Consider the following 144,179-nt stretch of genomic DNA (forward strand, 5'->3'; position numbering starts at 1 on the left):
GTAATTTAAATGAACTAAAAAATTTTAAGGCAACCAGGTAACCTACTTTTTAAGTTAAACCAACAATAATTTATATATATATATATATATATATATATTTATTTATTCAGTATAATTGTGTTATGTAGAAATATAGCATGCTAATAGTATGGTTTGCAACAGTTTTCTATGGACTTTCTGCTGAAAATAGTAGCCAACAAATAAGCCAAAGCTTGCTCAGTAGTGTTTAAATGTAACATTCCTACAGTTTGGTGGATTTTGGACTGTGCTGGTTTGTTTAAAAAAGAAGCTAAAATTAAATTATTTTTTGTTTTGAGGGAGAAAATGTCTGTCCCATAAAGACACACTGGTCAAGCTTAGGCTAGCAGAAGATTTACATTTAGGAAGAATTTTAATAGATATACAAAATCTATTTAAAAAAAGAAATATTTTCATGTCCAGTGCAACAGGGTGAATGTTATGTTGCTAACATATAGTACTAAAAAGAGTAAAAAAAGAAAGAAATGGTATATCTATCTCTGTTCTTGGAGTTGCTTTCCCTCCAAGGAATGGTCACTTCGAGCAAGTCATGTGATTTAAAGCATATGCTTAAAGAAGCACATGCTTATGTTTGCATAACTCCTCGCACCTGCTCATGTGTGGCTTTGAAGACGCTCTGAAGGGAGGGTGGGATCTCATGCTTTCAAAGCTAACTTGCTATTGCTAGCCTCTCCGAATTTGCCTACCTTTAAAGGGTTTGTTCACCCAAAAATAAAAATTCTGTCATCATTTACCCACCCTCATGTCGTTTCTCAACCGTAAGACTTTTGTTCATCTTTGGGACACAAATTAAGATATTTTTAATGAAATCTGAGCGATTTCTGTCTCTCCATTGACAGTCTATGCAACTAGCCTTCAATAAGTTCCTAAAGAAATCATAAAACTAATTCATATGAATTGAGCGGTTTAGTGTAGTGTAGTTTATTTTCTTTAGAGACAATCGTTTTATATGATGAACATATTGAATTTAGGCTTTTATTCACTTATAAACTTTCAATAGCGCAGCAGACATAAACTGAAGCTCCACCAAACCTGCTTGATGCAGTCATTGGTAAAAAAAAAAAAAAACCTCAAACTGCTGCGTAACACGAGAATGAACCTCATTGGTTCTTGATGAAGCTCAAACGTGCTGCGTAACACGAGAATGAACCTCATTGGTTCTTGATGAAGCTCAAACGTGCTGCGTAACACGAGAATTAACCTCATTGGTTCTTGATGAAGCTCAAACGTGCTGCGTAACACGAGAATTAACCTAATTGGTTCTTGATGAAGCTCAAACGTGCTGCGTAACACGAGAATTAACCTAATTGGTTCTTGATGAAGCTCAAACGTGCTGCGTAACACGAGAATTAACCTAATTGGTTCTTGATGAAGCTCAAACGTGCTGTGTAACACGAGAATGAACCTCATTGGTTCTTGATGAAGCTCAAACGTGCTGCGTAACACGAGAATTAACCTAATTGATTCTTGATGAAGCTCAAACATGCTGTGTAACACGAGAATTAACCTAATTGGTTCTTGATGAAGCTCAAACATGCTGTGTAACACGAGAATGAACCTTATTGGTTCTTGATGAAGCTCAAACGTGCTGCGTAACACGAGAATGAACCTCATTGGTTCTTGATGAAGCTCAAACGTGCTGCGTAACACGATAATGAACCTCATTGGTTCTTGATGAAGCTCAAACGTGCTGCGTAACACGAGAATGAACCTCATTGGTTCTTGATGAAGCTCAAACGTGCTGTGTAACACGAGAATGAACCTTATTGGTTCTTGATGAAGCTCAAACGTGCTGCGTAACACGAGAATGAACCTCATTGGTTCTTGATGAAGCTCAAACGTGCTGCGTAACACGATAATGAACCTCATTGGTTCTTGATGAAGCTCAAACGTGCTGCGTAACACGAGAATGAACCTCATTGGTTCTTGATGAAGCTCAAACGTGCTGTGTAACACGAGAATGAACCTTATTGGTTCTTGATGAAGCTCAGACGTGCTGTGTAACACGAGAATGAACCTTATTGGTTCTTGATGAAGCTCAAACGTGCTGCGTAACACGAGAATGAACCTCATTGGTTCTTGATGAAGCTCAAACGTGCTGTGTAACATGAGAATAAACCTTATTGGTTCTTGATGAAGCTCAAACATGCTGTGTAACACGATAATGAACCTCATTGGTTCTTGATGAAGCTCAAACGTGCTGTCTAACATGAGAATGAACCTTATTGGTTCTTGATGAAGCTCAAACGTGCTGTGTAACATGAGAATGAACCTTATTGGTTCTTGATGAAGCTCAAACGTGCTGTGTAACACGAGAATGAACCTTATTGGTTCTTGATGAAGCTCAAACGTGCTGTGTAACACGATAATGAACCTCATTGGTTCTTGATGAAGCTCAAACGTGCTGCGTAACACGAGAATGAACCTCATTGGTTCTTGATGAAGCTCAAACGTGCTGTGTAACATGAGAATAAACCTTATTGGTTCTTGATGAAGCTCAAACGTGCTGCGTAACACGAGAATGAACCTCATTGGTTCTTGATGAAGCTCAAACGTGCTGTGTAACATGAGAATAAACCTTATTGGTTCTTGATGAAGCTCAAACATGCTGTGTAACACGAGAATGAACCTCATTGGTTCTTGCTGAAGCTCAAACGTGCTGTGTAACACGAGAATGAACCTCATTGGTTCTTGATGAAGCTCAACCGTGCTGTGTAAGACGAGAATGAACCTCACTGGTTCTTGATGAAGCTCAAACGTGCTGCGTAACACGAGAATGAACCTCACTGGTTCTTGATGAAGCTCAAACGTGCTGTGTAACAAGAGAATGAACCTTATTGGTTCTTGATGAAGCTCAGCCGTGCTGCGTAACACGAGAATGGACCTTATTGGTTCTTGATGAAGCTCAACCGTGCTGCGTAACACGAGAATGAACCTCATTGGTTCTTGATGAAGCTCAACCGTGCTGCGTAACACGAGAATGAACCTCATTGGTTATGGATGAAGCTCAACCGTGCTGCGTAACACGAGAATGAACCTCATTGGTTCTTGCAGAAGCTCAAACGTGCTGCGTAACACGAGAATGAACCTCATTGGTTCTTGATGAAGCTCAACCGTGCTGCGTAACACGAGAATGAACCTTATTGGTTCTTGATGAAGCTCAACCGTGCTGCGTAACACGAGAATGAACCTCATTGGTTCTTGATGAAGCTCAAACGTGCTGCGTAACACGAGAATGAACCTCATTGGTTCTTGCTGAAGCTCAAACGTGCTGCGTAACACGAGAATGAACCTCATTGGTTCTTGCTGAAGCTCAAACGTGCTGTGTAACACGAGAATGAACCTCATTGGTTCTTGATGAAGCTCAACTGTGCTGTGTAACACGAGAATGAACCTCATTGGTTCTTGCAGAAGCTCAAACGTGCTGCGTAACACGAGAATGAACCTCATTGGTTCTTGCAGAAGCTCAAACGTGCTGTGTAACACGAGAATGAACCTTATTGGTTCTTGATGAAGCTCAAACGTGCTGTGTAACACGAGAATGAACCTCATTGGTTCTTGCAGAAGCTCAAACGTGCTGTGTAACATGAGAATGAACCTTATTGGTTCTTGATGAAGCTCAAACATGCTGTGTAACACGAGAATGAACCTTATTGGTTCTTGATGAAGCTCAAACGTGCTGTGTAACACGAGAATGAACTCTCATTGGTTCTTGCAGAAGCTCAAACGTGCTGCGTAACACGAGAATGAACCTCATTGGTTATTACTGAAGCTCAAACGTGCTGCGTAACATGAGAATGAACCTTATTGGTTCTTGATGAAGCTCAAACGTGCTGTGTAACACGAGAATGAACCTCATTGGGTCTTGCAGAAGCTCAAACGTGCTGTGTAACACGAGAATGAACCTTATTGGTTCTTGCAGAAGCTCAAACGTGCTGTGTAACACGAGAATGAACCTTATTGGTTCTTGATGAAGCTCAAACGTGCTGTGTAACACGAGAATGAACCTCATTGGGTCTTGCAGAAGCTCAAACGTGCTGTGTAACACGAGAATGAACCTTATTGGTTCTTGCAGAAGCTCAAACGTGCTGTGTAACACAAGAATGAACCTTATTGGTTCTTGATGAAGCTCAAACGTGCTGCGTAACACGAGAATGAACCTCACTGGGTCTTGCTGAAGCTCAAACGTGCTGCGTAACACGAGAATGAACCTCATTGGTTCTTGATGAAGCTCAAACGTGCTGTGTAACACAAGAATGAACCTTATTGGTTCTTGCTGAAGCTCAAACGTGCTGCGTAACACGAGAATGAACCTCACTGGGTCTTGCTGAAGCTCAAACGTGCTGCGTAACACGAGAATGAACCTTATTGGTTCTTGCTGAAGCTCAAACGTGCTGTGTAACACGAGAATGAACCTCATTGGTTCTTGATGAAGCTCAACCGTGCTGCGTAAGACGAGAATGAACCTCACTGGTTCTTGATGAAGCTCAAACGTGCTGCGTAACACGAGAATGAACCTCACTGGTTCTTGATGAAGCTCAAACGTGCTGTGTAACAAGAGAATGAACCTTATTGGTTCTTGATGAAGCTCAGCCGTGCTGCGTAACACGAGAATGAACCTCATTGGTTCTTGATGAAGCTCAACCGTGCTGCGTAACACGAGAATGAACCTCATTGGTTATGGATGAAGCTCAACCGTGCTGCGTAACACGAGAATGAACCTCATTGGTTTTTGCTGAAGCTCAAACGTGCTGCGTAACACGAGAATGAACCTCACTGGTTCTTGATGAAGCTCAACCGTGCTGCGTAACACGAGAATGAACCTCATTGGTTCTTGATGAAGCTCAACCGTGCTGCGTAACACGAGAATGAACCTTATTGGTTCTTGATGAAGCTCAACCGTGCTGCGTAACACGAGAATGAACCTTATTGGTTCTTGATGAAGCTCAACCGTGCTGCGTAACACGAGAATGAACCTCATTGGTTATGGATGAAGCTCAACCGTGCTGCGTAACACGAGAATGAACCTCATTGGTTCTTGCTGAAGCTCAAACGTGCTGCGTAACACGAGAATGAACCTCACTGGTTCTTGATGAAGCTCAAACGTGCTGCGTAACACGAGAATGAACCTCATTGGTTCTTGATGAAGCTCAACCGTGCTGCGTAACACGAGAATGAACCTTATTGGTTCTTGATGAAGCTCAACCGTGCTGCGTAACACGAGAATGAACCTCATTGGTTCTTGCTGAAGCTCAAACGTGCTGCGTAACACGAGAATGAACCTCATTGGTTCTTGCTGAAGCTCAAACGTGCTGCGTAACACGATAATGAACCTCATTGGTTCTTGATGAAGCTCAACCGTGCTGCGTAACACGAGAATGAACCTCATTGGTTCTTGATGAAGCCCAACCGTGCTGCGTAACACGAGAATGAACCTCATTGGTTCTTGCTGAAGCTCAAACGTGCTGCGTAACACGAGAATGAACCTTATTGGTTCTTGATGAAGCTCAACCGTGCTGCGTAACACGAGAATGAACCTCATTGGTTCTTGATGAAGCTCAACCGTGCTGCGTAACACGAGAATGAACCTCATTGGTTCTTGCAGAAGCTCAAACGTGCTGTGTAATACGAGAATGAACCTCATTGGTTCTTGCAGAAGCTCAAACGTGCTGTGTAACACGAGAATGAACCTCATTGGTTCTTGATGAAGCTCAACCGTGCTGCGTAACACGAGAATGAACCTCATTGGTTCTTGCTGAAGCTCAAATGTGCTGTGTAACACGAGAATGAACCTCATTGGTTCTTGATGAAGCTCAAACGTGCTGCGTAACACGAGAATGAACCTCATTGGTTCTTGCTGAAGCTCAAACGTGCTGCGTAACACGAGAATGAACCTCATTGGTTCTTGCTGAAGCTCAAACGTGCTGTGTAACACGAGAATGAACCTCATTGGTTCTTGATGAAGCTCAACTGTGCTGTGTAACACGAGAATGAACCTCATTGGTTCTTGCAGAAGCTCAAACGTGCTGCGTAACACGATAATGAACCTCATTGGTTCTTGCTGAAGCTCAAACGTGCTGTGTAACACGAGAATGAACCTCATTGGTTCTTGATGAAGCTCAAACGTGCTGCGTAACACGAGAATGAACCTCATTGGTTCTTGCTGAAGCTCAAACGTGCTGCGTAACACGAGAATGAACCTCATTGGTTCTTGCTGAAGCTCAAACGTGCTGCGTAACACGAGAATGAACCTCATTGGTTCTTGATGAAGCTCAACCGTGCTGTGTAACACGAGAATGAACCTCATTGGTTCTTGATGAAGCTCAAACGTGCTGCGTAACACGAGAATGAACCTCACTGGTTCTTGATGAAGCTCAAACGTGCTGTGTAACACGAGAATGAACCTTATTGGTTCTTGATGAAGCTCAGCCGTGCTGCGTAACACGAGAATGAACCTTATTGGTTCTTGATGAAGCTCAACCGTGCTGCGTAACACGAGAATGAACCTCATTGGTTCTTGATGAAGCTCAACCGTGCTGCGTAACACGAGAATGAACCTCATTGGTTCTTGATGAAGCTCAAACATGCTGCGTAACACGAGAATGAACCTCACTGGTTCTTGATGAAGCTCAACCGTGCTGCGTAACACGAGAATGAACCTCATTGGTTCTTGATGAAGCTCAACCGTGCTGCGTAACACGAGAATGAACCTCATTGGTTCTTGCTGAAGCTCAACCGTGCTGCGTAACACGAGAATGAACCTCATTGGTTCTTGCTGAAGCTCAAACGTGCTGCGTAACACGAGAATGAACCTCATTGGTTCTTGCTGAAGCTCAACCGTGCTGCGTAACACGAGAATGAACCTCATTGGTTCTTGCTGAAGCTCAAACGTGCTGCGTAACACGAGAATGAACCTCATTGGTTCTTGCTGAAGCTCAAACGTGCTGCGTAACACGAGAATGAACCTCATAGGTTCTTGATGAAGCTCAACCGTGCTGCGTAACACGAGAATGAACCTCATTGGTTCTTGATGAAGCTCAACCGTGCTGCGTAACACGAGAATGAACCTCATTGGTTCTTGCTGAAGCCCAAACGTGCTGCGTAACACGAGAATGAACCTTATTGGTTCTTGATGAAGCTCAACCGTGCTGCGTAACACGAGAATGAACCTCATTGGTTCTTGATGAAGCTCAAACGTGCTGCGTAACACGAGAATGAACCTCATTGGTTCTTGCTGAAGCTCAAACGTGCTGCGTAACACGAGAATGAACCTCACTGGTTCTTGATGAAGCTCAAACGTGCTGTGTAACACGAGAATGAACCTTATTGGTTCTTGATGAAGCTCAACCGTGCTGCGTAACACGAGAATGAACCTCATTGGTTCTTGATGAAGCTCAAACGTGCTGCGTAACACGAGAATGAACCTCATTGGTTCTTGCTGAAGCTCAAACGTGCTGTGTAACACGAGAATGAACCTCATTGGTTCTTGATGAAGCTCAACCGTGCTGCGTAACACGAGAATGAACCTCATTGGTTCTTGCTGAAGCTCAAACGTGCTGTGTAACACGAGAATGAACCTCATTGGTTCTTGCTGAAGCTCAAACGTGCTGCGTAACACGAGAATGAACCTCATTGGTTCTTGCTGAAGCTCAAACGTGCTGCGTAACACGAGAATGAACCTCATTGGTTCTTGCTGAAGCTCAAACGTGCTGTGTAACACGAGAATGAACCTCATTGGTTCTTGATGAAGCTCAACTGTGCTGTGTAACACGAGAATGAACCTCATTGGTTCTTGCTGAAGCTCAAACGTGCTGTGTAACACGAGAATGAACCTCATTGGTTCTTGATGAAGCTCAAACGTGCTGCGTAACACGAGAATGAACCTCATTGGTTCTTGCTGAAGCTCAAACGTGCTGCGTAACACGAGAATGAACCTCATTGGTTCTTGCTGAAGCTCAAACGTGCTGCGTAACACGAGAATGAACCTCATTGGTTCTTGATGAAGCTCAACTGTGCTGTGTAACACGAGAATGAACCTCATTGGTTCTTGATGAAGCTCAACCGTGCTGCGTAACACGAGAATGAACCTCATTGGTTCTTGCTGAAGCTCAAACGTGCTGTGTAACACGAGAATGAACCTCATTGGTTCTTGATGAAGCTCAACTGTGCTGTGTAACACGAGAATGAACCTCATTGGTTCTTGATGAAGCTCAACCGTGCTGCGTAACACGAGAATGAACCTCATTGGTTCTTGCTGAAGCTCAAACGTGCTGTGTAACACGAGAATGAACCTCATTGGTTCTTGATGAAGCTCAACCGTGCTGCGTAACACGAGAATGAACCTCATTGGTTCTTGCTGAAGCTCAAACGTGCTGTGTAACACGAGAATGAACCTCATTGGTTCTTGCTGAAGCTCAAACGTGCTGCGTAACACGAGAATGAACCTCATTGGTTCTTGCTGAAGCTCAAACGTGCTGCGTAACACGAGAATGAACCTCATTGGTTCTTGCTGAAGCTCAAACGTGCTGTGTAACACGAGAATGAACCTCATTGGTTCTTGATGAAGCTCAACTGTGCTGTGTAACACGAGAATGAACCTCATTGGTTCTTGCAGAAGCTCAAACGTGCTGCGTAACACGATAATGAACCTCATTGGTTCTTGCTGAAGCTCAAACGTGCTGTGTAACACGAGAATGAACCTCATTGGTTCTTGATGAAGCTCAAACGTGCTGCGTAACACGAGAATGAACCTCATTGGTTCTTGCTGAAGCTCAAACGTGCTGCGTAACACGAGAATGAACCTCATTGGTTCTTGCTGAAGCTCAAACGTGCTGTGTAACACGAGAATGAACCTCATTGGTTCTTGATGAAGCTCAACTGTGCTGTGTAACACAAGAATGAACCTCATTGGTTCTTGCAGAAGCTCAAACGTGCTGCGTAACACGAGAATGAACCTCATTGGTTCTTGCAGAAGCTCAACTGTGCTGTGTAACACGAGAATGAACCTCATTGGTTCTCGCACATCGAGCGAACATGTTTGAGGTTCCGTTTACCACAACTGATGTGTGAGTTGATAAAAGTTCATATGTGAATAAAAGCCTAAAATAAATCTGCTGATCAAGCAATCATCTCTCTTCAGAAAATTTGGACTAAACCGCTCAATTCATATGGATTAGTTTTACGATCTCTTTATGAACTTTTTGAAGCATCAAGGTGGTAGTTGCGTAGCTGTCAATGGAGGGACAGAAATCTCTCAGATTTCATTAAAAAGATCTTCATTTGTGTTCCAAAGACGAACAAAAGTCTTACGGGTTTGTAACGACATAAGGGTGAGTAATTAATGACTGAATTTTTATTTTTTTGGTGAACTCTTTCTTTTAGATTTTAAATGCCAAATTCTCCAATGTAACAATGTAACTGGAGTTCGGAGGATATAATTGTTCTGTGCAATAAAAATAGGTATTGCAATAAATTGTGTCTTATGTCAAAGAGAATAAGTAAATGTATATATTAATACTCAAAATGGCTAATTTAGAAATATATAAATGTAACCTTTATTTCAAAATGTAGTTTGATTGGGGAATTTGCCTGTCAAGTGCTTCAAAAAGTTTATTATTATTATGAAATAATCATTATGAATTTGTGTAAATTTGGTTATGTGCATGAACAACCATGTGGCATAAGACTTTATTAACATTTTACATAAATAGTTTAATGGAGACATAAAATCCACCAAACTGTAGGAATGACCCACAAACATAAAAGTTATAACTTCACAAGTTGGTAGTTAGTATTTATGAGAAAATTGATATGTGGTAAAACAAACAAACAAACAAACAAACAAACAAAAAAACGCCATTTTATGACTTGATTATATCTCCCTCTACCGGCAGTTTACGACACACTTAAACGTATATAGCCTACTACATACCTTACCATCCGCAGCGAAGAATGTGTTTGAGTACACAGCTGTAGTGTGTGATTTATCAAGCAGCCTGACAGTCAATCTGACTTATCTGAGATATCTACTGTTGGGTGTCTCTACACAGCAACCAACGCGACAACTAACCCGAAAACCGTGAAAACTTTCACTGATATATTCGCATACTTCGTTTGAAGTCAGCTTCGTTATTAACAAAGCTTTCGCGTACTTGTAGTGCAGATGTACGACGACACTCAGTAAAACTGACAGTAAAAATGACAATAGGCCTACTATAGTAGGCTACTGAGGTAGGCTTACTGAAAGATTGTGCTAAATTATTAAATTCCGTACGTAAATAAGCCGATTTCACTAATAATTATAGGCTATTTCATTCTGATTTTTTTCTCTCGAGTGCCCAACTTTTCAGAGCAGACTCTGAGACATTATTATGGAATTCGGAATTAAAAATGTTTCTTCTAATTTTTATCTCATTTAAGTGAATAGCCCATTAAAACTGAAACCCCAGCCCATTCTTCCATCGGTCTCGTATCTCAGATTTAGAAGTGGGAGCTCCATTCTTGAGGAATTTCGTCAGGGAGTAAAGTTTGGGAACAGCCCTCTATTTAGGGTCAGGTTGTGCTGAGACACCTCCCATTCTCACAGAGGTTTCCCTCAGAGCTGGAGGAGCGAGAGGAGAGGACCTCATTCTGGACTTCACTTTCCCTCTGTGACACTGACGGTCTTCAGCAGGTCTTCATCAGGTCTGTGTCCTTACTTCATTCAGTCAGTTCTTTAGATTCGCATGGCATTTGTAATTTACGTCTTCAGTGAATGAAATAAACGTTAAACAAATATTACTCGTATTTAATGTAAATATTCAAATATTTAATGTCTGAAAATTCCTAGTGAGTTGTGATTTGTTTTGGATGTGACACGTTTAGTGGATTTATTCACAATTCCTAAAAGTATTGCATGTTTCTTTAGCACTGCTGCGTCTTCTTTATGAAATGTGACCAAATAGGCTACTAAAGGAAAACAGTTTTTATGTTTAAATGTTTAGCAGAAATCATTCTTAGATGATTATTAAATTACGTTAGTCCCATAGCCTGTTAATTACATGAATGGTTTTGCACATTCACTGCACTTGTGTAAAGCTCCACGTGGTGGCGCTCATGATCCGCAATGCAAATCTCAGTCTCATTGAGAAATAATTCTGCACTGTAATTCTGTCTAATTGTCATGTACATGTTCATACGAGTGTTTAGTGCAGAATAAAAATACTAAGCACACTAAGAATGAATTAAAATAATGTACTGCAGAAATAAGGTTGATTTCTTTTCTTTCTTCTTCTCTTTGTAGATTACTGAATGAGCTGCTGACTGTGTCTGTATAAACATGAAGATCAGGCTGTCTCTGGCCGCTGCTGCTCTCTTTACTCTATTACTGAACTCAGTAGAGGCTCAAGGTATAGTTCATGCGCTATATCTCTCTCTCTCTTTTTTATACAATGAAATATGTTTTTTGGAAACTAAGTATAAACAACCTTTACTTTTTGAATATCTTATATTAAGCTGTATTAATACTTAGACCATACTTAAGTTATATAGTTGACTTCTACATAGTTATGTACAATAGTATAGCCTATAGTCATAGATTTATAGAAAGATAGATATAGTTTAAAATCTATTAAGATAACCTTATAAAGTATGTGCTAAATTTGTTCTACTCTTCATGTTAAGTGTGATTTCAGTGCCCCTAAAGACACACACACACACACACACACACACACACACACACACACACACATTTGCCATTTGCTGCGAGGCGTTCCTCTACGGCGCGAAACAAAGCAGTCTGGGATGGTCTTCACCTCCTCTATGAGTCAGTTATTGTCACAATAATTACACAAAGAGCTGCAATGAAAACATTACTACAAAAGCATCATTATTAAACAGCAGAAAAAGGTTAAACTACAGACCTATTATTGATTTTTGCAGTATAAGTTACTATAGGCTATTTTTAAAAGCTCAAAAGATTTCTAACGGCAGAATTCGACCGTTTTTGTTTTCTTGCACGGACTTAATTCTCTTAAGTCAAACTCAAATGTGCAGAGTTAAAAGATATGCCAAAAAAGCTCTTAGTTTTGAACTTTTTCACTGCACACTGTGATCAGGGTTGCCAGATCCAGAGAAAAATCCAGCCAGAAAACCGACTCAGAAGGAATGAAAACTTGCCCTTTTTTTCCCTCCAGCTTCCAATCACAGATGACAGCGGCGGGATTCCCATAAAGGGCCTTCAAATAAACATTTGAATAATATTTAATTTATTTGACAATTTATAGCTTGACTAGTTTACATGTATTGGCATATTTAACCTGTATTTTATACCTATATATATTAAATTTTTACTTGATCATTTTTAAGCGCTTTGCATGATAGATTATTTAAAATGTGAGATATAAATCTGAATAACAGTGTCACAACATGTGTTACTCTGACATAGCTTTCCATAAATTCCTGTCTATAAGCTAGTTTTTGCCTTAAAACTCCTTAATTCCTCTTACATTAAATTAAAATCCTATCTGATATTTTCTGAGTTGCCATTTTCAAAACAGCCCAATTGTGCCTGTATCTGGAAATACATGCACAATCTACTTCAAATCTAAAAATGCGTACTTTAGTTATGCTTTACTAAATCAGCTACAGTAGTAAAATGGATAAGTGTTTTCTCCCACATGATCTGAAGTGGTTCCAGTTTAAGTGGGATATGTAATTAAAGTCACCACACAGCATCAGTTCAGCCCAGTGACGGCTGTCTCGGGAGAAAATGATGTGAGAACGTGAGGATGGAGTCTGATTCAGCTGGAAAATCAAATGGAAACTTCCTTTTTTTTTTTTTTTGTTGCTGTAACAGAATGGAAAGATGTAACACGAGCGGGCTGAACTAGTCCTCAGACAGCACAAAGACAAAGAGCCTTTTTTAGGTTTCCTGCAGCCGCTCACCAAAACGCTGAGTTGCAATCCATACGGAAAGTTAATATGCAGTAATGTTTAATGTCAGCACACATTGCGAAATTACTTTGGCATCTGTTCGGCTTCTCCGGGAGACTCCGACCTGGCAACGGCACAAGCCCGAAAGAAATGCCTGACTGGCTGGAGGTTACTGACGCGGGGCAGACTTTCTCTCCCGACGGGCCTCCTCATCCTGAAGTTTCCCGAAACTCAACCCGAGCAGACGTTTGTGTGTCCATTTCGTTGTTAAACTGTCAACAGTCAACAAAGCTGTCCGACTGCATTGTTTCACAGTCCACTGAGCTGGTGTTTAAGCTGGCGTCTTAAGCACATGGTAGGTGGTGTTTGATGCACGGTTTTGCGCGACACGTCCCGTACGATGCCTCGGCTTGGCCAATCAGTGAAGACTCAAGGGTTCGGAGAAGGGCAGAGGCCTGTTCGGACACAGACCGTTTGAGTTTGATGCGTCAGGTTGGTGAGCCTTCTTTCTCCAGCAGGTCGTGTTCTTTGTCGTTTTCCTGGTGTGTTTCCTCCATCGTTTATTTGAAAATGATATTCTGCTTGCTCTGGCCTCCATCCACGCACACGTGTCTTTCCACCCTTCTTTTTCTTCGTGCATGGGACGTTTTGCCACGTCCTCATCATTATCCAGCTGGCCGTTAGGTAGAGAAGAGAACAGAGAAATTAAGAACAGTAGTGCATGGAAAAAAGATGATCAAGGTTTCTGCAGGAACGATCTGCTCTTATAGATGATAATCAATCTATAGCAGACTCTGTGGATCTTCATCACCTTGTTGATGAAGAGTGGGAATAAATCCACTACTTTGATCATCTTAAAAATAAAGGTTCCAATTAGAAACAAATGTATGAAAAAAAAAAATGTATCTTAGATTTTGTCTTGTTTTTTTAACATTCTTAAATCAAGGTTAAAATTTACTTGAGAAGCAAAATGACTAAATATATTGAGTCTAGCTTTCTGAAAAATTTATTCAATTTAAGTGAGTTTATACTACGGGGATGTTGAATGCTTGAATCTGATTGGTTTACGAATGTTCTAAGGTGGACTTAGAAAACGCACGGCTAAAGTAGTTCCAGCAGGTCTTGACCGCATTACAGTTCCACATCACTTCGCCAAATGATTTCAGAAATTTCAGAGTATACAACAGCAAAAGAACCAAAACCCACAATGACACTGACCAAGCAAATAAATATAGTAAAAAATAGAATGAAAACGACAAATTATTTCCATGTTTTTTTTTTGCCACAAAATTACGTTTTATTATGCACAGAAAGCTCATACTCTCTTTCTCCCACTCTCTCCCCCACTCAAACACACACACATACAGTACAGACACACACTCGCACAGAAAAGTGTTGTCAGCGCTGCTCTGACAAATTCGTCAGTAAAATAGATGAACAACTTAAAAGCTACATGAACTTCTCATTAGTGAGGTAATAACTGTAATAAACGTACGAGACGCTGCTGCCGAACACTGTCGAGAGACACACAGACTCAGGTAATTCACACACGCTCTCTGTAACTCAGTAACTGCATTAATAACTGCATTAGTCTGCTATCAGTGGCTGAAGTCTCCATCACAAGCTCTAAAATGAAGTTTTGGAATTAGAAACGGAGGCGTGGGATGAGACGCGTAAGAAATTAGTCCTACACATACAATAGTGTTTTAATGATAAAAACTTGACAATACATCAACTGAACAATGTTTTGAGATGTGGGAACTGTAGTGTAAGTGGAATAATTGACTCCCGGCACCCGAGTTCAACGGCACATTGTCAATTATTTCTTACTTATGCTTACAACAAGATAAAATGCCAACGGTGTGAGAAAAAAAAATCAGGTTTTCCAGAAAATGTTTTCTTGTTTTAAGCGCACGCACAAAAAAAAAAAAAAAAATTATATATATGTTCTGAAAACAAGACATAATATCTTGAAATTTTGCTTCTCAAGAAAATGTATGTTGATTTAAGAATGTTTAGATATTTATACAGGAAAACAAGACAAAACGACAAGTCAGAAAACAATTATTTTTGCACTCTTAGTCTCAAAAAGCATGTTCTGGTGCTCTAAAAACAAAGCATTGATCTGAAGAAACTAATCAATAAGAACTTTCTCCCAAAAAAGTTTCAATCAACCTTTATTTTTAAGTGTGCTGAACACTATTGTAATATTGCACTCTGCCGGTAAAACATACTAATTCCTTTCTGTGAAATGAAGCATGTTTAATATCCTCTATTGGTTACGTTTTGGATGAGATCAGCTGTTTTTCCTCTGCATTCTTTGCATTCAAGGCATTATCCTGACAGCAGGGATTTACATCAATCATCAGCATTCATGCATGCGGATGTAACATGGATGTTGAGTGCGTACTGTAAGTGGACATCATCTCATCCTCGTAGATCGCCGCCGGCAGAGATGAGATCCACCACGGTTTGATGTAGATCGCATGTCAATAATGTCTATGACAGAATATCATTTTGAAATACATTTGTAGCTTCTGTATGTGTCGTCCTTTGAAACAGTGTAACAATAAGCAACTTTCTCATGTACATGTGCATGACACTTCGACAATCAGACGAATGTGGATATATTTCCTCCTCATATTTGCGTGATTGTACGTTTTCCTTCAAACCTCTCAATTAGGAGTGTCGTCTTGTCACGTACGCCTTCTGTATGAAAAGGAACTACACAAAAGTCTGTCACGACAAGTTGTGTATTCTTTTTATGAGATTTGCAATGGATGTGTGGCTTTGGTAAAACTCGTTAGCCTTGTTGGAATATATGTATATATACAAAGCGTATATATAACATATATGTATATTTTTGTGTCTTACTTTTTGACAGAGCCATCTGGACTTCTTTGACATCTTGAAAACTCGATTCCATTGTATAATCAATATCTTGGGAATGGATATGATTTATTTTTGTCGCCAGAGTTCTGCTGAGCGGGCATGCCTTGTATTGACTGCATTCAGCATGTATTGGATGGTTGTCTGCACATGGATTGGCGTGGATGACGTTTTGTTTTGTACTAGGTCTTGAAATGTGTTTAGTTCTTCTCTGCTTGAGCTGCAGACCATGAGATTCCAGGTTATGCAACTCAAGAAAAGGCCATTTGATCCGAAATGGCTTCCGTCACCCTCTTATGCTGTGTTTTGTCATCTTTACTCTTGGTTGTGTTTGTCTTGCCCAACAATAAACAAGTCGACTTCAGTCCTGAAGTGTTTGTCGTTGGGGTTGTTAAGAAAATCATCTTCAAAATTCAGATATCGCAGTTTCTGGTGATCTTGACTCTTTTATCCTCTTGTTTGCAGTGGAGCCTCCTTCAGATTTGAAATTTAAAATCCTAAATGAAAACACAGTGCAAATGTCATGGAGGAGGCCTGCGTCTCAGATACAGGGCTACAGAATACAAGTCACGTCAGATACAGGTGCGTGATGTCAGCAGCTGCACACGTTACAGCATCTGCATGTCTTTTGATCGGCTTTGACTGACTTATCTTCTGACTTGATATCTCATTATCTGTTCCAGATGATTCTAAAGATTTTACTCTTCCTGCCTCGGCCACAAGCACATCAATCACGGATCTGACTCCAGATGTAGACTATTCGGTGTCAATCAATTCATTTGATGGTGTGGAAGAAAGCATCCCAATTCTTGGACAGTTAACAAGTAAGTGCACACCCAACACCCTTTCTCTTATTAGTTTTGTTTGTTAAGGTAAGCAACTACTAATATTTCACATATTCATTGTAAGAGATTCGTTCATGTATTGAACTTTGGCATGAAACTCGCAAACCCTCACCTATACGGACGTGAATGATATTTCAAATCATGCGGCTTGTGGGTTAATAACATATTGTCTATGATAAAGAACTTTTAAAAATGTAGCTTAGGGTATATTTTAAATGGTTTTAATAATTACTTCGGAAAGGCCATGTGGCGTGTTTCCATCAAGTAAAAATGAATAACATGTTTTCCTTACATCTTGAATACATGTGAGAGTACACAACTATTTAAATGTATTTTTTAAAGTAAAAGGTTTTTTTTTTTCAAGTGTAATCAATTAAGTATGGAGCATTGTGAGATGCAGTAAACTTGCAAATTCGAGTTATAAAGTCCAATTCTGAGGAAAAAAACCCTGACTTTTTCCCCTCAGAATTGTGTTTAATTCTCACAATTCTGAATTTTTAACTCAAAATTGGACTTATATCATACAATTCTGAGAAAAATGTAAGATAAAATGTCGCAATTACCTTTTTTATCTTTTATCCAGTGGTGGAAACAATGTTCCATAGAGCCCTGCACATGACATAATATATATATTTTATATATAAGAGTGGACTTCTTTGACTTAAGCCATAATGCAACAGCCCACAATACTCTAGGAATCACATAGCAATACACTTAAAACATTCAGAATACTTTAGTATATGTATAGCAATACCTATTCAACCACTCACAAAACACTAGCATTGTGATGGTTTTGAGGTTTTGCATGGGCAAATCATTTTCTTCAGAAAGAAAGAGATCTTGAGATCTACTGAGCTAAATTACAAAACAAAGTATTGTTGATAATTAGTTGTGATAAATCCATTTGCCAAAATGAATCACAAGCTTTCAAGACACAGACCAAACTTCTTCTCCTATTACAGTTCAATCCAGCAACACAAGTGGAACGAAGAGGCCACCGATAGACGTTGTCAGTGAGTATATTCAATCAAACCATTTCTTCATCATTCCAAATAGGTTCCTTGTCACCTATGAAATGGAACTCTATATGCAATGTATTAGGTCACATTTTTCCTTTAGACTTTTTTTCTTCTGACCATTGTAGGCTTTATGAACTTGTTACAGCTCACAAAGAAAGATTGCTCAAGGCTGTGGTTGGCAATGTAAAAATTGCCTTTAATTAAAAGCATTAAAATAGAATCAGAGCTTATGAAACGTTTTGCTTTGTGCTGTTAGAAGTGGCTGTTATAACACAGAGGCGGGCTGAGGTTCCTTCTTGCCTCATTCATTTACTCTCACACACTCAGACATCATGTTTTAAACTAGGGGAAAGGATTACGGTCCTGACCCAATTCCACTCCTTTTCTTGTGAGTCCAAATCATGAGTACAGGAGCCAAATAAAATCCCACTGAAATTCCAGAGAACCAGTTCTCAAGATGTACATTTCACATTAAAGTTAGTAATGTCTAAAGAAACAGAAATAAGTTTATTGAAAGTATCCATGTGGAAATGCTGGAGGTCACTGCCAGAGTCATTAATAATTGAGAAAGTGTAGCTGCAAAATAAACATGCGTAAAACAGACAGCTTTGTTAAACAACAACAACATTTATTGCTCAATAATGTGTCAAAACCAATAAGCGAAATGATGAAGATTGTAGCTGATAGTTTGTTCTCATATTATTCTTTGGCTTTCTCTCATGGCTTTCCCTTCGTTCCCTCGTCATGCAGAGTGTTCAGTAAGTGCTATCGCAGATCTGGTTTTCCTGGTGGATGGCTCTTGGAGTGTGGGAAGAGAAAACTTTAAGTTTATCCGGAGTTTCATTGGGGCCATGGCGGGAGCCTTCGACATTGGAGAAGATAAGACCCGAGTGTCTGTGGTACAGTACAGCTCAGATACCAGGACAGAGTTCAACATGAACACCCATTACAGACGGTCTGATGTCCTACGAGCCATTAAAAATCTGCCCTACAAGGGTGGTAATACCATGACAGGTGTGTAAAAGATTTACCATACCATGATTTTGCCGATTAGGACTTGTTTCTGGATGAACATCCTTGTTGGTCCTGGAACAAACATAGTCAACGTTATTCAACTAATCAGATTTGGGGTATGTTTAGTGTGTGAATAACATTCTCATCAACTTTAACTTTAATTTTATAGCACATTTAAAATTAAAGTTGACCAAAGTGCTCACAGTATAGATTACCAACAGGGCTTGACATTAACGCCCAACAACTCGCCAAATGCAGGTGGATTTCAGCAGTGGCATGTAACTTGAATTTCGGTGTGGAATTGCGTATATTGTGCATAATTTTACTAATTTCCGCAGATTTTGTGCTCACACCCAAAGTACAAGCACATAAAGCCGCCTCTCAGTACTAAATTGAGTTCTTATTGCGCTTAAACGGTCAAATACACACAGAATAATGTCAATTAATGTCACAGTCAGTTATGTTTTAAGTAAATGTAAACAGTTGAGAAAGAAAACACTTGTAACAGTATAATGGATCCATGCATCAGGTCTTAAAGTGACAGCAGCCTAATATAACTGCTGCCAAATTATGAGACAATATTAAAAATATCTATATGGCACTTTAAACCACTAGCCACAGTGGCTGATGAGCAAAAAAGTTAATGCCAAGTCCTGATTGCCAACATCATGAAACAAACAATTTAGGTCTATGTACAGTAATTGTGATAACACATGTAGGTAATGTAGGAACACGTCCTAGGTCCTACTTGGCAAAATTATGCTCACAATGTCATTTGTTGTCTGAATTTCAAACATAAAGACTTTTTCTACCAACCCGATTAGAAGTATTGTAGCACTAGCTGTTTGTAGTCATCATCCAACATGTATGAATTTTGTATCTTGTTGTCTTACACGCTCAACCAGGTGATGCTATGGACTATCTGGTGAAAAACACTTTTACTGAGGCGGCTGGAGCCAGGAAAGGCTTCCCAAAAGTGGCCATGATCATCACGGATGGAAAGTCGCAAGACCCAGTAGGGGAGTATGCCGAGCGGCTGAGGAACATTGGAGTAGAGATCTTTGTCCTGGGTATGTGTCTATACAACTGTTGGATATGTATCTGTAATATGGAACTCTCCTTCAAGCCACAATTCATGTCTTTAGGTATCAAAGGGGCAGATGAGGATGAGTTGAAGGAGATGGCTTCCACTCCCCACAGCAAGCATGTCTATAATGTTCCAAACTTCGACATCATCAATCAAGTGCAGAAGGAGCTCATCACTGAGGTCTGTTCTGGTGTGGAGGAGCAGCTAAATTCCCTTGTAAGCAGAGAGGAAGGTACAACCCAACACATGCATTCATGCTCTAGCTAAACTCATTGAGAATTGACCAGTTAATGGAAGATCTATAAATCATCTCCCCATGTTTTTGCAGTTGTTGAACCAGCTTCGAACCTCAGAGTAACTGATGTCTCCTCTAAATCCATGAGAATTACGTGGGATTCATCTCCTGGTGTCATCACAGGCTATAAGCTGCAGGTCTTCCCCCTAATTGTTGGCGCCAAGAAGCAGGAGCTCTACACAGGGCCCACATTCACCTTGGCCAATGTCAGAGACCTGTCCCCTGAGACAGAGTATGAGATCAGTCTGTTTGCCCTCAAAGGTCTGACCCCTAGTATGCCACAAGTTGTCACAGAGAAAACTCAGCCTGTGAAAGTGTCTACAGGTAAGATCCTAACTACTAATTTGTCATCTAGTAGATGCTTTTATCAAACAGTCCCCCCAGGGTATCCATTCTGAGTTTAAAAGAATAGTTCCTGCCAGAATGAATGAATGTTGTTATCATTTACCATTTATTTAGTCTCAAAATTGTGAAGGACTGTCAAGCTCAAAAAATTACAAAGAAGCACCATGAACAAGTAATCCATTTGACTCCTCCAGACTGTAGATTGGGGCAAAAATCTGGGCAAAAGTTGTATAGTCTCACGGATCCACCCTTATCTGTATACTGGTCCTTGCTGATATCTGTTTACCTTCCAAATGCTCGTTCCAAAATTAAAATTTCCATCAGACAAACAGGTTGTAACATTTTGTGTTTTGTGCCCTACAGAGTGTTCCCTAGAGGTTGATGTCCAAGCTGACATTGTCCTCCTGGTGGATGGCTCGTACAGTATAGGACTGGCTAACTTTGCTAAAGTCAGAGCCTTCCTCGAAGTGCTCGTCAATTCTTTTGACATCGGACCAAACAAAGTGCAAATCAGCTTGGTTCAGTACAGCAGGGATCCTCACACTGAGTTTTCCTTGAACAAGCACCATGACATTGCAGCTGTGGTCAAGGCAGTCCGCACCTTCCCCTACCGTGGAGGCTCCACCAACACTGGCAAGGCCATGACCTACGTGAGGGAAAAGATCTTCATTTCAGGCCGTGGTGCTCGTGATAACGTGCCGAGAGTCATGGTGCTCATCACGGATGGCAAGTCCTCGGATTCTTTCAAAGACCCTGCCAACAAACTAAAGGATACAGACGTTGAGATTTTTGCTGTGGGAGTCAAGGACGCCGTGCGCTCCGAGCTGGAAGCTATTGCCAATGCTCCTGCTAATAACCATGTGTTTGAGGTTGAAGACTTTGATGCTTTTGAGAGAATCTCCAAGGAACTGACCACATCCATCTGCTTAAGAATTGAGCAGGAGCTCCATAACATCAAGAAAAGAAGTATGTGGCAACTTTCGCTTAAGCTATTTATTATTTTCATTCTGAAATTTCTGTTCATATTTATGTGTGTGAGCCAGATGGATGTCTTACCATGATTTCCCCAAGTAAGACTTGTCTTGATGGTCCTGGAATAACATTCTTATCATCCAATAACAAATTAGTAATGAGGAAAGTGTTAAGGTTAGGGCTAGGGTTAGGGGCTTGAACAAAATTATTGTCAACCTAATCTATTCTCTCTGATAGGCAGTTTATGGTTTAGACAGTCTAAAGTAGTTTTATGGTTAGTTTAGGATAGGGTTCAGACTGTGTTTGTTTGATGGGAATGTAGTTCCAGGACCAACAAAAGTTGGGGATCTAGGAACACACCCTACTTGGCAAAATCACAGTTATCAATATTGTTTCATAACTAAACTCTGGAAACATCTGTTCAGGGCTGCTTAGACATAATAAACATCATGAGCAATAAATAATCAACATCATCATTAAAATAATACTAAATTGTTGTCACACCACTTTTATTTTTCTTCCAGTTTTATTATTTGTTATTTCATGTATATTTAGAATTTATAACTGCAGTGCATTTAAAAGTCCTCCCAGAGCAAAACAGCAAGCAAGACAAAACTCAAAGCATTGAAAGTGAGAGGATAAACTTTCAAGATAAAATACACTGTAAAAAAACGTTGCCTTTAACATATAGCGATGTGTTTCACCACACAGGTTTGCTTCCACCAAAGTCGCTAAGCTTCTCTGAGGTGACCTCGAGGAGCTTCAGGACCTCATGGATTTCTGAGGGAGAGGATGTCCTGTCTTTTATGGTGCGATTCAGGCCAGCGGCTGACATAACTGGAGACTACATCTCTTTGGTGGTTCCTCATGACACCGACACTACAGTTTTGCCCAATCTCACGCCCTTGACCACCTATGAGGTGAATGTCATTGCCCAGTATGATAAAGGAGACAGCTTTCCTTTGACAGGCGAGGAGACGACTTTAGAAGGTATTTGCTCATAGTCAAAGTTGTTTTTCTCTGACATATACACTTTTATTTGTATTTGACTGATAACACGCACTGCTCTCGTAATTCAGAGATTGGCCCTGTCCGTAATCTCATGGTGAGCGAGGAGGCTGTGGAGAGCTTCCGAGTGTCGTGGAAAGCTGCTCCAGGATCAGTGCTGAGGTACAGACTGTCCTATGAGCCTGTGAGTGGAGGAGATAAACTGGAAGCAGAAACCGATGGGAGTCAGGTCACCACTGTGCTGCAAAAACTGCTCCCCGTCACCACCTACCGTGTAACAGTGTCTCCTGAGTATGCAAGTGGAATGGGTCCCTCACTGGACACTGTGGGCACCACCAAAGAAGGTCAGCACTGTTGGAGGATTTGTGGCTTTCACTCCTGATTATTTTCTCTTGAAATTTCAAACAAAGTCATTTAATCTTATAATTATTATTCTCTCTCAGTTCGGGGCTCTCCACGTGACTTGAGGGTCTTCAACGAGACCGTGTCCAGCATGAAGGTTTCATGGCAGGCTGCTCCAGGCAATGTGCTTCAATATCATGTGGCCTACAAACCTGATGGTGGGGAAAGGAAAGAAATATTTGTTAAAGGAGACACAACAACTGCTTTGCTGAAGAATCTTCTCCCAGACACCGAGTATGAGCTGTTTGTTAGTGCCCGCTATACCTCTGGCCTCGGAGCTCCACTTATGGGAACAGGCACCACCCTGGAAGGTAAGAGACTTTAGTATTACAAATGAAGCTTGTGCTTTCTACATTGCAATTAATTTGTCTGCTGTACACTGTATGATACAAAACTAAAAACCAATGGGTTATGGGTGGTTGAAGACCCAGATGGCGGTCTGCACCAATGGTTGACCAACGTTGCTTTTTCAATAACACATATGCAGACTCATTGAAGGCAGGTTGGCTTGGCTACTATGAGAATGCCAATCTACTATATGATGCAAATACAGTGTAGTGATATCAAATGAGAAATTGAAAATGAAGAAATGAAAGAGCTGAAATCAAATAAATAAGTCACTTTGCATTATCAATTGACAAATGCTGTCAGAAGATTTTGCAAAATGCTGACAGTCTCAAGATGTGATAATTACCAAATATCGGCAGATATAGAACTTTATAGCAAAGTGTTAAAGCTGTACATTTTGATGGTTTGTTTTAGACAGTGACTTCTGGTATCCTAATTGTTTCTTTGCATGCTTCTATATCACACTCTTAACAGAGGCCAGATGTACTTAAAATACTTTCAGTGTTGTCTGTCAGTTTGAAGTGCACCTCGTAATTTTGGGAACCAACTGGGTGACTTTTTAGACTGTGTCATCTAATGACAGATCTCACTGTGTGGATTCCCCCACGCTGTGGCTTTAGACATTTGGTGTGTGGGCACCAGATGAATTAGCTGAGCTTGTAAAAATGTCCTCACTCATGCTTGGCATTGCATGAATAGCGAATGGAAACAAAACCTCAAGAGATATTAGTTTGGAGAAATCTTTTCTAGTTTCTGACCCTGGTCTAGCAATCAGAATTTGGGGTTTTAAACTTAAATCATACAGTGTATTGTTGCATCCCACTTTTCCAAAGTTACTAATTTAAAAACCACATCATGTCAATATATATATTACATACTGTTTTGATGTTGTGCAGCCAGAAGGATTTTTTGTAATTGCTAGTTATTTCTTAACGAACGACAGTGTTCTGTTGCGGTCCGGCTTACATTAGTGGTCTCAAACCACTAAGAGCCAATTGCTTCCACATATAAATGCTTGTTTGTTTTTTGTCTTCGCAAAAAGTAAAGTCCAAGTCTCTCTCAATATTCTCTTGATAAAAACGGTACTGTACTATTAACTTGTGGGGCTTGTTTGATTTGAGTTACTGAGCCAAACTATTTCATCCAAAGTTTTTAACCTAAACGTATCTGTCATAAATGCCCAGTACTTGACTTGCACGTCATTTTTCGGATGGATTACAAGCAGTGTCATATTAAAAAATGCTGATTATAATATCTAACTGGAACGGCTAATGACTGTCCATTGCACATTATACAAAATCAGAAACTTCAGAGGCTTGTCATTATGTATGCTGACTCAAGCTGCCTTTCAACACAGAGGCGAAGGAAACATTTGACTAATTTCTGGCCGATGACAAGGCGTTTCCAAACTGAGCTTCGTTATACTCCATATCCTGGAGGATAACACAGCTTTCTTTGTTTTAGTTGCCCTCAGCCTCCAGAAAATGGCCTAGCTCAGTCAGGGCAATTAGGAAGTGACCTTAAATAAGGGCTTTAGTGACCGATTAGTTCATTCTGAGGGTGTGAGAATCACATTGCATTTCATATTCAGCCTCCTGAACTGAACTGTTAAAAATGTCATTATAATTGCTGAATTGCATATCTTCTGAATGCAAAAAAATGTAAACTTGTTTTTCTAAATAAGCCAGTTTGCTTCAGGGGTCTTAGAGCGTCTATGTGTTTTAACATCTGGTGAATGTGGTTGCAGTCAGCATGAGTTTTGTCTCATGATAGTTTTTGTGGAAACTGGGCTTGGGCTGTGAGATCTTTGCCAGCGCCAGATTATGTATCTGAGCCAAGAGCGCTTGCCCTGTTTTACTGAAAATGAGATGAATTCTGCGAGAATAGAGAGGACAGACCTCATTTACTCATCAAGCACTGTGTCTATATGGATCCCAAAGAAATTTTACAAAGCTTAATCAGTATGCTATTGGAAATTAACTTCTGTAATGTCCAAGTGTAAGTAATGCTAGATTGTTTTCGTCAGCTTTGTATGGCAGTTGTTCAAAAGCACGTTCAAGATGTTCGATGTCAATATGTTCTCAGCTTGTGACCACCCCATCTTTTCATTACCTTTTAAAGACTGATTTCTCAGATGTGTCATACTTTATTCCACTCAGTCAATGGCAGAGTAAGCTTTTTCTGAATGTTGACACGGGTGAGAAGATCCAGAAATTAGATCCAGGGCCTAAATTGTTCATGATGTAGTCATTAGTCTGTTTAGTTAAAGTTGGCAACCATGACCAGGGGCTCAAGGTTTGACTGGTTAGATTTTGACTGGTTGATACTGCAACTACATTCTGTGGGCAAAAAGCATGTTTCTGAAGTTCAAATGTAGCCAACATTTCAATCATGATAAATAGACTCGGAATTTGTAGCATGTTAACGGATTTGACAATGTTAATGTACTTGGTCTTGGCGGACTAGATATTATGGACTTGATACTACTGTTGGGTATTGTTTGAATTTTAACGATTCTGATTCTGCTTATCGATTCCGATTCTTATCGATTCCTAATTTTGATTCCAATAAGGTAAAATAAATAAATAAATAATATATGTTCATAATTAAATATTTAAATATTAAAGAATAGCAGAGTTAACATCAATATCGAGAAATTATATAGTTGGTATCACTTTCGGAACGATTTTTTTTCAGCTGTTGAACAATAAAACTCTAACAGCCAATCAGAATCCATTCTAATTTAAGGGCTCACACATTTAAAATGGCAGACAACATTGCGGAGAAATTAATCGCCACTGTTTGACAAGTCAATCGTTCATACTCTCTGAATAAACAGTGAGAAGTATTACCTTGTTTCAACAACATTGTCTTGCTTCCTTTGAAAGACATTGATTAGAGGAATTGAAATTTTATAACAAGTATCTGATTCCTGACCTTAAGTATCTGATTCCAGAACTGGAATCGATTTTCGATTCCCAACCCTACTTGATACTCCCAATAAATATACAAAGACTCTGGCGTGAGCTTGTAAGAAATGATGCTGGGGCAGATCTAGACAGGTGAGGTGGAGGCTTTTAGAAGAACCAACTTACAGCGAACTCTGAACCAGACTATTTAAATGTTGAGCAAGCAATCTCATTGGCTGATGAATCATCAGAGGCCAATTGAGAGAGCTTGTGCCGTGTAGTAAATTTTGTGGTTGCTGGAAGAATGCATGTAAATGACTGTCTATATGGTTTGAATGAAGATTTTGAATGAACATGTCTTTAATATACATAAGGTGGTCAGTCAAAGTCATAGCCTTGTAGGCAAGTGGGAAAGTTCTAGTCACAGCTTGAGGTCCTTGTTTGACCTTGTTTCCCAATGCCTGTCTACCCTTGCACTTTCCTATCGAAATGAAGGCAAAAGGCCAAAAAATTACTTAATGTGCATAAGGCGGTCAGACCTATTGTCAAGAGAATGTGTTGGGCTGAAGGACACAGCAGTAGAGAATTTGTCTTGCTTCCAGGTACTCCAAACCTTTCCAAAGGGAAATAATTTAGGATGACAGTCACATTAGTGCTAGAACTCCTGTTTTCAGTTAACATCAACATTTTGCTTGGATGGAGCACTAAAACAAGGATCAAAGACGGAAAAATAGCATATGTGGAGGTCCAAAGGTAGTCTGGTTTTAATCTGGCCTCAGCACATCACAATTTCAGGACATCATTAATAAACTCATGCACAGTATTGCATTGTTGCGTCACAGTTAAGTGGCTACATTTTCTCTCGATGCAAAACAAATGAATATTCATGTGTTTTCAGAGTAGACATGCACTGCCGTGCCTGGAATCGGCAGCTCTTCTGCATTTTAATTATCAAAAGCAGCCTGCAGAAAACATTAACATATGATCTGCTCTCCTCTGCGCTCTGTCAGTAAAATCAGACCTCTATGCTGGCCGTAGAACAACGTTAGATCCAGGCAACCTGGCATGGAGTCCTAACTTCTCTGTCTGTTTCAGCTTGAATTAGGCATGCATCACTGTTGGCTTAGTGATTTGAACAAACCCTTAACCCTGACTATTGAACTTTAGTCTTTACCTTCAACTTTAGAGTTTGTGCTACGAACATGAATGGTAGCTCATAATGTGAGGCTTGTTGGGGAGAGGTGTGCTGCTACTTTACTAAAATATCAGACTTTTTCACCTGGTGGGTAAGAACTGAGCCTCTCAACATCTTAGCAATGTGTCTCTTGTTCAACTCTTGCACACACAAGTACCAATCCAACCCACCACTCACATATTAATTGGAAAATGTCATGTAAAATGTAGCTTATTTTCTTATTGTCGCCAACTGAACTGAAACGCCAACTGTCTAAAACATTCCAAAGTAAAAAAAAAAAAAAAAAAAAAAAACCCTGTACAGATGTTTTTGAGGAATTAGACATTGGAGCACTCTCCGGAAAGACATTGGGACAATCATTTTCCTAAGCACTTATCCTGTCATTTGCAATCCCTATCCTCCCAGGTCTATGTGATATCTGGTGCATGTTTGAGCTATGACGCAGAACTTGCGCTTAATTGCACTTTAACTTGGGCTGTTGGTTTAGACTGACAAATGGTCCATTTGGCGTGTTTTAGACCAGCAGAGCTCAACGGGTTTGAGACAGGTGACTGTGCTGAGGTCTGGAGAACATGAGGATGAGGTAGAGGCGTTCCTGTGGAAGTTTCACACTGCGGTTTATTCTAATTGACTATCCTGTCAGTACTCCCACATTTTCATATAATTTCTGGTCCCTCTCCTCTCGTCTCTTCTGCTTCGACCCACTCAACAAACAACTGAGAGAAGGAGAGAGAGTGAGAAGATAGGTAGGTGGTATGGCGCAGATCAGAAAGAGAGCTACATCTGCAGTTTTAGCAGTCTGTGTTTAATGGATCAGGTTTCGTGTTCAATGGAAAGTAGATGTGGTGACAGATGTGTGGCAGCAGGGAAGAGATTATTTTTGCAGAGTTGTTTTCCATGGTATGCATTACTGACAGAGCAAATCAAAGCAATTGGGAGCTACCGGCATCTTAGACAGACTAGTGGAGAATTAGATAAATGCTTATTTGAAGGGATAGTGCACTCAATAATGAAAATTCTGTTATTTTTTCATATTTTTCTTTCTGAAGTCAAATTACTGAAGGAGAAGTTCAGCAGAATGTCCAAGCTAGTGTTTTCCCTCAGGGAAAGTAGAGAGTGATCAGGGCTGTCAACCTCCACAAAAAAATGTAATCCAAAATGATTCATATTAATATTATGACAAGTTTTATAGCATAAAAAACACAGCTTAAACACACTAACAGAATTTTGCTTGTCTTACTTGGTCTAATCACTCTCTAAGGCTGGTGTTTACTGATTCATGTTAGGTTTGCCATCATGACTAGGTATCAGAAACCTCTTCAAAACCATTAAAACACACATGCCTAAACAGCTTGGCCAGGCTGGGCGACCAGTTAACCAAAGTAGCCTAGTTAAACCCACCGACAGTATTTTGCTGGTCTTAGCTGGTCCGTTCAGTCTCTATACTTGGCCAAACTGGTGCTAACTGGATTAGGTGATTGGCAAGTTGGTCTCTTAGACGGTCTAGGTGTCAGAAACCCCTCTAAAAGCATCAAAGCACACCTGCCTAACCAGCTTGGCCCAGCTGGTTGACCAGTTAACCAATGTAGCCTGGTTTAAGGTGTTTATTTTTAGCAGGAAAGTGATTGCTGCTTCTCTGTAACCAGACCTTGTGAGATTTTGTGTGTAATATGATCCGTTTTTAAGTCTTTTTTGTCTTTTTCTCAATCATCCAGAACTTGGTTCACCTTCGAATCTGGTTACTTCAGATGTCACAGAGAGCAGTTTTGTAGCATCCTGGACTGCCGCCCCTGGCAACGTCCGTCTTTATCGGGTCACCTGGAAATCCCTGTTTTCGGAGGAAGCTGGGGAGAAAACCGTCCCCGGGGACACGCTCACCACTGTTCTGGATGGTCTTACACCGGAGACCCGCTACAAGGTTTCTGTCTATGCTGCCTACAGCCGTAAGGAGGGGCAGCCACTGCATGGAGAGGAGACCACAGATGGTAAGTCCATTCCCGCCTGCATAATGACTTCAGCACATGACCGGGTGCTCTCTGTGAGTCTGGGGTGGGCCTCTCGTCCTGAGGTAACCTACCCCAGAGAGGGAAAAAACTTGATATACTGTATATAATGTCAGAATATTCCACTGACATGCACATAAACCTCGATGAAGTATATCAGCCCTTCCAATTTGAAGTGGAACGCCAGCAGTAAACGAAGGGGTCTACAGTCTGCACACAGATTACAATTAAACTCAGCTACTAGCAAATACAATATATGTGTGATGCTTGATAATGTGCGTAAGTCAGATGAGTTTAGTCATTTGCATCAGAAACTTACAAGGCTTATTAATATACTCAATGTTCTGATCCAATCTGACTTCTGACCTATAATGCTGCCTGCTGCCTGAATCATAATCGTACACTGTTCGTTCGCTGGCCAGAGGAGAACTGAACGACTGAGCCTGGTTTCTCTCAAGGTTTTTTTTTTCTCCATCCTGCCACCTGATGGAGTTTTGGTTCCTTGCCACTGTCGCCTTGGTCTTTTGGCTTGCTTAGTTAGGGACATTTAATATTCAACAATATTATCGATCTACCTGCATTGACACCATTATATGAGAACTGAACTGAGCTGGACGATGACATCAAAGTTTTCTCCAGAGTGGCTATATATATATATATATATAAATGAACTAAATTAATAACTTTTTTTTTTTTTACAACAAAAATGAACCATCACTGAACTTACTTAAGCTGGACTATGACGCTATTTTTTGCTGCATTATTGTCCTGTTATCACTGTAAAGCTGCTTTGAAACAATATGTATTGTTAAAAGCGCTATATAAATAAAGGTGACTTGACTTGGCCAGAAGGATAATGAAACCCACAGACGTACACCCAAGACATATCTAGAGACCAGAATATCATACAGATTTGTGGATGGGCCAATAAGCAAACACCTAGAAACCACTGAGAACACCCTATTAATGGCCAAGCAACCACTTAAGGTGAAGCCACATTTACTGTTGTTCGCCAAAATCCTGCTGGCGAAATCCAGTCATTTTCAATTGGAATCCTTACGTGAGGGTGAACATTTTTTTCTCTTGCTTGTGTTCAAGTTGGTCCCATGAATTCTATGCACTTAGAAACAGAAAGCTGCTTGCTTTGAAAGTAACTTCTGTGTGAGTGGTGTTTCATGCATTGCTAGACTATTGACAATGCACAACAGACCTTTTTTTGCCCGTGAAATGTGACCATGCAATCATATAGAAATGTACAACTTGAACACCTTAGCAGCACCCTGGCACCCATCCTCAACACCCTAGAAAGTTCGTTTTATTCTCATCGTTCATGTTTAGGCGAGTTTAATTGCTAATTTTTCTGCAACATAATGGCATGGTCTCTGAAGGCCCTAATACAGAAATGTCTCTGTGTTCATTCTGATATGGGAAAAGTGACTATAATTTCCTTTCATAAGCTCAACACCAAGCGTGGGCTGAGCGTCATTGCCATAGGTTTGCGTCATTGCCACTGTTTCCTCTAAAATACCTCTGCACATATGGTGTAGTGTACAGAGGTGTAGAAGAGTGTGTAGTGGCAGATTTAATGATTTGCACATGTTCTTTATTATCAAAGGATGCAGGATTTCAACACACTCTACAGCACTTATTGCATCTTCTTACTTAGCAATCAATGGAGCAATAGTTTAGAGCTGGTTAAGCATGCTGTAAATTGGATTATCTTGCTGTTTGTTTTTTGTCTGTCATCTTAAAAGTCCAGCAGTTGAGCCGAAAACAGTCTTCTGGCTCAGGCTGCTGCATTTTATTTCTGCCATCACTCTATTCCTTACCTCCTTCAGGACCAACATTAACACAGTGTCTTTTTGGAACAGGGATTCTTTGAAAACTTGGAAGTGTTGTTTTCCATCCATAAAACTCCCAATTTGAGAGTGTTCCATGGGCCGATTAAAGCGGACAATTCATTCCTTTCCCTCCTGCGTAAAAACACTCCGGTCATGGCAAAAAAAGAGAACATTACAGACAGTCCTAGAGCGTCTGCGTTATGCATGACGTACAACCATTTCGGCATGTCTGGTTTCACAGTTTGGAGATCCGTGGCCTGTGTTAGATCAGGATTATCTTGGCAGACTAACTTTCATTATCCAGATGGTTTGGTTTTCCTGACCCCTAGGAATTGTTGCTGAATCAGTCCAATATTTAATGAACATTCTCTTTCATTTATCTCTCTAACAGTGTCGGCCGCTGCCAGAGTTCTTACGGTGTCAGAAGAAACCGAGAGATCCTTGCGGGTGACATGGAAACCAGCACCCGGCAATGTTGTCAATTATAGGGTGACGTATAAACCTCAGGGTGATACACGTCAGTTGGCCTCCAAAGCACCAGGAGGCACCGACACTTTAGTCTTGAGGCGCCTGCAACCCCAGACCACATACGATATCACTGTGGTTCCCGTCTACAAGTTTGGTGATGGAAGAGTAAGACAAGGAGAAGGAACCACATGTAAGTTAACAGATGATATTTGATAACTTGTTTAGGTTAAAGGTGACCATTGTTGTCTAATACAAAACTGTTTATTATCTCTGTAGTGTCTCCATATAAAGCTCCCAGAAACCTGCAAACTTCAGAGCCCACTAAAACCAGTTTCAGGGTGACCTGGGATCATGCTCCTGGGGATGTGAAGGGCTACAAGGTCACCTTCCATCCCACTGGGGAGGATGTGGACCTGGGAGAGCTGCTTGTAGGCCCCTATGACAACACAGTGGTTCTGGAGGAGCTAAGGTATGAGACGCCAGAGCAGACACATAAAACACTTAACAGACATCTGAAGAAATGCCCTATTAAACACCTTTAAAGCCAACGTGAAATCAAATGTACACTATATGGTCTTATTCATAGTTTTCAGTCATGTGAATGGCATGGAGACCTGGGGCCAGTTGCACAAACTGCTTTGACTAGTCTTACGAGTTAGTTGTATATTTTTTTCTCTGAGACTGGACATAACTTTAAGTTGGTTACATAAAAAGTTTGATTGGTCAGAAAGTAAGTAAGACTGATTAGCCCTTGGCTATCTGCCAGATGGTCAGACTAATTAAGCTTAACTATGACACTAATAGTGCACCACTGGCACTGTGGTAACACTTTATTTCGATGGTCCACTTTAGACTCTCTACTAACTATAAGTAACTTTGCAACTACATGTGAACTAACTCTCAGTAGAGCATTAGTAGACTGTTAGATTAGGGTTAGTAAAATAAGTTGACATGTAGTTGCAAGGTCTGTACTGTCTAAAGTGGGCCGTAGAAATAAACTGGAAATGAACCGGAAATAAACCGTAAATCGTAGAAATGTTACCGCCACTGTTTTGAATTGAATCAACATTGAATTTACTTGAGCTGAATAATGACACTATTGTTTTCCGTAGAGCTGCTTTTCAGCTGAATTTAAGTTGTTGTGTTTATATTCTGGGCTCATCTGCTTACCTGTACAAAGTATTCATCATCAATTAAGTTTATACTAAATTTGGTCTTTTAAAATCCCTGCAAATTTCTTAGTACATTAGTATTTATTACATGCCTGGCAACATATATAAGCATGTGACTTCAAGTGAAATTGTGCTTGATCATCGATTAGCCTTTTAAGGTTGATGAATGAGATTGTTGACTGATTTGTGTCACTCTCATCTCAGGGCCGGCACCAAGTATACAGTGAGTGTGTTTGGTATGTTTGATGGAGGAGAGAGTATGCCATTGGCTGGAGAGGAGAAGACCACCCTCTCTGACGCCCCTGCTCCTCCAACCATTCCAACTCCAGGTAAGAATAATGAAAAAAACCCTGGTACTTTAACCCTCTCAGACTAACCAATCAGATCTCATGTTACCGCAGAGCACTGAGGTCGTTACGTACAAAGTAACTTGTGTTCCGAAACAATTAGCATACACCATTCATTTTGATATATGGAACAAATCTGTTGGTCTGCTATGCATTTAGGCTCCATATATAACAAAGCGTAACATTTTAAAGTTCTTTGTCAGTTCGGAATCGGAAAAATAGGCTGCAGTCTAATGCTTTGAGTAATGGCAAATACCTTTCAGCACAGCTAATTGTGTTGTGAAAGAGCAGACAGGGTGACTGCGCCACATGGTAGCCATGTCTCTGCCTTCGCATGGAAGGACTCTTGAATTTCAAGAGCTAGAAAGATTATCTGCTTACAATTACCAATGCTTTACAACTTGGTTAGGAAAAAAGTGACATACAGAATGAAAGCTTTGCACATGGTCTGCTGACCCTGGCCTGGAATGTCGATTCTAATTGGAAACAGATCCGATGTTGAAGGTCGGCTGACCGGCACCAGCGGGAGAGGGAAAGGGAAATATTCCCAGGCAAGAGCTGAGGTGTAATGCACAGCTTGTCATTTGCATGCGACAGACACTAACAACAACAACAACAACAAAAAAGTTACATTTTACAAGTTGAATTGGTAACACTTTACATTAAGGTTCCATTTGTTAACATTAGTTAGATACATTATGAACTAACAATAATAAATACGAGCAAAGGATTTATTATTATTCTTAGTTAATGCCAATTTCAGCATTTACTAATACATTATTAGAATCAAAAGTTGTATCTGAGCTAAAACATGAACTAACAATGAACAGTTGTATGTTTATTAACTAACGTCAACAAAGAATAATACTGTAACAAAAATTATTATTGCTCTTTTTTAGTTAATGTTAATGCAAAAACTAGCACTAACTAATTGGACCTTCATATGAAATAACATGAATTTTCGAATTTCGTAGTATTTAGTCTGAGCTTTTGCTTTAATGACAGCAGCACTCAAGCCTCCACAACTCTACACATTTGTTCAAAACATGATTATCATGTTATCCATGGTCATGTATCAAAGTTAACATGGTCAATCCACAAATTTGCTTATTTTATTAGTGAACTAGTGGAGAATCTTAAATATTTCTTATTCGTTTTATGTCACAATGTTTCTTTTTTTTAGTTTGTTTTAAATCCCAACACCTTTAGGTTATTTCCAGTGTTAAATTAGATTTTGAATTGCAGATTTTCAATATTGTCTTTGCCATTTGGCCACTATACGTAAAGGAGCCACATTGAGCGGTTGATTGGATGGAATACACATGACTCTAATAGGAAACAGCAGATCTGATAGTTACGTAACTATTTAAAATCATACACCTGCTTTATCCATTTTCAATAAAAGTTTACTGTTACACTTTATTTTGATAGTCCGCTATTTTGATAGTAAATTTGCAACTACATGTCAACTAACTCTCATTAGAGTATTAGTAGACTCAGACTGTGAGGTTCGGGTTTAGTAGAGTAAGTTGACATGTAGTTGTAAAGTTAAGAATGTCTGTTGGGGAGCATCAAAATAAAGTGTTAGTTGATTATAGTTAGTACAATGTCTAAAGTGGACTATCGAGGTGTCAAGTGTTACCAAGTTTACTGAAATATATCCATTACAGAGAGTACTTTTTCCAGTGGACTTGCTAGTTTCCTTATAATGCAGAAAAGGTTTTTGATTGATATTATTGATTGTAAAAATGATCTTGTGAAAGGTAAAGTGTTCAATTTTTCCACAGTTGAAATACTTTTAGTTTAGCATGCACAGATAGCTACAACGGGATTGTGTGCGTGCAATGCATTGACCAAGCGTTTGCATCGGTGTTTGCTTTACTTGCTTAAAGTATGTTCCTGGCCTAGGGCGCAAGGAGTCGTAATTTAAAAGTGAGAATTCCACTTTACATTTGAGAATGAACACCTGTTTGGGCAATAAATCTCTTTTAAAGCCTTAGATAATTCGTTTTATTGATACTAAGAAATTCCCACACAGTGTCTAGATAAAACATTTCATAATATCCACAGCATTTTAAGATATTAGCTGGCTATATATCGATTGAGTGTTACCTATCCATGTTTTTTGTTGCTTGAGGGAATGATCTATAAACCAGACAATTATGCAACATGTTCTCTTTGAGCAGGGCCAGACGGGCGGCGCTTTCCCCTCTTTTCCCTTCATTCAGGTATCCGGAGAGACAGCGCGATGGGACACAGACCAAGACGTCTCTTACGAACAAAGAGTTTATAGTTTAAAATATGTTATTTAACACAATATGTAAAATGTATCATCTTTTCAAAATGCCAAATAAACGGTTTTGTCATGCTTGGCATGACTGTGTGAATATTTTGTGTCCTAAGCTTCGATCTGTGTCCTTTTTCACAAATCACAATCCATTTTTATCTTTGCGACTGCTTTAAACTAGTTTTAATTATTATTATTATTCATTTTATGATAATTAACTGACTGACTGAATTGTTCTCTGGTCGTACAGATGTAACGTGCAAAACCACCGCCCAGGCCGATATCGTCCTGCTTGTTGATGGATCTTGGAGCATCGGCCGTCTAAACTTCAAGACCATAAGGGCTTTCATTGGTCGCATGGTGGGTGTTTTTGACATCGGACCGGATCGCGTCCAGATTGGTAAGAGAAAATGATCCTGAATCCTATAATAGCGAGCTAAGCGACACCCATAGGAAGGAAAAGTCATGAAATAGATCTCTTTAGTATTGCAATTATTTCTCCAAGACATGAGAAAATATGTCTTCTAGACATATGTTTCTCCTAAAAATGACATTTGTAATCTCACATCTGTGCTTTATAGAGTTTCAGAAGAACAATGTCTCAAACTGATACCACATTTTGCAATCAAAATCAAATCTCAGTATTACCTCAAACATTTCTCCTGGGCTGCTATGCACATGCATTTTATAGCGTATACTCTTGCTATGTCTTTAAACCTTTTGGGAGAAACATGTAAGAAGATGCTACCGTCATCTGTGTATAAATATGAACACTGTGTTGTCCGTTTATAGGTCTGGCACAGTACAGTGGAGACCCGAAGACAATGTGGCACCTGAATTCTCACAAAACCAGACAGGAACTGCTGGATGCCGTGGCCAATCTACCCTACAAAGGAGGAAACACTTTGACTGGTAAATCATATTGTTTTCTGATCTATACGTCAGACCCAGCATCAATCATTGGTGGAAAAATCCCAAAGTGCGTGTGGAAAGTTGTCATGTTGTCATCGGTTCTCTAGATTGTCTTTGAATGGCGTAGCATAAACACTGCAAAGCCTGGCATAATAAATAATAGTCATGCTAGTTTAAATGCTTAAATGCTTAGTTTATGAACAAATTTCTGTAGTTTTTGTTACAATGCAGTGCAATGCAATGATGATTGAAAGATGAACAAATAAATCTTCCTCAAAAGCCTGATGATCATATTTGATACTCACATTTGAACAAGCTGAAGGAGGATGTTTGTACAATTATACTAAAATACCTTTTATTTGCTTAAACTATCAATCAGACTACAGAAGGACTGATTTTTCATCATTTAGAGACCTTCAAGTATGATACAGTAGGCTTTATAGGGTTAATATTGGTCTTCACTAGACTTAGAACGATGTGTCCATGTACTTTTGGCCATGTTGTGTATTAATTAGACTGATATTACCAATATTGCCTTATCCCACAGGCCTTGCTTTAAACTACATCCTTCAGAACAATTTCAAACCTAACGTTGGGATGCGTCCAAACTCCCGGAAGATCGGTGTCCTGGTTACTGATGGCAAGTCACAGGATGACATCTTGGTCAACTCCCAGAACCTCCGGGACCAGGGGATTGAACTATATGCCATTGGTAAGAACGAGTTTCCCCTTATGGTCAGGAAGACTTCACGGTCTGAAGTGCAAGACACTGGATGATGAGTTAAAAGTCTGTTCACTCGGCGGCCATATTTGCAAAGCCTCTGGGCTGCTGTTTCTGGCATCCAAGACCAAGTCCTATCTACTTGAATGGGGGAATCCTGAAATCTCAAAAACTGCTTACCGAACTCACTTTTAAATAACATATTTCAAATTAGCAACAAAATCTGATATGAATTGTCCCATAAATTATGTTTCTTATGCTCAAGTAGCATTTAAAAAAGCATGTATTTCAGGCTGGACCAACCAATGCGCATGTGCAGTCCTATTCGTGTTGAATATCTGAATATCTGACTTTAACATGTTCTGTGATCTCCAGGTGTAAAGAACGCAGATGAGAATGAGCTGAGGGCCATCGCTTCTGATCCCGATGACATCCACATGTACAACGTGGCTGACTTCTCCTTCCTTCTGGACATCGTGGACGACCTGACGGACAACCTGTGTAACAGTGTCAAAGGTCCAGGTATGACTGAGGTCAAACAATAGGCCTGAGAGACTGTGTGTTGCACTATCACAGCGCTGTGATGCAATATTTCTGAGGGAAAAGGGATGGTCAATGAGAGAAATGTAGAGTAGGAATTGACTGGATAATGATAAGTGGGCGGTCCATATGAGAATGGAGATCTAGGTGACATTAGTGGAACAGCAAAGTTGTTTCATAATCAACAGCTTATTACCTTTTGATTAAAGATTAAGAACATAAGCGCTACAATGGGACGTTAAGGTGTATTTTAGGCATGATGCAAGATAGAGTGCCTTAAAGGGGTGGTATAATGCCCTGTAAAATAAGTTTTTGATGTCCCCAGAGTGTGTATGTGAAGTTTTAGATCAAAATACCCCACATATATTTTTATATAGCGTGTTAAAATTGTCACTTTTTGAAGGTGAGCAAAAACACACTGTGTCTGTTCCTTTAAATGCAAATGAGCTGCTGCTCCCGGCACAGTGGGCGGAGCTTCAACAGCTCGTGTCCTTTTACCTCACACAGACATGCACTGGAAATTTCAAAAACTTTTAGCCTTTTATGTTCAAACCGGAGTCAGAAAGATGGAGAGACTCAAGAAGAAGTGACAACATGTAGAAGCAACAGGACATTTCTGAATGGTTAGTTGATGAATTTATGTAGCTTATGTGTAGTTATCTTCTAGTCATTGATTAGCATATTCTGTCTTAATAATCTATAATTCGTGTTGAGGGGGCGGGGTTTATGTAAATTCTAGGGTTGGTGATGTCACTAACCCGGGAGGAATGTTGTGTAGTCTCTACCAGCCGTTTGTTGTAGTCCTTAAAAAAGCAATTTCTTTAAAAGAAAATATCTCCCTTTGCTTTGAACTTTAAGCATTTTAACTTTGTAGATGTTGTTTATGCTTAAACAGCAACATTACGCACTAACTAAAGTTAAAAAAGTGAAATCATAATCAACCACCCCTTTAAACTCCTTTAACTGTCATAAAATCACTGTAATAAATTACAGATTAAAATCAGAGATCTGTGTGCAGATCCGCTTGCGCTCTTGAGACGCGTTCAGTTTTTCCGCTTGCAAATTCCTTCATAGAGAATCTGCCATGGCGCGAGCGCAACTGGCATATAAAGGGAATGGGAGATGAGACTCTGATTGGTTTATTGCACGTTACAACCAAAACACACCCATTACTCATTAAGAGAATAGAGGCGACCCTTTTAGACCATGTGCCGCGTGCCCCAACCATTTTTCCAGTCGTTAAAATAGTGGATTCAGACACGCCCTAAGTGCACTTGCGCCGTGCGCTTTAAACCATGAGCTTAGATCGTTAAAATAGGGCCCACTGTCTTGAGTGACAATTGTTTTTTGTTTGATTATTTGATTTTTAAATGGTGGCAATGGCAACATGAAAAAAGACATTAAGAAATTAATTATAATTATCATCATTATCAGTTTCCTGACAGGTAATATTCTTCATTAGGCTGTTTTATAGAATAGAGCGCATCAGCCGGGTTTGTATTTGTATAATACTTTTAACACAGACTTACCATGAGTTATGACACAAATCGCTGCAAAAGCTCACTCATCAAGCATTGCGGATAAAGCAAACGAGTCGTTCCACTGCGCTCAAGCAACCTATACATTTGTATATACCTGAATATTTCATCAAACATAAAAAAAATTAAAATAAATTATGTTTATAGTTAACATTTTATTGTATCATCCTTTAAAAAACTTTTTTTTTTGCAATGCTTCATGGGATTGTAGTTTACCTTTTAAAAGATGATACACCGTCGATTTTTCAGATTTTCCTAACAGCTTTGGCTTTTTCCCCCTCGTTTTTAAATATTGTACTTTTTGCTTCTATCAAATTTAAAATGTTATAATATTATTTCTCTGAGCTGGTTGATTTGGTTCATTGCAAAAATTCCTACAGGGAACCTATGTCTCATTTTTTACTTTGCTACACTGGAAGAAGCAAAAAAAAAAAAAAAAAAAGAAATTCTCAAGAGATTATAGGAACTATAACACTGTAATTATCTAACAGTGCTCTAAATGTGTCAGAAGATAATACTAATCATTTGAAGGTTCAGAGTATTAACAGTAGCTGGTCTTTATTTCAGTGTTTTACTGCAGGGCTGTTTCTTGACTGGGCTGCTTCTAGCCTCTGTGTTCTTTTGTTTTTTGGAGCCTGGAATGTCTGTCTGCGCCTGGATCAAGTATCAGAGTGTCAAAGTTTCATCACGAAGAGGTCAAGCCTTCAGGGGCTCGGTTTTGTAAACAGAGGGAGAGAAAAGGAAAAGCGTATTTAGACCTATAGGCGTTGATAGCACTCCATCAACATAATGGCACTGCAATTTAGCCACAATTCACATACGCAGCTTAGCATTGGCATATGAAGATGGATTTTTTTTAATGGTTATGAGAAAGAGGGTGATCAGAAATACAAATATTTACTGTATATTGAAAATATATACAGTAGTCAACATTTGAAGTGGATCAATACCTTTCATCAAAGTTATACATGAATTTTGAACAATACCCGTTCTTGTCGTAGGACAACTTTGATTAACTTTTTTGATCCACTTCAAATGTTGACTATATATATATATATATATATATATATATATATATATATATATATATATATATATATATATATATATATATTTAAAGGCGTAGTAATGATTGCCACAACCAAGGCTTTTGTGTCCAGAAAACACAATACAGCATCCAATCATCCATTCAAATGTGGAAATAGATCAATAAAAAGTCAATAATTTGAATATTCATATCATTATTCGAATCAAATGCATCACAGTATGAAATTGAACTCTAAAATAACTCTAAAATTTGTTTAAAACATACTAGGAACATCATGAAAACCTTGATTTTGTTTCACAGAATTATGGATCAGATTCAGAAACAGCCCTGATGACAGTAGACATGTAACAGTGTAATTCTGGAGTGTGTGTGTGGGGTGGGGGGGTCAAAGGCTAAACCCTAATGACCATCATTACCCGTCACAGGAGGAGGCGGCCCGGAGCCACCCACCGATCTGACGACCTCAGAAGTGACCCATTACTCCTTCCGTGCCTCCTGGGTCGGCCCTGATGGGCCTGTGGAGAAGTACAGAATAGAGTACGTGAGCCCAGCAGGAGGAGAACCACTACAGGTATGAGCACCTCATGTCCAGGTCAAGATGAATGCTCCTCATGCTTAGGGTTAGGGATTAGAACTGAAGGATTGAAAACTCATCGAACATCATTTCAGTGATGAGGAAGTTACTTTTAAACGTAATGCGTTACAATATTTATTACTCCCTAAAAAGTAACTAATTACTAGTTACTTTTTTAAGTAAAGTAATGTGTTACGTTTCTTTTGCGTTACTTTTTCTCCCCTGGCTGAGGCTCACTCTCTTCCGGGCTTTTTTTTTTTTTTTGCGCAAGTGTTTAACACAGTTATGCATTATATATAACATACACCTTTATTTCTTAAAAAAAAAAATATATATATATATATATTCTGAGCGCTTTCTTATTTCTTACCTCTAGAGAGTTGGAGGGTTATATTAGCTACTGTACAAATCGTTTTATTGAAAGTTGTAAGTAATGTGTTTTGTTAATTTTGTACTTTTTTTCTGTTTCCGCGCACGCCTGAGTCTAAGTGACTAGGGAGAAGAGAGATCATTTTAATTCAGTAATTTAAAAAATGTTTCAGCAAATTAATCAAACTGAAAAGTAAAAAAAAATGTTGAGCCAGCGCAAACATTTTTGATCATTTTCACAAAACTTTCATGGCCCCCAGAATATTTTGTTTTATGAATATCTGAACATTCAATATATCAAAAGAAAGAACAGACATTTTATTCCATTCCTTTTTTTCATCAACACTTGAATGTGGGTAAGTTTCATGAAAAAGCAACCTTTTGAACAAAAAACTGAGAAAATCACTTTAGATGTAAATCACTTGTCAAAGATTTGGATTGGATTCATTGAATTCAGAATGCTGATCAAAACAAAGATGCAGTAGATCAGTAGATCCGAGTTCATCAACACCCCTAAAGCTTCACAGTCCACAGTTTTATATGCTTCTGAATGTTTGATGATCGCGTTAGCTTACATGTGTGTAAGCAATCCTCTATCGCTTGTTTCTGCTTCTTCTTCGCTTGTTTTTAGATCCGGAGATTCTGTACTATTTCAGAAGATGTGTAATAGCGCCCCCTTACCGCATAACAGTGAAACATTGTTTGTTGGGAAAACACGTCGATGGCGGGGCAGTGTTAATGTTTAAATTTCGAAAGTAATGCATTACTTTACCCATTACATCAAAAAAGTAATCTGATTACATAATGCACGTTACTTGTAATGCATTACCACAAACAATGCACATAAATGATGCAGAATGAAAGAGCAAAGAAGGACAAAGTGAGCCAAAACTAGTCTGGAAACAATTCGGAAAGACTAACTTGTATTTGACCTAGAAATGATTCATTTGTTTTCATTGCAAACACAGTCATGTCCTATTCTTGTGTGTTCTCACCTTTATTCTGTTCCTCTGTTGCAGTTGTTTGTCGACGGGACGGTGACGACTGTGGTCTTGGAGAGTCTTACCCCTCTGACGCAGTACATGGTGAAGGTTTACTCAGTGGTGGGAGAGGAGAGCAGTGACCCCCTCAAAGGCACAGAGACCACATGTAAGTGTGCATTTACCCATAATTCATTCTTCAACAGAACAGCCAGAGCCAATTCCTCAGCAATATGTGTCAGCACACCAAAACACACAGCAAAACATAATCACAAACAGAATGAATTCCACAATGGACAAATGTAATTGCTGTTTTGGAAGTACATATTTATGAGGTTGTGGCTCTGCTCTTCTTTATACCACGGTGATATCATTTTTAGACGTAATACCTTGTTTTTTTGGAACATTTTAAATGGTAAATTTACCTTGGAGTACCATGGAAATACCATGGTATTTATATACAGTAATCATTCACATGTATTGTGTCGCACAAAACTTGGGTGATTCTCACAAAAACATATCTAACGTTTTTTTTTTTTTTTTAAATAAATGAATACTTGTATTCAATAAAGGATGCATTAATTTGATAACAATGACAGTAAAGACGTTTACAAAAATCTACTTTTTTTTTTAAACTTTCTATTCATCAAATTATCCTGAAAAAATATATATCATGGTTTCCACAAAATATGAAGCAGCACAACTGTTTTTAACATTGATAATAATAATGTTTCTTGAGCAGCAAATCATCATATTAGAGTGATTTTTGAAGGATCATGTGACACTGAAGACTGGAGTAATGATGCTGAAAATTCAGCTTTAATCAGGAATGAATTATGTATTAATATTTCACAATATTCCAGTTTTATTGTGTTTTTACTGTGTGATCAAATAAGTGCATCTTTGCTGAGCATAATAGATTTACTGTATTTTACTGTAAAGCAACATATTGATATTTTAGTATCATCTTTTCTGGTTAAAAATGACCAGGATTTGCGGATGTTTAGTCAGAAGGTGCAATTAAAATGCTACGCAATGTACATTGCTAATAAACGTGCTATTTTTGCTGTACTCTTTTTGCCATATTTAACCCTAATGCCATCATATTCCTTTCACAGCGCTCTGAATGTGACCGTTTCATACGGCATGATGCTGCTTTGCACCGCAAAGTGTCACTATGTGATTTCATGTACATACATGATGTCTTTACTCTGAAAAAAGGATTTTCTTACTCAGTATTTTGACTTGTTTTCCAGTACAAATATCAAAATGTTTTTAAATCAAGATCACATTTACTTGAGAAGCAAAATGACATGAGATATTAAGTCTTGTTTTCTGAAAAATGTATCAAAATTAACCGAGTTTATGCTTAAGACAAGAAAAAATGGCTGCCAGTGGGGTAAGAAAAATAAGTTGATTATTCTTACCCCATTGGCAGATATTTGTTCTTGTTTTAAACAGAAACTTTATTTTGATCTTAAGTCATTTTGATTCTCAAGTAAATGTATCTTGATTTAAAAATGTTTAGATTTAGTTTAGGAAAATGACAAAAATACCATAGTAAGAAAATCATTTTTGCAGTGAATATGTCGACATTTGCATATCTGTCTGTCTGTCAATCATTTCCATCACACGTGTATCCCATGATCATTCTCATCCAACCATCGTCTATCATTCCATTCCACCTGGTCACGCATCCATCAATCCACCTGGAATGCTTCCATGTTCCCATTCGAGCTTCAGTTCGCTTAGAAGGATAGTCAGGGATCGAAATGAATAAGAGAAAGAGAGAAAAGTCATGTTCCCCTCTGTAGTGCCTCTCAGTGCTGTGAGGAACATGAAAATCTACAAGGTGCGCTCCACCACCATGAATGTGCGATGGGACGCGGCTGAAGGGGCCACAGGCTACATGCTTCTCTACAATGCCCTAAACGCCACTGCACCCTCTGAAGAGCAGGAGGTACGGTGACGACACACAGTTTAACCACTGCCCAAACTGCTAGCCCAATCTCAAACTGTCCACACTGCAAAAAAATTCGTACTTAGTTAATGACTTAAAGGGATACTTTCAATAAAACGTGGCATTTTTTGACTGGAGACTGAGACCTGACTAGAGAAAACAAAGAAAAAATGCTGTTGTCTTCCCTTTTTACAAATATCAAAAACTTCAACACCCATAATGCACTGGGCATGTTGCCGTCCAAGGCCACCTCCACCAGTCTGCTATGGATAGGCTTACCAAACATGGTGCGTTTAAGTCATGTCAAAAGGATTGTATTTATGAACTGAACGCACATGAACGCCACCACAAAGTCTTTTCTTTTAGCCCAGAGTTTACCAGTTGGGGTGTGTCAGTGAGAAACATGGCGGAATATCACAATACTTAATGGTGTTTAACAGTGCCGCGTTTCCATTACCCTTCAAATTGCGTAAATTGAAATTACTCCCAATGGAAACATATCAATTTCGCAACAATTCCCATATATCGCAAAAAAGTTTTTATGCTCGCATAAGGTGGTTTTTCAGGCAATTCGAAAAAGGAATATTTCATATATTATATTATATCAATATATCATATTGACCGTGCCTTGCAAAACATGATAATCATCTTTTCGTCTGAAGGGACTGTTTGGGAGGCATGGCGAAAAGACACAGTGTCTCGTTCCCTGTTCTCAGGGAACAGAGGTTACAGTCGTAACCTAGACGTTCCCTTTCCCCAAGAAGGGGGCGGGCCTTGGCCTAACGACTCCCATGTTACAGTCGTAACCTAGACGTTCCCTTTCCCCAAGAAGGGGGCGGGCCTTGGCCTAACGACTCCCATGTTACAGTCGTAACCTAGACGTTCCCTTTCCCCAAGAAGGGGGCGGGCCTTGGCCTAACGACTCCCATGTTACAGTCGTAACCTAGACGTTCCCTTTCCCCAAGAAGGGGGCGGGCCTTGGCCTAACGACTCCCATGTTACAGTCGTAACCTAGACGTTCCCTTTCCCCAAGAAGGGGGCGGGCCTTGGCCTAACGACTCCCATGTTACAGTCGTAACCTAGACGTTCCCTTTCCCCAAGAAGGGGGCGGGCCTTGGCCTAACGACTCCCATGTTACTGTCGTAACCTAGACGTTCCCTTTCCCCAAGAAGGGGGCGGGCCTTGGCCTAACGACTCCCATGTTACAGTCGTAACCTAGACGTTCCCTTTCCCCAAGAAGGGGGCGGGCCTTGGCCTAACGACTCCCATGTTACTGTTGTAACCTAGACGTTAAATTCACGTTTTCGCTATAGTTGTAGAACAAAACATCAAAGTATAGTCAAGCTTTATTTTACACATAAATCGTAAAACCCCATTAAACCCCCATCGGTGAATTGGTCTTCCGGGTTCTGACGTCATACTTGCACCACTCTATTCTGCCTTGCTTTAGTAGGAAATACTGCTTAGCAAACTTTTGGTTATAAAGGTATCGGCTTGTATTTTTCCAGGGTGCAAGAATTCAAAGAGTAAACATTTAGCGGGAGTGAGTTACTTTGAGTTTCCAGTGAATGATCCAGCGTGTTGTAGGCAGCGGCTGAAGGCTGCAAAGAATCATGAATACGGAGAGAACGCCTAGATCTGAAAAACCTCCATGTTTGTAGTCAACATTTCAAACTCAGCGACAGAGTTTTATGCCAAAATGGAAATAAACTTCCATTTTCACGAAAGCCCTGGAGAAGTCAAAATAATTTTGCTGACAAATAAACATCCCAGGTAACTGAGAATGAATAAACAATGTTCATTTACATATAATACCGACATTATAACAATAAAAACAGGTTGAAAATCGGCGAAGTAACACTTTAAGATTAAGTATTATTTTCTGAAAAATTTATGAAAATGATGTGAGGTAATGCACCAGAAAAAATATCTGCCACATGGATATTTCTTACCCTATTGGCAGATACTTTTGCTTCTTTTAAACAAACTCAATTAACACTCAAGTAAATGAATCTTGTTTTATGAATGTTTATATATTTGTACTGAAAAATAAGTCAAAAACACGGATTAAGAAAGTGTAGTGCAGTCTTCAATATGAAGATGGATATTTAAAGAATAAGAGCAAAAAGTGTCAATGAAAATAAATTTGTGCTTACTGGAAGGGACCAAATGTTCTAATGGAAACCCAAAGGTCTTATGCAGCTCAAATCTGTCAACATCTATGACATACTGTAGCAGAAAGAGGAAATGGAAAGCATTTTTGGAGATATTGTAGATACCACAGGTGGTAGGTCTACATTTAATGGGTTCAGAAAGGTCCTTTATATTGCAGCTTTTGGAAAATAACAGCTCATTAGCGCTCTGGGCTTTTTAGCACAGTTTCTCTTTCAAGTATTTCACATAGTGGGAAGATTCAGAGGTCTCGACGTCAGTTCTGGCTAGAACCTGATGTCCACAGGGCTCATCTCACAGCGCAGATGTTTCAAAATTGCTCTTCATTTTTTTCATTAGAAAGAAAGAATATGCTTAGAGATTTTGTGTTGCTAGTTTACACAATTATAGTCGGTAGACCCTCTCATAATATATCTTAAAAATAAAATCAGTATTTTTCCAGTACAAAAATCTACACATCTTTGAAACAAGATGCATTTACTTGAGAAACAAAATGACATATTAAGTCTTGTTAAAAAATATATATATATATTGAGGTTTACAAGCCAAAAATCTACCAATGGGCTAAGAATTTTTTTTACAATTTTTTTTTTTTTGAAAACAAGACCTAATATTTTAAGCCATTTTATCTTAATTTAAAAATATGTAGCTATTTGTATTAAAACAAGACAAAAAGACTAAGTAAGAACATAATTTGTTTTGCAGTGCTGGGATACAGAAATAAATAGAGGGTATAATAAGAATTTGCTTGTTAGGTGCAAAATACTTTCTCTGTGGTTTTTGTGTGCGAAAATATATAGGTCAAGACTGAAATCAGACTCTGTACTGTTATAGAAAGCTATATAAAGGATTCAAAAGTATTTGTGCTTTAAACTGCCCTGCTGAAAAGACCAGCATATGTTGTGTTTTGGATAATGATCTCCGGCAGTTCTGCACCCGTCTTCTTAAATAGCTTGAAGTCAAGATGAAATCAAAATGAACTGTTTACTTTCTTGGCCATGATCCATTGTGGTTTTCTAAAGAAAGAAAAATGCTGTTCTCTGTAACTTTGTAACTCTTTGTTAAAAAAATCTCATTTCAGTTAACACGCCAGTGTTATTTTAGCATCATCAATATATACTACTATAGTTTTTTTTTTATATTTTGAATGAGATTTTCTTTTCATGTTTTCTATTTTTCTTTTAATTTGAAAGTTTTAGTAATTTTGTTGTGTTTATGTAACTTTTTTAATTACAATATATATAGTCTATATAGGTTTTATTTATAGTTTTAATTTATTTAATTTGAGTTATTTTAGTGTTTAAACTAAACTTAAGCTAAACAAAAATGATATATTTTGCCTTTGCATATACCTGACATTTTTTTTATAAATATATTTGATTTTATTTCACTTAATGTTTATTTGATTTCAAGTAATTTCATATTAAAGTAATAGTTTTTTTATGGTTTTAGTGAATAAAAACCCTGGTTCATCCTTCATATCCCTCCTCAAAGCAGCACTGACCACCTTAAACAAGCTTGGAAACTCGAGCTGGTCTTTTCAGCACGGTCATAAGCGATTCTTCCATCATGTTCCCGTGAACAAGTCCACCATCCCATTGATTTGTGATGTGGTTGACCTTCACAGATGCGTGTGAAAGGAAGAGTTACCGATGTCCAGCTGAAGAAACTTCGTCCCAACACGGCCTACAGCGTTTCCGTCTTCGCCCTGCACGGCGATTACGCCAGTGACCCTCTCACTGATCAGGGGGTGACCCGTAGGTGGCACTAGGGCTTTCTTCCCCTCAGCAGGGATGTTTCGCAGACTATCACATTCTCATCGTTTGTTTGTCTGTTTTTTTGTTTTTTGTTGAATCTCTCCCATCTTCATAGTGCCTCTTCCTCCATCCGGTGAGTTGAGGATTACAGATGTTACGCACAGCTCAGCGCAACTGGACTGGGATGCTTCGCCCGGCGCCGTTCGTAAATACATCATCACTTACAAGCCAGATGAGGGAGAGGCGAAGGAGGTAAGGCCAAAACTCATACCTGCAAACTCACGAAACTGGCTGTTCTGACACTGAAATAAGCCATTCACGAGATTTGTGATTAAATGCAAGGCTTGACTTTAATACCCGCCAAATGCGGGTGTGTATTTCACTCCTACTAGACACTTTGGCGGGTTGTATTTTATAATGTATACATTTTTCAATTGTAGTCTTTTAAAAGGCATCTGAAATAATAAACTAAGTGCAATGTAGTGTTGTAATTTTTTTTCAATTTTTCGATACATATCGATCCTGAAATATCTGAAACGCTTCCAAGGCTCATTTTCCCCTCACTCACTGGTTTCATTTGCTCCGGATGAATATTGTTGGTGTTACAGGGCTTGACTTTTTTTGCACGTACTGTATTGCTCATAATTCTACTCAGTCCTGCAGATTTTGTTCTCACACTCAGTACGGCACATAAATCCGCCTCTCAGTACTACATTGAGTTCTTTTGTGCTGCTTATTGCGCTTAAACAGTCAAATACACACAAAATAATGTCTAAATACCGGTCTTGGCAAGTATTCACGTAAACACAACCAGTTATGTTTTAAGTGAACATAAACAGTTGAGAAAGAAAACGCATGTGTAACAGTATAATGGATTCGTGCATCAGGTCTTAAAGTGACAGCAGCCTAATAAACCTGCTGACATATTATGAGGTCATATTAAAAATATCTTTATGGCAGTTTTTCCCGATGGTATTGATGTCAAAGTTGTGACTGTTGAAAATGCTGATTGGCTAGTAACTTTGGAAAACCACTAGCGACAGTGGCTGGTGAGCAAAAAAGTTAATGTCAAGCCCTGAATGAATATATACAGTACTGTGCAAAAGTCTTAGGCATGTTAATATCCCCCCCCCCCCCCCCCCCCAAAAAAAATGGTTTTAAGTCAGTTATTTATATCTTTTGCTGTAGTGTGTCATAATGTAAGTGGTAATAATCCAGTGAGATTTGTGTATGCACAAGGAGTCTGACAACAGCCGGTATGATCTGATCTCACCATCATCGAGTCCGTCTGTGATTACATGAAGAAACAGAAGAAACTGAGACAGACTAAATCCAGAAGAACTGCGGGAACGTCTCCGAGACGCTTGAAGAAACCTTCCTGCAAAGCTACCTGAAAAACTATGCGCAAGTGTACCTGGACAAAAGCCGTTTTAAAAAACGAAAGGGTCGTTACACCATATATTGATTTGAATTAGTTAATAGACGTTAAATCATAAATAAATTCAATTTGTGATTTTATTTTTGAAAGCATTCTCACTTTACAGCATTTTAACACAAGTGCCAGTGCTTCTCACAGTACTGTAGCTTTGCAGGAAGGTTTCTTCAAGCGTCTCGGAGACGTTCCCGCAGTTCTTCTGGATTTAGTCTGTCTCAGTTTCTTCTGTTTCTTCATGTAATCACAGATGGACTCGATGATGGAGAGATCAGATCATACCGGCTGTTGTCAGACTCCTTGTGCATACACAAATCTCACTGGATTATTACAATTAATGGCAAAAAGAATGTTTGGAAATGTAAACTGATATTTCCTACTGACACACTACAGCAAAAGATATAAATAACTGACTTAAAACCATTTTTTTTTGGGGGGGGGGGGGGGGGGGTATTAACATGCCTAAGACTTTTGCACAGTACTGTATCTGAATGGAGCTGACTGTCTTAAATCATTTTTTTTCTCATCTTACCTCCATATGATGCCTAATAAAGTGCAGCGCTGCTTTGTGTACACAGATAACCGGTGTAACCGCTGTATTTCTGCTTTTAAGTGTGACCGAAGTTCAGAGAGTAAATTTTCATTTTCATTAAGCCTGTCCAATTAGGCGGAATATGAGGTTTATCATTTTATAAAACTTTTTTAGTTTTATACTATTTGAATACTATTATATTCATATTATACTATTCATACTATTATATATACTATTATTCTACTATTTTATTCTATTAATGCATGTTACTGTAGACATTGGTGTTGTTTTTTTAAAAATAAGGTTGGCTCCTAAACAATATGTAATTCTATTCTAATATCAGAATTTTCCCAAACGACTTCAACTGCTGAATCCAATATTTTTTTTAGAAAATTTTGCAGGTATGATAACCACAGAAAGCATAAAGGGCGTTCAGCACATTTCAGTAAGAGGGTTTTGGAGAGGTCTACTGTAATAGCAAAGGGAAAAAGTAATTTGCACATGTAACATTTATATTTTCTGACGAGCCACATGCAGGTTGGAGGGCCTGGTGTCCACGCTTTGAGTTAGCGCCACACTGGGGATTAATTGTGTGGACAGCTTATCGGCTGTTAAACAACAATCTTGTTTTCAAATGTGCAAAGCCTTCCTTGGTCACTGTGGAAGCCTTCCTGTGGAAAGATTCCTGTCTGTTTACACAATGCATCCAGGCAGACGACCAAGAAACTCATGTTGATGGATTTGGGACCTTTTAACATATCAGCAATTACGTTACACAACTCAGCGAAGACGGCAGCTGCCGAAAGAGTACAGCTGCTCTCAGGGCTTCAGTTATGCCGATCATCTACCAGAGATTCCTAGAACAGACAGCCGACAAAAAAGAAAAGATGGAGTTTGGAGTGGCATGCAGCAGTCCAGTGCTTTGGGATGTGTATTTTATGGGTGGGATTTTTCCCCACTATGATTTTTTTTAACTCTCAGTGGCAGCTTTGGCGTCAGCGCTGCTCACATCCTGAGGCATTAATCATGACTCAGTGCTGCTCATAACTCTTCGTTCTGGGATAAAAAAGATGAAACAAACATGCGCACAAATGTGGGCCCAGGTGGATGGAGGCCTGAGAAAGCCCGACAGATGGCGGCAGCTCCTGTTTCCTGACAGATGATGAGGATGATATGCAATTGGATCAAAGATCACATCTACTTCTGCAGGAACTTTTTATTTTTAAATTTATTTTGGGCGTTTTTTGCCTTTTATTATGATAGGGCAGTTAGTTGACAGGAAGCGAAGTTGAAGAGAAAGAGGGGGACGGGATCGGGAATCTCGGGCGCCCGAAGCGCAACCAACGCTATATGTCGGTGCGCTGCTCACGAGGCTATTGGCGCCGACCTTCTGCTGGAACTTTAAGAGCTTTTATTACTATTGAGACTCCATTGTTCCTCTCGACGTCAACCCTCCTCTAGCAAGAAATGCATCAGATGCGCATTGACTAACCAGGAGATCTGGCTGGCTGAGAAGATCTATAATACATTAGCTTTCTGACAAAAACGCACAGAGTCCCAAGCCCTTCACTAGCGAGTATTCTGATGTGCATGAGCTGTCACATCAAAGGCAGCAGACATGGAAAAATATAAAGCCATTTGTTGATTTTTAAGAGCTCTCATGGTGAAACATAAACTCTCTATCCATCCAGTCCGCTTGTCCTATGCAGGGCTTGAAATCAACTTTTTTGCTCTCCAGCCACTGTCGCTAGTGGTTTTCCAAAGTTACTAGCCACTCAGCATTTTCACTGGCCACAATTTTGACGTCGATACCATTGGGAAAAACTGCTACGTAGATATTTGTAATATTATCTCATATAATTTGGCAGCAGGTGTATTAGGCTGCCGTCACTTTAAGACCTGATGCACAGATCCATTATACTGTTACACGTGTTTTCTTTCTCAAATGTTTACGTTCTTTTAAAACCTATGACCTATGAATACTCGCCAAGACCGGCATTTTGACATTATTTTGTGTGTATTTGACTGTTTAAGTGCAATAAGCAGTGAAAAAGAGCTCAATTTATACTGAGAGGCGGCTTTATGTCTGCAATTTGGGTATGAGCACAAAATCTGCGGGAGTGAGTAAACTAATCCCAAGCCAAAATTCAAGCCCTGTCACACCAACAATATTCATCCGGAGCAAATGAAACCAGTGAGTGAGTGGAGGCGGGTTTGTGTGTCACTTGCTGTCAGAGAGATGAGAGAGAGAGAAAGAGCCGCTGGTATCGTGTATCTATTCTGCGGAAAATGAGGATTGGAAGCGTTTCAGATATTTCAGTATCGATATGTATTGAAAAATGTATATTTTTGACAACACTACATTGCACTTAGATGCCTTTTTAAAAGACTACAATTGAAAAATGTATATATATATATATAAAATTCAACCCGCCAAAGTGTCTAGTAGGAGTGACTGCGTTACACCACTGCTGAAATACACACGCATTAGGCGGTTTGGTGGGTGTTAATGTCAAGTCCTGGTCATATGTATGGATGCAGGGATACTGGAAATATCTTCTCTATATAGAAATATTTTCTCTTTATATGTTGCTTGTCAATAGATAAAGATGTTGTAATCACAGCTCCTTCCGGCCAGCACTGGGAACCTGTGTAGTCACATTAGACACGTGTTAGCAACCGTCTTTTTCAAGAAAAAATCACAAGAGGGTATTACTGATTTCTTTTATGTCGTAGCTTGAAGTTGACGGGGATGTTACGTCTAGAGGACTGGATAATCTCATTTCCCAAACAGAATATGATGTGGCTGTGACTCCGATTTATGATTCTGGGACCGGAAACCCAATGCTTAACACAGCCATTACAGGTAACAGCGTCATCAGCGAATAATCTCTGTTATGTGGCATAATACTTGTTTTTTGTAACCCAAAACTCAACTTCTCTTCCTGTTGGTTTTAGATGTTGTTCCTGCTCCGAAGAACTTAAGGTTCTCTCAAGTGACCCAGACCAGTTTCAGGGCTCACTGGGAGCACGGCGCTCCTGATGTCGCGCTCTACCGCATCGGCTGGACCAAGAGTGGAGAGAACAACTTTCAATATGTAAGATATCAGAAACTCAACCATCAAATTAATCTCTTTCCCATAAATTCATAAATACAATCATAAGTGTGAAGTATTTCATTTGTTAATTACTTCAGTTAACATGAACTGAGAATTATCTATTGATAATTCTTAGTTCATGTTAACAGAAGTAGTTAACATGAACAGCATTTATTAATCTTATTTCATGTTCAACATTTACTAATGTATTATTAAAATCAAATGTCGTTAACATTAAAAATTGTTAACATTAGTTAATGCACAAACATGAACAAACAATGAACAGATGGATTTTTATTAGCAAATATTAGCAAAAGATTAATAAATACTGTGACAAATGTATTACTCATTTTTAGTTCATGTTAGATTAACTAATGTTAACTAATGAACCTTATTGTAAAGTGTTACCCAATATTTGTACTTTTACTATTATTACAATTACATGTAGACTTAAAACTACTATGTACATATGTCATATGATCTAAATCTTTTATCAGTTTTTTAAAAATTAAAATAGTGTTTTTCTTTATTGTCAAATAAATGAAGATATAATGTTCATTTTTGGGTGAAATAGTCTTTTCAGACATAGACTCTACTGTATGAACTACTGTAATGTGTTTTTTATAATAACCATCCATTGCTAAACACTGTTCATGATTAGTCTTGATTATTCGTCTAAAAATCACTATATTCAAATTTCATGCCACTGTAAAATCATGTGCTAATTTAAGATGAAAATATTCAGGTAACAGGTTTTAGGATATTGGCTTTAGTTTTACAAAGTTAGAACATTGAGCGAAAAAAAAAGAAGTGATTTTTGACAGGTTTCTCTACAAAGTTTTGATAAATACTGTAAAATACACCAAAAATACTAAAATCAGAAAATCTGCTGCTTCTTGTTTTCAAAAGCTAAGAAAAGTTATGTTTAATTTTTCCAATTTTCATTTGAATTCTTTGTTAAAGTTTGAGTAATTTTGTGTTTTTTATACTTTAAACAAATGTCTATATAGAATTTATTAGATTTATTTCAGTTGTAGTTTTTGTTATTTTAGTGCATCGACTTAAACTGAAAAAATAATAATATTATATTTTATTTTAGAATATTTTTTGTATTTTCTTTTATTTCAAGCAACTGATATGTTTTGGTTTTAGATTTAGTTTTAGTTAACGATATAAAATCCATGATTTCACTCAATTATTAATATTATTTATTTTTTGAGGGTTAGGTACTTTTAAGTGAGTACAATTCTTTGATATCTTCATAATATCTATTCTTTACATGTACAATTTCTCAGTACTTTTTACACGCTTCATGCAATAGTGATTGTTAGTATCTAGCCACAGGAAGTAGCAGTAGTATTGTTGGTATCTCAGTACTGGTAAATGGTAAATTAATGTATAGCAGATGTACAGTACTGTACAGTATGCGTCTAATACCACACTCTTCCTCAGGATATCCTGAGCAATGAGGACACCACTTCCGTTCTGGAGAACCTGGAGCCGGACACCCTCTATGACGTTACTGTCACTGCCATTTACCCCGATGAGTCTGAGAGCGAAGATCTTTTTGGCAAGCAACGCACATGTAAGAAACCACAAAATCCATATAATAAACTTTTGTTTTTTCATATACTGTACTTCAGCCACCATTTGTGAATTTGACAAACTCTGACTCTTTCTCTCCGTACCCAGTGGCCAAATTTATTACACCTGGTGAGTCTGTTGTTTTCAAGATATGACATTTGACATGAATTATGTTTTAGAATGCAAAACTGAAATATCAGTGTTTTTTCTTACAGCTCCTAGTGGACCTCCTCAAAACCTCCAGGTGTTCAACGCTACCACCACCTCCCTCACCGCCAAATGGGATCACGCTCCTGGACGAGTCCAAAACTACAAGATCACCTACGTGCCGGTTGCAGGAGGAAGATCACAATCTGTAAGGAACATTTCACCTTTTGAAACTTATAAAGTTGATATTATCTGGCTGACTGAATGACTGGTGATGTGGATCATTTCCACTAGCGGCACCAAACGAAATTGCTAACATGTTTCCCAGTCATTTAGAATTCTTACGAATGTGATTTGAATGATTGTCATAAAATGTTTTGGACCCTAAACAACTGTTTTGAGGCAAAAATTGTGCACATAACTTTTCATTTACTCATCCAATACACAAATCACAGAATGAATCTGCTAGTCTCATCTTGTGCATGCGTGTACTTCATAAGTTCACAGTGATTAAGATGTAAAACTTTATTCCAATGGAGATAGATAAGTTATTCCATATAGACTTTTAAATTGAATTAATTAGTCAATTAATGAGGTTATAAAAACTGCATGTACTCTACCGTTCAAATGTTTGGGGTCAGTACGATAAAAAATAAATTAAAAAAATACTTTTTTCATCAATGACACATTCAATTTAACAGAGCAACAGTAAAGACATTTCTATATGTACAAATTATTTCTATGTCAAGTAAATGTTGCTCTTTTGAACTTTCTGTTCATCAAAGAATCCTTAAAAAATATTTAATTTCCAGGCATAAATGATTTTTGACATTGATAATAATCAGAAATATTTCTTGAGCAGCAAATCAGCATATTAAAATGATTTCTGAAGTATCATGTGACACTGAAGACCGGAGTAATGATGCTGAAAATACAGCTTTGATATATATATATATATATATATATATATATATATATATGAAGAGTTCAGATGCAAAAGCCTCTAAGTGCCATCTAAAATTTTCTTCTAGAATGATAATTTTTATCAAGCTCGTATATTTAAGTTCAGTAATTTCACTTAAATGGCAATGAAAATTACCTATTAATTGTCATTTAAGTGAAATTACTGAACTTAAATATACGAGCTTGATAAAATTGATCATTCTAGAAGAAAATTTCAGATGGCACTATATGATAATATTTCACAATATTACTGTTTTTACTGTGAACATTAGGGCCTCAGTGAACGTGAGAAATTTCTTTCCAAAAATCTTACCGACCTCAAAAATTTGAACAGGAACGTCCTGAATAAAATCAACCACCTTCACACTGTTAACTTAGACCTGTAGTTTGCATTATGTCTTTAGATAAATGCTGTCACTGTACAGCACAGGAATAGGTTTAATCTAAATTATTTATTGTTTTGTTGACATTATATTTTATATGAATAGCTGCACTAGCTGGAACAGCACATTTAATATTCCCTACAGGTTGATGTGGTTTAAGCTGGTCTCCCAGCTTGGCACTTTACCCAAAACCACTCTCAAACCAGCAAACCAGGCCAGGCCTGGAGAACGGCAAATCTTACGCAGTTTTAAGATGTTTTTGTCTTCAGGATCAGCTATCATCTTATTATTTTCCATGTTTTCATGGTATCTGCGTAGGTGCAGATGTGTTGTTTTTCTGTCCTAAAATCATCGCAGTGATTTTTCAGCCTCTGTTTTCTTCATCAAGAAGGCAGATTTACTCTGGCAGCAGTCACAGAAATAACAGCGTAAAACTGCACGCTGAAAAACAATCCTATCTGCAATCAGATTTGTGATGTGCTGTTCCTGCCATTAATGCGGTTGTTTTTATGGTGACATGCTGTTGATTACCAAAGAAAACTATTATGACACGTCCATCGATTTTGTTGAATATCTAGTTTAGAGTAAATGTAAATGCATTCTTGTTTGCTTTATCAGGCTGAGGAATGGGTCAAAATTATTTTGGTAACACTTAACAACAGGGCTTGACATTAACACCCACCAAATGCGTGTGTATTTCAGCAGTGGCGTGTAACGTGGTCACTCCTATTAGACACTTTGGCAGATTGAACTTTATAAAGACTATAATACATATATATATATATATATACTTTATATAGACTATATATATATATATATATTATATTCTTTATAAAGTTCAACCTGCCAAAGTGTCTAGTAGGAGTGACCGTTTACAACAGTGTTTCATTTGTTAACATTAGGAAACTGTATTATTTAACATGAACTAACAATGATATATAATTCTAAAGCATTTATTAATCTTTTAATTTCAACTTTTACGTATACATTATTAAAATCAAAAGTTTTGTCTGTTAATATTATTTAATGGACCTGAGCTGACATGTACTAACATCGAACAGCTGTATTTTTTTATTACTGACATTAACAAAAAATTAATAAATACCGTAACAAATGAACTGCTCATTGTTAGTTAATTTCAGTTAATGGATTTACACAATAAACACAATTCATTTTCTCTGTCACAGACACAAATTGGAGGAAAGAAAAACACAGTTATTCTGCCGAAACTGACTCCAGATACTCCCTACTCCATCACTGTTGCTGCAATCTACGCGAATGGAGATGTCAAAGACATTTCTGGCCAAGGAAAGACATGTGCGTGACCAAACACGTGACTTCACCGCATTCACAGGACCTGTTGGTCACCCAGCTTCATTAATGCATTTTCAAATAGTATGTAAATGACATAAATTAGGTCATTGCTGACACGCTGAATAGAGTTTTCTGTGTGTTCCCATAGTACCGCTGGGCGGTGTGAGAAACCTTCAGGTCACGGACCCCACGGTCAGCACTCTGAATGTGCGCTGGGAGCCGGCTGAGGGGAGCGTTCGGCAATACAGGATTTACTACCAGCCCGTCACAGGGGGTGCAGAAGACATGGTACGTCCCAAGGCTCCTCTTAACTATTACATCATGTTCCAGGTCAGTTTGACCCGCAACACTGTCAGACACCATGGTGAAGCTAAGGAGTTTTTCTTGAAATTGTGTGACTGTTTCTCATTTAGGGTCATGAACATTGTGGAATGTGCGCACACGAAAACTGTAATATGATTGTAACGTTAGCGGGTCAATTTGACCCGTAACTTTAAAGGCTTAAGGCAGGTGCACAGACCCAAAATAAACACAAGATAAAAAATGTATTTTATGTTGTCAGTTTCTCAACTACCCTTTGAGGGTGTTTACATTTTGGGATTTGGCAAATGCTTTATTCGTTCATTTTTAGCAGTTCATGCATGTGAATTTTGCTGAAATCGAACCCATGATCTTGTCGTTGTTTATGCTTCAAGACAGTACAATAAATTAAATAATTAAAATAAAAAATACATTATACAGTAATAATACAGTAATAACGTTCCCGTTTTGTAAAAAAACAAATGTTTATTTTTTTTTTAAATCATATGTTCTTATAGTTACTCTTTATTTTAAGGTGTCCTTGTTAGTACAGTTTAATTATGCATTCATAATTGCATGATTACATAATGATACATTCAAGTGCTGAGTAATATACTACATGTACATACTAGGATTAAGTTTGGTTTAGGGTTAGTTGTTATGCATAATTTATAGTTATTACTACAGTAACTACATATAATGTGTAACAAGGACACTAAAATAGTGTTACCGTTCTCATTTTTGCAATGTATGAGTAGTATTAATGATAAAGGCTTACTTACCTGATTTTTTTTCATTGTGTGATATTGGCGAATTGTATTGAATCAAATTAGGAATTAGGAATCTAATTAGGAAAGTTCTCAGGAGCTTTTGCTTCAGGACTCAGATTTAAAGTCCCCCTGTAGTCAATAATTTGATCCCTTAAAACTCATTTTCATCATCACCAAAATTACATATTTAAACTGAAAATGAATATGCAAATGAGCCCCGCCTCCACTCACTCACACAGCTCAGAGATCCACACGTTGACGATCACACAAACAACATTAAAAGCTTGATTTTCATCACAGGGGGACTTCAGTTGCAAAATGCAATAATCCCATAGTCTTGCATTGAAGGCCAGAATATCACCGAGAATTATGGTTGTGCTCTTTTGACTTGTTAAATGACCAACCACATAACAACAGCCAGGCAACCACTTGGACAAGTGCATAGAAATGTACCAGACAAAAATAATAATAATAATAACCTGTTATTGTTTGTTCTCTTAGGCTCAAGTTCCTGGAAGCACCACCAGTACAGTTCTGAAGAACCTGCTGTCTGACACCGAGTACACCGTAACAGTAGTGCCAGTATACGCTCCTGGAGAGGGCAGGCGCATGTCGGAGAATGGAAAAACCTGTGAGTTCATGCAGCTTCTTCTTATTTTAGCACGACTGGAAAGCAAATAATTCCCAAACTCATCCATCATATACTCCCCAATCACAGAAAATCATCTGGCTTTACCATTAAAGTTTTGCACCTATAAATAGAATCTCAGAGATTTGCCCAAAGATTGTGTCAGCTTTATTGGACTGATCACCAAGGGAGGAATGCCGATGTGCTGGCAACCCTTTAAATGTGACTCCAGGCTGGGCTTAATGAGCCTTCTTTATGGGGTGTAATGACTGGAGATGCTGGAGCGAGGGCTACAAAACAATCTATTTCACCAAATGTAAAACCCAGGGAGGTGCAAGGACATAAAAGCACCCTTATTTACTGCTGTCAGCTCAATGCTCCTCTTTTTGGAGTCAAACTAACAGGTTTTTGTTGGCGTCACTGTTTTTCCACCAGTGGTTTGCTTCCCATCATCTGCGTTACTTTGTTTTCCAGTTTTCTTTGTGTGACTGTGCCACGTTAATGCAAGTGTTAGTTTTGTTTAAAAACTAGAATCAGGGTTTTTGCTGGTGGAAATCTAAAGCCCGTTGTTTCCATCATGTCATGATTCCTGGTCAAAGTTGTGCACACATTACAGTAAATATCACCATACTTCCCTGGTTGATTGATTACATTAAGAATTGGTATTACAAATTAGTTTTTTATGTTTTTTTTTTTAAATATGCAAATGAGGCATTATCTATGAAAGCTTGTTCCTGCCACGGAATACAAAAAAAAAGGTAATTGCGACTTTTTATCTTACAATTCTGACTTTTTTCTCACAATTGCGAGTTTATATCACGTAATTCGGACTTTGTAACTAGTTTATATCTCACAGTTATGAGAAATTAAGTTGCTATTCTGAAAAAAAAAAGAAGTCAGAATTGCGAGATAAACAGTCGCAATTACCTTTTTTATTCTTTATTCAGTGGCGGAAACAAGCTTCCATAATTATCTACTGAACACTCGATAAAGCCAGCTTCAAAATGTGTTTCATTTTAGTGACATATTAGAGTCAAAGGTTTTTACAGAAAGGATTTTGGAAATCTTCTTTTGTCATTCAAAAAAAAAAAAAACTGCCAGAATAAAATTAATTTTCACAATGTTTTTAGGAATGAAATGTATAAAGTCAAGCAAATGATATATGAAGAAACCCCTCTTTAAAAACCTTCAGAACATATAGATAGGAATAAATCTGTAAAGTTTGGTGCAGTGGAGTTTCCCGGTTCAGTGCATGTGAAAAAAAATATATATTTTGAGTAAACAGTAAAGATAATCTATGAGTTGTAGTTGAAATCTACAGACACAAATAGATAAAGTGCAATAAAACAAACTCAACAAGCCAAATAGCTCACAATATCAGTATCAATATATTGGGTCTAATTAATTACTAAGTAATCTAATTACAAATTCCCTTGAAAAAGCAAAGTAAGGGATTACTCTTAATTACAGTTACTTCTGATGTAATTGCATTAAATACTGTATAGACTATATTAGGTAAAAATGTATGTTTTTAATGTAACCTTCTCTTTTTAAATACTTTGTTCAGTTCAAGTATAATTTATGCACTTGTATATTGTTTATTGAAAAGAATCAAAAGTGCAGTTTCGTGTCTGTCCTTGTATTGTTCAACTGGCTGAGCTTGATATGGGATTTCGAAAGTAATTAGTAATAAGTAATCCAATACATTTTAGAGAGAGTAATTAGTACAGTAATCTAATTACACTGTTTAAGATGTAATTAATAGCTAGTAACTAATTACTTTTTTAGATTTACTTACCCAACACTGCTCGAGACTAACTCAAATGCTGTGTATCAACCAAATTGAGTTTTACAGGACGTTTATCCAAACATGAGACGGATCTCTCTTGACCCTTTAGAAATGTTTAATTTGATTCTGTAGTGGTTGACATTGAAACTTCCGTTGCTACTACTGTGTTTAGACCCAGACGTTCAGTAGGAAATCCTTATTTTCAGGGTCTTGTAAATAGTTGTACATTACTTTACCTCTTTAACCACTCACTCCTTTTACTGTCTTTGGTTTTATGATACTGCTCCCGCTCATGTCTGAAACAGTGGTGCGGACCCCTGCCAAGAACATCCAGGTTTACAACCCCACCACAAACACCCTGAACGTGCGCTGGGAGCCGGCGTCCGGAGAAGTGCTGCAGTATCGGGTCGTCTACGCCCCCCTCTCTGGAACCCGGCCCTCTGAATCTGTAAGTCCTTGTCGTTAGGCTCGCGCGAGAGAGAACGTACGGGAAATGCCGCCGTGACACTTTTGAGTGCAACGGTCTGTTTGCACTCGGTCCCTCTGCAAAGATGTTTGTGTTTTTTAATGTCGTGTAACCTCATTCTCACATGAACTTCATTGCCTGAGAGGGATTTTCGCAAAGCTCCGAAAACCCATAAACGGCTTTGATTGTTGTCAGACCCTTTCGTAAAGAAAGCAGCTGTGGGAAATCTGCATCAGCCCAAACCGGTTTTATGTCAGCACAGAGGAAAACAGAGTTCGAACATTCTGTCTTGTGTCTTAACAGAGCTAGCTTCTTATCTGCAGCCACAAAGATCTTGTGGAAAATTGTTATGGACGTTTTCCGTTACTATGGCTTGTTTTCCAAATCAGTTGCATTGAGTCAGAAATTCTCTGCGCTTTCATTTCAACATGAATTCTTTCAAATTTTCCACTGAAAAAACCCAAAGCACAGAAGTACAATCAATCGTCAACTGGTCTCAATTTTCAGAATAAAGGATAGTGTTGTCAGGAGTGAAAAAAGGGAGTTCCCATGTCATTAATTGGGAATTCAGTGACCCCCTTGACCTGGCATTGTGAAGAGCGGTGAAAGGAGGTGATTGCCTGCCACTGTCAGCACGTCATTCACTCGTATCTCTACAACTGAGAGACCATTAACACATCAAAGGAATGTTTCCGCTGCCTCTTGCTTTGCATCGGCTGAGAAAGTGATCGCTAATGATTGGTTTGGAAATCAGTGGTGACACAAACATCAGTGAGTGCAAGAAGTCATCTCTAGAAAAACAGCCAAGCTTCTTTCTCAGGGTGTAGTATATCAGAGACTTTAAAGCCAGCAATTCTGCTGTTTGACTGTAAGAGATTGTACAGTTTTTCTCAATCGCTTTGGCTCAATTCTTAAATTACTTTTTTTCTCTTCTCAAAGAAATAAGTTCAGATCTCTGAATAATTCGTTTCTTGTTCACATCAGATTTGAATTTCTCATTGATTTAAGCGAATTGCATGTGTTTTGGCACATGTGTGCAAAAGAGTAAGTACAATTGTCTACAATTTGCACAATGACTAAATGCACATGGCTTGTTGATCAAAACTGATGAATTGATTCTCAGTGAAACTATTCACAACTTCTAAACATTCTTTCATCGTGTGAGCCGTCACATGCAAAATGATCCATTCAGTGATCAAAATCTGTCAGACATGTTATATTCCATAAATATTTATGACATGTAATGTTTGTAATGTTTGCTAAATTGGCCAATAGCCTGCCGTTGTAATTATAGGAATCACAATCTTATCAATCAACACATATATATATATATATATATATATATATATATATATATATATATATATATACACACACTGTATATACTGTATATACTGTATATATATATGGAGTTTGCTTTACAATCATCACCATTTTTGAACATGGAGGAACATCACAACTCAACTACTGTACATCTGTACTGTATAAATACATTTGTCTTTACAGTACATTTATTTTTGTTGAAATGTGTAAACTGAAAATTCTTGTCATGGAAGAGCAATAGGAAGATATGTATGTGTTAGAGAAAGACATAATAGAGTGTGACAATTTTTACATTTCATTTTACATGTAACATTTCTGCAAAAAGAAATTTACTGTATTTTTTTTTTTTACATCAATTCATACATTTTTACCTACTGTCTGAATCTGAATCACATTTAGCTCCAAAACTCTGGAATAGTCTTCCAGATACTGTTCGTTGCTCAGACTCGCTCTCCCAGTTTAAAACTAGATTAAAGACGCATCTCTTCAGCCAGGCATTCATATAATACTTTTAATCTTACAGTTAAATCCGACCTCTAGTTCATAGACGCCAGAGGAGAACTGGCCCCCAACTGAGCCTGGGTTCTCCCAGGGTTTTTTTTTCTCCATTAGGTCACCTGATGGAGTTTTTCGGTTCCTTGCCACTGTTGCCTTTGGCTTGCTCAGTTGGGGATATTTCATTTAATTAATCAATCAACAATACTATTGATCAGCATTACCAAACGTGGACGTTTTCCACTAGAAACAAACATTGATGTATTATTTTAATTTAATACTGTGAAGCTGCTTTGATACAATCTGTATTGTGAAAAGCGCTATATAAATAAACTTGACTTGACTTGACTTGAATCGGTATTTAAAATGCTCAGTGTTATACACAGACAAAACGGACATTCTTGTACAATATAGAAAGCAGTAGAAAAAACATGAAATTTGTATATAACAAATATTTCCATGGTGAAAACACATCTAAACATTTTGACCAGTGTGGCTTACACGATGACAAAAACACTTTTTATGTTGGTGCCATTGGCCAATTTACTGACACATTAACTAGGTTTTGAAGCATGAAGTAAATGTTTTCGGTGCAACACCCCCCCCCCCCCCCTCCGCAAGTACTTTGATGATTTTTTTTGCTTATTACCATAATGCAAAAAATATATCTAAACAGACAGATTGACATACAGACAGACAGACAGACCATTGATTGATAGATTGATCGATAGATAGATCAACTTTAGGTAGATAAAAGAGATAGATAGACAGACCATTGGTTAAACTTGGAGCAAATGTTGTTCTGATGATCCTAAAATAAGTTTAATTTAGTTAACAGTATCATTTTTACCCATTTGATTTTCCTTTTGATTTGGCGGTGAAATGTGACTTGCATATGTCCTTTGTGAGATTCACTCATTAATCAATGCAAAAGCATTTGAAGTCTCAGATGTCACTAGTTAACAAAGACAGCCTCTGTGTCACTCCCTGGTGGTTAACTATTCCTCTCTGTTATTGTCTGTAAGGTCCTTGTCCCAGGGAACACCGTCACTGCCCTGCTGGAGCAGCTGGATTCAGACACACCGTACTCTGTGAGTGTGGTGGCCCTGTATGCTGACGGAGAGGGCTCCTCGGTGTCTGATAATGGGAAAACACGTGAGTCTGAGCGCAGGAAGCCCTTTGTTAGGTGTTCATGGCTCATTCTCAGGACACAGTGCCATTTGTGCAGTGAAATGTCAGGATTTTCATGTATTTATACTTATACTAAAATTTCTGGAAATCTAATTTCCCAACTTTCCCAACAAGGATTGTTATCAGATTTATCATCAAAATGTCAAATGTTTAATTCTCGAGCTATTTCCCACAATCCTAACTCAATACATTATTTCAACTCCATCACATGGCTTTACTAAGCAGTGCCATTGCTCCACCTTACACTTGTGCCAAAACATTTCTGCACAAAAAATGATCATAATAACCTTTCCCATGACAGAGAACTACTGAGCTCTCTGAGGCATACAGTAAGTAAGTTCAGTATGGTTGTTATTTATATCAGTAGTAAGTCATAGGGGCACAAATAGCACACAAATGGCTCAATTTCTTGGGAATGATCCTTTTGTCTTCTAATGCATTATTTTGAGGGATCATTTTGACTGTTCTTCTGATGGCAGTGCCCCGCAGCGGCCCCAGGAACCTGCGTGTGTATGACCCGACCACCAACACGCTGTCCGTGAGCTGGGAGCACGCAGCAGGACCTGTGCTTCAGTACCGCATCGCCTACGCACCCACCACTGGAGATCCCATTGAGGAATTTGTACGTGGTGTTGAAGTTTATAGTAGTGATTATGAAGGACATAATGTTTACATTAGATATTTATAATCATGTATAATCATGACCCGTGGACATCATTTGACTGACTGTGTGCGGTTTTTCCTGCTGTTTTTCTCATAGACAAGTGTGCCTGGCAACAGAAACTCTGTCATCTTGCAAAACCTGGATCCAGACACTCCTTACAACATCAACGTAGAGGCCATTTATCAAGAAGGCCCTGGAGGAAGTCTCTCTGGAGATGGAAAAACATGTGAGGATGGTTACACTATCTCATGTTACTGCTTTATAGACAGACAGACAGAAAAAAAAGATAGATAGACAAATAGACAAGCAGACAGACGATCGATTGACTGCCTGACAGACGGACGGACAGATAGACCGATATAGACAGACAGACAGACAGACAGACAGATAGATAGATAGATAGATAGATAGATAGATAGATAGATAGATAGATAGATAGATAGATAGATAGATAGACAGAAAGACAGACAGACAGACAGACAGACAGACAGACAGACAGATAGATAGATAGATAGATAGATAGATAGATAGATAGATAGATAGATAGACTGACAGACAGACAGACAGACAGACAGACAGACAGACAGACAGACAGATAGATAGATAGATAGATAGACAGACAGACAGACAGACAGACAGACAGAAAGATAGACAGATAGATAGATAGATAGATAGATAGACAGACAGACAGACAGACAGACAGAAAGATAGACAGATAGATAGATAGATAGATAGATAGATAGATAGATAGATAGATAGATAGATAGATAGATAGACAGACAAAGATATACAGACAGATAGATAGATAGATAGATAGATAGATAGATAGATAGATAGATAGATAGATAGACAAAGATATACAGACAGATAGATAGACAAATATATACAGACAGATATATAGATATATAGATAGATAGATAGATAGATAGATAGATAAAGATATACAGATAGATAGATAGATAGATAGATAGATAGATAGATAGATAGATAAAATGCTAGACAAACAGATAAATTGATAAGTAAAATGTTGTTTCATGTAAACACACACTGGTAAGATGTGTTTGCTCATATTGAATGTTTCTGTGGCACGTCTCCTTCAGTGGGTCTCCTGGAGCCTCGTAACCTGCGTGTGTCAGACGAGTGGTACACTCGTTTCCGTGTGTCCTGGGATCCTGTGCCCGTGCGTGTCAACGGTTATAAGCTGGTCTACACACCAGCGGGTAAGAGAGGTTTAGCCCATTTTACCATGTCCTCATTCTCTAGACATCATGTTGTAGGTCAAACTGGCACACAGTCTAGTAAGCTCTGTGTTTTGCGTGTTGTTCCAGGCACGGATAACACCATGGAAGTGTTTGTTGGAGATGTTACTACACACAACCTGCCCAACCTCCAGCCTGGCACGACGTACGACCTGAAGGTTTATGCTCAGTATGACTCAGGCATGAGTGGAGCTCTGGTCGGACAGGGAACCACCTGTACGTGCTTGTTCCTTCAACAGAGAACTTTTATGGACATGTTACCAGATTGTTTAGAGATGCCTGTTTAAACTGTGGAATGCTGTTTACCGTTGCAGTGTATCTCAATGTGACCGACCTCAACACATACAACGTCGGCTATGACTCATTCTGCATCAGATGGACTCCTCATCGGGCGGCAACCTCTTACAGGCTGAAAGTCAATCCTTTCAATCGTAAGGACAAATTCACTAAACAAAAAGGCTGCATTTTGTTCACATTCCAGCTACTGTTATACGGTTTCAAGAGTCCATATTAGACATTCTACTAATTACATGTATAAGTGACTTTGCAACTACATCAACGACCTCAACGACATGTAAATTATCTCTCATTAGTAGACTGTTAGGTTCGGGTTAGTAGAATAAGTTGACATGTAGTTGCAATGTTTCTTACAGTCAGTAGAATGTCTGTTGGGGAGCATCAGACAGACCGTCTACTTAAACAGACCGTCTACTAATACTCTAATGGCTGCTAGTTGGCATGCAGCTGCACAAAGGGCTGTGCGATTAATCGTAATCGATTTTTGCTTCCAACGATTATGAAAACAGATAATTATGAACTGCTGCATTCACTTTCATTCCTCCCAAAAATCTCACATTTAACATCCAAATCAGCCGAATAAGTCTCAATAGAGACTCTGTTCCCCAGGCGGCTTTCTGCGCGCACGCTCGAAGTAGGACCCGAGCAAACGTGCTTCGGATACACGCCTAAACGCATACACACAAAAACGCCAAATTGCCTTTTTGGAGAGTATTCACATAAACCCAGTCGGTTATGTCTTAAGTAAAAGTACACAGTTGAGAAAGAAAACGTGTGGCTATGACTTATCTGAATACCACTGTTAGTACATCTTCCTGAAAAACTTAAAACACTGTTTATTTCATTTGTATTTTTATTCTGTTGTATGTATTTGTCTGTTTTGTTTGTAATTAGTTTCTTTGCTCCTGTATTGCTGACTGTTTACTTGTCTTATGTAATTATGTTGAGGACCTTTCTCTTTCATTAGTTCACTTAGTATTAAGCTTTGCTAAAGTATGGATAATTGTGAAATTTCACTGATATTTAAAATTACTCATATGTGACCCTGGACCACAAAACCAGTCTTTAATTGAGATTTATATACATTGTCTGAGAGCTGAATAAATAAGCTTTCCATCGATGTATGGTTTGTTAGGATAGGACAATATTTGGCAGAGATACAACTATTTGAAAATCTGGAATCTGAGGGTGCAAAAAAATCGAAACACTGAAAAAAATCTCCTTTAAAGTTGTCCATTTATGTTGGTGATTGTGCTGCATTCACTCACAAAAATAAAGTTTTATATATGCACGGTAGGAAATTTACAAAATATTGTCATGGAACATGATCTTTACTTAATATCCTAATGATTTTTGGCCAAAAAGAAAAATCGATAATTTTGACCCATACAATGTATTTTTGGCTATTGCCACAAATATAACTGTGCTACTTGTGACTGGTTTTGTGATCCAGGGTCACATATCATGAAATAAGACTGATCATATTGACCAAAAATAATCGTGATTATGATTTCTGGCATAATTGAGCAGACCTAGTTGCACAGTTATGTCTCGTTTAAAATGCACTATTGAAATAAAGTGTTAGCGTTTGTATAACCTCACATTGCTCCTCTTCTGTCGTCATTAGCGGCTAACCGTGGAGGTCAGGAGGTCACTATCACCGCTGCCGAGAGCCAGTACTGTTTTGACGGGCTGACCCCAGATGCGCTGTACAACGCCACAGTCTACACACAGACCCCCAACCAGGAGGGGCCAGGAGTCAGTGTCAAAGAGCGCACATGTAAGTCCTGACGCCTTCAGAGGAGTTCAGTCCCGCGGCTCTGTTCTCTGTGTCCTCATGTCTGCGTTCTCCTCTCTGTAGTGGTGAAGCCCACCGTAGCCACAACACTGCCTCCGACTCCCCCACCTCCACCCTCCATCCCGGGAGCACTCGAGGGTAAAGACACCGCACAAACATTATTACCTTTTTCAAATATTAATGCTGATAATCTCACGGTTGGATTATGTTGTGCATTTTATTCACTGCCGTTCAAAATGTTGGTGTCAATGAGATAAAAAAAAAAAAAAAAAAAAAAAAAAATTATTCAGCAAGGATGTGATAAATTGATCAAAAGATGCGGTAAAGACATTTATAATGTTAATTTATATTTCAAAGAAATGCTGTTCTTTTTGTGCTTTTATTCATCTAATAATCCTAAAAAAGTATCATGGTTTCCACAAATAATATTAAGAAGCACAATTGTTTTCAACATTGACAATAATGCGAAAAGTTTCAATATTACTGTTTTTAGTGTACTTTTTAAATAAAATATATGCAGTCTTGTTGAGCATAAGAGACTTCTTTAAAAAATATAGGTAGACAGACAGACAGATAGATAGATAGATAGATAGATAGATAGATAGATAGATAGATAGATAGATAGATAGACTTCATCACAGCTAAAAGTACATTCAACAGGGTTGATATGATTTATTACTATACCTCATTAAATCTGGTAATCTTTTGTAATGTCAGTGTGCAAAGGTGCCAAGGCTGACCTGGTGTTCCTGATCGACGGCTCGTGGAGCATCGGAGACGAGAGCTTCGCTAAAGTCCGTCAGTTTGTCTTCAGCATGATTGGGGCCTTCGATGTCATCAGCCATGAGGGCATGCAGGTACTGACCCGTCTGCGGTCATGTGACTGACCCGTCTGCAGACATGTGACGGACCCGTCTGCAGTCATGTGACTGACCCGTCTGCGGTCATGTGACTGACCCGTCTGCGGTCATGTGACTGACCCGTCTGCAGTCATGTGACTGACCCCTCAACAGTCATGATCGCATGCGCACGACTCCCTGACCGAGCTGTGATTCATTTGGTGTTTTGTCTCATTCTGTGAAAACAGGTGTCTTTTGTGCAGTACAGCGATGATGCTAAAACCGAGTTCAAACTGAACACCTACCACGACAAGGGAATGGTTCTGTCCGCCCTTCAGATGGTCAATTACAGAGGAGGAAACACCAAAACAGGTTTGTGATACACTGAGCGCGTGTACATACACATCAATACGCTCAACATCTCTCAAACGTCAGCTTTTTGAATGAACCCGTTGTCCCTTTTTACATGCAAACCAATAAACCGGCAACTCATGCAAACCGCGTTTGCAAGACTTTATTAAAAAATCATTCCCCAGTAGTGACGTCAAAACCGAATCATTCATGATTCTGATGCCAAGTAGCCTATTCAGTTTGTTATATGAGATGTGACGTTTAATAAATAAGTAGTATTTTTACTGTACCACTTCTGCTTCAGCGGCACAAGATGAGAACACATTTATATCATTTCTTGGGTCATAAAAAAGTGTCAGAGTTTGCAGAATGAGCTTAAATCTGGAGTAAGGGCTCTTTCCTGGTGCATATCACACACACATTGCAATAAGTTGACAGAACGCAGGTTACTGTGTTTACACTCCGGGGAACCATGGGTTTTCATCTAGCTGTTCTGATTGGTTTATGCTTACACTGTTTATGTCTTTACTCTGATAAAGGAAAACGGGTTAACATGTTTACATGACCACAAGCACTGTCAGCATATTAAGCAAAAACCGGTTAAGAACGTGCATGTAAGCGCACTCATTGTCTTTGTTCTTAGGTGACAGTTTTCAGATTTTTGTACCCTACCTGAATGCTGGTGTCAGTTCCACATTTGGTGCCAGATTTACTAAACAGTTTAAATTAGCGGTTGATCCCATAAAAACACAAGTGCAAAGTTCTGCAGGTGAATCTACTGACAATGTTGAAATTAAAGAACACAGACTGGGTTGTTTCTCCCGTACAGCGACGTAACTCGCTGCTTCACTGCCACAGTACGATACATCGTTGAAGAAATCAACTAGCTAGTCACGACTGTTTCCCGAAACCGTTCTGTCTCAAATTGGTAGTTCAACCACGTTGGTTAATGATGTCATGCAGGTGGTGGAGTAATAACTTCTTTTAATGAATCTGTTTGAGATAGAATTAATGCTAGATGTTTCGATATAAATTTTCTCAGTTACTTTGCTTAATTTCCAGATTCAATCATAGGCTCGTTCTTACGCACTAGAGCACGTGCGCACATGCGCACTCTTCAAAAACCCAGCTTTGATCTTGACAAACTAAAAGACATAAATGACATTTGTATGTATTCTAAATAAAAGATATAGATTGTCCTGAATGTCAGCTTGCTTATTTTACTCAAGATAAGGATTATTTGAGTTCACATGTTATAAAAACAAGAAACTCTGCTTCTAACACAGGTCGAGAGCTGTCGTTCCAACTACACAACTTCGCGATGCTGTTTGCGAATGTTCGTTATAACTATGTTTTCAGGAAACAAAACTAGGCTGATAACCCAGGACATTTCCATTATAACCAACACAAATTAGCGTAGGGTTGCAAACAAGCAGAGCCGATAATAATCAGGTGTGGGTAATATACTAACAACACAGGCACAGCTAATTAAAAATAAACTGAGAAAAACGGGGCTTGGGAAACTTTACGTTTGAATAACATCTTCCTCTAGCATTCCCAATAAATGAACACAAGTGGAGAAAATAACCCTGTCCACTCCTTTTCAGCGCTACTTTTTCACTGCGTGTCTTTAGTAAATCTGGCACTAAGTGTTTGAATGCTGTTTGGCAAAAACAGAAACAAAAGCTATGAAATATTTCACTTCTTGCACTGTGTATATGTGTGTGAATGCATTAGGTGCTGCGCTGAAGCATGTTGGAGATAAGGTGTTCATCTCAGACAGCGGGATGAGGAGAACCGTTCCCAAGGTTCTGGTTGTGGTAACCGATGGACGTTCTCAAGATGATGTGAAGAAGAGTGCTACTAAACTACAGCATGCAGGTAACACAAATCCCAATGATCATGCATGGCCTCAGTCTCTTTATGCAACATTTAACTGCGTATTTTGGGGTGAAATGCGACCCGGGCAAGTTCTTGACAGGTTTTGACAGGCGATGTATCTCCCTAAAGCCTCGGTGTTGTCTTTTCCACAGGCTTCAGTGTGTTTGTGGTGGGTATCGCAGACGTAGACACTGCCGAACTGAGGAACATCGGAAGCAAGCCAAGCGAGAGACACGTCTTTATCGTTGATGACTTTGATGCATTTGCTAAGATCCAAGACAACCTCATTACGTTCATCTGTGAAACGGCAACATCCAGTAGGAAGTCATTCTTTTAGTCTGCATTGTTCACTTTAACTCTATCATGAAAGACAAGAGTAAAATAATTTCCTGATTTTTTTTTCTTCACAGCGTGTCCTTTGATTTACCTCGATGGATTCACATCGCCAGGTCAGAACTTGACTCTCGAGTCCATATTCGATGACTTCCCATCATCATAGTCTTGTTTTCCTCTATCATCACACACTGTTATGCATCTCTTGATTGATGTTTTGATGAAAACGCATAGGTTTCAGGATGCTGGAGGCTTTTAACATCACTGACAGGACGTTTGCTGGCATGAGCGGCGTCTCCATGGAACCAGGCTCCTTCAACAGTTACATTGCATACAGACTCCATAAGGACGCATTCATTTCCCAGCCCACAAAGTAGGTCGGATTGCAGTGCAAGTGTGTTTTCTGTGCTCCCACACAGACTGTAATGGTATTTAGGCAATCACACTTATTTTAACCATCTTCAGAGGGCTTGTAGTCTATGGTCTCCACAGCTTTTTTCCCCCAAGAAGCATTTCTCCTTGTTTGTTGTAGTTGCTTGTGAGAGTGAAGTGTCAGATTTTACAGACATTTCCAGTGGTAACTCATAAAAACATTCTCATGATTGACCTGAAGATTAAATTCATCCTCTGCTACTTTTGAGGAGAAAATCCTATTTTAAAGAGTTTTATGTGGCTTGACTGAAGTGCAGAAGACAAGTTCAAGCTGAAGTCACTGCCAACCGGTTGCTTTTGTGGTAGAAATTTGTCTGGCAAAGTTTTTCTATTTACTGTTGTTACAATAGTGTATTGAACTATTAAACAATAGTACAGAAACTATGTGTTCTGTACAATGTAGTGGACACCAGCATCAGAGAGTCAGGTTTATTATCATTAAGTAAAATTAAAATTATTAAAAAAACATTTGTATTAATTGAAATACAGCTTAAAAAAATAAATATAAATATTAGATAAAAAAAATCATAAAATTAAAATTAAAACTGAACTAAAGCTAAAAAAATAATAAGTAAATTAATAAATAGTAATATAAATAGTAATATTTAAAAAATATATATATACTTAATGCACATAACAAAATTACTAAAAAATAAAACTAAATGAAATTAAAATGAAAACTGAAAATATAAAAATATTTTGAAAAAATTCAAAATATATTAAAAAACTATACTATACATAATACTAAAATTTAAGTTAAAGTTAATTTATTTACTATTAATTATTTAATTATTTTAAGAACAACTTAATACACACAAACCCTAGAGCGACTGATGTTTCGGGAAGGTCAGACTTTAAGCTTTCAAATGTTCTCTCATATCAGAGCATCCACTGAAAGCTGGTTTTTCAAAACTGCGCCAGGTTTGTGTGGCTTTCTTTTTCTGATCGTTTCAATGGTGCCGTCCTCCAATATGCTATTGTGAGTGAACCTCAGTTTGTCCTGAGCTCACTGAAGATCTGGTCTGAAGGCATGCTTGATTAATTTATCTTTAATGATGTGTATTCGTGGGTTGGCAAGCAGCAGTTCGAATGGAAACACTCTGAGCACCAGAGAAGGGAAAATACTTTCAGTGTGTTGCGATTTCTCAAGGCTGCAAGTCTGTTTGTATTTTTCTCAGAGGACAGTATGTGAATCTGTTCTGCACTTTTTGATTTATGTCTGGTTTCACTGCACAACAAATTAATCTGCATAAAGCCTTTCATTTTTTCTGTTGTCATCAGACGCATGCAACATTCCCAGCAACTTTGCATTATGACACGATTTTATGAAAATTAAGGCTGATGAAAGGTTTTTGTATTGATAAACGAGCTGTATTTTTCTTTAAAGGGAAATCCATCCAGATGGTCTTCCTCCCTCCTACACGCTGATTCTCCTCTTCCGTCTCCTTCCCGACACCGGCAAGGATGCATTTGATATATGGCAGATATCAGACAAGAACAACAACCCTGAGGTCGGGCTCACCGTTGACCGTAAGCACCATTTTTATCTTCCTTGTCTCATGTGTGTGTTCATGCAGTCAGCCTTGCGGTGTCTGCTGAACCTCATTTAGAAACCCAGACCCTCTAAATGGGTTCCAGATTTTAGGGTTGCAGTGATTTATAGCAGTAATTGCTCAGAAATGCATAATCAACCCATTTAGTGCATCAAGCTCATATTAGCATGGAGATTCTTTGTGTTGTTGTTGTTGTTGCCTCATATTTGCCTGGGCGCTCAGTGCAGAGCCATGTGTAAGTGTGTGTTTTGTTCTCAGCCTCCAGTAGAGTCATCTCATTCTACAATAAGGACTCCAGAGGGGAAATTCAGAAAGTCTCCTTTGATAACGACCTCGTGAAGAAAGTTTTCCACGGCAGTTTCCACAAGGTAGAATGATTTTACTTACTTTGCTTGACTACTTGGCCATTTAATGGGGTCCTTTTATGCTTTTTACATCTTTCATTAGTGTGTCTAATGTTGCTGCTTAAAAAAGCTTTGCAAATTACAAAGCACAAAGTCACTCCAAAGACGGTTATTCTCTATGTCAGTAGGCACTGTTTCTGAACTCCCTGAAACGCCTCCATTGTAGTCTTGAGTTTTCTTCCGGGAACGAATTATATTCCTCATTTAAATAATTCCTGCCCAAAGCATACGCAGAATAAAGTGACGGGGCCTGGTTGAGTTAGTTACCCAAACACGCTCGAAGCGATTGACCAATCACAACACACTGTTCCAGCTGACCAATCAGAACACAGTGTGCTTTTGAGAAGGAGGAGCTTCATAGAGACAGGAACTAAACGGAGCGTTACTGAAAGAGGAGCTGGAATAATGTGAAATATAGGAAAAATAAGGTGTTTTTTGAACATTCAAGCATGAAAACCCTAACCAAATAAAGACGTTGAAAAAGGGCATAATATGTCCCCTTAAAAATTGTCAGCAATGACACACATTAAAATAATAAGTGCATAGGTAGCTTTCATAAAAAGCCAGGGTGACTTCTGAAGACCTGAACCGGTTCTTTTAGATGTCCGTCGTTGAATTATATCTTCTTTATCTTGACTGTGAATGTCCATATGAATCAAGAGATGGATTTGAACTTGCAGTCTCCTGTTTTAAATACTTCCAGATAGAGCACATTAAGAAAGTGCTGGAATTTCTCTGGAAGAATATTAGTCCCTGCAAAGCAGTAAAGATTGTTTGGTACAGTATAACGATTTTGGAAGCGATGGCTTGTGTTATAAGTCTTGGCTAATAAATTCAGAACAAGTTTCCCACTGAAGACACGGTTTTACTTCTTGGAGCTCAATGAAAGATTTGTCACTGTTGGTTTGCCTTTCGCTTTAAATTGCGATGTTTATGGCCCATATGGTGAGCGCTCATTGTTGCAGGTTTGTGCAAGAGCAGTTTCCAGTTTGTGGTTCATGAGAGCTAAAAATCATCAATCATTACTATTGAAGATGTTGTAAAAGTGGACGTTAATGATGTTATTTTTAAATAAAGGGTTTTGCCTTCTCAGAGGTTATTCTAGGCCCAGTGCACACGCTGAGACTTTAAAGCTAAACATGTAATCATTTTGTCATGTTTGTCCCAAGTGACTGCTGACATAGTTTAATTGCTAATGTAAAAAACGTCTGACAACCAGGAGACTGTAATTTATACTAGAGTCTTGGCAAATCAGATTTCAAGATGTGCTAATTTTACATCCACACATGAAAGATTTTGGGAAATTTGAAAGAACAGCTTGAGCAATCGGGATGAATCTCAAGAAGCCTGTAAAGACCACCGGGAAGTCGAAGAAACTGAAGACTATTTCCTATTGATGTAATACAAAAAAATGAAGTATTTTAAAATATAAAGCATTTAAACATCATTATAGTATTTTTGTGCAGCATTGTATTTGTATTTTAGTGTAAAAAGCTGTAGTGCTGTATTATAGTAATGTGGCATATTAGAATAATCTGTAATAATGAGTATTTACAAACCAAAAACAGACCTAAAATAGACTTTTCTTTGAATTTCTTTTGGTTGTTTGCATGAGATTCACCCATGGACATCATTACAATGACTTCATTGACAAAGTGATGTCATACAGTGTGCATTTTGGCTTATCTAAGGGCCAATTTGTGGTCCAGGGTTGGTGCAGAAAAGCATTGGTTTGCAGCTGTAGTCTACTGTATGTTCAGCAACCACTGGCATTACTAGAGACTTGAACACAGAACAACAATTCTGAGCTAAGGTTGTGATTAGCTGACCACCTTGGTTACAAGATTACAGACTGGTTACATGCAAAGGAAACCTCTCAGTCGCAGCAAACCCATCAAACCCCAGCAAACATTGGAAAGTTGAGAAGGTTCTTTAAAGGTAAAGAATAAAGGCCCGTTCACAACAAGGACGATAACTATACAATTTTAATAATCGTTTTTATTCTATAGACATCCACACCACAATTATAATGATATAACGACAGAGGAACGATATTGTTGGAATCATTTTCAGAACAATCTTTTCCAGCTGATGAATGATAAAAACATTGACAGCCAATCAGAATCCACTTGACTTTAAGGAGCTTGAGCATTTAAAGTGGCAGGCGACAAGAAAAATAACATTATCGTGCATTGGACAGTAATATAATTAATGTTAATTGCAAATTGTTTGAACAACCCTATACATATTAGACTACACTGCATCATGTGCCATTTGCAATAACATACATGAATGATACTTCAAATTATGCAGTTTGTTGAAAATAGGCGTGCTATTACTTTTCTAAGTAAATGACCCAACTTTTTTTTTATTTTTGATAGACTGACAATAAAATGAACCAAAAAAATAAAAAAGACGAAGCAAAACCCCAGCATTTTGGACAGTTTTGCATTGGCAATCTGATGAATCTCATGAAGCCTGTCAAGATCACCAGAAAGTCAACAAAAATGATGTTGCTTAAAGAAAGTGCAGACTATATGAATCCTTATTCATCTTAAAGGATGCCACTGCCAAACCACATGAACATGCATCGTCTGAAGGATTACGGATTTGTAACGGTTAATTTCTCTGTAATAGTTAATAACAACCTAAAAGCCTTTATTATCAGAATTAAAATATGAGTGTCCACAAAAGTGTGTACACTGTGCCAGTATAGTGTTTAATAAGAGTGCTTAGAGAGACATAGGAAATGAAAACAGCTATTAAAGGGATTCTATGGTCAACCGCACAATACCACACAGAACACTGGCCCCTTCTCGATGCCATTTCCTTCCTTTGAAATCCCTCTGATTATGAATTTAGTAGCTAAAATTAATCCATGAATAAATGCTTTCCGAGTTAGATTTGAAGTTCATGTCATGTGAACGGTTTGGAAGCACTCCTCACATGAAGCACAGATTAGACTCATAATGGCTTTTTCGTGTTAATGTGCGATCACATTTACCATTTAACTTTTTGTGAGCAAAATCCAGACACTTTTATAGTAATCTGCACAATCAGGAGTTCTACATAGATTTTGGTCATGCAAATTCGCCGCATTTGACCAGTGGTAAGTGTTAAGTTGCAGTCACATTTACCGTTACTCTATGAAATTTTGCGGGCAAAATCCAAATCTCAATAGGAATTCGCATGGCGGAAAAAAAAAAGTTCCCTACTTACATTTCACGCATGTTGAAGTCGGTCACACAAATTCACAGCATTGCCCAGTGTTAAGGTGCAGTCAGATTTACCATTGCTCGGCCAAATTTCACACGCAAAATCAAGTCACATATTTGGTAGTTTCGTTCCCCACTCATATATTTCGCTTGTGTTCAAGTTTGCGCGAATCCCCACGTTGACCAACATAAAGCTGCTTGGTTTTATATGTGTCTACATTCAGCACAACTCTACTGACAATGAACAACGGAACTTTTTTTCAGCAAAAAAATGTCGCTGAAATTTTCTAATGTGACAGCACAGTTAGCATTTTACTAAGCCAATAACGTGATATAATGTATATAAATGATAAAATGCATAACACACACAAATATTGCTAAATACCTTCAGTGTATAATGCATTAGTAAAGACACACTGGAAGGAATAGTCAAGGGTTTCATGCATGTACATGTACTTACATTTCACTTTGCTGTCCATGTAGACAGTAAGTATCAATGCAGCGCTTAAGATTTTGGAAAGTAAAATTTTAAAATTATAGTTTGAAACCACTTCCTGTCTAAAATGTGAATTTACTCATTGAATTCACAGAAATAGGAAATGGTGGGAAAAGATGGCCAGCCAAAGGTGCAACTATGAGATGGAGGCAGATAGATATAATGAAAGTCTGACAGGACAGAGTGAAAGACTAGAGCAGAGCAAGATTAAACCACATGGTGGGCTTTTTCAGAAACCCACAGTAGCCAGAATGGGAGGAGAACCCAGGAGAAAGTGTGAATGCAAAGTACATGGTGCAAACGAATGAGACTGTAGCTCTGTAATTTGGCCCTGACCGTTACGACACACTTTCCACCTTAGCAATAATGGTCTCTCAGCTTATAGTTTTTGAATGGATGGCTACAGCATTGCATTCTCTTCACAAAAGCTTTTGAACCGACTATTTGGATAAGCTTCTGAAGCTTTCGATCCGAAGCCTTAACTTCAGACCCCTTCTGCTTGCGGGAAGCCAAATGCTGGTTGCCAAAGATGTTGATGGTATTTTGGCAAGAAATATTACCTTGCTTTTGGACTGCTGGTTTACAAAGTATGAATATCAGATGTATGAGACGGTCAGACTTTTTGACTGAAAATAGGGGGAACGAGCGCATTAGACGGTCAGCCGCAGAATGACATAATAGCAACATGTGGTGATGCTACATAAAGAAAACGTTGTATTCCCCCTAAAAAAAAAAGTATGGAAAAAGCATTTCAGTGGTTGCATCCGCATGTAGAATCTCAAAGTGTATTCAAAGGGGAAATTACAGTTGGTCAACCAGTCAATATTATCTGCTGACATGAACATTCGTATTTGTGTTCGACAATTGGCATGTCTTTACATAATGAACTAATTAAACTCATTATAGTTGGACAGAAACTGTTATTGGAAGAATTGAGAGCGTAGCTCTAAACATAGTTCACAGGCCGTAGGGTTAATGTTGTCATGGGAGAATGGTTTCGGAAAGGATGACTTCTGAGAATTTTTTTGTCAATCAGGCAGTTTTGTGAATCTCTTTTATAAAGATTTATGAACCAACCCAAGATGTCTAGAGTACTGAGTAATGGTTGGATTGCACCACTGAAGTATTTGCACTTTATTTTTGCAGCTTCACATTTCTATTTCACCGAAAAATGTCAAACTCAACATCGACTGCCAAGAGGTGGCTGAGAAAGAGATCAAAGAAGCCAACAACATATCCACAGATGGCTATGAAGTCCTTGGAAAAATGGCAAAGTCTGGTGGTTCAAGGAAGCAGTCAGCCACAGTAAGCACAGACTGCTCATTCCCTTCGATACAGCCAGAGATCTAAACACGCACTAAACTATTAATCCAATGAATATACCCTGCCCTTTCCTTTGTCCCCTCATCCTCAATCAGTTGCATGTCCTCCCACCCATTCATGCCTGAACGGATTCGATTCTCTCTGTATTCCTTTTCAACACAGTGTTGTGTGCATGTTTTTTTTTTTGAACTCCCGGCGCTCAATGCGAGCCATCTGTAACATCCGTTTGTGTTCCCATTTTTCTCTCCCGCAGTTCCAACTCCAGATGTTTGATATTGTCTGCAGTTTGGGCTGGACAAGTCGAGACAAATGTTGTGATATTCCAGCAATGGTAAGTAGGGATTGTGTATAGATTGTCATCTTGAGGGATGAGCTTTTGTCTACTGTTTGGTCAGTACGCTGATGGCTTTTAAAGAACACTTGATAGTGGTAACTGAGAAAAGGCCATTGAGTTTTGCAGACTTCACAAGATGTTCCCCTTAACACAGCTGTCAAGCTTCTGAGCAATTCATGGTTGTGTTTCGATATGACTTCGTTGTTCACGCTGATTGCCCTTCTCCAGTATCTTTGCTAAGTCCCCTTGCAGCAATATGTCATTCACTGTAAAGCAGTAAAAGGCTCTCAGTTCATAGGTTAATCTTCCTTAAAATCAAGCATAGAGAACTGTAACACATTAACGCATATTTCACTTTATGTTAGTGATGAGTAAAGTAATGCTCATCAGACTATGCACTCTATTTACATTGATTGCATATACAATTGAATTTCCACACAATTGTTGGATTTAAATGAACTTTACACAGTATTTACTCAAAGGTCTAAAAAAGGGCACTTGACCATTTCGGAAATAGCATTAAAGGGATAGTTTTCCACCCAAAATGGAAAATGACGTCATCTTTTACTCACCCTCATGTCTTTCCAAACCTGTAAGGGTTTCTGTCTTCCATGGAGCACGTGCATTTTTGTTATTGGGTGAACCGTTCCTTTAACATTTGTCTTCACTGGAATTAAAGGGCTTAGCCAAAGCCGTTCATTAGAAGGGAGTGTGCACATACTTCTGTCCATGGAGTGTAGTTGAAGGGCAGGTAGATGTACACCATTGAAGCCAGTGCAGCATTTAGTTTTTGTCTTTGCTTAAACTTACTTGAGATTAAAAAAACTGTGAAATTTACAGTAACAAAACAGCAAATGTGGTGGGCAGACCATAATGGTAAATAAAATAAGGTGTATATTTCATTAACTGAAGTAAAATCTGTTTTTTACCTTTATATTATACTGACAACCACCATAAAAACAGGTGGTAGAGAAAGCCACATGATGAATCAAAGTTCATCACAAGTGACTCAAACTGATGGAAATATTACTAGATAGAAGTGACACACAGTTCACACAAATTCAAAACATCATCACGGTAACTAAAATAATGCAATAAACATCACCTAAACAACATAACATAAAACCCTAATGTACTTAACCGATAAAAAAAAAGCATTAAATGTGAGTTTTTAAAAAGAGGATTCTAGGAATGTCAGTTTATGGTTTTTCATTGTAACTTATAAGATGACTTTTTATTACATTAAATTACATGAAATGTCCCAACTAGATCTATTATAGTTTTTCTCAGTATACAAATTGCCATTAACCATTTAACAGTTTTTATCATCAAAATTGCGATAGTTTTTAACAGTGTACATCAAGTCAAGTCAAGTCACCTTTATTTCTATAGCGCTTTATACAACACAGACAGTGACAAATAGGAAAGTGATGCATTTCGGCTGTTGTTCAGCTGAAGTCAGATCAGTGTTGATTCAGTTCTGTTGTAAAGATCATCAATTACATTAGTTCATTTTCTCTATAAAGCAGTTTTACATCTCATCGTCCAGTTCAGTTTTCATACAGTCAGATCAATAACATTGTTGAAGATTAAGTATATTTAAGAATATTAAATTAATATTATGTAATATCAGCTGTCTTTATCTTTACAGTTCTTTTGCTTTTTTAGTTTTTTTTTAACGTACTGTTTAGTGTTTTGTGTTTTCAGCAGTGTTTGATTTATATCTCCATCTCTGTAGCGAGAAGAAGCCAAATGTCCCGCTCTTCCTCACTCCTGCACATGTGCTCAGGACAGCGTGGGTCCTCCAGGCCCAGCGGGACCTCCGGTAAGATCATTAGAGTCCCCTGACGTTTCTCCTGTCTCTGAAGTCATCATGCTACCGCTGCAAATCTCACTTCTGATGATGGGGACGAAAGCGTCCAGAGTTCAGGGATAGTGGGATATTTTCCCCAAAGCCTCAGCGCTGTAATTTCAGCCCTGCTCTTTACATTAAGCTCAGGAATATGATTATGGGGCCTCTTCTCTCTACACCATTATGCATGGATTGAACATCTGGGATTACCGATGGTTAACAGCACAGCGTGAGCTAATGACTAGTGACTTACTCATGGATTCGCTTAAAGGTCAGAAAACTGAAGTGAAGACCACTGGGTAGGCCTTGGACGTGTGCACTTAGAAACATTACTGTCTTTAGAGCCGTTATGAAATAATGAATCCTCTGAAATCCACTGCCACTGAGATTCTAAGCAAGCCTCTTTGTTTTCAGGGTGGCCCTGGTACAAAAGGCCCGCGAGGTGAGAGAGGAGAGTCTGGCCCCACGGTAAGCTCATCCTTCTTCTGAAATGACCTGCAAATGGTCAGAGACTTGATCAGTACCTTAGAGAACCAGTTTCTCTCTTAGCACTTCTTCCTAGAGTGTTAAACTGGATAAATGAACGGGATTTTAACCCATTCATTTCAGGGTCCAATGGGCCCACGTGGGGAGCAGGGTGCACCAGGTCAGATGGGACCTCCAGGCCCACAGGGTCCTAATGGATTGTCTATTCCTGGTGAACCAGTAAGTAAAACGCAAACCTTTGCATTGTGAAATATTGCATTGCCCCTCATTGACTCTAACTATTAACCCTTTCCTCGCCAGTGTTTTTGAAAAAAGTTGCCAGCCATCGCCAGCATTTTTGATCATCTTCACAAAAATTTCTATATTTTGTTGTATGAATATCTGAACATGCAATATATCAAAAGAAAGAACAGACCCGTTTTATTCTAGCTTAATGCATTCTTTTTTATCAACATTTGAATGCGGGTGAGTTTCATTAAATAAAGCTAAAATCTGAGAAAAACAAGTTTTTGTTGAACACTACATCCAGATCGGATTCAGAACGATGATCGAAACATCCAGTAGATGAAGTAGATCGAGTCCATCAACACCCGCAAAGCTTCACAATCTTATAGTTCGTCTTGGGTCGACATTTCAGTCAGTAGCATTAGGCAGATTTGATTTATATGCTGTTTAATGTTGGCGATTGCGTTATTTTACATGTGTATTTGCTCACATATGCTATCGCTTGTTTCTGCTTCTTCTTCGCCTGTGTTTTGATCAGGAGATTCAGTACTCTTTCAGAAGATGCGTAATAGCGCCCCCCTACCGTATAACAGCGGAAACGCGGAAATCCAGAAAATTCCGTCAATGGCGGGGAAAGAGTTAATTAGGATCTTTCTTAAGCCTGAAACAGTGTGATTGCTTCTTATTACAATAACTTATTGTTATACATAGATTTAAATGAACACATTTAAAGAGGAAGATGCAGGTTCATTTGTTTAAAACTAGCTAAAAATGTTCAGTTTTTATGTTATGTCATACTTCTGCCTTTTCGCTTAAGCGACGCCAATTTCTACTCTATTCGTTGAAAGTGTTTTCTGTTTCTCTTTCTTATGACCTTAAAATCCTGGCCCTGTCTGGCTACAGTACTGTATAGTGCGGGTGTAATTTATGACTAAAAGCTCCGGACCCATTTATTAAACTGCTCCCTCTGTCATCCACGTACTGCCGAGTTGTAAATTCCTTTGAATGTCATGTAACAGAGGAATGAGTGTGAACGCTTGCTTTATTTCTACTGTTTTCAGGGCCGGCCTGGACCTAAGGGAGACGCCGGTGACTCCGGTTTACCTGGACAGCGAGTAAGTGCTTTTTTCTTTGAGCTGTTTTTAATCAGCTTGTGAAATCTACTAAATTGTGGTGCACAACAGCTGTGTTGGATTCTGAAAGGTTTCATAAACAGTATTTAGGACATTTAATGTGCTTATCAGATAAATGGCTTTATGATTGGATCAATGCTTAAGCTCAGAAAATTATACCACCCTTAACCTTACCTATTAAAGCACTGAACAATTGGCAGGCACAATGCAAGTGCTCTTAAAGCTTAACAAAACAGAGCGGAACGATTGCTAACACCTTCATCATAACGTCATTTTATTTTTGACTTCCAAAAGAAATACACAGACAGAAACACAAATGACTGTTCTTTTTGCTGTACAGGATGAAGGCATTACTTTGCGAGACGTTTATTTGTACATGTATTCATATGGTTCAGTTGCTAAAGCCTTCCTTCTCTTCCATGGAAAGGTTGAGTTTAGTCATATCCTGACAATTTCTGAAATTGCTCAGGTTTGATCCACGAACAGCTACTTTGTTGTTTGAAACAACCACTGAATGATGAATGACACTAAGTATTTTTCCTTCTTCCAAGGGCCCTGTTGGCGCTCCAGGTCCACTCGGCCCTGTTGGGCCTTCTGGTGCAAGGGTAAGAAGTTTTTGACGTGCACCTTGAACTGGTTTGAAAGTGCATGTTTTCAGTCTCGTTCTCTTGTCAGACCGAGTTAGTCGGTTGTGTTAGGCCCATCTCAAGGGTGTGTTCAAACCTCTCCCAGAGGTAAATCATCTCCAGGATTGAACAAATCTTTGCTGATTTTATTAGCTCTGCATCTTGTACAGTTCATGATGACATATGTTGTTGTTCAGGGTCCGCCAGGAAATGAAGGCCCATCTGGACCAAGAGGTCCATCGGGACCAATGGTATGTAATGTGGAAGCTTTTGAATATCTGACGAGTGCGAGACCGTCATGTAGCCTGAGAAGTCAGCTGAAGTTTCTGCCATACATCAAATGACCTCTTCTTCCTTCTGTTAACTTAAATACTGTCTTTCACAAATGCAGTGATCTACAAGGACTTTTAACAAAGTCACATTTAACAGTGTATGAATTCCAGTGTAGCACAAAACAAATTGAACAGTTTTTGGTCGTCATTTGAAACATTAAAATAAGAAATTTTGTAATATAATGACATTTACGCTTTTAATATGGCTTCAATGTCCAACTACACTGGAAAAAAAAATTGGTGTAGAAACAATTTTCACTCAGAAATTGTTAGGAAATTTCACAAAAAATGACCAGGAAACAGCAAGTAACTGGAAAGACTGAAGTAGTATTTTTTTTGTAAAATGTTCTCCAATAATCGTTGTTTTATTTACCAAAAATATTTTTTTTTTTTACATTGTGCTTTTTGGGGTAAGGCTTTATTTTAGGGTGACATTGGGGACATTAAAGTTGGGGACATTAAATTTAACATTTAATTTAATATTCAACGATATTATTGATGTGCCTGCATTGACACCATTATATGAGAACTGAACTGAGCTGGACGATGACATCGCAGTGGCTATATATATAAATGAACTAAATTAATAACTTTTTTACAACAAAAATGAAACATCACTGAACTTACTTAAGCTGGACTGTGACGCTATTTTCTTCTGGAAACAAACTTTGTTGCATTATTTTTCTGTTATCTCTGTAAAGCTGCTTTGAAACAATCTGCATTGTAAAAAGCGATATATAAATAAATGTGACTTGACTTGACATAGTTGCATGTTACATGTCTTACTATAGTAATAACAGGAAATTATGCATTATTACAATCAACTGAGACTAAACCTTAACCCTATAGTAAGTACATGTAGTTAATATTATGTTATCACATTATAACAATGTCATCTTAAAATAAAGTGTCCGTTTTGGAGCCACTTTCCCAGATCTCATGTCTAAGTCATTCACACTGTTTATTAAAGGTCAACTTGATGCTGGTTCTCTGTGTTAGTGATTGTGAATGTTTATCAGAAACTGAGTCATTCTTACTGACTGAGATCCATATTTTTAGGGACAACCGGGATCACCTGGAATGCCAGGAATCACAGGAAAATCCGGAAAATCTGGAGACACTGGCCTCCCTGTATGTACATGTTCAAATGGCTCATATTAATTCTCATTTTCTTGTTTAAAATTATTTATATAAATTCATTCATCAAAAGATAACATATGAAAATATGTGCCAGTGAATATAACCAAACCTATGGTCACTAGCTACAGATATGATCTGAGTGATTTCTGACTCATCTTTTCTCATCTGTCAATCACAGGGAGCTGTTGGCATGAAAGGAGAGAAGGGTGAAAGGGTAAGTGTCACCTTTATACACTTCATCACGGGAGTGCCTTTTAAGTGCATTTAAAATATACTAACTCTAAATGCAATACCGAATAACACACTAAAATTACATTTATAATCAAGTGCTTTACATGTGCTTTAATATGTTAGTCAATACATCAAAATAAGTGTACTTCATTAAAACATGACTTTAAGGGTGTGTTCACACTTGTGGTTCGGTTCACTTGGTTCATTTGGTCCAGGCCAAAAAAAAACAAAAAAAAAACACATTTAGTCCTGGTCTGCTTAGTGTTCACATTGGTATTTTTAACACTGAACCTAAAGATACCAAACCTAAAGTCATAGGGATACGTTCACAACCTGATTGGTCAGCTTTTTATGAATATTTCGCAACTGAAGTTACTACTTTTTAAGATTTGAGGTACACCACAAATGCACATTTAAGACACTTCTTTTTTGCAAGCGACAACGAGGAACTCACTAACGTTGTCACTGCAAAAATGTTTTTGCATGAGCAAACACACCTCACATTTCTTCAGAAAATGTAAAAATCCCGTTTGCTCTGTTTTCTGTTTTCCAGGGAGATACTGCGTCACAGAATATGATGCGCTCAGTAGCAAGACAAGTTTGCGAACAACTAGTCAGCAGTAAGCCGTCTCCGCCTCTGCCTGCCTCTTTATGAATATTTCCAATGGGTTTGTTCGTGTTAAAAATGAAAATGTTTGATTTGCTTATAGGACAAATGAGCAGAATCGATAATATGATGAACCAGATCCCCAGTAACTACAGGAGCAATAGCCCCGGTCCTTCCGGTCCTCCAGGCCCACCTGGCAACCAGGGAGCCCGTGGAGAGCCAGGTCAGCCCGGACCCAACGGGTTCCCAGGAAATCAAGGTGTGCCAGGGTCTCCAGGAGAAAGAGGTATGCACGCACAAAATAAAGCATTCAGACTTTGGCTTGGTGGATAAAACATTGACTTACACCGAAAGAGACCAGAATATCATAGAGACTTAAAGCTGGGAAGCCACAAACCTCTTTACACCACCCTAGCATTGTGGTGCCAAGGTTTGCACACGATTGACATTTTCTCCAAAGGTGTAAATAGTTTTGTTGTGCAAAGTAGATCATTGAATTTTAAAAATTTTTCCCCCAACTAAAATTAGGCAAACAAACTGAGAGAAATCTTTGATGCACATGATTGTAATAGATAGTCTACCATTTTTCCTTAAAATCATCCAGATGTATAGACTTGGTGTTTGACGTTACTGCCAATCAGTCACATATGGTATCCATTTTTTTAATGCATTTACCCATAACATCCTAGGATTGCCGGGAGAGAAGGGTGAACGAGGAAGTCCAGGCATTGGCACTCGAGGACAGAGAGGATTACCTGGACCTCCTGGTATGTCTTCGTGTAACCTAACGCCACCTCATTTTAACCGCTCCATTTCACTGCTAATTATATCCAGAGTTTGTGAACACACTTGTCTTTTCAAGGCTATCAGCCTATCCAAAACCTCCTGATTAATGGATCCAATGCTAATGATCGTTAACATGTATTTAACGACTGTGATTTTCTACGATGGGTAATTTCCATATCACAATGTTTATCATTCTGAGAGTATTTAGGCATGACAGATTAACATGATGATGAATCATTACGAAATGAATGGTCTGTTACGCAACTGATGGTATTAGTTTTTCCAGACCATCAGGAACAGCTTTTTTCCTCTGGATTGTTTGGATAGGTTGGCTCAAAAGTGTGCTAACCCCTTATCAAACTGTGTTGTGGCAGTTGGGATTAAGAGAACCTTAAGAGTTTGAAAAGGAAATCAGCCGAAGTGTTTGCCTCAATAGGCCTGTAGCAAAATTCAGACAAATCATTTTTGAGTGTCAGATATTAAAATAATTTGGGTATTTCTCTGTCATGTGCTGTTAATGTGTGCCTCTTTAGCCTCTTTAGATAGAATTGAGAATCAGGGGCTGGATTCAAGTTGAGAAATTTCTTAAGATAAATTCCAAGTAGTTTGTAAGAATGTTCCTAAGTGCAATTCTTGAAAAAATCTTAAAGGCCCTGACATACTTGAAATTGAAGAATGAACTGGTGTGATGGAATTTCAAAACAAAATCATAAAACTTCTAGAAAAGTTCACGTATGTGAACGTATGTGAAGATGATGTAATAGGTGGGCGTGGCTCTGAGACTCCGCCTTCTCCGGTTAATTTCTTCTGTTCAGTCCGTCAAGGTCAGATGTCAGTGAGTAAAAACATGACAACACTGGAGAGCCGCTTTATCGTGGACATTGAAGAATTAAAAGAGACACTGACACTGTTATTTTCGTGTTCAATACTGTAAAGCTGCTTACTTTTAAACAATTTATTGTATAAAGTGCTATATAAATAGACGTGACTTGGCTGGAATGCTGAATTGCAGAGATGCTGCAAACATATCACTATGATCAGATGCTTTCTTTACTGCTGTTTTAGCACCGCTGTCATTTTTATATTGTGTTTATTTTGTTATTGAGAGGAAAACTGCAGTTCATATTCATCAGAAGGATGTTTTCCGCAAACATCTTTTTACCCCCAAGCGAAGAACGAAAAAGATCTTCGTCATGAGTATATCGGGGCATTAAGAATTTTTGATTATTTTTTTTGCTAAGAAGAAAACGACAGGCTTTAGTGTTATCTGATTGTTTGCCGGTTCTTGCTGAAGACTTGCGCTTTGTGTATTTTAATTAGTTATTTTTAAAGTCAGCATGAAACAGAAGTTGTGATCGTCTTTTCTTCCCTATTATGACGTATATCCATGTGAAACGGCTTCTGGAACAAGAACAAATGCAGGGCGGGACTTGATTTTGTCCATGGGGAATTGATGGGATGGTTGTTGTAGTTTGCTATTGGTGGATCTCATGTGAGTGACAGGTAGCCCCGCCCCTCTGCACATTAATTAAAAAAACGATAATGACATGTACGTACAAATCATTTATAATGAATTCAGCAATATTATATAAAAATAAGAATTGTCAATGTCAACAAAGCAGCCTGTCTTAAGTCTATTGGCAAGAATTGTATTCTTAAGAGTGTTTTGTGAATCCGGCCCCCGTTCTCTTTCCATTTAAACAAATATAAATACATTGAGACATTCGGTTCCATTAGCAGTTCTGGAACATCTGTGTTCCTCAGTCGATGTGGACAAAGCACCAGAGCCATGGCAATGTCATGGCAATCAGCACGCTTATTTCTTGTTAGCTTATTTTTGTGAATCAATAGTCAAAATGAATGACTGTTCAGTTAAAATAATCTCATAATCTGACTGGTAGTGAATTCAATAAGAATTGTTGTCTAAACACTGGCCATTTTTTCTGGCTCAAAATTACTTAAAGAAGCGTTAACAGAACCATTAAGTGAAATCCTCTTATGATTAACATTCCTAGATTCCACAGCATGGCCTGATTTACAGTGCCATGTTTTTTTCTGAGCAAAAGTTCATCAAATGTGAAACAAATGCAATGTAGCTATAAGCATCTCTACAGAAGACAATAGAGTCATTAATCAGCTCAATTTAGTTCAATGTTGATTTAATATAGTTTGATAACAGTGGAAATGTTGCAAAGATCAGTCAGGAAACCACTTCAAAAGACAATAGCGTCATTGGTTACACTTTATTTCAATGGTCCACTTTATATATTCTACGGTAACACTTTACAATAAGGTTCATTAGTTAACATTAGTTAATGTATTAACTAACATGAACTAACAATGAGTAACACATTACAGTATTTATTCATCTTTGTTAATGTTAGTTAATAAATACAGCTGTTCATTGTTTGTTCATGTTAGTTCACAGTGCATTAACTAACAAATGTGTACGCCAACTTATTCTACTAACCCGAACCTAACAGTCTAATACTCTAATAAGAGCTAGTTGACATGTAGTTGCAAAATTACTTATAGTTATTAGAATGGGTAACACTTTACAATAAGGTTCATTATTTAATATTAGTAAACTAACTTAGTTAACATGAACTACAGTTGACATGTAGTTACATAGTGTCTTATAGTCAGTTGAATGTCAGTTGGGGAGCATCAAAATAAAGTTTTATCAGATATTAAACAGAGCGTCTGCTAATACTCTGATGCCTGCTAGTTGACATGTTGGTGCAAACTTACTTCTAGTTAGTAGAATGTCCAAAGTGGGCTATCAAAATAAATTGTTATCAAGTCATTATCCAGTTTAATGCATTCTCATCCGATAGTTTTATTGAACTCAAATTGATAATATTTCTGAATATTAATTGTCTTTCCTGTTAGGGGCCCATGCAGAAGTTGTCACAGAAGTTATAACAATAATAATCAGCAACCTAATAAACACAAAAGCCTGGACATAATTCTATTTTCCGTAAACAAGGCGCTTCCATTATCATAAGAAGCAAAATTGGCCAGAATGGTAGTTTCCATGCTGATTTATGATCAGAAGACCAAAGTAATCCAGTTATTAATAGAGGGAATTTGTACAGACAAGTTTTGAGCTCAGTCACTCTTGATACAGTCATCCCAGCGCAACACAAAGAGTCTGAATGAATTATCGGCTCCATGGTAACTCCAACAACACGCTGTTCAACAACTTTCTCCAGGGGGACACGTTCAGTTGCTATCCAGCATTTGCAAGAGTGAGCCTCTCGCAGAAAACTGTAAAGAAGTGGAATCAATGCCAAGAGCTCTCTCTGAATGAAATACACAGCCGTCGTATACGTACAGTAGGAGGAAGCTTGCGGTGACTCACTGTTTGTAGTTTGACTTGTGTTTTCTGTGGAGGCTTTATTGACAACACATGTGCTGACATCAGAGTGCACAAGAGCGAGTCGAGGGACAGCATTCCAGTTCGGTTTATACCGTCTAGACAGAAAAGGGTTGGGGGGGGGGGGCATTGGGTAACTCGCCCCTTCTTCCTTTTAATTAAGCAGTCAAAATAGTTAAATTACAGTGCTTGAAATCAGTTTTCCCCTCCCACATCCAGAGGAAACCTAGAGGCGAAAACTAAAGGACACTTTCTTACACCTCCTCTGTTTTTTTTCAGGGCCACCAGGGCAGTCTCAGACCGGGCCCCCTGGTCCCTCAGGCTCAGCGGGGCCCCGTGGCCCACCGGGACGGCAGGGTGGGCCTGGAGTCAGAGGACCGCCTGGACCTCCGGGATACTGCGACTCCTCCCAGTGTGTCGGCATGCCTTACAATGGACAAGGTTACCCAGGTACGGTTACAGTACGGTTGATTGAAAAGCTCTGTTCCCAAACCTAGTGAGCTCTCGTCAAGGGGTTTACCTTCTAAGGCAACATTCTGAATGAACATCTGAATCAACACTCTTCATAGGCAACGACACAAATAGCAATGCTTCCACTGGAATTTAGAATTAGCATGTTGCAGCACTGTGACACTCTAATAAGCGTTATAATCAGGGTTTGAAATTTAATTTTCACTCACCGGCCAATTTGGCTACTACATTTTTAAGTTTCCGGCCAATCAGAACTTCTACAAGTCAAAAAAAGAAAGAAATTCCAGATTAACTACGTCACAGCTTATATTATAAAATTTGGATTTCATACATTCATTTCTTATTCAAACAAAATCCTGTCATCCAGCCATCTCCTCCCTTCCTCTTTCATCCTCAATTCAGATCAATTCAGTGCAAAGAACATTAAAAAAATGTAGGATGTTGGAAATTAACAATGTTTTTTCTTTTAACCAAATGCTTTAAATCTTTGCTATCGCTTCAAAGCAAATGAACAAGCGTGCCGTTATTTGTTGCGTAGTGGTGTGTGTGTTCAAGTAAGCCAGATATGCGCAGATTCTGTGCAATCTGCTGTATTTTATATATCATGATGTATTTGCACTAAATCTGAGCAGATTTGGCTTACACGAACATCCCCAGCAAAGTGAGTAAACATAATAAGAAACACGCCAAATTGGCTCGTGATTTGACGGCATTACCCGCCACAGTGGATTTTTACCTGCATTTGGCGGTTGGGGGGTGTTGATTTCAAACCCTGATTATAATACAAAGCACACGCAAATATTTGGGCAAAACAGTAAACACAAACCAATTACTTTTCATTTTGCTGAAATATAGGGTAAGATGGACAATCTTAAGAACAATGTGCAAACTGTAATATATTAAGATATAATTAGTTATTAAGGGAAATGAATAGAAACATTTGCACAAAGCTTTGTGTGCTCGTAGTCTCCTGATCATAGATACATATTAAGTCTGAAGCAGTGTTAGGAGGAAACTCAGTATATCCCTGCAGTGTCATAAGATCAATTCCGCTTTGAAGCTTGTGATATATAAACGCACACATCAACCCCATCGCTTTATTTAGTGTTCATGTAAACAGTATGTTCAGATTCAGCAATCGGAACAATTTCAAAAGGTAAACGAAGCTATTGACACTGTCAAAACGTGCCGTCGGAGAGGTGCTAATTAAACGTCACCGTTTCAGTTGATGATTTTGAAACAGAATTACTTTTAAAGAATAGCGCAGATGTCTGAAATGTACTTCAAACTCATGGAATTATTGAACAACCCCATGAATTACAATAAGTAATAAACTGAAAAATAATAACACTATTAACAACATGCCACTTCTGTCCCATCTTACCCCAAGGGTCTACTTTTATCTTTTCGCTTAAAAAAAAAACAACAACAATATTTTTGACTTCACAAATCTAAAATCATGAATGTGTCCACAAATAGACACAAAAACATTGTTGTTCAACATAATCCATTGTCACAGATTGCCATTTTCCCAAAACACAAATTTAGATCATTTAACCTCAAAACTTTTCGGTGTTCATATTCAGATGAAATGACAAAATGAAGAAGAGCATTACATATTATCTAGGCAGCTCACTGTGGTTTGGAACAGAGCTCTATTACAAGCGACTAATGATTGCTTAACAATATAGCTAATCTATCAAGAACGGCATGTTTACACTTGAAGGAAGTCGTTTTGCCACTGAACTAACCCACTCTTTAACCCATTTCAGGTTTTGCGTAGTATGCTATCTAGACTGCCTGATCCCTTACCTGAAGTTAGCACTCGCTCATGAGCTAATAAGGATAACCACCATGGATATGATTTCTGAATATTTGCTGGCCAACTATAAAACAAACACACACAAAAAAAAAACCAATCAAACCAAAGAAAGGACTGGACTGCCACTAACACCAGCTGAGCGCTACTATATCATACTGGAGCCAGTGATGGTTTCGTACCCGTGGCCTGTTTGCATCTAGAGCAGCAAGAAAGAGCTTCGTTTTGCTGAGGACGCATGTGAAACTACTAACATTGAGCGTTTATGTTAACAGTGTTCAACAGTGGTTGCTCTTTATGAGGGGGAAATGACTGTAAATAAACTAATTGTGCCTTGTAAATGTTAAATGGATGACACAGTGGGTTAGAAGTAAACATGTTAACATCAGTCATCAAGCTTGCACCTGATAACTTGCTTCTTGCTGATCGCTGACGTTTCATTTTTCACCTTCCATGATACGTGTAGGCAACGCTCAGGTTACAAATGTAGTGTGTGCCATTAGTATATGCAACCATGAAGTTTTCGGTGTGCGTTTTTCTTTAATTCGGGTTTTTTTGTATTGTGATTTATAGAATTGTGCGATACCTCACAGAGATCAGCAAATTTTTACACGAATGCATTCTTTCTATACATGTATGTTTGAGTAGTTCTAGTTATAGTCTAGGAGGAAAAATCCAACGCAAAGTTGTGGACAACTGCGGAATGGATTTAGTATTTGGTTAATGTAGACGTTTTTTTTTATTTTTTATTATTATTATTAACACTATGTATAAATGAAGAGTTGAAATGACATGTTGGAACCCAAAAGCACATGATCAGCTGGCCAAATAATATTTCCAAGCAGGCCCCTACCAGCCAGAACCTGAAACCTACGTAGTGCCCATTCCAGCCCAGCCGTCGGAAGATATCGAGACACAGTCGCCAGGTTTGCGAAACCAGCGTGGAAAAAGATCGCTATCAAGACAGGAAGCTGAAAGAATAGAAACATAAAGGGAAAGTGTATCTTCTGTACTGTCAAAAACTGCATCTTTTAACACAGTCAAGTGGAGAGGCGGATATCCAACTCTCTTTTCCTCGTGTGCTTGCCGACGGTTCCACAATGTGTCTTTGCTTGTAACATAACTGCATTTTGTATTTGTTCAGTAATATGTCCTATAACACTATGAACTGATTCTTGCACATTTGAGAGTTTGCGAAGTGTAAACGTGCTTGCTGCGGTGCAATTTGTTGTTGTTCTTTTTCTCACTTCACTTGATTCGTAGACCTGGCTTTTGTTTTGTTATCCTAAACCAAATATTTATCTGTTGTATACCAACTCGCTCCAAAAGAGGAATTGCATGCCTGTGTTGTATATTTAGTAAGGACGTTTACACCAGAATATAGTTGTTTTTCCCAGTGATATCAGTTGAAATGCAGTTGGAATTTGTTGCAAGTCTACGGACATAGAATAGCTTTTATCATGTCTGAATTGCACATTGTGAATTCCACAGCCTTATTTTCTTATTTATTTCTGAATCAGAAGAGGCATTTTTCAATAAAACTACTGAAAATGTTTAATTGCTGTTGTGATCTGTTCTTTCATATTTAGTTTACATTTAAAATGAAATTCAGTTCCTCAGTTTGAATTGAGGTAACAAATAGGATTGTGATAGAAATGAAATTCAAAGAAACTTTTTGGGGATGCACCCATATGAAAATTTTGGCTGATAAGGATAACCGATAATTCTTTATATTTGAAAGCCGATAACCGATACATTGGCCGATAAATCTGAATCCAAATTTTTAGAGAATTTTTGAGAGCCTGATCACAAAAACAAAAGTCTCACCATTAAAAGCCATGTCCCAAACACACAATTATAACAATGTTCTCATTATAATTTTATGTAGCCTATATTTACGCTGCACATATTGCACTTTACTGTATTTTCAATAAGTGATTTCAATCATATTTCAAGTGATTCAAAACCATAATGGAGAACAGTGTGCATCTGAAGGGTCTCAGCTGAAGGAATTATTTATCAGCCAAATCATTGGGCCGATAATGATAACATTAAAAATGAATATATATATCGGCCGATACCGATATTGTGCATCCCTACTTTTAATAATCCGATACATTTTCTTACGTATGAAACATACATTAATTTGAAATACCTTTGCAGAGACAATAATGCTGTTTACAATTTCAATTCACAGTTGTGTTTTCTGATGCATATTAATCAAAAGTTCTATGTTCATGTATAACAGGGACTTTATGGTGCCCTCTTGAAAACCTTTATTGGTATCTATGATGTCATGAAGAAACTTTAATATCCATGGAATTAAATTAGGTGTCTATTATTATGTAGTTGCGTCAAAAAAGAAGTACAATGTTCATATTGTATTGCAAAACCCTTTTGGTGCCACTGAGATGGGAAACGGGTAAGGTTAGAGACAGGTTGGGTGGTGTGGTTTAAGAGTTGAGTTGTAAGGGAAGGGTCAATGTGTAACAGCTATTTTTTAAAATATAAATACAATGTAAAAACTTGGACCAATATGTTAATATAAAATTGGACCAAAGGTTCTATATTGTGAAAAAAGGTTTGGCTCGAGGTCATGGTGCAAAGGACCCTATGTTGATTTTACTCCGAACCATCCCTTTAACGTCACTGAATCCACCAAATACATTCATTTATAAAGACAAAGCTGTTTTTCTGGGGTTACATCAGGAAGAAGTGGCTCTTTAAGGTAACAGTTGCAAGTTGCCAGTTTTTACAGTGTAATAAAGCACTTCAGGCGACCTCTATAAAGCAGCGGATCTTGTATTTCCAAAGAAAACAATAACGTGGAGGAGTTCAGGTGTTGCTGTAAATGCCAAAGACGTTCATTAAGATAAGTTTGGTTCTGCTTCATTAAAACTGCAGGTAATCATTGGAAGAAATCACTGTTTGTGCTCTGAGATTGATTTGACACATTAAAGGCTCATTGTCATGACATTTCTGAACAGCTCGTCCCAAAACATTCCATCAAAGGAACATTGAGGAGATCTGAATAAATGAAAAGAGGGAGCAACTTGCCAAAAGTCTGGAATGCTGAATTATATAACTCTCCATTTCCAATACTATACTTGCTTTGACACTGTACATGTAAAATCCTACATTTCAGTATTTTTCCATCAAATTTGAACTCTCTGATGCTGTTGTCCACTGCAGGGGCAAATATTTTCAAGCCATTTTGAACCATTTTTAGGCTAAAACGTTACATCCAAACCTCCATGGGTGACCCATTTTTTTTTGTATTTCTGACAACATAAATTCAACATAAAAGTGGTGTTGAGAAACACTAACAACAGCCATAAGTCATTGAAAAGTCTTTTAAGACTTTTATCACCAGCCAATCCACCTTATTATTCACGTAACGTGTCTGGCTTCTGGTGTCATTCGCTTTTCAAGTTATTTTTAACTGTACAAAACAGTTCATTATGCTGCTGGTATTTCTTAACATATTATTTGAATGTATTGTCGTAATGATAAACACACTGATTTGTAGCGTGAACAGTTTTAGGGTTTAAGACACTTTCTTCTTATTTCCCTATAGCGGCTAATGAATCAGTCTGGCACATTTACAGAAAACGGTTTACTACCGCTTTGAAAAATACTAAGCAACAGGAATTAATAGGAAGGCCTAAAAAAAATCCATCTTTTCCTGAGAATTAAACCACATGTCCTTCACAATGAACATTTATTCATAACGTTTCCGGCCGAAACCCTAGCTACACCCTCAGTCTGTTGCTTGTTCTGAAGTCCCCCAAGGGGTCTCCTGTTTTAATGGTGTTTCCTCAAATACATGTGCTCTCAATTAGAGCTGATTGTTTTATGCGGGCTGTTTTTCTCCATCTCAACGAAAAAAATGCTTTAAATGCGTTAGCCACAGACGCTCCATACCTCTTTGCACTTCCTCAACTCTTTCATCTGTCTCAAAGGAAAGTGGAGAACTTTGATCGTTTCACCTCCTATTTTTATTTTTTTATTCTGTCTAACTCAAAAAAAGAAACAGAGTACCACATTAGTGTGCAATTACAGTACTTTCAAAGCCTAGCTAGGAAATGTTTAGTCGCTCAGGAGATTATGTCATAGAAGATGATTATCAAATACGTTTTTCAATTTACTGCACCACGGTTTATGCATCCACACTATAGACCCCATAATTGTGCGTTTAAGTTTCAGGGTAATTGCAGGTTATTGTGTTCAAATACAGAACAAGAAGCCTGTGTAACATGCCTTTAGGTTAAATATCTAGTATATTTAGCAGGCTGATAGTTCCTTTACATGCAATCGGCTAGAAATCACATCATTTACAACTGCACAAGCTGACTGGCCACTGCTGATTCTGCAGCCACTGAGATTGCTTGCTCAACATTTAAATAGTCTGGTTGAGTGTTCGCAGGTCGTATGGCTTGCTCTCACAGTGCATTCACACGGGGCGTCTGACGGAGGGTGTTTCTGAAGCTTGGTTCTGATGTGACCGTCAAAGGCCCTGTTTACTCCTGGGATTAAGAAGCGTTTTGGTTGATCGGATCACAAATAAACAGGGAAAACATTTGCATTCCCATTTACACCTGGTGTTTTAATCTGTCTCTTTTGTTCACTTCCAACCATTTCTGTCCTGATTTCTAGGGGAGGGTCTATAAAAAAACGAAATAAGCTCACACAATTTACATATGAATGCAACGGAAAGACATACGGAGAGCAGCAGCTTTCGTTTCTGCTCTGACAGATGAAAGACCAGCCGAACGCTGTGAGAAATGTGTGTTAGAAATCAGGAATGATGAAAGAACATTGTGCTTGGTCCATTTTTCCTCTTCAAACCAAACTTGAGTCTCCAGCCAAAGTTTAAATCCCGACTGGCTAGAGCTCTTCTCATAATGTTTATGCATGAGGTCAGTATGTGGAGAGAAGACGGTCTTTTGTGGCTGTTCGGATGCATTCGATCACATGAGCGTTTACACTACGAAAGCAATCCGGTCGAATGTTTTTTCAACTACCTCTGAAAGTGGTCAAAAGTGGACAAGCTTAAAACATTTTAGACCCCGTTTACTCCTGTATTTACTGTAGCATCGTCCACTTGTGATCTGATCGACCAAAACACATCTTAATACCAGGTGTAAACAGGGCCATAGTGACAACAGCCAATCACATTACTTCCAGCTTGGACTGGGTAGGGTATGTGCATAAAGGCGATCTGATTGGCTGACGCCTGCGTTGGCACTTGAAAAGTTGAACATTTTTCAACTTCTGCTGCAAGCAACGCCAGCGACACAACAGAACCGACAATGCAGGTCAGCAATGCATGACGTCACACATTCAAAGTAAATGAGAAGCGTTAACGCCGACGTCCCGTGTGAATGCACCGTCAGAGTTCCTCTGAACCCCTCCACCTCCCCCAGCTCCACCTGCCGAGATCTGCTACGGGATTTATGGATGTCTGTTTATGCAGCGTCAGAATATTTGACATGCTCACAGCATCTGTCCATACGCAGACAATCCACACTTGCTCTGCAGCAGCAGCGTGGGTCGCAGATCTATTCAGTCAAGACCAAATTCAGTAATGCTCTCATATCCATTAACATTCTTAAAGGGATACTTCAGGATTTAGCATTAAGCTTTGTATTAGTAGAAAACCTGTAGTATTTTCGAATTACCGTGCTTTCCACCCTCATATCCCCCTGAGACGAGAGATTTATGTATTTTTTGTCTGGAAAAAATCCTCCGATGACGCAAAAATCGTCATTTTGCGTCATCGGAGGATTTTCTGGCCAGAGGCTAAAGACTACAGCCAGTAGATGGCGTTGTTCCGCATGTTTTCAGCCCGCCCATAGAGGGTCGGATCTCACTCACAGAATGTACACAGTGTCAGCCGTCTTTCTTTGGAAGCTAAGCTAGCAGGCTCTTGTTCTGTGGAGAAAGCTGAGTAGTAGGGGTTACCATCCTCCTTTTCCCGGACTTGTCCGGCCGTCGAGATCGCTCAAAATGTACGGGATTCAGCATTTGCGTTCTGCGGTCGCCATTCATTGTTTACATGCACACCTTTTGTTTCAATCTAAATGAATTCATTCCGATTGGTGAATCTGAATGTAGTGTTTACATGAACGCTTAACAAGTGATCGGTTGATGTGCGTTTTACCATTGCTAAGAAAATTCCCGCTCCTCCGTGAGAGATGCGAGACCGGCGCGTCTCAGTAATCACGCCACCGGCCTCGCGCCGTTCTCCTGCGGCCGTCAGCCTCGTCCTGCTCGCCACACTAAACATAATGAATGAATGGCGACTGTAGAACGCAAAAGCCGAATCCCGGACATTTTGGGCTATCTCTAAATCCCTGGCAAACTCATCACGTAGGCTAGCCTTGTTGTTTGTTTTCAACTGCGCTCCCTTACCGGTAGGCGTGGCCTCCTAAGGCAGCGAAGCAAGTGCATTCTGGGATTTGTTGTCTTTCATCCACATAAGCCAAAAATAAATTTTCTGGGTTTTCTCAGTCTAGAAAGCTCCAAATAAAAAAATTTCTTCACATTTCTTCTACTTAAATGACCTATTTTAAATACACATTCATCTTCCCAGAGGTGAAGTATCCCTTTAAACTCTTCTGAGAGTTTTCATGATCGAAATATGTGTTATTAGTAGTGATGGACACAGTAATTAAGTATTTTTAGTTTGTTACTATACTGAAGTATGCCTACATTTTTTCAAGTATCTGTACTTTATTTTGGGAAAGTTTTACTTTTACTTCACGACATTCCAAAGCATAATATCATACTTTTTACTCCACTACATTTCATAAAAACATGTCATTTCTCGTTATTTTGAAGTGTAGAAGAGCTGATTCTTTTTTCAATTAACCTGTTAAATCGGTTCACAAAACGCACTGAACGATTCATTCGTGAATTGGATCTGTTCTCGAGTCAACAACTCACTGATTCAATGATCCGGTCAGAGCGAGTCTCCACGATTCACTGAATTCACAAGTCTCAAAATGAGCCGAGACCCTCGGAACGTGAAAAGTAAGTTACTAATGCAGATTTTTATGATTAATATTGTATATGAAAATCATATTTAGGTCATCACTCTCAGTTGTTTGTGAACTAAATGAAATATGTGTGATATATTTATATCACTTGCACACAAACAAACAAATAAATATTGCACAATACATTGCTACTTTTGAATGCCCACTTAATATATTTTAAAATGCAGCTATACAGAATCCCTGAACATGTTAAATTATTCATGTAGGCCTTTATTTCAGTGTAATTTTGTCTGTAGTGTTGTATTTCTACCAGAAAGACTTGTGACATGTGAACGTTTACAACAATGTTTCATGTCTAGTTGTATAGAAAAATTCTTTGGCATAGGTATTTAAGGTGTGTTCACCTGTATTTCAACTGCAAACGTAAAAGAGAAAGTTCAGTCCTTATATACTCCAAGTGTCAAGCAGTGTTTGAGCAGGCCTAAAAGTTATGAATTAATTATGCTATCATCATTTCCAAGATACATGGAATAATACAAAAGTTCTTTTAAAATACATAGTTAAAGCTTAATAAATTAGGTTAAAGTCCCCCTGTGGTGAAAATCAATCTTTTAATGTCGTTTATATGTCTATTTGGTGTTTTTAATATGCTTTAAGTCAAACCATGTGTAAATTCATAAGTCGACAGCATTGCTGAGTATTTTCTCCTTAAAACTGCAGTGAACCAAAGACAGTCTCAAAAACACGCTTTGAAATCGCTGGTGTTTCTGACGTCAAAAACTACCTTGTAACCAATCAGATCAACGTGTGATCGTCAACCAGTGGATCTCTGAGCTGAGTGAGTGAGTGGAGGCGGGGATCATTTGCATATTCATAGAACCGTGCATACTAAATGAGGCAAGGGTGTAGAGTTACATTCAAGCAATTTTAAGGCATGACAAAAAAACTTTTAAATATGTGATTTTGGTGATCAAATATGAGTTTTAAGGGATAAAATGATTGACTACAGGGGGACTTTAAATAAACTACAAATTGGTTCACTATTTGGTCTTATCACCATGGTCCACTATGACCACATAGGATAAAATGCCTTTCTAGTTTGAGTTAATATGTGTGATCAAAATAAGCGTAAATCATATCAAAATAAAGGATGTTATAAGCATGATTTTTTATACTGTGCAAATATGTTTAGCTTTGTGTTATGTGGTTTTAATAGAATAGAATAGAATAGAATAGAATAGAATAGAATAGAATAGAATAGAATAGAATAGAATAGAATATTACAAACCGTAGCTGCATGGACAAATATTATACAAATAAAATGCGTATGACATGGCATGGATAATTCATTCAAAATCTAGCCCATCTGTTGAGCTTTGGGAGCGAGCACCACACGGAAACATGCTACCACAAAAATGATACTTTCTCTAGGTGGGAGTTCAGTCAGATTTACAACTTCCTGTGACAAAAAAGATACAGTATATGATTTCCCCAGTATGTGTTTGAAAAAAAAAGTTTAAACTTTTACGCTTCTTGCAATGACAGAAACTTTATAATGTTAATCCCCTTGTAGTCAATAATTTTATCCCTTAAAACTCATCTTTGATCACAAAAATGACATATTTTAACATTTTTGTCTTGAAAAAAATTCTTCATGTTTATGCCTTAAAATTTCTTGAATGTAACTTTACACTCGTGCCTCATTTAGTATACGTGGTTCTATGAATATGCAAATGAGCCCCACCTCCACTCACTCACACAGCTCAGAGATCCACTGGTTGACGATCACACGTTGATCTGATTGGTTACAAGGTACAGGGTACTGATTGGTTACTGCTGGTCAGAAACACCAGCGATTTCAAAGCGTGTTTTTTTTTTTTTTCGATTGACATTTTTTTTATTGATTCTCAAACTTTCCAGAATGCAACACAATAAATCTGTACAGAATCAACTTTTTTTTTTTTTTTTTTTTTTTTTTCTCAGTAACCCCCACCCCACCCCACGGTCACAACTACACAAATAAGTACAATTGAGATAACTCCCGGCATACAATGGTGAGGAAAAAAATAAAATAAAAGAATAGTATACATATTCCAACACAAGTTAGGTTTTTGAGTGTGAGCAAGTTTCTTATATAATTATTACTTCCCCTTTTCCAAATAATTTAAGTATCTGGACCATTTCTTAAAGTATAGATTTACTTTATCAGTCTGTTTATAAGACATTTTTTCAAATGCCGACACTCTACCTAGTTCTGTTGACCATTCTTGAAAAGAAGGGGCCTCCTCTGACTTCCAACTCCTAAGAATTATTTGTCTGCCAATCAATAAACTGGTTAGTACCCAGTGCATTATGTGCTTGTCTCTTATTGCATTATCTGACCATCCCCCTAAAATAAACAATTGAGGGCATAATGAAATATTAGTATCCAAAATTGGGCAAATGTGTTTATGAACTTTTTTCCAAAAATCCTGAATTTTTGTACAGGACCACAGAGCATGAATTAAATCTCCATCCCCAGTATTACACCTCCAGCAATGTGGTGTATCTTTTAATCCAAGTCTATACAGTCTGGAAGGAGTCCAGTAAAAACGGTGCACAATCTTAAACTGAATAAGGCGTATCTTTGCATCCCTAGATGCCGTTTTGACATTCTTTAAAACTCTATTCCATTCCTCATCATCGAATATCAAATTCAGATCTCTTTCCCATATTTTCTTAAGAGCTAGTGAAGCTCCATCACCAAGACTTTGAATCAACCAGGAATAGTACACTGATGCTTCATGGCCCTTCCCATATGCCGACATTACCATGCAGTGTACGTCTGCTGACTTAGGAAGCTGTGAACTAGAACCAAAAGTAGTACAGAGTAAATGTCGTAATTGTAAATACCGGAAAAACTGAGATCTAGATACACCATATTGCTGTTGTATGTGTTCAAATGACTTCAGACTTTAAAGCGTGTTTTTGAGACTGTCTTTGGTTCACTGCAGTTTTAAGGAGAAAATACTCAGCAATGCTGTCAACTTATGAATTTACACATGCTTTGTCTTAAAGCAGATTAAAAACACCCCATAGACATATAAACAATATTAAAAGCTGGATTTTCAACACAGGGGGACTTTAATAATTCTGACAGGGCCTATGTTAATGTGAAAATTGCCAATGCATAAACAAAGTGCCAATAAATAAACTATAATGAGTGAATACACCAGTAGAAGTACTAGAAGGCATGACTGACTTCAGTTCCCTAGAGAAAACTTCAGTTCACTAATATTTAGGTATGTGTGCTCAGTGAAAGTGCTTTACAAATAGCATTTACATTGATTAAGATATCCAATATTCCAGAACAAAGCTAAACCATTTGATCAGGGGTTCATTTGACAGAACATTGATGTCAGTTTCGATTAACATCTTTCTCGTGGTTCCATATGAACTGTTAATATCAGATCACATCAAACACGTCTCATCCCTGATCGCATGAACATCAACAGCCAGAGAGAGCAATGGCTGTCCTGTTGTCTTTGTTTGCTGTGGCTAGAGGCTGCTTTTCTGAATTCTTGATGCGAACCAGAGAGTTTTATAGAAGACATGATGTTTTAAAGCATAGCTGAGATCAAAGCATTATATGCCTTCATAACCCATTTCAGAGGAACAAATAATGACTTGCTGAGACAAGCATCGTTATTGCTATTGTTCATACACAGGGTTATGATTTGAACAAGTCTGTTCCTCACAATATTTGTGCTACAGACATTTCTGTGACTTGTTGAGGAGAATGTGCTTTTACTTTTCTTAAAATAGGCTAGACTTATGATTTTCATTTGGCAGACAATAAAACAAGTTTTTTTTTTTTAAAACCCACATTTATAACATTTATATTAACCAGATATCGAAAATCATAGAGGCTTAACCAACTCACTAGATGCAAACAACACTCACTCAATTTCTTCAGAAAATAAACAAACCTATTGGTATTACAAAAACCTCTTGATGTTCAGCAGACATGACAGATACTTTCCTTTTCACGTCACATTTCACGCAAGCTTTTCGCAGCAGAACCTTTTAACTATAGGGATAAAATAGAAACTGTGTGATCATGCCATGGCCGATTTGACCCAGCTGGCAGTCTGAGGAAAATTCCTTTGGATTTAATCATGGCATCATGGGTGAATCATGGAAAAACACGAGGGCAGCACATTATCCCACTATCTCTGGGAATCTAGCATTTGATATATTTAGTTTTGACAGTGACATAAATCTTTTCTGCCGAATTAGAAGAATTGAAATGAACAGACGGTGCTGAACATGTAGATAATAGCAACAAGAATGACATAAAACCCAAAAATGAAATTCCATCAGTTTACTCACCCTGATTCTTTCATTCGTGGGACACACAGAATGTCCAAGCTACTCCATACAATGAACAAGGACACCGTTCTAAAAGTGTGTTTTTCTTGGTTTCGGGCCTGATGTGGCTGCAGTGATCTATATGCACCATCGCTGTTAATGAAGCTAAAAACTCAACAGTGGATCCACACTTCAGTCAATCCAATACAAAATGTATATAATGTATATCGGCACCTGTATAACTGATGGTTGTCCCAGCCAGGTTTACTTGTTTCATTTCTCTCATACTAAAATATTATATCAATATAATTTCAAACTAAAATCAATGTGTTATATTCATTTATTCAGACCTGATTATTCTGGGATAGTGATCAACTGACTGTACATGATCCCTCACTGTGTAAGAATAGGCCCCACCATTTCCTTTAAATTCAACATCACGATCTTGTATATACGGTACATGTAAATCTCCTACACTTTACTGCATCACTGTATCACTGAAATTGCTGTACATATTGAGAAAGAGGATTTCCGAATAAATCAAGTCAACAGATGGGTATCACCCTTATAAGGCAAGAAAAATTCTGAGTGTTGAAGTAGGACCACCACTTTGTTTGGTTGAGACATTATGAGTCTTTTGGGAGGCCTGCAGCATTTATTTGAGAAACTTGAGCTATTACTGGTCAAGGGCAAGCACGGAAAATGTACTTCACTCATTTTAAAAAAAAATTTTTTTTACTTCCTATGAAAGATGACACACTGGTTTAATAACATTTATTGTTGAACAAATTGTTCTATAATGTTAACGTTACAATCCCAGACATTTTTCCCATGTACCATAAATGTGGTAATTAGGACTTCAGTTGGTCTGTCTCGACAAGATTCATTGTGTAATTTTACAAGACCACTGCCATTACTGTTAAAGTCTTTATTTGTATAGTTTTAAAATGCTTTTTAGGGGTCCGATGAAGATTCTCCACATTCCAGCCAATAATGGATTCATTCAAACATGTTCACAGAACTTCACATATATTTTTACAATAACTTTTAATGTGGATTTTTTTATGCCTGAACTTAATTTTTATAAAGGAATACTTATTAATTATTATTTTTGCACATCACTTAAGTACTAAATACTTGTACTTTTACTCAATTACATTTCTAAAGCAAACATTAGCCCTTACTATTGAATATCCTCTTATTTGTTTGTTTGTCTGTCTTGCAAATTGCACTCCAATGAATCTGAAATAACTTATGAAACTAATGAAATCCATGGTATAGAATGTCATAAGCCACAACTATCATCATTTGTCATTCTGAAGAGAAGTTATCACTCACCAGAATGCAAAAGTTTTGTTATATCAAGTATATAAATGTGGTTTAAGTGTTTGAATACATTTGCCACTGTAAATCAGTTCTGGTTCTTACAGTATATTCCTCTGGTTATTAAAAATGATATAGGCTACTGGTGCCCAGTTGTAGTTGTACGGACCACCATTAGGTCATCACACTCCAGTCATCTAATATTCTGTGATAATCTGTTTGTGCACTGATAAGCCTGCATCATAACATCATCCCCCATAACAGCTTCCATCATCTGTATGCCAAATGGAAAACATTACAGTGATGTTCTGCTAAATGAATCTGCTATGTGCTGGTCATTTTGTGGCCGCCTCCCTGTTGGTCTGGCTTTGAACACTGATGGAACTGTGAAATAATTGAGGGAGTAATGGGAAATCGACATCTAGGCCATGGCTAGCTGTCAAACAACTCCCAATAAGCACTTTTCCTATTCTCTCCTTTCTTGTCAAGTTTCTCAGTTTCACATCCAGAATTCGACCCATGCTGCTTGACATTAGGAGGTCACCACCAAATTTCCTCTTTACAATTTTGGCCTTCTGTAACTTACATACTGCATGAGCTCAGTTTTTGGAGCACTCTCACATAGCTGTTCCCAAGAAGAAGTGCAATTTATTAAATCACAATCTCAGAAAAGTGTTTTTTCCTCAGTGTTTTTATTCAGTTCAAAAAGAAGAATTTATTTCATTTTAACAATATGTATCTCGTTTTTGATCATATTGTAATCGTGTTGTGGTATTGCTTATGTTCCATATGCAGTTTGCACAATGTTCTCTAAAAGCAATGGGATGACTTTTGGAGCTTTGCACTGTAATGGATGGCCCAGAAGCCAGAGGGAATCATTTCAAACAAGCTGGTCAGAGGTTTGGTGGATCCCAAAAAGGTGGTTTATTGCCATAAGAATGATTTTGTTTTCTGGAATACAACCACAAACTGCAACAATGTACAAACTGAACTCATAAGCTCTATAGTTTCCTATTTATAAGAGCTACAGTATAGCTCCACCCTTGGCCTCTACCAAATGGACAAGCAGGGACAAAACATACAATACATTATACTCAAAAGTAAAAAATAACAAACAAATAACCAATCTGTGTAAACCCATGGGTACTTAAAGGGATAGTTCACCCAAAAATGAAAATTAGCCCATGATTTACTCACCCTGAAGCCATCCTAGGTGTATATGACATTCTTCTTTCAGACGAATACAATCGGAGTTATGTTAAAAAATGTCATGGCTCTTCCAAGCTTGATAATGAGAGTGAATGGCTGTTTGACTTTGGAAGGCCATTAAAGTGCAATAATTAAAGTGCCCGGCACAGATCTGCGGCGGTTAATAAAGGCCTTCTGAAGTGAAGCAATGTGCTCGTGTAAGAAAAATATACTGTACACCTAGGATGGCTTCAGGGTAAATCATGGGCTAATTTTCATTTTTGGGTGAACTATCCCTTTAACCACACTATATGAAAACTGAAAAAATTATTCAGCTGCTATTCACCCTCACCCCCAGACAAAACTACAAATGGTTCAGTCCAATTGGGGTGTATGCTAATGCTATAAAAACAGTTTCATCCTAATGAACTGTGTGATGGTGCAGCATGAGACTGGAAGGCCAACAGCCAAAAGAAAAGGTTTTGGGGGATTCACATAAGAAATAAAGTTAATTCTGACTGAAATTTGTGACATTTTTTTTTTGAACGAATAACTGAATTGAACAAAATTTTGGAACAACCCCCCCCCCCCCCAAAAAAAAAAAACAATATACTGTAGTATCAGACTCATTTTAAATAGGCAAAACAATTACACAACACCATGCTGATTTATAAGACGGTAAATGCCGGCATAATCAGGTAGTGATGTAAGCCTCTGTGTCCATGTAATTTTTGGGTGTCCATGTAATTTTTTTTTATAAGTGAGGTGAGGATATTTAATAGAGATATTCAATGAGGTTTCATTTACACATTAGAAAGCTTTAAGTCTGCAGAAAGGCTTGCAGTGCACAGTAAGCTAGCAGGTTGTGACCCAAAACACAAATGCTTTGATTCTTTCACAGTATAATTGATTTAGCTATGATTCCTCCATCTAAATATTAGATATCTTGGCCCCTGATCATGTTGTTTGGTCCGCTAGGCCAAGTTTACAACTGAACCAATTTAGTGTGGCGCCCAGAGAGTTGTACTGCCTCCCTGGTTTGGCTGCACTACTCAGTAGTGTTGTGAAATCTAAGAGCTTCTGTCCCTCTATTGACAGCTGCGCAACTGACACTTTGACGCATCAAAAAGTTCATAAAGAGATTGTAAAAATAATCCATATGAATCGAGCGGTTAAATCCAAATTTTCTGAAGAGTCATGATCACTTTGTATTATGAACAGATTGAATTTAGGCTTTTATTCACACTTAAACATTGATCAGCGAACATAAACAGAAACTCAAACTAATCTGCTTGACGTGCGAGAACAAACCTCATTGGGTCTTGATGAAGCTCAAACGTGCTGCGTAACACGAGAATGAACCTCATTGGGTCTTGATGAAGCTCAAACGTGATGCGTAACACGAGAATGAACCTCATTGGTTCTTGCTGAAGCTCAAACGTGCTGTGTAACACGAGAATGAACCTCATTGGGTCTTGATGAAGCTCAAACGTGCTGCGTAACACGAGAATGAACCTCATTGGGTCTTGATGAAGCTCAAATGTGCTGTGTAACACGAGAATGAACCTCATTGGGTCTTGATGAAGCTCAAATGTGCTGTGTAACACGAGAATGAACCTCATTGGGTCTTGATGAAGCTCAAACGTGCTGCGTAACACGAGAATGAACCTCATTGGTTCTTGCTGAAGCTCAAACGTGCTGCGTAACACGAGAATGAACCTCATTGGTTCTTGCTGAAGCTCAAACGTGCTGCGTAACACGAGAATGAACCTCATTGGTTCTTACTGAAGCTCAAACGTGCTGCGTAACACGAGAATGAACCTCATTGGTTCTTGCTGAAGCTCAAATGTGCTGTGTAACACGAGAATGAACCTCATTGGGTCTTGATGAAGCTCGAACGTGCTGCGTAACACAAGAATGAACCTCATTGGTTCTTGCAGAAGCTCGAACGTGCTGCGTAACACAAGAATGAACCTCATTGGTTCTTGCAGAAGCTCGAACGTGCTGTGTAACACGAGAATGAACCTCATTGGTTCTTGATGAAGCTCAAACGTGCTGCGTAACACGAGAATGAACCTCATTGGTTCTTGCTGAAGCTCAAACGTGCTGCGTAACACGAGAATGAACCTCATTGGTTCTTGCTGAAGCTCAAATGTGCTGTGTAACACGAGAATGAACCTCATTGGTTCTTGCTGAAGCTCAAATGTGCTGCGTAACACGAGAATGAACCTCATTGGTTCTTGCTGAAGCTCAAACGTGCTGCGTAACACGAGAATGAACCTCATTGGTTCTTGCTGAAGCTCAAATGTGCTGCGTAACACGAGAATGAACCTCATTGGTTCTTGCTGAAGCTCAAACGTGCTGCGTAACACAAGAATGAACCTCATTGGTTCTTGCAGAAGCTCGAACGTGCTGCGTAACACAAGAATGAACCTCATTGGTTCTTGCAGAAGCTCGAACGTGCTGCGTAACACAAGAATGAACCTCATTGGTTCTTGATGAAGCTCAAACGTGCTGTGTAACACGAGAATGAACCTCATTGGTTCTTGATGAAGCTCAAACGTGCTGCGTAACACGAGAATGAACCTCATTGGTTCTTGCTGAAGCTCAAACTTGCAAACATGCTTGAGCCATGCATTTATGCAAAACATGCATTTACCACAACTGATGTGTGAGTTGATGAATGTTTATAGGTCAAAGTAGTAGTTGTGTAGCTGTCAATGGAAGGACAGAAAGCTCTCAGATTTCATTAAAAAGATCTTCATTTGTGTTTCAAAGATGAACGAAAGTCTTACGGGTTTGGAACGACATGAGGGTGAGTAATTACAGCTTTTCTCAATTGGTTTGGCTCATTTCTTGAAACAGAAATTACATTTTCAAAACTCTAAGATCATTTGGCAAAACAGTCTTACAGTTCAGCACAACACTATAGCTCACTTGCAAAAGCTCATATCTCTCCCAAAACTGTTCACTCATGCTTCAAATCTAAATTCCTTTCCCATATAAAGAGTCAGCGCCATGAAAATGGTAAAGATCCTTCTCAATTGCTTTGGCTCATTTCTTGAAACAGACCGGACGTTCTCAACACTCTTGGTGCTTTTTCCAAAATAATGTGGATGGTTCGGCACAACACCATGGTTCACCTGCAAAAGCTCATACCTCTCCCAAAACAGTTACATGAGTGTGTCAAAACTAAATTTCCTTCTCATTTAAACAGTCAGTGCCCCCAAAATGCTTCGTCCCTTTGGCATTGTGTAAGCACTGCAAGTCAAAATGTTTAGATGTTTTGTCACTATGGCAGAGGACCATTGAAATATCCCTCATGTCCACCTTTCAGTCTTAGCCCAGTTCTTCATTGACAATGGTTACTGTTTTTTGTCTAGCTAACAGAATACAATTGTGTATAAAACTGAAAAAAAGAAATAGGATTTTAGGGTAAGAGTAGCCTCCCAGGTTTGACACGCAGCGTCCATTGCATGGAGCAGGGACCTCTGATCTTGAGCCCGATGCTCATACACTCTCCACCTCCAAGCGGAGAAATACTCCTCAATAGGATAGGTAGGAACACCATGACGATCTTTGGATTGAGTAGTGAACCAGGCCCTGATGAGCGGGCCACAGTGGAAGTTCACATTGTCCCATACAATGACATATTGTAGTAGGTGAGGCCCTACAAGACCTCTCTCATTTTCAGGGATCAAATCAAAATGAAGGCGGTCCAAGAAGATGAGGAGCTTCTGTATGGGCCAAGACTGGGGATGTGAGTGGCCACACCATTCTCAGATATGGCAGCACACATAGTTATATTGCCCCCTCGCTGGCCTGGGACATCCACCATGTCCCGGTGGCCAATAATATTATATGGTATTTTTATATATATATATATATATATATATATATATACATACATATATGGTATTCATGGTATTATGTTCTTGACTAATTTTGACAATTGAACAGACTATTGTGCATGTGATGACTTATACAATGAAATGACGCTGACACGTTTTGGAGCGAACAACCATTAGACTGAGAATCAACAATCAGTTTAGATCAACAAGATCTATTCACTTGGAAATTGTGCTAAATGTAGGCTACCTGTACTTAATCATTTGCAAAGATGTACTGAGACATTGAGACATGTACTTGAGACATTTGCAATTTGATGAAATGAATGAGAAATTCAATTCTGTTGTGAACAATTGCCAGGTGGTTTGGAGGTTTGTCCATGTTGTTTTGAGAATGTAATTTCTGTTTCAAGAAATGAGCCAAACCAATGGAGAAAAACTGTAATAAAAGAATTTAAATTTTTGGACAAACTATCCCTTTAAATGAAATGTTTACTATTTTTTTCAAATAATTAGGATGTTAAATTGTTTAAAATGTGAAAAATAAATATGAATAGCACTGCCACAATATGTGATACTCTGACATAGCCATCCATAAAATGTCTATAAGCAAGAATTTTTGCTTATTTTAGAATATTTTGCTTTTCCTTTCCACAATTCTTTTAACACATTCATTTAACTCATGTAAGACTAAATAACTAAAATGTCTCATTTGACACTCTGATGATGATAGAGTGAAAGTCGTTTTAGTAATGTTTTAATCATTATAGCGTGAATCATACACACCGTGACATTCTTTTACAGCTCATGTTTTAGAAGAAAACCAATTAGGAAAAGTTAAAATAGCCAAGAAGTGACAACATTTTTAATGGTTATCTTCGGCGGTGCATTGTCAGACAGAGACACAGCTGCTTTCATCATTATGAGTATGACATAATGTCACGTGGATGGCATAGGATTTCCTAGGATTCTGCACTTGCTGTCAGTTCCCAGTGGAGACTATCTCCTCACTTTCTCATGGGAAGAATGACCATATATGAGTGTGCTTTCTTAGTTAGACTGATTCATCTCATAGTAATGACAAATCAAATTCTGCCAGAAATAGATGTTTTAGTATAAAACTAAAGTTATTCAACCCAAACTGATGTTGGCTTGACAAATCCTTAAAAAGCCTTCAAGACAAACAGACAGACAGACAGACAGATAGATAGACAGATAGATAGATATTTAGATAGATAGATAGATAGATAGATAGATAGATAGATAGATAGATAGATAGATAGATGGATGGATGGAAGGATGGATGGATGGATGAATGGATGGATGGATGGAGGATGGACGGACGGACGGACAGAGAGATGATGGATGGATGGATGATGCATAGATAGACAGACAGACAGACAGACAGACAGACAGATAGATAGATAGATAGATAGATAGATAGATAGATAGATAGATAGATAGATAGATAGATAGATAGATAGATAGATAGATGATAGATGGATAGATGGATGGATGGATGGATGGATGGATGGATGGACGGACGGACAGAGAGAGAGATGATGGATGGATGGATGATGCATAGATAGATAGATAGATAGATAGATAGATAGATAGATAGATAGATAGATAGATGGTGGCACAAACAAAAATAAAAAATAGCTAGTGGTCTACGTCAATTTTGTGATTGTAAATGGAGAGCTGTAGGAGGTTTTCATCATAACGGTTTATGTCTCGTGGTTATCGACCGCCTCCTACGGGCACATACCATAATCAACGGGACACTCTCTTCTGTTTCCTCCCAAAAGACAGCGACTCACTCTTTCTTTTTGGAAAGTTCATCATCCAGACCTGAGACTTCAACATGTTTAGGCTACATCAACATCTTCTGTCTCACAATCCCCAGTTACTCACTGGTGTGAAATGAATTCAGCTTCATGTTTACAGGAAACTATTATACTTCATGTTTACAGGAAACTGTCCCGACCCCCGTCCACAGCAATCTCTGTTAAACATCTCTACATTTCCATTCAGTTCCTCCCACTCATCAACAGTTACATTCAGAAGAGATTTCCATCCCTTCTCACGTTCTCTTTTCTCCCCTGTTCTTACCTAACTCCTCCGTAGGCTTTTTCCTATATTATATATCTGCTGACACAACTGATTCACTAAAACACTCTTGTGCTCTTCCATATAGTCTCGTAGCCAACCCACAAATGTGAAACCAGCCAATCACTTCGCAGAAATACAGCAAAACTGCATTATGCAACATGTTGCCTCTCAATACCCTTTTCTTCTCCCTCTTCTGCATTCAACTATATATCCAGCAATTCTAACTGCAACTTTTTTCATGATGCTTCTTCCATGTTTTCAGTTTTGGTCTTGTCTGTCTCTTATTATGTAAGTCCGTGCATTGTTTTTACTTTGAAGTTCTTGCTTCATGTATCCTATTCCTGTCATTTGTGCTTGTTTCCAGGTGTTTTTAATCAGTCTTGTTTCCCTGTTTGTTCTTTTATATGCCCTTTTGTTTGCCATAGTCTTAGTCAAGTCTTGTGCTCTTAAATGCTGTACTGTGGTGGTTGGTCATAGTTCTTGGTTTCATTTGAGTGGTCTTGGATTCTAGGTTTCTGTTTAGATTAATGAACATCTTCACATAGATCCTAAAGAGACTCCGAGCGCAACCAGTTCCTCAGTGATGCAATGAGAGATACAGCAAATAAGCATAATAGAATACACCAGCATCCATTTTTTCACAAGGCCTATTTGATTTATGCATGGGTTTTACAGTATCAAATATTTTTTTCAAATAAATATTTGACATTAATGCATTTGGTAACATTTACATACGTACACACTGTAGGCTATACTCTACCCTTGAAAAGTTTGGGGTACATTTTTTATGTTTTTGAAAGGAGCCTCTTCTGCTCACCACAGCTGCACTTATTTGATAACAATGCAGTAAAAACAGTAATATTGTGAAATATAATTACAATTTAAAACAACTGTTTTCTATTTAAATATATTTTAAAATGATTTTTTTTTTTTTTTCCTGTGATGCAAAGCTGAATTTTTAGTAGCCGTTAAACTTCAATCATATTTTTGTGGAAGTCTTTTGCAACATTATAAATGTCTTTAATGTCACTTTTGATGCATCCTTGTTGAACATTTTTTACATTTCTTTTTAAAACAATCTTACTGAGCCCCGAACTTCTGGACGGTACTGTATATTTGCAGTTCTCAACTATTATACTGCACATGCACTTTTCATGACCTCATACTGACTAAGAGACTACATGTAGGAAAAAAAGTGTAACACTGCGGTACCATTTGTAACAAATTAGTGAAGGCAAAAGGAGCAGTGATCAGTTACAGGACCTGAGATCTAGTTCACATTTAGGTAAACCTTAACCTAAAAAAAACTACTTCTACACGTGTACTTGTCAAACAATCACAATAAATGCACTTTCTTGCACGTAGCATTAATAAGTGAGTATCTTCCAAGAACATATACAGTATGTGAATGGTAAATGTCCCTAAAATGTATTCCTGAACACCAGCACATGCAGAGAAGCTTTAAATTGAGTATAAAACTATTGTAATACTCAATGGAAAACACCTGTGTGATGCCAAAGAGAATCATTCATGATTAGTATGAAAAGCTGTTACACAGTGCTGGATTGTTTAGAATATTACAGCACATTCTTGGACTTCCTATTGAGTCATTATTACTCAGTGCTGTAAACAGTCTGGTTTATGTCTTTGTGAGTTTAGTTAGGACTAAATGCTTGTCTCGCAGCTACAGCTGAAAACAAGAAAGTCACAGAGCTCTAGCTCACTAAAGATTAAATACATAAAAATGACGTTGTATCCCACTCAGCAGCAAAAGTGTTTTGCAATGCAACATCAGCACAATAAGTACAGTGTACCAAACAATTAAAGGGATACTTCACCTCTGGAAAGATGAATGTGTATTTAAAATGGGTCATTTATGTAGAAGAAATGTGAAATAATTTTTGAATTTGGATCTTTCTAGACTGAGAAAAGCCAGAAAATGTATTTTTGGCTTATGTGGATGAAAGACAACAACTCCCAGAATGCACTTGCTTCGCTGCGCTATAAGGCCACTCCCAAGCCACGCCTACCGGTCAGACAACAAGACTAGGCTACTAGTGAGTCTCCGTGACGAGTCTGCCCGGTATTTCGAAATCACCCAAAATGTCCGGGATTCGGCTTTTGCGTTCTACAGTCGCCATTCATTATGTTTACTGTGGCGAGCAGGACGAGGCTGAGGGCCGCGGGAGAACGGCGCGAGGCCGGTGGGGTGATTACTGATGAGCGGCACCTGTGAGACGCACCGGTCTCGTATCTCTCACGGAGGAGCAGGAATTCTCTTATCAATGTTAAAACGCACATCAACTGATCACTTGTTTAGCGTTCATGTAAACACTACATTCAGATTCACCAATCGGAATGAATTCAGTTAGATTGAAACAAAAGGTGTGCATGTAAACAATGAATGGCGACCGCAGAAAGCAAAAGCCGAATCCCGGACATTTTGGACGATCTCGACGGCCGGACATGTCCGGGAAAAAGAGGATGGTAACCCCTACTACTCAGCTTTCTCCACAGAACAAGAGCCTGCTAGCTTAGCTTCCAAAGAAAGACGGCTGAGACTGTGTACATTCTGTGAGTGAGATCCGACCCTCTATGGGCGGGTTGAAAACATGCGGGACAGCCCCTAATACTGGCTGTAGTCTTTAGCCTCTGGCCAAAAAATCCTCCGATGACGCAAAGTGACGATTTTTGCGTCATCAGAGGATTTTTTCCAGACAAAAAATACATAAATCTCTCGTCTCAGGGGGACATGAGGGTGGAAAGCACGGTAATTCGGAAATACTACATGTTTTCTACTAATACAAAGCTTAATGCTAAATCCTGAAGTATCCCTTTAATATTTTTTTGACTAATTACATGGTAGGTAAAGACACTTAATAAGGGACAAAAAAAAGATAACACTTTATTTTGATAATCTACTTTAGACATTCTACTAACTACAAGTAACTATGTTAACTAGCTGTCATTAGAGTATTAGTTGACGGTCTGTTTAATATCTGCTAACTCTTTATTTTGATGCTCCCCAACAGACATTCTAAGGACTATAAGTTACTTTGCAATTACGTCAACTTATTTTACTAACCCAAACCTAACAGTCTACTAACAATCTACTACAATCTACTAATGCTCCAATTAGGGTTAGTTGACATGTAGTTGCAAATAAATTAGTTATTGACATGTAGCTGCAAATGAATGAGTGTCGTTGACATGTAGTTGCAAAGTTACTTATAGTTTGTGCAATGTCTAAAGTGGACTATTTAGAACAAGTGTAACCAAAAACAAAACAGCAAAAATACAGATGCAATGTCATAGAGAATTGTCAAGAAGATAAGCATTCATAAAGCTTAACAGATAAGAAGAAGAAATGCTTTGACAGGTCCAATATACACAATTACTGTATGGCAATATATGGTTTGACTTTATTTGGTATTTCTACAGGTGAAAAAAAGGATGTTTACATGTTTAATGCTGTAAGAATACATTTTTTGATTCTATAAACCAAAACCATATAAGAACAGATTAAGAAAAATTGTTAAGGTTTCGAGGCACCAGAATTTTTGGTGTATTTTATTAACTGACTTAGTAGACTTTTTTTTTATTTTTTTTATGCTAAGCTAAATGCTTGTTTCTTACCTTATGGAAAACATTACACATGACGTTGTACAGCAAACAGATTTTGTAATCTGTAGTATAAAATTAAGTCTCTCAACACAACGTGTTTGATACTATACAGGCCATGTGGAAACAGTTGAAACACAATTGTGTAAAGCTACAAGAAATATTGCTCACATTAGTACAGCCTTTCCCTCAGGGAGAAATGTTTGCGTGCCAAAACAACATCACTCAAACTTTTCATTGCGCAGCTGAGTGAGGTACTGCAAAGTAACGTATGAAAAAGTTAAGAAATCAAGTACTGTAGGATGTAAAGAAAGCATGAAAAATCACAAAGCAATACCAAAAATAGGACTTGACATGACCTGACAAAAGCCCTATTCAGATGCTAATTGTTTCTCATGTGGTCGTCTGTAAAAATAAATTTGCTTGGCACCTCAGTGATAAAACTCATGCATTCGGATGGCGATTTATGTACAGTGAAGGAGCAAGTTTTGTGATCCCACAAACCCGGAAACGCGCTGCTCTCGTGGTCAGTTTGCATGATAAAATGTCATATGTTAGGAATAGTAAGAATAAATTCATATTTAATATTAATAATATCCTATTTATTATTTAAATCGGTTAAAAATAGGAAGATAGATATGCTATTATAGGCCTAATTGAAATATAATTTTATAATTGATATAATTCTTTCTCATAATGATATCATTTTAAAAATGTGGGAATTAGCGGAAATAAGTACGCCTCTTTTTTACATGAGGTAAACATCAAGCTTATAAAGCAAATGGCTAACCAGAGGTATGTAATCTGGGTTTGTATAAAAGGTGTTTATTGTGTTTGCACTTGGCATTGCTGAGAGTCACGAAAGGCTTTGCAAAAGGTTGTTTGGAAAGCCCTTATATGGAGATGGGATGGGCATGTTTTTATGCAAATTACTAATTTTGAGCATGCGGTCGCTCGTTTACAAATTCAATAACATTTAAACAAGATTAAGAACAAATTCATATGCGCATGTACGTGTTGATAATCTGGCAGATCATTTTAGTGAGAAATTCTCCTGTGCGTACAAATGTAAAATCATCCATGCAACAAAACTGGGTTAGTCTACTAATACTCTAGTCTAGTGAGAGTTAGTTAACATGTAGTTGCAAAGTTACGTATAGTCAATAGAATGTTCAAAAGGGACCATCAAAATAAAGTGTTACCCCTAAATGGTTTGAAATGCTAATGTAGAAAGCCCTAATAAGAAGAAAACAAGCAACCTACATGCATTTCACTGAGTCGTTGCTACAAGCACCTTTAAAGGAGAAATGCAGGTAAAGTAAATGTTAAACAAAGTGTCAAGAAGTGTGATGTACAATGTGTATTGAGAGCAACACCTCTAAACAAACTCCAGAGTTGTGGCTGCTTCCACTTAACATTCAATATTGAACACTACTGGCACACTGGCAAACAGTACAGCCAAGGCAGTTGTGAAATATGACATGGGAGGAATGTGTGATTACAACATGTCCCTCTTTGTACAGAATCCACTTGTCTGCAGACAACACAGTGTCTTCTGCAATAATCAAACATAAAACAGCAATTCAGTTGCAGTATATTAATTTCTGCAGACCGTCTTCCTGTGGGGACTTTAAAAGGGACCGCATGATATCTTGGAAATGGTACTTTATTTGGAAAGCAGTGATGCCACAAGAGTTGACTTATTTTATCTAATTAGAGTTTTACCTAGCGCAATGTGCTGCAACACAATCGGTGGCCTCTCTGTCCTCCTTCAAAGCTTCTTTCAGAACAGCTTTAATTTGTTTACTCGACTTCATCAGCTGACATCTGAAGAACTCCAGGAGCATCTTCACCTTTTTAACCAAGTTTTCATTCAGTCTGGAGTACAGGTCAGTACTAGTGAGGGTGGTGAAGAGGGAAATAACTTAAAAGTTAACTTAAAACTTAAATTTTTTACTTATTTCAGTCATGCTGAGGGGTAGGTCTCACTGTTTTGCATATGTGATTGTCATCAGCTCCTTTACCCTCACTTTCTCAGTTGGCCTTAGCCCCTCTTGACTGAATATATACACCATCTCTTTCCTCTTTTCTTCAAGTGACATTGATGATTCCCCCTCTGGGTAACCCTGTGGTTGCTTACTAATACATTCATAACCATCAATTCTAGCAGATTTGCCAGCTGACGTCTGGTAATCATCACTTGTCCGAGAGCATGGCCTTCCTCAGACAGGAGAGTAATGTATCTCTATTGACATACTCTATTCTTGTCTTCAGCTGATTCAGTAAACTAAATAATCCACATCCAATAATTTCTCCCTCCTCAGTTTAGCCTAAAAAGCTCCCAGGATATTTCTGGGATATGTCTTTTGCAACTGCTATTCAGTCTTTACGTGTCGGGTTCAAGGAGTGTTCTCTCATGGAATCGACTATGACTTTCACCATGTGTCAGCGATCTTCTGCCTCTGGCCTCATTTGAGAGTGGGCCTCATTTCGTCCCATGGCACCAGGAACCTGTCCAACCAATCGCTGTTCTTACACAGAATAATATTTGACTGAGGTAAGACAAAGTGCTGGACGAAGCAACAGTTTCTGAGTCAGGGGAAGAGGTGAAACTTCTTGATTTTGCATACAAATCAATATAAGCACAGAGCAAAAAGTATAGTTAATATGTTAATAGTGACCATTTAAAAAAAATATTTTATATCATCAAGATATCAAGCATAGCGTCAGTTCTGGCAGGTCACGTTAGTCAAGCACACATCAGCCGACTCTCCGCTGATCACGTCTACCTATAGGAATACGACGCCTATCACTGTACACTGAAAAAAATGATTCATTGACTAGTTGAATTTACTAAAAAAAATTATGTTAATTGGTTCCACATAATTCATTTTAGCTACATTTAAACAAATGCATTACGTTGAACTAAGTTCAACTTAATGCATTTGTTTAACTGTAGCTAAAATCAATTATGTGGAACCACTTACGATAATTTTTTTTAGTAAATTCAATGATTTCAGTAAATTCATTGAATTTACTAAATGTTTTTATCGTAAGTGGTTCCACACAATTGATTTTAGCTACATTTAAACAAATGCATTAAGTTGAACTTAGTTCAACGTAATGCATTTGTTTAAATGTAGCTAAAATGAATTATGTGGAACCAATTAACATAATTTTTTTTAGTAAATTCAACTAAGTCAATGAATCATTGACTCATTTTCATTGAATCATTGAAATTTTAACCTATATCGTTAAAATAGGGCCCTATATACAGTATGTATATATACATACTGTATATAGGGCCCTATTTTAACGATCTGAAACACAAGTATCAAATGCGAAACGCAAGTAACTTTGTGGGCGGATCTCGCACGCAAATCTAAAATGGGTTGGTCTGAAGTAGCTACATTACTCAGAGGTGTGGTTTGGGCGTAGCATGAAATAAACCAATCAGAGCGTCATCTCACATTCCCTTTAAGAGCAGGCACGCTTCTTACATGGCAGATTGCTATTATAACGCTGGATTTGCCAGGCGCACGCCAGGAGCAGTTCACAGCCGAGGAGACCGACGTTCTCGTCAGGTCCGTAAAAGACAGAGAAGTGACATTGTATGGGGTATATTGTATACCCAAATTAGCTTCGGTTAAACAGGCGTATAACAATTTGGATAAATGTGTAAGCTAGATTTATGCCTATTTTTTCACATTTCATGAACACAACAATGATTTCCCTTGTGTGGGAATATTTTTCCTTGTAATTATGTATGGTTTGCAAAAATGTCAACTGCTGCGTCTGTGTAGATGAGATAAGCAAAGTGCATGCGCGTTGTGCACACGCTACATTATGGCCAAGCATGCACCCTTAAAATAGCATCTGAACGCGCCACTGAAAACGCGAATTGTTTTCTGAAACTGCAAAATAGCACCAGGGTACTTTTGCGCCGGAACACGCTTCCTCTTTTCGCTGAACCGCCCCCGGGAGCACAAGTTCATTCCCTAATTTACCGACGTGCATCTGTGGAGGAAAAAGTCTGGTGTGCGTCGGGTGCAAATTAGGAATGATACATGAGTTGGTGTACAAAGTCAATTGCGCTGGGTGCCAGATAGGGCCCATAAACTCCTTCAATATTACCAGCAGTTATCGCGTTTCTCAGGAGCTAATTACCCTCCTCCATCCCCAGCTCCTCCTCTCATCAGTCAGGATTTGGCATCCTGATTACCCTAGCCTGGCAAGCCAGACCTACATCAAGATGTTAGGTCTGGCAACTCACCATAGACACGGCTCAATCCGAGGGGCGGGATAAACGGCTGTCTTTCAAATTCCCTCTGCACGCAATAGGACAGCGCTTCAACCAACCAGAGCGTTTTCCCAACAGCGGAGCTAACGTTAGTTGATAGATTCAACTTTTGAATCTTGCCGGCAAAACTACGAACACATCTTCCTTTTTTAAGAATGACTTAAGTGCCGTTCTTTGCTCTTTTCTCAAAGAAAAACTTAACTCCAAGTCCTCCAGAGTCGCGGCCAAAGCCGATTCGAAAGACTGTTCTCCAGCAGCAGCAACTCTGCTTTGTTTTCAAGTAACGTTAGCAGGGAACCGTCGCAACTCTGTCGTTATCATGTTAAGCCCTCCCCGCCTACTCTATACGCGATGTGATTGGCCTGACCCAATTTAGGTTTTCCCAGCACGAAAGTCAACGGAGAGTTGCTAGACTACCCTGCCTGCAAAATAATTTTTGCTGCCGCTAGGGTGCGTCTAGATTTCTAGGCTATGATTACTCCTGAATCAGACTAAAATTCTCTAATTATGTTGTACATTAAAATTAATTAATGATATCTGCAATACAGTCAAGTTGGTTCTGTTCTGTTTACCCTAAGGGGGGTTATTGCTGCTCTCCTGCTCTTATCCATGCCAGGCTGCATGGATGCGCAAGGAGTTCTTGCCCAGAACAGAACCATACCGCCAATCCTAACTGTATGCTAATTGTCAATCGTATTTGACAATAGTGGTCCTGACAGAAATAACTTTTTCAAAATTTACATAATATCAAATTAACTAAAATTCAGCTGTACTGAAATTCATATCACTTTTGAAGGAATGGACAATTTTTCTGCACTTAATGGGAAATATCTTCTTCTTTTATAAACTTTAGATCATCTAGAGACCTTCCACACCTAACTTGGAAACCAACTCACCAACCACCATTTCCAGTTCCAGTTAAGTGAATTGTTTCTCAGCCGTCACCAAGTGCTTACAGTTTTTTCCAATTGCTAACACACAATTTTGCAAACTAGGCTGGTTTTATCAAAATACTTAACACAATTCACAAAACCACACACCCAAACTGCAAAATACCTATATATCCTGCAAAATGAAGCACTGCAACCAAAACTACATAGCATTATCAAAATCAAACTTTTGCACGAAATGGCACACACTTCATTCATATTACCAGATTTTTGTCTAACCAGCTACACACTGTTGGGCATAATGAAAAGCACTCTCATCTTTAGTATGCTTTGCCATAATACTAAAATAGTTCAAATTGTAGAAAATTCTTCAGATTGTTTACATTGTTTACAGAAATATTTGCATTTTGAAGATACACACACATGCTGTTGAAACTTTTTTTCCCCTTTTTTTCACCAAACAAGTCAGTGCAACATATGCACGGCAGATATATTTACATTGGACTGAACAAAAATATGCTCACAAAAAACAGTAAACTGAAAAAGATTGAAGTGTTAACAATTAACCATTGAGGTGTTTGGCCAGGTGACACATGTATTGGCCAATTAGCTCATGTAGTGTCATTTTGAATACGCTGATTTCACGCAGCCGCCATTTTCAAATCGAAAGCGAGGCTCCGGTGGGAAGAAAACCGGAAGTGTCGCCTTTAATCACAGGAGAGTCGTGAATGCGATGGCGTATTGTTGTGTTTAATGATGTTATGTCAATTCTAAAACTGTACATACATTTCTTTCATACTTTAGACTATATACAGTGAAATTCATTTATAAATAATTTTTTTTTTAATATAATTCAGAAAGTAAAAAAAGAAGCAGGAATGAACTATAATGTATATAGTTCATTCCTGCTTCTTTTTTTACTTTCTGAATTATATTAAAAAAAAAAATTATTTATAAATGAATTTCACTGTACATTTCTTTCATACTTTAGACTATATACAGTGAAATTCATTTATAAATAATTTTTTTTTTAAATATAATTCAGAAAGTAAAAAAAGAAGCAGGAATGAACTATATACATATCCTATATTGGATATTAACATCCAAAAGTGTAAATCGCGGCAGCAGCTTCAGGTTGGTAGTCCAAAGGCATTGTTGTTTATCTTTACTTCCGGGGTTTTTCCCACCGGAGCCTCGCTTTCGATTTCAAAATGGCGGCTGCGTGAAATCAGCGTATGGCAGTGTTTTGAAATGGCAAACATGTGACTTTATGTCAGATTGTTGTGTCTTATGCAGAGAAACGTGTTCAGTGCATTTAAAAAGTGACAAAATGTGTGTAAAGCAGAAAATATGTTTAGACTTTTGGAGACTTGAGAAGAGGTTTTGCTCTCTGTGTGTCAGTTTAAATAATTGTGCTGTGCATTTCATTTTAGTGTGTTAGCAATTGACCGTTCGCAAAGACCCGCCCCCCTTAGTTACTGTCGCTATGTCCGACAAGCTACGCCGTTCTCACGCCACACCATGTTCTCACGCAGTGAAAAATACATCGCGGAGCAGAGAGGAGACTGACAACATGCTGACAGACAGGACAGAGCAGGTTACTTTTCGGTTACGTTTGATATTAAACATATTAAACAAAGTCTCACCTTTCAAATTTGGTCATTTTTTAAAAGAAATTTAAACAATAAATACCGTTTTGTGGCTCTTTAATGTGTCGTGACAGATCGCTGTAGAGCATCAGTTAAAGCTGCTCGTGAACCGATCATCTCTTCCTTCTAGTTAATTTATAGCCTCAAATAAACATGAACAAACATAAGAAGGAATGTTGTTTTAACCACGGAAAGGCGTCAGTACACTCCGTTTTTTAAGTTCAAATCCTCCTATGTTAATCTACTAACTCTCCTGACTGCTTTGTCGGACAAAATGGCGGATGGCGAAGTATGATTGGTCAGATCACCTGTCAATCAAGCTCCCTGTGAAGGGTCAATTGGAAAAAAACTGCAATGTACAAAGCAAGATCAACAGAAACAATCCCTTCAAACAGGTCATGACCCAAACAAGGAAGACAAACATAATACTTCAGATGATTGAAATCAGTCAAACTTTACCCCATTGGTCATATCCAGCTCTAATGATACTTGTGCCACACAGTTGTTATACGTGTCTACTGATCTAACAGGACCCAATTTTGTGGGTGTTTACTGGAAGGATTCCCTGTCTATGAGGTAACACCTACAAAAATATCTGCTTTTTCTAAAGTTGTTTGACCCTAGATTGTATCCAGTTATAGCGAACACAGTACCCCTCACAATGTTGCACCTTCTGGAACTCTCCCTTTAGTTTCTCAATCATGCTGACTGGCAGCAGCAGCTTGCATTTGAAGACAAAACAAGGCCAGGGTGTTCAGAAACTAAACATCTATTAATGCATTACTTGCATTATTCTCATCCAACTCCCCCACTCCATCATTGACATTATTAGTATTATCATTCCCATCATCCAAACCTGTTTGAGTTGTTTGGGTCATTTCAGTCTTTGATGAGCTACTGGAGATGTGGAAGCTGTGCTGTACTGTGAACTCATATACATCATTCCTGTGCATTAAAACAGTAAATTACTGTAGATTCCACATGCATTTTTAGTGTACTTTTTTAACCTTAAAAATGTCAGTATCCTAGTGGCCTAGTGTTCCTTAAAAACTTCAGACAGTGTCATCCAGTCAGACACACTGATGATTAATAATGCATTTAGAGGTTGTGGAACAGAAGACGATAAGAACCCTGTGAACTTCTAAACCAGTAATTATGTTGCAACCAGTTATGGTTTCATCCATCAGGCTTGTTTCAGAGGGAGGATTTCACTTGGTGGAAAAATAAAGTGCACAATCTCAAAGGAGCAAAAGCTGTGGGGATGTGAGACTGACTGTGTGAGACATTCAGGCTATTTGTTTACAAACCACAGGTCTCCACTCTTCCTCGGATCATGCTGTGTGACTCCAGACACTCTTGACATTCCCCCACCAAACACAGACTTCCACACTTAGAAGCTCTCTCTTTGAACTTTTAAGTTAAAGAAGCTCCCTCTCCATCACTGATATTGAAAAATTACTCATAGGAAGAAGTGTGCAAGCTAACAACACCATACAGCAGGTTCATAGATTTTTTTTTTTTTTTTACACCTGGAAACAAATAGAAACTTTTAGTTATAACATGACATAAAGTTTAAGTATACTGTAGGCTACATCCTTATATATAACACTGACTGTGTTGTGGTGATTTTGTTTTGTTGTAGCTTTATTCTGTTGTGTTGTGGCTTGATTCCTTCGTGTTGTGGTGATTTCATTGTGTTGTGGCCTGATTCTGTTGTGTTGTGGCTTGATTCCTTCGTGTTGTGGTGATTCTGTTTTGTTAGCTTTATTCTGTTGTGTTGTGGCTTGATTCCGTTGTCCTGATTCCATTGTGTTGTGGCTTGATTCCGTTGGGTTGTGGTGATTCCATTGTGTTGTGGCTTGATTCCATTGTGTTGCGGTGATTCTGTTGTGTTGTGGCTTGATTCCATTGTGTTGTGGTGATTTCATTGTGTTGTGGCCTGATTCTGTTGTGTTGTGGCTTGATTCCGCCTTTTGTGGTGATTCTGTTGTGTTGTGGCTTGATTCCATTTGGGTTGTGATTCTGTTGTGATGTGTGATGTCTGTTGTGACTCTGTTGTGATTCTGTTCTGCTGTCTGATTCTTTGTGGCGGTAATTCTGTTGTGTTGTGGCTTGATTCCATTGTGTTGTGGTGATTTCATTGTGTTGTGGCCTGATTCTGTTGTGTTGTGGTGATTCTGTTTTGTTGTAGCTTTATTCTGTTGTGTTGTGGCTTGATTCAGTTGTCGTGATTCCATTGTGTTGTGGCTTGATTCCGTTGGGTTGTGGTGATTCAATTCTGTTGCTGTGATTCTTTTGTGGTGATTCTGTTGTGTTGTGGCTTGATTCCATTGTGTTGCGGTGATTCTGTTGTGGCTTGATTCCATTGTGTTGTGGCCTGATTCTGTTGTGTTGTGGCTTGATTCCGTTGTCAAGTTGTAAGCACAGGTGAGACCACCTGCAAGGCATTTCTGCCTGACGCACTTCCGCCAGTGCCTTATGGTCTGGCTGCAGGGTCGTCAGCCGGGAGCCACCCTTCACAGATGTTCACAAACAGCAATCTCACCTTCTCCAGTTTGTAGCCCAAGCTGATGGTTTTCAGCGGAAGTCTCAAGGTGTTCCTTCCGAAAAGAGCTGCCCTTGACAGGCATCGGGGAAGGCCCAGCCACTTCCTGATGTGATTGTTTGCCTTAGCATCCATCTTCAGGACTGCTGAAGAGGGGATGTCACACAGCTTTAAGGGCCACATTAGGCGATTGAACAGGGTGAACTGGTAGCACCAGACCTTGAACTTGCCAAGTAGGTGGCTTTGGTCGATCTTCTTCAGACCAGCAGTGAGCTGTGCCGTCACCGAGACTGCCATGTTTTTGTCTGACAGATCAGCTGTATATAGCCTTCCCAAGCTTCTCACCGACTGTTCTGCCAGGCGTGGAATCTCCTCGCCATCCACTGTGAAGGAGATGTCGTCTCTCCTGGCTCCTTTGCGGATTGAGACACTGTGAGACTTGGATGGCTTTATCTTCATCCTGGCCCATGTCAACAGTTCCTCAAATCTCTTTAGGAGTCTATGAGTGCACGCTGCTGTTTGTAAGAGTGTGGTGATGTCATCCATATAGCATCTGATGGCCGGAAGACACTGCCCTGCTGGGGATCTGACTCCCTTAACCATCTGTCTTCCTCCAACTAGGATGACCTCAAAGGCTGCTGTGAAAAGAATTGGGGAGATTGAACAGCCCATGGCTATTCCTTTCTGCTGATGATACCATCCAGTTGTTACGGTTGATGTAGAGTAACACACTTGGAGGTTATTAAAGTAGGTGATTATGAGACTCTGGATGCTTGGTGGGATGTGGAAGAAGCTGAGGGAGTGCCAGATGAGCTGGTGGGGGACTGACCCATAGGCATTAGCCAGATCAAGCCAGACTAAGTGGAGGTCTGACTTGTTGCGTTTGGCTGTCTGGATCTGTTCCCAAATTACCGTTGAGTGCTCCACGCAGCCTGAAAACCCTGGTACGCCTGCCTTCTGGCAGCTGGTATCTATGTATTTGTTGGCCAGGAGGTAGTTGGACAAGCGGCTCGCCATCACCGAAAAGAAGATTTTTCCTTCCACATTTAGAAGCGCAATGCCTCTGAATTGGTTGATGTTTCGGGAGTCCTTTTCTTTTGGGATAAAAGTGGTGAATGCCTTGCACCATGCAGGTGGGATGGATTTAGTTTTCCAGGCAACACTCATCATCTTCCACAAAAGCCTCAAGGTCATGGGGCATCTCTTGTAGACCTTGTATGATACCCCATTTGGTCCAGCTGCTGAGGCCGCTCTTGCTCGAGACACCACTTGATTGATTTCCGACCATTTCGGAGGGGTGGTATCGAACTTTGATGAAGGCTCAGGTGGTTTTGGAATGTAGCCAGGTGAACCAATGGGGCTTTCCCGAAGCTCGTCGCTTGTCTGAGTTTTTATATAATCCTCCAGCTCCCGTTCAGTGATGTGCAGTGTCCCTGATTTCTTTTCCTCCAACAACCCGCGCGCATACTTAACCCTCTGAAGTCGGCAATCACACCGGCGTGATCTGCTCGCTTTTTTCCTTATCAGTTGAATTGAGACCCGAAATACTCTTTTGACTTTGATTTTACAGACAAGTTTCATACATCAATCGATTCTGTTAAATGTGTATTATTTTTGTGTATACTCACAATAAAAACAAAGTGTTGTGCTTTTTGCCAAATAAAGAAAAATAAACACGAAGCGAGTTCTGCCTTCTCTCTGCCAGTGTAGTCCATTCTGAAACGCGTCCGAAAATGAACTGTAACTCAGCGAATACTCAGTCAAACAGGCATACAGGCACACAGGCATGAAGCTTGAATTCTCTTCTTTTAAATGAAGTCATTTATATAAAAAACAAATATTCTCATCTTGTGAAATCTGTATTAAAAGAGAGCGATTCCAGTCGACCTCATTACAGCTGATTCAAATGTAATGTGACTCCGCCCACGGAGAGCGTGCGCTATTCAAACGCAAATGGCTGAGGCAATCCGCGCAATCCTGTGAACGCCCCCATATCAGCTCGAGAAAACACACAAGTTTATTCAGATCATTACTTGTTTACACCGTCTTGCAGCGCTGTGAGGAATAATAATAATGGAAAATGTACCTCAGAAGTGCGGGTATATCGAGGAGCGAACTCGGAGGAATACTGACACTGTAGTAAGTTTTTTTCCTTCTCACGTGAATCGGGTTTCTGTTTATGAATGAATGAACGGCAGAGATGCGCGCTGTTTATCACAGCTTGCAAAAAGACAGTTTAAATTTAAATCGCGTGTGTGAATGAATGATGATGTTTTAGCAAACTGTATTGATATACTGAGATGAGTAAAAATCGACTGAAGTATTTTGAAATAAAATGTTGGCTATTTGTATAAGCAACGTATTAAACTGCAAATTAACATTTAAATGCCCTAATATTTCATAAAAACAACGTTACAGTCAGGCGAAATATGAAAGACAACATTTTGTTGACTAGATTTGAGTGCAGTTTTTACTGTAGAATATACTGCCACATCAAATAAGCTTTTGTTTAGCAATTTTTATATATATAAAATACTATTTTTGTCAAAAATAAAGTCATCAACTAAGATGTTAGCTGTTCCAATGTTGGCTATATTCAAACTAATGAATACATAGATAAAATGTAGGCCTATAATCATTTTTTTTACAAAGAAAGAGTACACTTGAAATATTGTTGAAATTGTAATTATTGTTGTAATTGTAACCTTTTTAATAAAATAGCAAAACATATTTACAAGATAGATGTAAGCAAAATCTTAAATGGTCAATATAAGTCTTCTTCTAAATATATCTTTTGTCCTTGCATTGTGGCTCAGTCAGTGTCACACCTGAATGAATGGCTAATTATACAGAGTGGGTGGGACATTGTATTCTCAGGTGTAAACCACTCCTCGTTCACGCCCCCCTCGCATATTGGCTTTCCAAGCAAAACCTGTTTTACATCAATTTAAATCAATGTATGGTTTTATGTGAACGATAAAGCAAGACTATTTTCACATAATTTTGAAGAAAAAACTATAGGCGACGACATCCATTAGTCAAAAGTCTTATTGCCACATATTTAGTATGTGTTTTGTGGCCTTATTTCAAAAACTTTAATTTTTTGTTTTTTCGATAACCACGCATAAACATTATTCTCTCAAAAATGAAAACATGTACATACATGTGGCTCACATATTATTGTAGTCCTGTTTGTGCTATATAGAGTGAATTTACACCTTTGCCATTAATATGTTTATAAGCAACTGAAAAAAGCACAAATGTCAGAGCATGTCAGAACACCCCCAGGGCCCAGAAAACCGCTCAGACTCCAGAGGGTTAAAAGGGTCACGTACGAAGCTCGACCTTGCTTTCTCCTTGCGGCTTCTACGTCTCCGAATCCTCTCTGCTCTCCTTAACAGCCCAAGTTTGGCTCGGATCTGGTCCCACAGGTTTTTTAGGCCCTCCTTTTCGTGGTCTTCTGATCTTTTCCATGCTTTCCGTAGGAGGCGGCGCTCTTTCACTAGCTGGTGTATTTCCCTCTCACGTGCTTTGGGAGGCTCTTCCTTTGCTGCAGCACTCCAAATCTTGCTTTGCCTTCTTCGTAGATGATGTCACCGAAGATGTTCAACTTAGCGATTGTGTTGCCTTTCAGGGCATTATGAAGGGATGTATACAGACTCTCGTCGAAAATTCTCCACTCGTCCTTTTTGCTGGCTTTCGGCCATTTGACCTTGGCTTTCCGGCAAGGCATCATGGTTGTGTCTCGATATTCGGGCTGCTGGATTTGTGGCAGATGACTCACAACCACTTGGGGGGGCTGTTCTGGCGTCGTTCTCCCAGGTGCAATTGTGGGATCTGTAGCGCTGTGGTGCTCGACCGGGCTACTGTTCCTCCTTGTCTGATCTGCTGCTGCAGTGCAAGCTTGCGCCTGGGTATTCCTGCCACACTTTGCCTTCCCCTGATGGATTCGCAGGCCGAGGTATGTGGTCACTTTGCTCCATCCGCAGCTACATTCTCTTAGGATCCTTTCTTTATTCGTTGTGTCCGTTCCAGTCGTTACCGGGTTATCTGTCCAGTTTGGTCCATCTTCCATCCCGCCTCTCGGTGGACCATCGGGCTGTTTTCTCTTTATTCTGCTTGTAGTTAGTTAGGGAGTTTGTGAGGCAGTTGCTTCACAAACGTGCGGACAGGGTAACTAGCCCCTCCGCCCCTGGTGCAGTCTTTCCTGCTGCCAGCCAGTCTTCCCTGGCAGCCCTCCAGTCTTTCCTGGAAGCCAACTGTTCTATTCACAGTAGTCACTGGTGAGCCAGAATGACTAGTTGTAAGCACAGGTGAGACCACCTGCAAGGCATTTCTGCCTGACGCACTTCCGCCAGTGCCTTATGGTCTGGCTGCAGTCATGATTCCATTGTGTTGTGGCTTGATTCCGTTGGGTTGTGGTGATTCCATTGTGTTGTGGCTTGATTCCATTGTGTTGCGGTGATTCTGTTGTGTTGTGGCTTGATTCCATTGTGTTGTGGTGATTTCATTGTGTTGAGGCCTGATTCTGTTGTGTTGTGGCTTGATTCCATTTGTGTTGTGATTCTGTTGTGATGTGTGATGTCTGTTGTGATTCTGTTGTGACTCTGTTCTGCTGTCTGATTCTTTGTGGTGGTGATTCTGTTGTGTTGTGGCTTGATTCCATTGTGTTGTGGTGATTTCATTGTGTTGTGGCCTGATTCTGTTGTGTTGTGGTGATTCTGTTTTGTTGTAGCTTTATTCTGTTGTGTTGTGACTTGATTCAGTTGTCGTGATTCCATTGTGTTGTGGCTTGATTCCGTTGGGTTGTGGTGATTCAATTCTGTTGTTGTGATTCTTTTGTGGTGATTCTGTTGTGTTGTGGCTTGATTCCATCGTGTTGCGGTGATTCTGTTGTGGCTTGATTCCATTGTGTTGTGGCCTGATTCTGTTGTGGCTTGATTCCGTTGTCATGATTCCATTGTGTTGTGGCTTGATTCCGTTGGGTTGTGGTGATTCAGTTGTGTTGTGGTGATTCCGTTGTGTTGTGGCTTGATTCCGTTGGGTTGTGGTGATTCCATTGGGTTGTGGCTTGATTCCGCCTGTTGTGGCTTTATTCCGTTGTATTGTGGCTTGATTCCTTCGTGTTGTGTTGGTAACAAATCGATAATGGCTCCAAAAATAAAATAAAAAGACTGATCCAACCATTTTATGATCTTATAAATGAATATAATATGACCAATTTAAAACACCTGATTCAATTAACTCAGGATAAGAAGAATTCTACACCGTATGTTCAAACAGGAAGTTCCTGACAATCTGACAAAGCAAACAGAACAATGCATCCAAAAATGCCACACAGCCACAGCATTTACTTTTTTTGGAGTCAAACTGCGAATAACTTTATAGTTGACTCTGCACGCTAAACTGGAGAAAGTATTTCTATCTTTAAATATCTATATGTTTTCTGTGGCCATTGTTTATAAATAGAATGACAAATAAAGAAAAACTGCACGCGAGTATGTAATTATCACTCCACAACTCCAGAACTCCACAACTTTAAACACCATTTTGAAGTGTGTGCTAGTCTTTTATCAACTACTGACAGATTGGCTCTTGCAGCCAGCAGCCATTTTAGATGTGGTCTGCGACATGTGAGCTTGCAAAGATATAAAGCCTGAGCTGGAATAAAGAAAATGTTTGACAGAAGTGAATACAGATGGAAAAAGGGAGTTAGAAAATCATGTAAGTGCTGCCATATGTTGGTGTAAAAAGGGTTTTGGTTTCTCTATCAGACTGCCTCATCACAGTACCTTGTAGTCACGTGTGTGATTTCTTGCATGGATATTTTAATATGGAAATGGGAAAACCACCTGTATTGCATCTGTGGCTGTTTTGCATTATTTCATGTGAGCATTGCCTTAAAGGTCATGGGCCGGTAGATAAATAGTTGCTCTGGACCCTGGAGTTCTGATTCAATGTGCTGACTTATGGAGGTTATTACTCATAACTGAGGTGATTCTTATTTTTAAAACAGATTTTTGCATAATCACTCTGAATGTGCACTCAGTGACAACATAACATTTACAGATACTTTTAAAAGAATAGTTCATCCAAAGATGAAAAATTACATCATTATAATCATTTACTCAACCTGATGTTGAACTTTCTTTCCTCTGTCCATTCAACTGTATATGGGCTACTTTTATGATGTATTTCGTAATTTTGGAGCTTGGCATCTTCTGTCCTAGTTCGCTTACATTGTATGGAAAAAAAAAACTGTGTGGCCGTTTGTGTTCCACGGAATAAAGTCATAACAGAATAAATGATGACAAGATTCAATTTGCTGAACTACTCATTTTACAAGAAAGCTAACTGTTCTGTAACTTCTACACAGATTACAATGCTGAGTCTGTCAGCTGGGTGTTTTGAATCTCTGATTACATTCTGTCTTCACTGACAACATTTAGTTTCTCTACACATGTACTCTATAAGCTACAGTCATTCAGATACTGGACTGAACAATCAAAGCACATCTGCATGCCATGTCTGCTTTGTTTAAAAACACTTCTTTCTTTGCCTTCCTAAACGTCTTATTACAGATGTTGTGGTATAGATTTCTTTCTTTGCAGTAGATTATCTGGCCATGGAATGGGTCGTTATAGTTGACTTAGAGGAAAAAAGTCGGTGTTGGTGAAGTTGGTGTTAAAAACGAAACTAAAACCAGTTCTGACTTAAATGATTGATTAAAGTATTATCAATGCGCTCAGTGTCAACAACTCACTGGAAGAAAGGACTTGACACTGAATAATGATTAATAATGAAAAAAAATAATAAATTGAGTTTCAGAAGGCTTGGAAAATAGCAGAAGAATATAGTTGTATGGACCATATTTATGGTACTTTTATGGTGCATCTTTTTTGAAGCATGAAACTTCACATGGGGAGAAATTGCATGGGAAAAAAATGACATTTGATTTCCAGAGACGAACAAAAGAACATCAGACTTGTTTACATGAGGAATTTTTGTTTCATTGGCTGCCTGCGAACAAAGTCTACTTTGACCCACCCTCAAACACTGCAATTGTTGTCGACGTTTTCTGTGCTGCCAAAGCAAATGCACCTTACATGCACTTTCAAAGGACAACGACAAGGGCTCAAATGGAATCCGACACCATTGTTACTGTTTGTAACACTGTGTATCAAGTGCTGAGGAAGATCTGGAGCTGAAAATCATATATGGTCATGAGCATTTCATGTCCGACATGCACTGTAAGCAGTAGACCAATCACAACTGACTGGGCCATCTGACCAATCAGAGCAGAGGAGGCTCTCGGAAGACACCGTGTGGAAATAGGTGATCTGCAAAGTATATTATGTAAAAATGAAAGTGTTTTTTTGACATTGGATGCATGTGAACCTATTGTTGGAGTCTCCAACACTAGGGTCATTTAAAATAGCATAATATGGGCACTTTAATGTACAATAAAAAGGTTGTGTTGACAATTCGGGTCTAATTTGAGCTTGACAGTGAGGGTGGAACAGGGTGAATTATGAAAATATAATCAGCAGGTACAGGAATAATTAGTGGATGAACTCCGTGTTATGGACACTGACAGACAACTTTCTCAGTACAACTTTTTTGCTATTCAAAAATTAAAGTGTTTCTCAGATGAGTGTCAACTTCCCAGAATTGCACTAATATCAAAATGCTTCAGCGTTTGTCTCATCATTGGTACGACAATGCTGTTTGTTCATATGTGGTTTTGAGCAGACTTGAGTGTGAGTATTTTCACAGTATAAATGGACAGAGATTTTCCACTAAAATCTGTCAGCAAGGAATGAGTGAAAGTCTGCCTGGATCACGGCCACAAAGGAAGATTCCAGATTAACGTTCTTGCCAATAATTTAATTCAGACCACATGTGCTGGACAGCAGAGAAAGGAAGCTTATGGACGGGAGGGACAACCCAAGAAAGACAGCTACTGCATTTCTTGCTTGTATGAAAAAAAAAGAGACATAACTCTTGAGAAACACTTGATGCGGTCTTACACATTTAATTGCTTTATCATGACATTTGCGCTGTAGAAGCAATCTATATTCACCCAAACAAGCTGAATGTTTGACAATGGACACCTCGCTGATGTTATCTGGCTGAGAGAGTTTCCTGTGTGTTTGGAAAATGACATCAATTGAATAATCACGGAATGTTTTTGTGGCTCTGGACGTATGAGTCATTGATAATCCAATTCCATTAACAAACACACTTCGGTCATTGTTGCTGTGGATTGAAGCACATTTGGCTTTTAGCATCGGTAGATCTCATGGTAATTGTGGGAATCTCTTCTTCAGGGTGGCCATGTCTCATTTAGTCTGTCTTTTATTCTGTGAAGTGGTTGCATTAACCAAAATCATTTGGTGGATGGTGGTGCTTTCAATGCAAGTCTGAGGCAAATGTGGTGGTTTGTGGCTAAACTAAAAATGGCTTTTGTTGCTTACTCGTCTATTTAGAGGAGAAAACTGTAGTCACTCAGCATGCTTACAGTCCTGTAAAGAAAAGACAATCAGGAAGTTCAGGATGTGAATATGTTAGGTTTATGTTCTGTTGTTTTCTTATTTGGATTTTAGCTTTGTTCTGTTCTCTGTGTTCTTGGTTCCTGTGTTCATGTCTTCCTTAAGACACCCACACGGTACAAGATATTCAGGACGATTTTTGGCCCTATTATCCCCTTCCGACAATCCTAGTATACCTTATTCAGAGCAGCGCCGTAAGCGAGGCTGTGAGGGATAGACTTACCGTGTTTTCAATGGCATCCACTGTATAAAGCTCCTGGATCAGCCTTCATCCAACTCTTTTCCTTTAACCACCCCACAAATTTTCTGTACAAAGCAGAAAATTCAGTTTTCTGGTAGAAAAAAGACATTTCTAATTTCCCGTCGTCTGCCATGTTTGTTTACTATGAAGTCACATATTATCTCAAGAGATTTTGCGAGATTTTTCCCTGGCTCTGGTTGTGTGTTAATGGAGTCTGTTAGTGTTTGGTGTGCTGTCTTGGTCACATTGTGGCACTCCGCAAACTTATCGTCATGTTTGTGGTCTCTCACATTTTGAAAATCTGATAAGATTTTAACAATCTTTTAGTGTAGGCCAGCCTTTAGTTAATCTAGTTTCCTAGTGTGTAGCTGTTTGTTACCATAGTAACCTATTGTGTTCACCTGTACCTCGTTAATTCACTCATTTCGTCCTGTGTGTTTGTGTACTGTTGATACTACAGTAAGTACATGTAACATATGTAACAAGGACACTGTAAAATAAAGTGTTACCAAGCAGATTTTCATTGTATATGCTTATATAACAATATATACTTATATAACAAGGACACTGTAAAATAAAGTGTTACAGAATAAAGCAGAATTCCTTGTTTTACTTCTTTACTATATCTGCCTTATTGGGACATAATCACAGTTATTGACTGTCATTCTAATCATCTATCAGTGTTATTAATGCACCTTATTTCTACTATAATATAGGCCTGTATGAAGCAGCCAGACTAAATTAATACAATATGAATGCTGATGATAGAGAAATCACTATCAGTAAATGAATGGTTGACAAAGCATTTCAGACACCCTATAATTTAGCTGAATCATTGGACATGTCTCATTTTTCATAGACTTGAAGTAGTAAATGAGCACAGGCATCCAGAAATTATTATATCTCTTTGCTTTTGACATATTTGAGAGTGGAGCCCATTTATGCTTTGCACTCCAAAGGAAACATGTGCTGTGCTGAATTGTGAAGCACTCACCACTCCAAAATCGAGAGATGAGGACTATTCTCTTAATGTCCTCTTAAAATTGATCTTTAATAAAAAAATAAATAAAAAAGAAATTAAAAATAATTGGGATGGCCTTTACAAATGAGCTGCAGACTTCTCAATTCCACAAACACAAGTCAGTAATCACACTGATTTAAGTTTCATGAGCTTTCAGTGCATAAAAATAGCTTCGCTAAAAGATATCGCTGAAAGTAACGAGGACTTGCGATGAGTGAGATGTTGATTCATAATCGCTCTGACAGATCCAGTGAGTTCATTTCGAGAAATATTTGTCAGACCTGAATGAATCATTAAAATAACCAAATCAAATGAATAATTTTTTTGTGAATTGGACTCCACTGTTTTCTTTGTGTGTTTGTTTTTGCATACAGATCACAAGGACAGGACAACTTAATAGAAGACATGCGCTGTCTTTTTTATCTCTTCACATTCAATTCAGACTTCTAACTTAGAGTCACAATTTTAGGCAAATACTGTCATTTTCTCATGCTAACATGTCCCAAAAAGTTAATTTGAAGAAGACAAATCAATAATTACTAAAGGCACATTTTGTTTCCATAATCAGAAAGAACAATCTATTTCAATTAAGAAAAATGTTATTTCATTTGAAAGAGTTACAAGAGCACGTTCTTACAACTGTACTCATTCCGCTACGCTAAAACGCATTATGCATGTATTATTGTGCCATAAGAACAAAAGAACCCAAAATATGTGCGAAGAATGTTTTGCTAACATTCCCATTATTATTATTTTATTTTTAATAGGTTATACAAATGTTAAGTCAAGTCAAGTCAAGTCATCTTCATTTATATAGCGCTTTTAACAATGTAGATTGTTTCAAAGCAGCTTTACAGAGATAAACGTATAATTTAAGGTAACAGAGATTATTTTGGCTTTATAGCGGTTCTATAGTTATGTGCGTTTGAATATATGTGCGCAAGTTTGTTATTCCCTACAAACCAAGCCTAAACAAAGTACTGGTGTTTCCTTATAATTTTGATACAGAATTTTATTTTATTTGATCAATTCGGGGTAGATACGCAAATTGAGTTTCCCGACAACGCTTTATCTGTAGAGTGGTAAAGGGATCCTCCATAGGGAGAGACTAGTTGGCACTTCAGCACTGCGTTGTCATTGGGTCCAGACAAAGGTCCTTCGCCAGATCTGGATACGGCCTGGAAAACCTTGGGATAAACAAAGACACTAAAATTAGCGTAGATACCATTCTTCTCATGATGTAACGAGTACATCAGGATTTATGGGAAGTGTTCCCGGTTCCGGCTGACCTAATCTATGCAGCCTAACACTGAATTATAGAAGTCTATAATGTATTATGTGAATGCTAGGTCAAAGAGATGTGTCTTTAATCTGGCTTTGAACTGACAGAGTGTGTCTGCTTCCCGGACAATGTTAGGAAGACTGTTCCAAAGTTTTGGTGCTAAATAGGAAAAGGATCTACCGCCAGCAGTCGATTTTGATATTCTAGGTATTATCAACTGGCCGGAATTTTGAGATCGCAATAGACGTGAAGGACTATAATGCATTAAGTGAACATTCCATTTGATCATTTTACAAACATTATGGGAATGTTACTTTTCGAAAGTTCTCTAAACATTCTGAAACAAGCAGTAGCCTACCATTTTAAAAAAACGGTGAATGTCTAACAAAACGTTTTAGAAAAAATTGTTCCATGATCAGTGTTTTATATTTTATGTAATATTTTTGTACTAATGTTTTGAGAAGATTATTAAAGACCAGATAACTTTAAACGAACGCTCTGTTAACGTTAATGGAAGAATGTTTGTTTTGTAACTGAGAGAACACTGTAAACCCTAACACTCAAAATAATTAATTGGTTTGAGTAGGAAAAACTTAAATTAAACTAATTAGTTCAAATTAACTTTTATGATTATTTAGCACTTTCTTTTTCTTTCAAGTTCACAGAACTGATATATTTTAAGTAAACTGAACTGTTTCATTGTTTTGAGTTTTACGAAATGATTTATTTTAATTTAAACAAACTTAAGTTTAACTGAAACGGCTGCAATGTCTATTTCCCAACATGCTTTGCCGATGGCACTTGAATGGGAGAGTAAATGCTAAAATTAAGTGTAATATAATGGTTTTTTTTTTTGTGCAAGATTAATGTTAAGTGGGAGATTGAGTATTGATTAATGTTTTGTTATGCTAATTTAGAAGAATTTCTGTTAATGTTGGTTTTAGGATAGTTACCATCATGGTGACAAGTGGTGCATGCGGCTTGATTTGAGAGCAAATAAAATCTTTATATTGTTGCACTCATGCAGCAAGTGCTGTATAACATACTATTGTTAGCATGATAACATAATAGTATGTTAGCAAACTAGCTTGTTAAAACTATAAGTTAATACTAATGAAAGTGTTCACATTGAGATTACTGTACATGAAGGTTTTAAGTTAAATGTATGAAATAGTGTACTCTGATTTTAATTGTTCTTACAAACTAAGTTTAGTACAAACTTTAACAAACCTTACATTTTTTGAGTTCTGCTAACTTATTCGGGTTTACAGTGAACCTTGTCAGAATGGCAAACTTCTGAGAATGTTTCCTGTTAGGAATATGCCATTATAATGTACTGTACTATGAATACATGCTTCATAGAAAGTGTTCCCAGAAAATGAAGTGCAAGCTTATTTTTAAATCCTGATTTCTGTATGAAAACGTTCTCATATGGGTTGTACACACAAATACGTGCGTATGCATCATTAGTGAATGAGACCTAAAGTGTGTTTGTTTTGTTTGGTCTGTTCTGCATCATGGCTCCAGTCCTGGAGACACAGATTTTGTTGCTTCTATCAGGCAGGAGAAAACAACAAAAAACCACAGCTGACTTCAGTTTAATGGTTTAGATTGGCAGAGAGAGGGAAATAATACATTTACAAAGGTTTTCCCTAAATATCCCACTGATCACAAAGCAAACATCAGCTAAACATGCATTTCATTGTGCCTAGATTTACCATAACTTGAGGAGTGATGTTGTAATGCTCAAAGCTGGAACGAATAGCGTGTTTCCCGTCCTTGAGTTCTGAGAAGTAAAATTCTGACTTTCACTGTGTCATGGGTTTTTATTTCTCTCCTCTGTTCGGATCTTTCTCCTCCAACTATATGGAATGCATGGAAGAATCCCTCCTACAGTATGAGCCAAAAAAAGGTAAAAATCCTAAAAATGCTGCTGTTATGGAGTTATCAATCTGCTTCAACATTGACAGCTTTACAGTTTTGTTTCTCAGTTTTGAAGATAAAAGTAAGTGACAAAAAGATGTGAATGCGGCGACAGAATGTGTCGTTTAAAATGTAATCTTTAGTTACATTACCTGTATATAAAAAGTTTATATATATATAATAAAGTTTTTTAGTGTTTTTATAAGAAATATTTTATGCTCACAATCAGTGTTGGGACACATTACAAGTAGCAAGAGTTTCATAATCAGATCATAATCAAGTAATTAGTAAAGTTATGTATTGCTTCTAAATTTACAACTAAATATGTTGCAAAGTAAGTTACATTTTCAAATAAGTAATGCAAGTGGACTTCTGAGTTCTGCTGTAGAGTTCTGCTGTAGACTTTCACCCGACAGTCAAAGCGGTGTTACATCACGAAAGTGTGGACTCAGAGAAAGATCTCAAGGGCTTAGGGTTCAGCTGGGACAGGGCTACTGACACCTCTCCTGTCCCCATGTTGAGATAATCGGGTAAGGTGCAGAGGGCTAGACTAAATGTGAGCATGTGTTTTTACCTATCTCACTTGCACAAAAACAGATTCAGTATATATATATATATATATATATATATATATATATATATATATATATATATATATATATATATATATATATATATATATATATATATATATATATATATATAAAGTATATATTTTCTCAATTATTTAAAAAATACAATTATTCTTTAATTTATCTCACTTTATTAACCAATGTCTTTGATGACCTTCGATGACCAATTTGACCATACTAATAAGCAAAAATGACTCAAGATAAACATTAAGAGGCAAAGGCCCAAAACATTTCATTAAGAGGCAAAGGCCCGAAGGAGCTGTAGTTGTTGTCAGTTTGCTTTATTATTATTCCTCCTTTATGGAAGTCAATGGCAGCCCTACGAACCATAAGTAGGAAAATGATGAACATTGGCACAATGAATAGTAATCTGACCAACTTTGGGGTCTTTAGGACCAACTCTCTAGCACCACCACCAGTTCAAAAATTCCCTTTTCAAATGGTTATAACTTTTGAACCCTTTGATCTAGAAAAAATTAAACTTAGTACACCTGATTCCTCTCATCATCCTGATCATATCAAGACTCTGTCCATTAAAATAGTGGCCATTTTGAAAAAAAAAAGTATTCAGTTTTTTCTCTCCTCCTTCAAATATTGCCCAATTCTCACTTGGCTCAGATGATTTTGGGATCGAGCTGAACAGATTTTTTTTTTTTTAATCATCTTTGTTCAAAGATTCAAATGTCGCGAACTTAACGATGTTGACCCAAAATTGGTTCAGAGGCTGTATCTCGTCAAAACTTTGATCAATTGAAACAAAACTTGGTACACTTCATTGGAACCATGATCTAAGGGTCCCTGCCAAATTTGGAAACAGCGCCACCTACAGGTCATGAGATCTGAAAAATGGCTATTTTTGCTCATAACTTTTGAACAATTTTTCACAAAATTGTGACCTAGTAGTTTATGGATTCCTTGTGTCATGCCAAATCCAAGGATCCTGAACCATCAGTCCACCATTTTGAATTTTGTTATAACTTGCAATATCATATAATATTTATAATGATTTGGCATATTGGCACAAAATTAGGTAGCATGCCCTAATGTTCCAGAGATATAAGGATTTTTGCAATAACCCTTTTAACTTTTGAAAACAATGTCAAAAATGTATTTTCGTTCCTTGGCTATGCCGATTCTGCCGATATGTCATTGGTCTTATCTAGACAAACCATATGTCATTTTCTAAAAAATAAATAAATATATATATATATATATATATATATATATACACTTTTTAACCACAAATGCTTGTTGTGGCGAGCAGGACGAGGCCGAGGGCAGTCGTCCATTAGGGGCTGCCGTCTTTACTTTTGTTTTGTATTTGTTTACTTATTTTATTAAAAATCTTTAAATGTTCGCCGGTTCCCGCCTCCTTCTTCCCATAACAACAAACTTTGTTGCACACGTCTTGCACTAGCTCTGCGATACGCCACGCATTAAGCAATCCCGTTGGAAGGTCACGCGAGTTCAGTTTTAAAAAGGTAGGGTAGGGCAAAAAACTCCATCTCATTTTCTCCTCCAACTTCAAAATTGTCTGACTTTGAAAAGTTGTTTTACCTTTTATTTAGTTTTTAGTTTTTTTGTAGATGGCATTTGACTTTTGTAACGTTTGACTTTTCGCTTTGTAAACACTTGGTCGGTACTTCCGGCAATGTCACGCATGACCTTTCAACGTGATAACATAATGCGTATCACGAAACCTCCTCTGCTACATGAAAACATGTCGTCCGAGTGGTGCACAGCGATAAGCAACAAGCATATGATCTAAAGATTGTGGGTTTGATTCTTGCCTGGTACAACTTTAGAAAAGTGTGTATAATGCTTCAATTCAATTATTTTATTATCTGGGTAAGCATTGTACTAATCTGTCTTCCTCTTGGATTAGAAATGTATTTTTTCTGTTCATTCTCATCTGACCTTCTGTTCATTTTGAGTTCATTCTCACCTGTACTTATGAACCTGTACTGTTTTTCATGTACATTCTATTTCTGCTATTTTTGCTCTTCTGGCTCTGCACTGCTATTGCTGCACCTTCAGGGCTTGGCCCTGTAATGCTGCTTGCAGCTATATATATATATATATATATATATATATATATATTTTGTAAGTAAGAGTGTAAACTTTCTTCTCCTGCGTCATAATCTTTTGCAAGCTTTCCATAAAAAATAACTAATTAACTAACTCAATTAGGGAGTAGCGTAATATTGTAATGCATTACTTTAAAAAAGTATATTTACCCAACACTGCTCATAATGGCTGCATTTATTAGAACAAAAAAGTAAAAAGAGTAATGCTGTGAAATATCATTACATTTTTAATTGACTTTTATCTATTTGAATATACACTGAACAAAATTATAAACGCAACACTTTTGTTTTTGCCCCCATTTTTCATGAGCTGAACTCAAAGATCTAAGACTTTTTCTATGTACACAAAAGGCCTATTTCTCTCAAATATTGTTCACAAATCTGTCTAAATCTGTGTTAATGAGCACTTCTCCTTTGCCGAGATAATCCATCCACTTCACAGGTGTGGCATATCAAGATGCTGATTAGACAGCATGATTATTGCACAGGTGTGCCTTAAGCTGACCACAATAAAAGGCCACTCTAAAATGTGCAATGTGCTAAAATGTTTTATCCCACAGTACAGTGCCACAGATGTCGCAAGTTTTGAGAGAGTGTGCAATTGGCATGCTGACTGCAGGAATGTCCACCAGAGCTGTTGCCTGTTAACTGAATGTTCATTTCTCTACCATAAGCCGTCTCCAAAGGCGTTTCAGAGAATTTGGCAGTACAACCAACCGGCCTCACAACCGCAGACCACATGTAACCACACCAGCCCAGGACCTCCACATCCAGCATCTTCACCTCCAAGATCGTCTGAGACCAGCCACCCAGACAGCTGCTGCAACAATCGGTTTGCATAACCAAAAAATGTCTGCACAAACTATCAGAAACTGTCTCAGGGAAGCTCATCTGCATGCTCGTCATCCTCATCGGGGTCTCGACCTGACTGCAGTTCGTCGTCGTAACCGACTTGCGTGGGCAAAGGCTCATATTCGATGGTGTCTGGCACATTGGAAAGGTGTTCTCTTCACGGATGAATCCCGGTTTTCACTGTACAGGCCAGATGGCGTCGTGTGGGTGAGCGGTTTGCTGATGTCAACGTTGTGGATCGAGTGGCCCATGGTGGCGGTGGGGTTATGGTATGGGCAGGCGTATGTTATGGACAACGAACACAGGTGCATTTTATTGATGGCATTTTGAATGCACAGAGATACCGTGACAAGATAATGAGGCCCATTGTTGTGCCATTCATCCACGACCATCACCTCATGTTGCAGAATGAAAATGCACAGCCCCATGTTGCAAGGATCTGTACACAATTCCTGGAAGCTGAAAGCATCCCAGTTCTTGCATGGTCAGCAAACTCACCGGACATGTCACCCATTGAGCATGTTTGGGATGCTCTGGATCGGCATATACGACAGCGTGTTCCAGGTCCTGCCAATATCCAGCAACTTCGTACAGCCATTGAAGAGGAGTGGACCAACATTCCACAGGCCACAATCAACAACCTGATCAACTCTATGCGAAGGAGACATGTTGCACTGCGTGAGGCAAATGGTGGTCACACCAGATACTGACTGGTTTTCGGACCCCCCCGGACCCCCTGTGCAATAATCATGCTGTATAATCAGCATCTTGATATGCCACACCTGTGAGGTGGATGGATTCAAAGGAGAAGTGCTCACTAACACAGATTTGTGAACAATATTTGAGAGAAATAGGCCTTTTGTGTACATAGAAAAAGTCTTAGATCTTTGAGTTCAGCTCATGAAAAATGGGAGTAAAAATAAAAGTGTTGCATTTGTAATTTTGTTCTGTGTATTTTAAAATGTAATTTCTCTCTGTGATGGCAAAGCTGAATTTCAGCATCATTACTCCAGAAACAAACATTTTTGTTTAAGACATCATGTATGAATACACTAAATAAACAAATAATTGATCATTTGATCAAAGCGGGTTGACTTTCTCTTTATTCCAGTGAAACTGATAATTTTCCATCATAAGCATTTGGTTCAACTCTTAAATATCAAAGCGATTCTGTTTTGAGAAGCTATCAAAAATGTATCACTGAAATGTTAATTAAATAAACAAAGTTGTACTAATTTATATTTGGCAGTACTGAAATGAGACAAAACAAAGATCCTAGTTATATTACACAAATAATACAATTAGAACATGCTCAAAAAATTATGCACCACGGTATTTTACTAATTACATTGCTACAAAACATGTACACACAAAAAAATGTAATCCTAACAATTTACTTTGCTAAAATGAATCTAAATCATATGGAATACAATTGATCATTAAAAAAGCACTGCAGCCTTTAGTCACACAGTGGCAAAACTATTTGAATCTACTCTAAAATGTGATTTAAGTTTGTGCTTTCCAACTTTGTTGCCTAATACAACATGACACATAAATAAATCTGTTACTCATGATGTTTTTACCCTTAACCTGGAAAAAATATATAGAAAAACAAAATTCCAAGCCCACATAAAAATGGAGGATTAAGATAATACCTCAGACATTTTAAAACACCATCTGTATCTGATCATAAGTCATTAGACAGCAGTTTATTCTTCTAATATTAAAATGACTGACAGTCTGAAAAAACAGTAATAACAGCATATGATGATATATGTACTGAGGCAGCAGACGTAATCATGTATGGATAAATCTAAAATGACAGCTTTTGCGCAAACAACGTCAGCCCAGGCGAGCTTTCCCTTTGTTCTGTTTTCACACAAAATATATATCGGTTGTCTCTTGAAAAGTGTTCTGTGAGAAATGTGTTCTGAGAGTAACAGACACTTTGGCTCTCAAGCACTGTATTTGCTCAAGTTGCCATGATCCCGAGTGCCGCTGTTTCCGCTAAACACAGAATCACCTGGAAAGCTCGTCTGCTCTTGTTGCTTTTGGATACTTTTTCAAGGAACTTTCCTACCACCTTGGCACGCAGACAAGAGAGGACATAGCA

The 144,179-nt window shown here is 38.4% G+C and overlaps 1 protein-coding gene across 3 annotated transcripts; it reads left to right on the forward strand.

Annotated features, from left to right (window-relative positions):
* The first annotated feature begins 10,595 nt into the window (after window positions 1-10,595).
* On the forward strand, window positions 10,596-94,207 carry col12a1a (collagen, type XII, alpha 1a). 3 transcript variants are annotated; one of them, XM_079854331.1, is made up of 66 exons: window positions 10,596-10,722; window positions 11,321-11,426; window positions 16,306-16,422; window positions 16,524-16,664; window positions 17,648-17,698; window positions 18,455-18,718; window positions 19,624-19,788; window positions 19,864-20,037; window positions 20,134-20,424; window positions 20,809-21,411; window positions 22,129-22,407; window positions 22,497-22,769; window positions 22,869-23,138; window positions 28,995-29,264; window positions 31,515-31,781; window positions 31,868-32,060; window positions 32,968-33,092; window positions 35,648-35,797; window positions 36,190-36,309; window positions 36,857-37,021; window positions 37,406-37,552; window positions 40,582-40,727; window positions 42,119-42,248; window positions 43,894-44,039; window positions 47,839-47,968; window positions 48,084-48,220; window positions 52,669-52,798; window positions 52,891-53,030; window positions 54,483-54,615; window positions 54,723-54,743; window positions 54,830-54,969; window positions 57,295-57,424; window positions 57,570-57,709; window positions 58,993-59,122; window positions 61,214-61,356; window positions 64,218-64,347; window positions 64,863-65,005; window positions 65,144-65,273; window positions 66,148-66,267; window positions 66,376-66,522; window positions 66,621-66,737; window positions 68,231-68,383; window positions 68,465-68,539; window positions 69,119-69,258; window positions 69,489-69,612; window positions 71,329-71,472; window positions 71,625-71,789; window positions 71,883-71,921; window positions 72,040-72,178; window positions 73,625-73,767; window positions 74,049-74,158; window positions 79,052-79,210; window positions 79,482-79,559; window positions 81,301-81,387; window positions 81,829-81,882; window positions 82,024-82,119; window positions 83,187-83,240; window positions 83,810-83,863; window positions 84,082-84,135; window positions 85,276-85,347; window positions 85,535-85,570; window positions 86,141-86,207; window positions 86,298-86,480; window positions 86,884-86,961; window positions 90,639-90,809; window positions 92,603-94,207. In XM_079854331.1, exons 2-66 carry the CDS (start codon window positions 11,357-11,359, stop codon window positions 92,611-92,613), a joined length of 9,204 nt encoding a protein of 3,067 aa, XP_079710457.1. In that variant the 5' UTR covers window positions 10,596-10,722; window positions 11,321-11,356; the 3' UTR covers window positions 92,614-94,207. The 3 variants fall into 3 exon arrangements, with proteins under 3 accessions (XP_079710457.1, XP_079710456.1, XP_079710458.1); XM_079854330.1 differs by having other exon boundaries at window positions 93,495-94,207; XM_079854332.1 differs by lacking the exons at window positions 43,894-44,039; window positions 47,839-47,968 and having other exon boundaries at window positions 93,495-94,207.
* Window positions 94,208-144,179: the final 49,972 nt, after the last annotated feature.

This window comes from Squalius cephalus (genome assembly GCF_949319135.1).
Source record: "Squalius cephalus genome assembly, chromosome: 20".
Lineage (NCBI taxonomy): Eukaryota > Metazoa > Chordata > Actinopteri > Cypriniformes > Leuciscidae > Squalius > Squalius cephalus.

Bases quoted from the DNA above. Each gene is read 5' to 3' on its own strand.
- col12a1a (XM_079854330.1), top strand. From the start codon at position 11,357: ATGAAGATCAGGCTGTCTCTGGCCGCTGCTGCTCTCTTTACTCTATTA. The intron at 36,310-36,856 runs GTAAATCATATT...CTTATCCCACAG, and splicing joins AGGAGGAAACACTTTGACTG to GCCTTGCTTTAAACTACATC. The intron at 57,425-57,569 runs GTGCGTGACCAA...GTGTTCCCATAG, and splicing joins TTCTGGCCAAGGAAAGACAT to TACCGCTGGGCGGTGTGAGA.